General features: G+C 30.6%; 2 protein-coding genes across 4 annotated transcripts; both read left to right on the top strand.

The window, feature by feature from the left end:
• The first annotated feature begins 56,864 nt into the window (after positions 1–56,864).
• LOC132951757 (uncharacterized) lies at positions 56,865–93,097 on the top strand. Of its 3 annotated transcripts, none has more exons than XM_061023692.1 (10): positions 56,865–57,091; positions 71,123–71,625; positions 86,268–87,036; positions 87,102–87,542; positions 87,612–88,053; positions 88,166–88,381; positions 88,933–89,099; positions 90,272–90,364; positions 90,424–90,600; positions 92,323–93,097. In XM_061023692.1, the coding sequence occupies exons 2-10, from the start codon at positions 71,126–71,128 to the stop codon at positions 92,362–92,364; spliced, it is 2,847 nt and encodes a 948-aa protein (XP_060879675.1). In that variant the 5' UTR covers positions 56,865–57,091; positions 71,123–71,125; the 3' UTR covers positions 92,365–93,097. The 3 variants fall into 3 exon arrangements, with proteins under 3 accessions (XP_060879675.1, XP_060879674.1, XP_060879673.1); XM_061023691.1 differs by lacking the exon at positions 56,865–57,091 and adding an exon at positions 67,139–67,455 and having other exon boundaries at positions 88,253–88,381; XM_061023690.1 differs by lacking the exon at positions 56,865–57,091 and adding an exon at positions 67,139–67,455.
• A 153-nt stretch (positions 93,098–93,250) lies between these two features.
• Positions 93,251–134,984, top strand: LOC132951759 (protein PTHB1). Its single transcript, XM_061023693.1, has 15 exons — positions 93,251–93,425; positions 117,143–117,662; positions 119,015–119,103; positions 120,796–121,063; positions 124,254–124,477; positions 124,933–125,069; positions 125,159–125,333; positions 126,925–127,116; positions 128,705–128,956; positions 131,013–131,169; positions 131,268–131,394; positions 132,741–132,905; positions 132,998–133,129; positions 134,061–134,247; positions 134,474–134,984. The coding sequence occupies exons 2-15, from the start codon at positions 117,403–117,405 to the stop codon at positions 134,518–134,520; spliced, it is 2,412 nt and encodes an 803-aa protein (XP_060879676.1). The 5' UTR covers positions 93,251–93,425; positions 117,143–117,402; the 3' UTR covers positions 134,521–134,984.
• The last annotated feature ends 9,195 nt before the right edge of the window (positions 134,985–144,179 follow it).

The following is a 144,179-nucleotide window of genomic DNA, read 5'->3' as shown; positions in this document are numbered from 1 at the left end:
TGTTGGAACAAAAAGTAATTTGTACACGTACATATGTATAAGCATGTATCGAGGAGAGGGGAGAGGATTATCACCCGTAAAACGTTAAAACATATATTGTTTAACATTACCTAGGCCAGTGGTTCCCAACCAGGGGGAATTTAATCCTGTATGAGGGGAAAGAGATAGCGATGACGAAATAACGAGATTTTCATTCTTAAAACGATTATTCCATTTTAAAATTAATTTTAATTATAATATTTAATATAAAAATATTTATAAAATTGTATCCAAAAATATTCAAAAATATTATTAATTATTAAGTTGATTTATATTTTATTTTTAAAATGACGAAAAAAACAAATATGTAAGTCATTAGTTGTGTAATATATGGTTATTTTGTATCACTAAAACAAAAAAAAGGTCATATAAACTTTAATTTAATGGTGGTGGTGTAGTGGTGGGGGGGAGGGTGAGATTTTTAAAAATTCACAAAGGGGGCGTAGAATAAAAAAGGTTGGGAATTACTGACATGGGCATTATATTATTTAAGTAGATACACGGGTAGGTCGAATAGTACTTTAGAGCGAAGCATTTTAAAAACGATTGCATACACATAAAAAACTTTGTAAAAATGTAAAATTATACATCGAAAATGTGTATAAAATGTATATTGATATATTATGATAATGATTGTCTTAAAATCGGCGAGTGACAGGCGATGGACGGGCCTCGGGGAGGAGAGTGTTGGTAATAACCAATGATTACCAATAAACCTATTACCTTTCCCTAAAATGTGTACCGTAAAATATTGGGCTGTGCACTATGAATATGCGTATATCCATTATATTACTACACCTATATACACTAACGGGCATTGGGCATCGGGGTATGATATCGTGTGGACCACATTCGTTCAATCGTAGTACGTTCGGAGGTCTGCCATTATGTGCTTATGCTGTTAAGGCTATACCGTGGGTATACACATAACTACGTAAGTATAGGCACTTACACCGCGGTATAGTTGTGGAGCAATGTGCCAATGTATTTATGTGTGTCAACGCGCGTATATACCTACCGCAGCAGTTTCCAATTCGTAATCCGTTGATTACAACTACTGCTGTTGCATCTTTTCTCGAAAATGTTTATGATTGAGGTCATTCACGAAAAAACCGTTATTCATTATTATACATATTATAGTACTTAAACGGTCTCCACGGTACAGTGTACTTGCAGTAGTAATATCGGTGTAATTGTTGTACACTTCTTAAAATTAACTTATACATTATTTCAGTAATGAACAATAGACAGTAAAAATATGTTCTGTATCAAGACGTAATGAAAAACAATTTTACAGGGTGATTTTCACGGGATGGGGAAACACGTCTGCTGCAAGCTTGGAAAAATAAATACGCTCGTTCAATCTTACGCATGTGAATTTTTTTTTTTTTACAGCATGTTTTTTAATTTCTTTTAAGTCATTCGCGATTTTTTTCAAAATCATTTTTTCGTTGTTTAATTTTGTTTTAGATGCATACAATATATTTTGCATTACTTCGAACTGTTTGATTACTTTTCGCCAATGGTGGGGATCATGTAATTTTTTTGTTGCTCGACGAACAATATTGTCAGACGCCAAACAAGGTCGTTGACGTCATCGTTGGCCTTTACAATATCATGCGGTATACTCTCTCTATTAAAATGTTTTATATATTTATATATAAATGACAACGGCGCAGCACACGTCGGTTAAATCCTAGTCGGGAAAAATGTGCAATTTAATATTATGTAAATATATGCGGTATATTCGTATCAAAACGATTGTTCAGTGTCGCCGTAAAAATGTAACTTTGATTCAAATTTTGATGATTTATTTAATATTATAATATAATTAAATTCATTAATTAATATAGATCATATTATAGACAACTTAGACAACTGATATACGAATAAATTAAAAATATTAAACTATGTATACTCACATAGTGATGTGTAGTACAATGTGATTCGCCAAGGAAGCTCAGTCACCCACACCCCCATTTTTCCTTTAATAATGAATTTATTTTAATTCTGATTTTTGAAATTGTATGTGGGCACCTACCTACTAAGTACTGTGTTTAAATTGTAATAACTCAAAAACTACTTGATTGATTTTTATTTAGATACCTACGTCAACATTTTCAAAGAATCATCTGCTTAATAATTTACAGCAAAAAAGAATGGTTCACATTTGGAAAAATAAGTTTGTATCGTCCCAGGACACTCCTTAAATGGTATAAAAATCTAAAAAATCGATAATATCGTCCTTAAGTATTCTTACAAATTCCAAAATTAGAATTTCATTAAATTATTTATTGAAGAAAAAATGAAGGTGAGCATGCTAGTTGAACCACCTTAATTATCATATACTTAATTATATGTCCGTTCAAATTGAAACGTGTAATTTTGTACTTTTCCTAGTTGTTGGATCGATTTATTTTATAAATGTCATTATGAAATAATAAAGAAGTAGGTACATACCTAATTAAGAAAAAGAATTTATTCCTGTAAATGGCGCAACCATTATATATTTTTATAATAGCAAATAATAATATACTGAAACAGAAACAGTGTAACGATTCGTCACAGTTAATAAATTATTTATGGGATGTTGGTATAGTATAGCATATTGTATAGTAGAAGCAGACGAGCAGTATACTAATAATTAGTAGGTGACTTTTTCAATTTTGAAGTAAATTATTATTATAATAATGTATTACTTGTTTGTTATGTACTATTAACTGTATGGCGTTTATCGTCATAAAAATAAAATAATAATTATACTCTAACTACGAGGAATTGTCCATAAATTTACTTTTATATAAATCATAGTATCATAAATTACTTCATTTATTTATTATTTTTATTAAAAGGAAAATTTACAATCAGTAAAAAAAATATGATGCAATAGGTAAATGTGCAGTGAAAATAGGAGGATAACATTCAAAACGAATAACATTTTTGAAGGTAAAGATCCATCACCCATTGACAACACGTTTGCATAGAATAATTTAAGACTTATAATAATTATAATAAATTTTATTTATAAGTGGTCACACGACTAAGTAGATTTAAAGAGTTCGGGGTTTTCTGGTAGGCTATAAAAAGGTTGTTTTTATAAGTGCCGAATGGTTTCATGTATTGTTATTAGTTAGGAGTGAAAGTGTTTGTAATGCATTCTTTAATAGTTGTGACGCTGGCGTATTTGTAGAGAGATAAATAATTTGTTGAAATACCATAGGGCATCTTGCATCTATGATTAACCGTAGAGTAATATTGAGCAGTATATTGGATGGTTGGGCTGTTGGCCCCAAGTTTATATCCATAGGTCTTCTAAGGATCTAGGCTCGTAATTTATAAGTTTTACTCATCTACCCCTGTCTGATTCCGTCCATTTTTTGAAACGTTACATCTCTAATTTATCTAGAAAACCTTCTCTACAGAAAATGTGTGATAATATAGGGGAATGTCACATTGTCATATCATTTTTTTTTTTTTTTTTTTTTTTATTAAGAAAACAAAACCCTCGGCAGCAAGGCCATTGGGATATATAATGTATAATAGTGTTACAACATGTTATGTGTTAAAGAGAGAGAAAAAAAAATACAGAACGATAAAAAATAATATAAATATGATTTAATATGTACAGATTATTAGATTAGTTTGAGCAAACCAGATTGTTGAAGGAAGGCTATTATATTGGAGACAGGTAGGTTAGGTCCGAGGCTTTCAAATATGTCTTCCGGAAGTTGGTTGTGTTCCCTTGCATCGCGGTATGTGTTACACTCGGTCATGATGTGTTTGATCGTTAACTTGACGCCACAGGATGAGCATATAGGGGGTTCCTCACGAGACATTAGGTAACCATGAGTGAGTTTGGTGTGGCCTATTCGGAGTCTATTGATGCTGGATTCTATTTTCCGATTTGGGTGATTGTTTGGCCAATGTAGGGTTGATTGCTTTATCTCATTAAGTTTAGTTCTCTGTGTGGACCATAGGTTTTGCCAGGATTTTGCTGATATGAGTTTTATTGTGCGTTTAGCATCGTGAGCAGAGATGTTTGTGATAATGCCGTTGGGGGTTGTTAATGCTATTTTTTTAGCGAGCATGTCAGCTTTTTCGTTGCCTTTTATTGATGAGTGTCCTGGAACCCACATTAATTTTACTACATTTCCTTTGACGTGGTGGGCAGAGATAACCTAACCTGTCATATCATTATATCTAAGTAAAAATACCTTAAGGTTGCAACCTAAGAAGAGATATTTGTTACTGCTGATATCTATATTCCCAACAACCAATATCACTATCTTAGTATCTTGGCTACCTTTGCCAATTACACGCAGCCATATACTATATCGACAAATAACTAATAATAATATTAATACAGTAGCCGAATTACTAGAAGAACTTATCAATCCAATTTAAATCTGGTCTAGAGACTGCCAATTAAATATCAATTAAAATTAATCAGATCAATAGTTAATTAGGTTAAGTTACCTTTACTCTCCATCCATGAATATTACATATTACAGTTTACTTCTAATAACTCAATAAGTAAATATTCCAGTACAAATTTAAACCAAGTATCACAAACGTTTTCATTCTAAATTATTTTACAACTTCAATGATTTAATAAAATATATTTTGCATCTTTTTCTATTTTCTAATTAGTAATCACTGATTATTGATCAACCTCCTCACCGACTAAAATGCAACGGAAATCACGATTTATTGAACTTATAAATAAACAATTAAAATTAATGAGGTACTATAATAGTAGGTAATATATATATATATATATATATATATATATCAATGGGTATTATACTTCCTCTTCTCGCCACTCTCGTAACTCAAGCCTATTCCAACATTATATATCATCATATTTAGGTACTTATCATACCACATTATTTAATTTTTACAGAAAACAAAAAATTGTATACCTACCCACCCAGTACCCATATTAAACTTACACAAACAAAGAAAAAATTAATTTTTTCAAATTTAAAAGTATATAATACGTTTTAAAATTTTAGTTTATATCACTTTATATTACGTAAGTATATGTACTGTAAATAAAAGTCACCTGTTTCATATTTCATTTCGATCAAGTCAGAAAAGATAAACTTTTAATGCTTCGAAGAAATTTAATTTTCCTGCTGTTTTGAAAATATTTCATGTTTTTAATATTCAATGAAAATGAATAATTTGTTAACCAGATATCTGATCATAGTTTTTTCACTATGAGTATGAGTTCACTGTTTTGGATGTGTTGTAATTTCAAACCGCATTAGTGTGCATATAAAAAAAAAAGTTTATTGGATCTCCAATTTTTTTCTTTCTGAAAAAAATCTTTATTTTTATCGTTAGGTACCAGTTTTTAAGTTGTTTACTCTTTTAAATAATTTACAAAATGCATTTTTCATTTCATTTTCTGTAACAGGATATTATTGATTCTGAGTATTTCAATTTATAAAAATCCAATTTTGGACAAGTAGTTTATTACCTAGTTCCTAAAATATAATAAATACAATTTTTTTTATTTTTAATGATTTTAAATTATGTAAAAAATACTTGCAAAAACGTTCATACTTTATGAAATAATTATAGTCTTAAGTTAAAATTAATATTTAATATCTAATTGTCATATTATACATCAAGTATACTCGTATAAATATACGTTAAAAATATTAATATTATATTACAACCTAAGATAGATTTTGGTGCCAGTACATATAGCATAATATTATATTTATTAGCTAATTTTATTATAGAATGTACATTAAAAAATTAACAATATAAGCTGAATGAGCGTCACTAAGCAATATTGACGAGGATTCTAAATTACAGAACTATATTCTAAAATAGAACACTCTAGAGAAAAAAAAAAATTATTAAGCGATTTGGAAAAATCCAAATCCTTGGAGAGCTTTACAAACCATAGTTTTTCTCATAAAATCGCAGTCTTTTTGGTTTTTCCGATGTTTTTTGTTGATAAAATGTTTTGTTCATCAGTCAAAAAGTCTAAACATTCAATACAAAGTTACCCGTGAGATTTATACACCGGTTACAAAACCCAAATTCTACCAGTACAATATAGACACGATTTCCACCAGTCCCATAAATTAATTTTACACCAGCTGCGTGTGGACGTTTAATAATAATATCAAATAAAAACCAAATAAATTACAAAGCATAAACGTTAATTAGTGTTAATGTACATATGATTACGGTTATATAACAATATTTATATTTTATGTGTTTAAGTTTTTTACATAGACATTTTTTTTGTAGGTACAGGGTTAGAATTCTTTTCACAGTTACTTCGGCTAATCTTAGGCAATTAAAGGAGGTATCGCAGCGCAGCTGTAACAAATACTACTGATCATTGACTAACTGATATATGACCGAAAACACACGATTAAAACGTGGCACAAAACACGGCGAATAGCCGTCGGCAGGCACGGTGCACGAAATACGTGCGGAAAAACCTGCCCTAACGGCCGCAAACTAGGGGACAAAAACTGTCGGGTGGGCGAACGCAAACAATTGTTAAAAGATTTGAACTAGTGTCAGGTGAACAAAATGCCGGACACAAAAGCGCGGAGCAAACTCGGGATAATCGTGAACAGCGGTGTACTACATAGGAGCGATAAAGGTAATAAGTGAGGGGGATAACTACACTAACATTCAAACCGGTGCCCAATGCCCAAACACCCTTTAAAAAACTATATACTTAATGGTCTATGTTGCGGTTAGCACCGCAGCAAAACATTCACCAAACGAATCTCATCGCCCGGCTCTAAAGTGATCGACGCCTAGGCCTGGCCGCGGTTACTGTATAGTTTCCATTACTGCAGCATCTCCACTGCCACCGCGGGTTACCATTTCCTGTAAACTAATGGTCTCCTGGTCCATAGGTCTTGTCGAACCATTTTTTGACTCGGGATCCCCAATTACTGAGGTGCCATGTTCTGTAATGGACTAAACTGTTGTGCGTCGGATTCGACCGGCTTAACCAGCAGTGGGAAAGTTGGCGGGACGGACAATATCGTGTCAATGTCGATAAGTCCTGTGGTTACAGGTGTCATTACTGCACTGTTAATTGTTTCCGCATATGGTGGTGAATCCTGCAAAACAGTAATTTCCGTGGATGGGACGGACGGCACCGCATCAGGTGCATCGACTGCGGCATTAGTTAGGAATGCCATATCGGGCATCGATTTACATTGACTTTGATCCTTTGAACTCTTGATATCACTAATGTCGACCGCTATCGATCAATTTTCACGTAGATCGCTAAAAACTTGCATCATTAAAGCGGTCGAGGACTGCAAATCGATCTGAACGTCTTCGCTAGCGGAAATTGACTGCATTTATAAGTTAGGTAACAATTTATATTGTCTATGCAGTTTTAAACTGTTGAGATCATTGTCTTGAAACCTTTTAGGGCGATTTTCCCTGAGATTGTCAAACACCTGTATCATTATTTTGGTAGCAAACTGTATCTTGGCATAGGATGAATTATTCACTGCTGTTATATTAGACATAGTATTAATCTGATATAGAATACGGGCAATATATACGAAAATGTTACACTGTATTATAATTTATAATCAATAAATGTTGTAACAAAATATTGGTACTGATTTAAATACGAACTAGACATAATTTAAACAGTTACGCTACCCATACTAACAAGATTTGTATAGTTTTTTTTAAAACCTGTCGGTTGGACCTATTATCTTTTTCAAAAAATAAATTAAAAAAAGGTGGATAAGTGGTTACCGCTCTGCTGTACAGTAGTGTTCGAGTATGTCACTGTAATTTTGGATGTGTTATATTTGAATTCAATGATAAACCATTGGATACGAAAAACGATTCTGAGCGAAGACGGTGCCTGAGCCTAGGCCTAGCTCAGTGGAACCGAACACGTATGGCTACTGTGGTAAATACCTCAAACTGCTAAGTGCCTGACATATTATAGGTATTATATAATATAGTGTAAAGAGCAAAATAGTATACATGAAGTCATAAATAAAATTACGGACAACAGACATACAGTCTGACACCTAGAAATAGAATTTACCCCAGTGATTTAAAAAAGGTTCGGGACCACGACTAGCCTAGCTTACTTTATAATGACAATAATGGTGTAGTAATATTATATAGTCCGAACACATCTTCAAATACATTTCACCAGATTACAATTGTAATAATAAAGGAAATAATTTAAGGTCATGTTGAATTCAATAAATTACTACAAACATATACAATATCGTAAACATTTTATATTCAAACGCTCATAAAAAAATATTGCTACTTAACGCTAAACCTAATTGTTTTGTTATAAGTAGAAAATTTTGTTGCAAACCTTTTATCAAACCTTTTATTATCTTACCTATGAAAAGAAAAACTTTTATGAATTTCTAACTAAATAATAATTTACAACATTTAAAAAAATTCTCATCGCTATTAATAGCTGAAAAGTTTCAAAATTGTTTGAAAATATTACCATGTATAACGGTCGTTTTAACATAATATGGTAAAAATGTCAAGTATCTAGGTTCATTCGTTTTTAAGTTACAACAAAATATCAAAAATTGATTGATGAACATTTGTTAATTTACCAATGAAAATCCAATATCGCAAAAATTTAAATTCAAACACTCATAAAAAATGAATGTTGCTTTTCGGAAAACTTTTTTATTTTTTGATTAAGGTAGGTAAATTTAGGAGGAGTATATATAATGTTAGCTTTGAAAAGTAAACCATTTAGGAATTTCTAACTGAAACATTTTCGATATTTTGTTGAATTTTGTCAAAATTTAAACATCGATTGCATATAAAAAAAACCGTGTATATGTATTTCTAATTTTTTTGAACTCACATTTATTAAAGTTATAAGGAATCTTGTATTAAATTTTCAAGCTTTTTTACTAGATGAAAAAGTTTTTATCGAGAATAGTTTAAGAAAAAATTACAAATTTCTAAAAATTTCTCGAAACTTTCCCAAAAAGAGTCGAAATATTATGAAAATGTTACCATTTATGTAATATGCTAATATGAAAATTTGGTGAAAATTTCAATGGTCTACGGTCTATAATTTTTGAGTTACACCAAAAAAATAAAATCGATTTCCTCAAAAATCGGTTTTGTGTAAAAATTATCACATTTCTTTCACTTTTGTTTTGTTTTTCTCTACGCTTTCTAAAACTACATGGATTTTTCAATTTTGACCTCCGAAAGGTACCAACCAGGTTCAATTTTCTATCAGAAAAGATATTGATCTCAAAAATCGAAGCATGCTTACTATCCAAAATGTTTTCTGGCAGACAGAAAAAAAACACACATCATTGTAAAACTAATACATTCTTTCGCTTCGCTCAGAATCAATAAAACAATTTATTGGTGCTGTAATGGAGTATTTATTTAAACAAAATATACGTGTTTGCAATTTTCACAAAAACAACAATGATCTGCAGGTAAAGGAAATACGGTGTCTCTGACAGTGTAACCTAGACAGGAACATTTATTTATAAATTAAACTAGGATTCTGCTCAATTTTCTGGAGATCTCTCCGTACCAATTCCGTTTTAATCTTCTTTGAGGGTAATCTACTAGAGAAGATACGGATAGCGTGGTAATTGAAATGAAGGTGCCGTTCGGAGTGATATCTGCCGTGAAATAGTTGAGATAGTTGGTTGGCTGTTAATAATTTGTACCCATATACATGATACGGTTTGTTACGTCATGCATAAGAATCTATTGCGATAAAAACAAATTCATTTCGACTAGCTCTAGTAATGCAAAATGTTACAAGCCATTGCAATGGCTAACCAACATGAGATTTTCAGATTTCACTATAATATCATAGGTTAGGTTCACGTTACGTTTTGGTCTTGATAGGTATAGTTTAATCAATTGCATTTCTTGAATTAACATTACGTTATATTTTAGTGATCACTTTTATTTTAAAAGAAAAAAATTCAAGTTAAATTTCTAATCACGTTGTATGATTACAGCTGAACTGTCATGATAGATCTAAACGCTTATTACTAACTACATTTCAACATTTTCTGTTATATTAGTGCTGTTCAAATACTAAATAGTAAATTTACACACAATGAGGCAGTTTGCAAATAAAAGTATGTAAATATGTCATGATTGTGTAATTAAATAACATTTCACCGAACATGTATGTACATTTCAACTACCTAGTAGGATGCCGTAAATTAACATACTAAAATATTGGTGGGTTTAATTAATTCATACATTTTAGTACATTTATTTGGTGTTAACTCTTAAGTCACTTAAGTGTGTTAGGTAAAACGTATTTTTTTTTGTTTACTTTTTTCTTTTTGCAGACGACAATGTATTAAATTATAGTGTTATAATCAATGCAAATTACTTAGACCATATTTTATGGTTTTCCTAATATTCTTTAACATTAACTTATAGGTTAAGTGTATGTTCAAACGACTTAATAGGAACATTTTAATATTTAAAGAGTAGTATAATATATTCACAAAACATATTTGTAAATGTATTCGTTATAATATAAATTATAGCTTATGCGTACAACAGAAAACATGGTAAATACGATTGACAGCGTATTATCATATATTTTTGCTGATATTTTCAATTATTTTTAATTTTTATAGTGAACATTAAACGTTCAGAATAATATTACTGTTTTGAAAATGTTTTTTGAAAAAAGGACTTCGTTGTAAGATAAATAGCTTCTTCAGATGTATTTCTAATATTTAAAGTAGACATTTTTCATAACACGTATATATGTAAACAATATGCTAAGCAAACCATATATTTTTAAAATACTTAGATTATACTATTATAATAATATTTTTAATCTTCTATTTGCTTGATATTGTAAACAATAAAAGTTTCTTAATATCACCAAAACTAATATTTATTTAATTTCGAAGATCATTGTATTGCCTAATACCTATACTTAAGAAATTTTAAGATGTTAGAAATATCATAATACAAATAATAATATGCCTGTGAAATATTGAGTAAGCGGGTAGACTTGATGCACAACGTTTTTTTTATATTATTTATATTTCATATTTAGATTACTAATCATCGTCATTGATTGTAAACATATTTTCATTGTTTAGGCGTTGAATTTCACATTAGACTTGAAATTATGTATATAGCTAATAGCTATTGGCTATCATAGTTTAGTGAACACACCTATCATTATTTAACAATAATTTATATGTATTAGTCGTAATTGATTACAAAAATTAATGATCGTACCCCTAGAACTTTTAATTTGTTGTTGACATAAGTGAAACTATAGGTGGTGGGATCTTAACGGGACTTTAAGTAATAAGTTATACGTATTTTTTTAAACCAAGAAACCTATAAATAAATAGTTTATATGTGAACCATGAACGCATAGTTTTCTTTAGATTAATACAATTTTGTCGATAGTTGTTAGCATTAATAATGTATTATATTATTATGGTATAACAAAAGCCATAATAATAATTTCATACAATTTTAATAGGAAAATTTACAAAATAGGTCATTAGCATAATGTATGAGCATAGTTCCAAGAAAGTGTACTAGGCCAGAAACTGCATATTTTAGTACTAAAAACAGAGCAAGGAAGTTATTGATTTAAGAAATTGAATGCCGGGTTAAAGGAATATTACATAGCTGAGAAGATATTTATTTTCAATCCACAGTAACAAACATTTTTGTAATACCTTTTTTTTACCATTAGAAACAAACAATGTTTTTATAAATTACCATTCATTAAAAATATATGAATGACCTCAATAGTTCAACATTCTTGACTGATTCAGCTGACAATAACAATATTGTTTACATCTCCTCCGTGTGTCATAGAGCTATTTAAAAAACCTAAGTTATTTCCATGGCAGTATGCCTTATTGAAACATTACTCTGAATTTCCCTGGAAATTGAATTAAATATTCTCTCTTTCTTTATTTATAACAAAAACAATTTTCTGGAAGAAATAAGAGATTTTACAGTCTGATGTTATGGAACAACTCCAAGAATCTGTCGTTATTTTCTAAAATATATGTTAAATTAGATTGGTTTATAATTGAACGGTACAAATTATTATTTTTTAAGATATTGATCAATATTACAGTTTTTACCTAGAAAATTGTAATTTGACTTTATATTTCTATAATATTTAACATTACATTAAAATAGTGATTAAGGATAAACAATTGTAAATATTATATAATAAAACATTAAATAATTAACTAGATATACCTTTTTACCGTGAAAACATTTTTTTTTTTCTTTTAATAAACTTGTTATTACTTTTAAACATATCTTATACTTTATTGTAATTTGTAACTTACCAAACACACCTACCTATTGTCAAATTATTAATATTATAAACATATAATATATGTATTACCAAACTTGTAATAACATTAAATACCTACCTATATGGCCATATAGTATATTGAAATATTTAAAAAATATATATTGAATAGTTAAAAAAAAAACATTTATATTTAAACAGTATGGTAGTTTTATTAACTTTCATATAAAAATTAAAAGATTCATTCAAGTCTAAGATTAACCACATAATTTATTGCTTCTCTACAATTTATTTATAGACTAGTAATTAGAATGTAACTCATTTTACTATGCATGTTTAAATGTTTTCACGAATCACGATTATAAAATATCTTATCAATAAAAATATTATCCCTTATCCTGTTATTTGGCTATTCAAGATGAAACATAGATACATTTTTTCATAGAGAACATAATACATTTAGAACTTATGATTCTAATATCTAATACATTTTAAATTAAAATGAATATAAATATATAGCATAGCTGTTATACTACAACCATAAAGAATCAAAATATTCAAAAATGGTTTACCTCAAACATTTTTCTATTGTTTTGAAATTTAATATGATATTTACTTTGTCTATAGGTATTTTAGTTTTTACTGATTGAGAATTATTATGAATTGGGTTGGTGTAATATATTTATTGTATGGCGGGGCGTGCATTGCCATATCCATATTGTATATAATATACTTGAAATCTCTAATAGCTTCAATTAATCATTGTTCGTTGGCATATATATTCATGCAGTTTTTAAAAAAAAATATTGAATAATATGTGATCTTGCAGGTATGAATACACGGAATATTGGAATAATATAAAATCTATAAAAAAAAAAATAGGTTTAGAGAGGTCTGGCCATCTAAATGGGCGTCGCACTTAGCGACTACCAGACGCCAGTTGGTAAAGACCATAAATATGTCCAATAAAGGTACCACGCTACCCTTGTTTTTCAGCATTAACCTTCCACGAATTTATTTTTATTCTTTGCCCAGACTTGGATTTGGTCATAATCACCTTTCCCATCTTTTACGCCTTTATTGTTAATGTTCTAGATACTAATCTACTTATTACTCCCGTCGCGATGGCCACTTCTTTTTTTATAGTCCTGCAATCGCATCCTTCTCACAGATAATTATATACCTATCACGTATTTGGTTCAGTTATACTTAATATAGAATTTAAATTGTTATATTATATGGTGTTTGTTAATAATATATGATTTTTTTTATGATATCACCAAACAATAAGCAATATTTAAAATATACAACAAAGCGAGAACGGGGAAAAAATATAATAAATTGTCTAAACAAAAGATATGAAATAATACATGTGTGTAGTAATATTACCAATTAGAATTTAAATTACGAAATCTGCAGAATAATAAGACTTTATGAAAGAAAGGAGGTCATGATAGGGATGAACATGAATTAATTAACAAAATAAACTCAACGTGATGAGAAATACTATAGAAATCAGTGAGTGAGAAATAATATATAATAGATCAAAAAGTTTGAATTTTGGTGAAGAGCAGTTCCAGATGCTATTTCTGGAATAAATTGCAAACAGCTTCATCGTGATGAAGGGTGCATCCAGATATAATAGGACTTCAAACCAATTATTATAATTTATTAATTAATGGAATGTGAAGAGATCTATCTTAACCACCAGTAGGCATATTATTGTGGTTTATATTATTTCATTTCATTTTTAGACATTTTCAGTTTTAATAAAAACCACAAATTCATAAAAAAGTACCCTGTCTTATAAAGTATGTCCAATACTCCAATGCGAAAGAATATATTATGAAATAATTTTTATATATATTTTTTTTATTAAAAATTTAAATACGATAAATATGGTACCTAAAGTTGAAATACCTATAAGTATATGGTACATATAAGTTGAAATACACTCTATAAATAGACATTTACGACAAATAACAATAATTACGAAGGTACAAAACTTAGTTACGATAAATAATAAATGTGCATAGAATATTATTATTATATTTAGTGTTATTTTATGTTTATTTATATTGATGGTGTAATAATTTAACTTATATTCAATAATCATTTATAAAATATAAATCTATTTATCAACAAACTAACATAATGGGGTATGTTTAATAATATGATTTTATTTTATATAAAACACCTTCCTGCCTTCCATGCTACATTATAATCACATTTATTGTGCTGATGTTCAATTTTCAGTATTTCACACGTACATTAATTCAAATTTCCCCATCGGTACTGAACAATATTATTTAATTTGGATATGGGTTTCCCTTTCACATGGGCGACGTTTTTGATAAAATAATACTTATTTTTACTGCCCCTAAAATGTGAAGACAGACACACATCAGTATATTACTGCAAAATCATCGCTCCACTTGGAATCTAAAAATTAAACTAAAAAATTGTTGTTGTAAATTATTAGAAAATGAGCTAAATAAAGCTAATAACCCAGTCGTCATTTTTAATTTTTTTATATCATCAAGTAAAATAAAATACAATTGATATGATTATTTTGTTTACTGGTTTGAATAAAAACATTACATTGATATCTGAATAATATTATAATATATGGTTACAATATTATGAAGTGGCGTCACGAGTATTTTATCCAAAAAGGCAAATATTAAAGGTACCCAGTACCCATCCACCTGCATATACGATTAAAACTTGCCTGCGATTAATTTTTTCTGTCATACAAAAATATTGATATTGTTTTACAATGTCAATTATTAATTAATATTGATGTAACCTACAAAGGTCCCCACACTACACTGCAGCGGTGGCGGTAAAATTCTATTGTCTTGGCTTTACCGCCGCGGTGAGCGATGAAACGTGTCCTGCAGCAATTCACCGCCACCGCTGCAGTGTGCGGGACCTTAAGTTCCGTCTTTCAACAGAAAATACCCTACGCGTCCAATATAATATTATTTTATCAGTTCCACTATTGCATGCAACAATACAACACACATTTTTTTTTATCTACGTGCAGTCTTCTAGAATAATTCAGTAAAATATACCCCATTGTAGCATAATCATATAATTTATCACACAAAATTAAAATCAACATATTAACTATCCAATAATATTATATATAAAAATAATTTATAATTCATAAATAAATGAATCCCTATTTCCCTTGGTCGCGCCATAATTTGAGAACGCCTTTAACGATTTCACTGATTTTTTTTCTGTTGTGTTCGTCATTGCACAAGGTTTGTGTGAAATACAGTTTTAGGAAAATTCAATATAATAATATATTTTTGTTTATTGTAAGGTTGCTATTGGATATGATGGAGTATAATTTTAGACCTGTATATTAGGTTTGGTCAAAACCATATTATAACTTAGTAAAAATGGTATTCCTAACGCTAATTTTTCAACTGTTGTCCCGCAAACTTACACATGCATATTATAAACAACGTGTTAATAAATCATTCGTATAATTACGTACGCACCTCTTAGGGTCTGCAATCTACCGGAGTTGGATTTCCTACCTGAAAATATACTGCTCACATAATCACTAGCGTGTCTCAAGGGCAATGCTATGTGGGATGACTATATAATATAATATAATCAAACATATTGTCCTGACTGACTCGCTGACTGACCAACGTAGAACCTAAATAATGATAGATCGACACTTGCAATTTTTCGAGGTACCTTCATATATAACCATGTATGTTTGCACTAAGAAAGCATCTTTTAATATTCGATTTTAAAGTTGTGCTTGCACAAGTTTTTTTTAAGATTCAAGATTCAAGATGAAAATGTTTGAGTTTTGCATACCATACACCGAATATTAAATAACGAATTGAACAAAAAATTGAATCATAATATATAGAGTAAGGAGTTGGCACTTTTAACGGGCAGCGTAATAAACGGGATCAGCTAGTCATAGTTAAATATAAAAATTTTTTTACACCCTGACAAAATTACCCACACATCTAAGAAAGTTAGAAAAATAGTCCCAAAAAAATGTCCGTGGGGCACCACTGTTAAAATCTCTATAAAACGTTTTATAAATAATTATATTTAATTAGTTTACACAATATTAATGGATATTGGATATACGAGATATACGTAGTAAATAATTAATAAACCGAAAATGTGATTAATTATTGGGTTCTTAATTTGTAGTATTTCGATGTCTGCAGGAGTATTCTAGTTGAAAAATATTACGAAATTTGATCGTATCTTGAAGAAGTTACGAAGAATGTTTCAGAAAAAAACCGATTTCAACTTGCACGTAAACAGACGCCAGACGAACTTTGGGTGACTGTATTTTAAGGAATGATACTTTAATAGGCAGGGTTAATAAATTGTTTGACGATACAACAGTCGTTTATATGGAAACAAATTGCAGCGATTTTAGGAGCTTTGCGACAAAAGTAGAAATAATTAATAGTCCATATATTGTAACACACGTTGAGCCACAGACGTGGAAAACTTGGAAAACCAAATGATTTCCATAGGAAGTATTATAGTATATTCGGTACTGAGCTGCAATGTACTCACGTTTCAATCAACCTTCATTCGCCGCAGCACCGTCAACGCCGGTCTTTCACACGGTATCCGTGGTCGGTGGTTCAACCGGTAAGCCTGGATTCTGCAGCAGTACTCGCATGGCTTAACCGGTAAGCTTGGATCCAGCTATACCCCTCATACCATCACCACCGCAATTGCCACTGCCCCCCCCCCCCCCTATCACTAGAGCGTTGTCATTGTTACTAAATTAATCAAAATATCGGAAATTTGAAAATTATTTTGTAGTTTATAAAAATGTTTAAAAATAATGTTTAATTTTCATACCTATGGATAGAAAATGTAAAGCAAGGTTTCTCATAAGTAGTCCATACATAAACCAAAAAAAATAAAAAAATAAACAAATACAAATTCAAATTTGGATGAAATTAGATTTTCGTACAAAGAATAACGAAAAAAAAAATTTTTTTTTTTTTTTAATAATTTGAAAAATATTATTCGTGGGTATTTGAATTTTTTAACGGGGAAATGTGTTAAACAGTTAAACTGATGACGGGACAAGTATTGATGAATTAGAATTTTGAAGCCAATAATACCTTTTAACTTTTATTAACAATAGTATTAAGCAATTAAAAAAAATAAACAATTTTGTTTATAATATAGGTCGGTATACCTACACATAGAAAATAGAAATGATTGCGATTTATTACTTTTTTCTTTACAATATAATCCACGTGTTACACGAATCGATCCATGTTCAAATAGACTATATATAAATCAAACTCAACATATTACCTACGGTAATTCTAAAGTAAAAATGGGATAAAAAAAAGTATATTCAAAATATGACCTATATGGTAATTTAGGGTGGAAAAATGGTACGGGCGACGCCCAATAAAATATATTATCTAACCAACCGAATTAATTTTACCTATATTATGCGCAGTATTAGAGCCATGAACTAGATAATAATATGGACTTATTGGTCCATGTCGCGTACCGAATGGTGTTGAGATTTCCGAAAATCGCTTTTATTCAAATTGTCACGGCGGTCGATCGCGGATCCGGACATTTCGGCACGAATGCCATTTTTCGTAAAAAGTCACAATTTTATCTTATTTTAATGATTTTATATTTTTATAATCGCGTTTGCATAAGCAAATGTTGATTATCCGATATATTTACAATCGTGCACGAGGGTTAAATGTACAAAATTCATTGATGTATATTATAAACTATTTACCTATAATCTATATATAAATACGTCTTATAAAATTGGAAATGGGATAAGAATATGAGATTTTCGCACAGTTTAATCGACAGTACCTATACGCTAACCTAACCTAACCTATACGCTATCCCGATCATTGAGTGGTATCAAATTAGTAAAGAATTGTCAACTAGTCAACATGGCGGCATAGCACAGTAAATTGAAACTTTCTCCGCAAGCGTGAAGTATTTGTTCACGCGGTGATACGTAAATTGTTGATGCTAATAAATTAATAGAATTTCGGTTACGTCGTTACAAAGATTCGAGTAAGGCTAGAATTCATATATCATTTGAAAATTTGGGATTATTTAATATTTCATTATTTTTAGTATCACTATTAAAATATCGAGTTGTTTTTACTAATATTAGATTCTGAATGGAGCAATGAATGTATTGATTACCATGATGTGTTTTTTGTATACCTACAACAAAAGAAGTAAAAAAAATTCTTTGATTTTCAACTTTGAGAAATGAGGGTGGTATCTGATAAAAAATGAAATCTAGTTAATGCTTTTGAGAGGTCAAAGTTAAAAATTCCCATTTTTTTTCAAAGCAGCCGACAAAAATAAAAGTAAAGAAAAAATTGGAATTTATATGCAAAATTAGTTTTGACGTACTTAATCGATTTTGTTTTTTTTTTTCAAAACTCAAAAACAAGTAAGTAGTAATACCGTCGCAGTACTTAACATTTTCACCAAACATTGATATTAGTATTTTCTGTACTCGCACAATAACATTTTCGAAATATCTTAGCGTTTGTTTTTTGAGCAATTTCTAAAAATCTGTGTTCTCCGTAAGTTATTCAAATACCAATAAAAAAATATCATATATAAATATAATTTAGTCACAATATTTGTATTGTTTATTTTATCATTTTATAGTGCATAACATTAATTATGCCACATACTTTCGACATTTTACCGAGAACATATTATTATGAGATAGTTAATGTATTAAAATATATTTTACCTCACTATAAAGGTATTAACTACGGAACAATAATTGTCATGCGAACATCAAGATTTGTGATACGTCTTATTGTAATATATTATTACGAGTGACGGCAAAAGGAATACGATATAAAACTTCATAATAATATCGTGGGTACGGTGAAAACCATATTTGTCAATATAGATAATATTATTGTACATGGTTAACGAACGATGGCTGGTTGAATAATTGACACACGAACGTGCATTCGAAGTTATTGTGAAAACTGTCATGTAGATATAGTCGTGTATATACGCAGGATGTGTAGAGTGATGGGCCAACGGAGCGATAACAAATCTTATAGATATACAATCACGAGTTACAATACGAATGCCATGGGAAATTACCGGCATGGTGGTACATTAATTCGGTTTTTATAAGAACACTATTGCGTGTGAATAAAAGACCAAAAAAGAAATGCACAATTTTTTTCGTAACAACAATATTATTGTCTCGTATTATGCATTCCGGAATCGAGAATATCTTTACTTACCTACTAGTAATGGTATATAATACTATCTATAACGCCTACGTATTATATTATTATACTATGGGCATATCTCAATTATATGTAAATAGAATCTGACCTAGCTAGTGTGAAACGATATATTAATAAAGCACCGCAAGTAGGTAAGTAGCAAGTATTACTTATAGTATCCAACGATTATATTATGACGAGTCCCTTATACAAGCGGGACTCATGACTAATATTATTAAAGTCAGAAAGATTTTAGTAATATTCAACATATGTAAGTAAGATACTATGAAGTAACAGTCATATTATTGATAACTCAAATAAAAACTATAGATAGTGTATCCATATAATTACATTATTACAACTTTCAAATACATTATTCAAAACTATACTTATATAAAAAAAAAGTTTAATCATTTTATGAAGACTATTACTAATTTATTATAAAATAAAAAAAATTTTTTCTTCTTTTTAATAGTTTGTATTTTATTGTTTAGTTTCTTTCAGTTGGTAAATTAACTAATAATTGTTTTTATTGATTATAAAAAATATATATTCCTATATAGTATATATACATTATACACATAGCATGTATATTATATATTTACATCATTTTTAAAATCGAGAAAGCAGTACACAAAATTGGAAATTACACTTCCTCAAATATTTTTTTAATTTAAATTTGTTTAATGTTAAAATAAATCAATCGATATTTTATTAAGTTCTATTATTATTTATCTTAATTTAAACTGCGACGAACTTATAAAAATATTCAACTATAGGTATACTAAATTTATTACCAGTTTTTTTTTATAAAAATATAATCATCAGTCAAATTTAACGGGTTAAAAAATTTATATAGATATTCATAATTATACAGGTACTGTTTTGGATGGCAGAGGCACACAATAACAAAATGTAATAAATTATCCACCCACATGCGAAATATATAATATATTATGTAATACTAAGTATACCTATTGCATCCACATAGTGTAATCAAACTTTTCATGAAATGGATATCCATTTCATAAACTTCCATCATAATGAATAACTGTGTGAGACGTTTCTAGGTTTATGTAATGGACACAAATTGTATCCATTTCGTGAATTGAAAACCATTATTTTAAATTGAGTGTATTTTTTTTAAAAAATGTTCACTATGCCTTAGTATTTGGGTAACTTTATTATTTGGATATAAATAGGGTACCTCCATAAATGCTATTAAAACGTGTGTATTTTATGTATGTAAATAGGTACATAATTGTCAATTTAATGTTATTAATGTGTTGTGTGTAAATTGTTTTAATATTATTTATACCTCAATAATAGTATATTAGTATAAGGTTTTGTTATAACTACTCAATTCTATTTAATATTCCCTGATGACCACTTCACGAAAAGTTGGCCATATATATATATATCATATATACCTATATATAGTGTACATAATTAAAAAAAAATACATTCAGGGTAAAAACTAAAAATAATTGTTTCCATTTCGTGAAAAGTTCGATTACACCATGACGTAGACGCGACATGTATTATTATTATCTACTGAAATTTAATGGACAATCGGCCAAGCTACAATCAACATACATATTAAAGAATTAAGCTACAAATGATAAAAAAGAATAAAAATCATTAAAGTGGCGACACTGCAGCGCACCTACCTACCAGATATACAGTGAAATACGCACAGGGCATTATACACATATTTACATGGTGTCTATCATTTGGTCCATTTAGATGTAGGTACATTCACTTTATAGTGGTCCGGGGGATTTATTCTTCAACATACGGTCAGCATTGGTAAACGAATGTTGTAGGTACAACACATTTCAAAGGTACGTTCTCATACGATTACTTTATGTCTATACTGTCTCAAAGCGGGTTCACGTCATATTATCCAGACATCCTGACAACCACAGCCACAGGCATTTCGGCATACACAATTAATGAAAACTCAAAACCCTGGTCGAATAATTTTAGGGATATTGGTCCGGTCCAGCTATTTTGTACCTAATAATGTATAATTATTATTCGCTCCCCTCGGGTTAATTAATAACAACATGGGAGTAAATTTAACAATTTCACTTCGAATTGTATTCAGAACGTTATCAAAGCATCAATAGCCACAATGAGTGTTTGGACGTACGCTATACATAAATTATTATGTCATTGTGGTAAAGATTTTGTTGAACCGATAAACCACAAAATTGCGTATAGAGAATATAATACACCTATGTGGCTAATGGCTAAGTGGATACTATAATAATCAGAATATTACCATTTGTGTGTTCATATTATAACAGTGCAAAGATTCATTATAATATATTATCAGTATAACAGTATTAACTATTAAATATTAATGAACTATTATCAGGAGAACACTCATTCTGCATCTCGAAAAGTATTAACGTAGGTATATTATTTAAATATTTTTTTAATTCTAAGCGAAGCAATGATGTTGATTTTCGACGATATAACAAAATTCTTCAAAATCACCAAAATTTGTTAGTTACTTTGTAATTGAATTTTTTAAAATTGGACACATTGAAAATGTAATAAAAATTTCACCATGAGATTTTTTTACTGGAATAAAAAAAAAATTATACGCCACTTACATTTTTTTTATAAAAATTGAAGTTTAAATTTGGTTGTTATTGGATACGAAAAAAAGCAGATAAATGGATGTTGCTCTGCTGTTCAGTAGGTTAAGAGTGGGTCAATGTATAATTGATTGTATTAAACTTGAATTCAATGATATAACATCATTGTATAAGAAAAACGATTCTGAGCGGAGACGCGGTTTGTCAGTCTGGATATTTTATTTTGTTATTATTTATTATATCCTGTAAGTTGAATTAATAGTATAACATTATAATTTTTGTATTCGTTTCTATGGTGATAAACAAAAAGTTTGAAATTAAAATCCCATTTTTCGTAATTTGTCGGTAGTTTTTCCCGTAGCATTACATATAACTATTGAGAAAATCAAAAAATGACCTCTCTAAAGTAACATCTTGATCCAATTTTCTAAAATATAGGGTACTATATGTTGAAATCGAAGCACTCCTTCTGGTAGAAATTTTTTTATAAGAAAAACGATTCTGGTGTGTCAGTCTGGATTTTTTATATTGTTATTATTAATTATTATAGCCTGTTAGTTGAATTTATATTATAATATTATTATTTATTTTATTCGTTGCTCTGGCGATATACAAAGCGTTAGAAATTAAAATCCCATTTTTAGCGGTTTTTCGTAATTTGTCGGTAGTTTTTCCCGTAGCATTACATATAACTATTGAGAAAATCGAAAAATGACCTCTCTAAAGTATCATCTTGATCCAATTTGCTAAAATATAAGGTACTATAATGTTGACATCTAAGCACTTCTTCTGGTAAAAATTTTGTATACAGGATATAAAAATTAAAAAATAAACACCATTGTAAAACCACTATCTTTCTCGCTCCGCTCGGAATCTAAAACGATGTTTATAGTATTGTTGTAATACAAAATCTATTATTCGTAGATATTTGAAACTTTTCGTATATCGATATTTGGTATGCACATTACACACAATGAAAATTTTCAAATATTCTAATTCATTTTAAGCCATTATCCTATTTAGTATTTACACAGGTACGTAGTTATTGACTTATAAGTTTATAGATAGTAATAATATATGAAATAATATTATAATAATTATTATAAGTATAGGTAATAATGTACATGTGCGATTGGTTTTTCTCAAGATTTATTTCAACCTACTATATTACTAATAGCAATATAAGTAGGTACATATTATAATATATTGTACATTAAAATATCCTTATAATCCTTATAAAATAGAATGACTGACGAATAGAGATGGTCTGCAGCAGTTTCCGTTCAGAAATCGATTTGCAATCAACGCCTATACACTGCTATACGGAAGAGTGACTTTTCTGAGATTTTTTTTTTTATATTGAAATTCGCATCGAAATGTTGGTAAGTTGATACAAAAAAATTATCATTGGAGAAATCTATAAGAGTAAACTGGTATACAAATGTCGAGTTGTAATACCTAAACGTCCTAAAGTTTCGGATACAATGTTATCCAAATAGTCCTTCGATTTAGATACATTTTCATTAATTTGTCATCTGGTAATAATCGAAAACTCAATGTAACATTATCATTCTTTGTAATGTTCATACCTTATTTTAGTCACCTACATCATATGTTTCTAAAATATATTTTGACCATATATGAGTTATGAACATGGTACCCACTGTAAGTTTCAAATGACACGCTCCATAAATATCCGCTGTACACGAAGTAAAAAACCGATATTAGGTACAATCAATTATAACTAAACCGTATCGAAAACGACCTAATTTTTTTAATCAATAATCTCATCAATCTTTAAAAAAGTCTTTGAAATTGAAATAGTGCTAAGTGACGTTCTATAATAGTAAATAAAAAAATATTCAATAAGAGTCAACTGAAGTTTTACACAAGTTTAACCAATGGGGAGGATAGTTTTTATCTGCTATCAATAAAGTAATATTTTTATTTAATTTAAATATTAAATACATTTAATTATTGTGGTGCACTGTGTATAAATTTGTTAATATTTTTTTTTTTTTTTTGGAGGGGAGGAGGGTTTCTTTGGTCATTGAGACCATACCGCCAAACAAATTCCTCTCCATTCATTTCTTTCCTCAGCTGCTACCCTCCACGGTATATTTGTTAATATTGTTCTGATAAATAAAATAACAAAACATTTTGTGCAAATATTATAATACATATTAGTATATTATTATAGATATCAAATTTAGGCAGAACTAAAGCCAAAGATATTTTAATTTTGAGGTTATGAATAATAGTCGAACATTTTATAATTTGTAATCTACTTTAAGCTAAAACGATAGTTTATCAGAAAAATATTAATATTCATTGGAAACTTAATTAGATCTAAGATATTGTTTGCAGGGAAGTCATTGAATATTTCCTGAAATGATTAATAAAATTGGATACAGATAAAAATATTAAAACAGGATATTGTCATAGTGATACCTAACTGATAACACAGTAATTATTACAATTTTATTAAACTTATTTTTTTAGTGATAAACAATTCAGCCAGACGCACTCAAATATAGTTTTACAGAATATTTTGATTATAATATATTAGGTTTTCACTAACCTCGCACTAAATTAATTCAATATATTTTATTTTTATTAAAAATAAAACTAGAAGCCTAGAAAATAATATTAATTTGAAGGTAAAGTATGGTTTATTTTATTCATACGAGTATATTTGGTGACAAATAAGTCCAAATCACATACTTCCAAATACAATTTTAGAATTTATGGACTCGTGTTTTTATTTAATATTTATCTACAAGAATTGAATTGTTTGGATTTTACCTGAAGCCCTAAAGGTCACAAGGGTTTAACTGCGTCGTTAAAATGTGTATTGCGTAGTTAAGAAATAAATTGCGTAGTTGTCTAACGTATTTTAAACGACGAACATCATTGTGACTTGTGAGTATCCACGATGAAAAAAATATATACTGTAATATACGTTAAATATTTTTTATTTGATCGTAATAATTTTGATAAAGTTAGCCATTATTAAATATTAACGGAGAGCAACATATTATATAATATAATCACTCAATTTAGAGAAAATCTAGTAGGAGTAAGAAAGTTTTTTAAAAATTTAAAATTAATATGAAAATTTCTGAACTTTTGACCCAGTTATTATTATTGCTTTATATTATACGTATATTTAGATACATTTTATTATATAAATAGTTTTATTGGAAACTAGTATAAATATGCCAAAATGAATAACATTACCAGTATTCAAAGTGTTATAATATATATTTTAAGTCATTGTTCTTGGAATACAGTGTTGAGAGTTAACATTCAATATGACTTCTCGAATACTATACAATATTATTTATAAAAAATCGAACATCAATGCCAGCATTAAAAATTAAAGAAATAGGGAAAGAAATATATGGAATGAAGAAATTCTGAGAATTATAAACAATTTGTCGAAAGCCCCCATAAATATAATAATTTAATACATGCGCATGACGCATACACACTCACATAATATACATCATATGCATGCATGCAATACAATATTGTATATTATTATATTAAGCTCATAGTATAGCTTATATTTAATTTCAATAATATTAATTACTAGGTACCTATAATCCGCAAATATATGATGAAGTAGAAAAATAATCCAAATGAGAGTGTTCATGATTATAGTATAAAATATTATGAAATAATCAAACCATATTTTAAATATTAAAATCTATATATAGGTACTGGATAAAGTACCAATAAGTTATTATCCGTGTACAGTGGATATTATACCATTGTAAGTATTTGTTTATTATTTTAATAATATTGATTGTATTTAACGTAAGAATAAGACTTTTTACAATAACTTAATAATTCATAATCAAATAATTAATGTGTTGGTTTAGATGTGGTATAATACACGGATTTAATGTGCCATCTCATCAGTAAAACCGATATTTTTCTCAAATTTTCTGAAAAACTACTTTCGTAAAAATGATAATTTAAATTGAATTTCAATCCTATAGATACTGTGTTACATATGATGTCATTCAAATTGTAAAAAACTTAAAAATTAGAAACAAAAGAAATTGCAAAAAATGTTGTTTTGCAGTGACATCAAATTATGTAAAAAAATAATGAATCATCTTGTATACACAGTACAAATTAGCCATTAGGTATTTTCATCTTTTAGTCAACAAAAAAACAAAATGAGTTACCTAATACCTATACAGTATACACATTATAATAAACATTTAATAAAATAATATTTTTGTATAGTATAAGTAGTATATTATATATTTTTTATTTTTCTATACAAAAACTGTGATTAGGTACCTATAGTAAATGGGGGTATTTTTTTATATTTATATATCTGAAAATCAAGTTGAATTATAAAAATGTATGTAGGAGGTGCATTAAATAGTTTTTATTTAAAATTCAAGTCTCGTATATTTTTTTATGATCATATTAAGATTTTACTTCATTACGGCTCATCGAATACTTGTATTTGAAAGAATTTCAATTGTAATGACATATTTCGTTAAACTGATATAAAGCCATTTTACAAGCAAAAGTGTGGCGGTAGAGTAGAGATAAAAACCACGGTACTCATATTATAATATCTACTTATTAGTACTTGGGTAGATTTTTATAGATAATATTATGTTATTATTTTAAAAGTTTGTATAACTGAACCATACGTGTAATTGTGAAATATAATCACCAGCTGCATAAACAAACTCACAACAATTTTATTGTTGTTAATGGGGAAAAAGTATTTTTGAAAACTATTTAGTATTTAGAAGTAAAAATTCTGAAAAAAGGTTTTACAATAAAAAGCTTAAACAATGTCATGAAATAACAATTTTTTTCTTTAATTATGCATCAATCATCAATTCACAATAAGCAAATACAACAATTATCTGCATACATAACAATTGATGTTTATATGTCTATCTGTAATTAATAGACTCAAAAACTACCGGAGACTTTTCAATAAAATTAATATCAATAGATTCTTCGAGACTTGGAGGGTGTTAATATATTATTTTTTCAAGAATATAATAATATACATTTTTTCTCGTAAGTTTTTGTTATAGACATTTAAAAATATTGAAAATACTTAAACACAATTTTTAAAAGCCCGAAGTTCATATTTTAACAAAATTAATAAAAACTTGCAATTATTTTGTCATTAAAAGTTCATAAAAATTGTATTTTTATATCTTGGGATTGAAAATTTAATACAGGGTTTCTAAAAAAATCTGTTGAAGAAATTTAAATGTATTAAAATAATGTACAATTTTTTTTTTGATGTTGGATATTTAAACGAAAAACAACGATTTTTCTTCAAGTGGTATTGGTGGTTTAATTGACATTCAAAAAATATTAACTTGTATCTTTTCGCCATAACTTATACCTAAATATTATTACTAAACTATAATTATTTTCGATAAGCAATGACATTTTTCAAATATTTATCACAATTTTAAGTTGTGGGATGTATCCATGATATTATAACAGTATGTCGGTATTGACTTATAATTTAATAGCCATAAATCATAATATATGATATGATATGTATTATAATAATTAATTAAATAATATTATAATATTATATGCGATATTAATGGCGTGGTTATAGGGGTTATATCCCTCTCATTTTCCGATAAGTCCCCGTTGTATAGTGTCTTTTTTATGACAATCACAATTCATTTATATGTATTATTAGTTATGACACCACACCCCTCCTTCCCACGCCCCTTTGAAAATTCCTGGGCCGCCACTGTGCGATATTCTTGTCAACAATTAGTTCAATCTACACACATTATTACTAAAAGAAAAATAAATTACTTATAGTAATATACATAAATAGTTATAAAATATCCTTGAAAATAGAGTCTGACTTTATGTCAGCCTCTAACATCGTTCAGCACCGATTTTCGTATGCAACGAGTTAATTTAAATTTAACATATTCATTGTAGTTGTAGCCAGTAGGTAATATAGGCTGTTTCATAAACATGGACGGGATTGAAATGATTTGTATAATTTTCTGTTTTCATGACAGCACTGATTTTTTTTTTTTGTTATTCGTTATATTAGCCTTACGATTTGGGATGTTGAATGACTTACGAGATTTGGTGTATTGTGTTAATCATGGTGCATCTTATTGTCGAGCAACAATTTTTAGTGATTAAAACGCATTATAAACAGGTGGAGAGTGCCACTCAGCTTATCACCGCATAGTATGTATTTTTTTTGTGAAAGAAACTTCTTTGATAAATTTATTTCTAAATAATTTCCGTCCATGTTTATGTAATAGGTACCCTATTTATAAAGATATAAAGCGACCGATGCTATATTATAGAGTAGGTATGTAGATAATAACACAACAATAATGAGACCCTCACTTATCTACGGATGATAACAAATATAACTATAGTATAAGAACTACAACTAAAATAATTATTAGGTACCTTAGCTTTGAAAATATAATTTGGCTGGTGATATTATGTGGACCAAAACGGAATAGTATAACACTAGAATGGAGAAACTTTAATGAGGACCTATAATAGGGGTGTACCCAGTCAAACACTTCATAAAAGGTTTAATGGATACAATGGATGGAAAATGTAATGCGCAGAAACGACGATAATACAATTAAACCAGCAATGACCAAGAAACCAATAGAAAAGGCCAACGAAGTGATTCAGAAAAATATGGTTAGATGTTCTTCTAGAAGAACCGGGAAAGTTTAGAATGGAACAACTGGAGAAATATAATTCAAGATCGGGAGAAGTGTCGGAAATTATGATGGTGGCAAAAACTCTTGTAAAGTATAGTAAAATCCAGAAGAAGAATTATTATTGAAATATAAATGTAAGTATATCATTTTAGTTTAATTTAGGTCTCTACAATAAAACATATTTAGTCAGCGCCAAGTAAATAAGATTTACATGTTATGTATTTAAATAAATTTTCAGTGTTGAGACTTTATCTAATTAAAAAATATTTATGTAATAAAATAAAAATAATGACATCTAGATAACTATTGTGCCCAATTCTAGTTAACCTCATAATAGGTCTATTATTAGGTAAATGATTGTGCCAGTTATCTAATGGTTAATTATATGGTCCTTAAGATAAATCCTTATCTCGATAAATATTTAATTAAAATCGTATCACTAAAATATTAATTTCTAATAAATAATATAATTCATTTTTTTACTAAAAATTTTCCATTGGAAGATTTATTCTAATTCTTGCTTATGTGTACCACCTACTAGCAAATTTCATATAGGTAGTTAGAACTTTTCATACATAACTTAACGACTTTTAGAGTTTTTGGATAGACGTAAAATGAAAATCAATCGAAAAATAATGTTAAATAATGATTTCTACCCATTCGAATTTTGTTATTTCTTCGTAATACCAAAAGTAATGATTATTAACAATCTTGAAATTTACAAGTGATTTACTATACTTTAATGACGGTGGGGGATTTTTCAAACGAGGTATTGTAATTTATGACAGTTTATAGAATTTTAGATTCCAAGTTCTAATAAAGTTAATTTTGGATTGTAGACCAGTACAAATTTATTACAAAGATAAAAGTGCAAGCACGACGTTACTCTAGTTCGACAATAAATTATACTATTATACAACATAATAACAATTACATTATACACAATGCCCTGAAAATAATAATATGCTCTCAATTCAAAATAGGAAAATTTCTCAAACTGTAATTTATATTTAGTTAATAATCAAGTACAAATAAGCCTACTCTGTACTCACTACGATTTAAATACTAAAAACATATTTTTCAAATCTTAATTATTACTACTATATTAAAACAACTTTGAACATCTTAATTTATTGATTCTTTTCGAGGATTTATCACCACTTCAAGCTTATATATTCACATTTTAGTATTCCGTGAATAGATAAGAGATGAAAGCCAAGAGTTATACACTAATTATACACCAGGACCATTCGTAATTGAAAAGCTCAACAATTAAAAATATCGTCCAATTTTTTATATTTATTTTCATGAACAATACGATGTACCTACATATAGTTAAAGTGAATCCATAATAATAATGTACTTTTTAATATCTACCTACTCAAAACAAATATATTACACATACATGATTTAAACCTCTAAATCTAAAGGGATCCACAGTAAGTTACATTGTTTTATATTCGTATTTTCGGTAATAACTATATATTATAACAATACTATTTGTATGAAACTTTATCGCTATTGCTTTATTTCACATCATATTATATTTGACTAAGAATTAAACGAGACAAGTAAACAACGTCAAAATCACTATTCGCAGTGTTTTTGTTGTATCAACAGACTTTGACTTAAATTACAATATAGCCTTTATATATTTTAAAAGGATATTTAATATCTACTCGTTTGATGATTTTAGTTGAATAAACACTAAGCTTGAGTAAACTCTAGGATATTGGACAATCGACCATTGTACGACCCAGTTTGGTGATCAAACATTAAAACGAACTTAACGATGTTTGCGACAACAGAGCGTGAAAATATAGACTGTGACGTCAAACTGCAGGCTTCAACGTTTCAGTTTGTGACATACCAATTTTCCTTACAAAATAATTCAAGTAATTGTATCTTCAGAAAAGTCACAGAAATGTAAAATATATTATTTTTCGAAAAGTAGTCTGAATAAAGACATGTACCTACCTATTGCTATTTGATAATTAGTTTAGATAGGGGAATTATAAGTAATAAGATATTTATTTGTTTATTAATTTACATATTTTATATATTTTTTAGATTCAGGACGGTGTAGAATTGATAAATATTAATTATCAAGGCTGGGTATTTACGAGTTAAAAAGTTAAAGCTGAGTTAAAAAGTTAATTTAATTATAACTTTTTAACTTAACTAGTTACTTTTGACTTTTCATTAACTTAACTGTTAACTTACTAAATTTCTTTTTTAATTAACGTGAAATTAACAAATTAATTTTTCATTTTAAGAAGGAAGTTAAGTTAATTTATTTTGTTTTTAATTTTATTGTATTTTACTATTTCAATCTATTTCGTTTTCATGTCAAAAAATATTTACCGTAAATTGTTTAAAGTGAAAAATGTATGTCATTCGAATCTAACTTATATGGAAATACTGTTTAAATACTGCTAATTATAGTATATTATCATGGTATACAAACATACAGTAGGTAAGTTGATCAACTTAAAAAATATTATCTTTTTTTCGAGATTTTTTCAGGGGAAATTTAAGATGCATAATATTCTAACATTTTATTATATTGCCTTTTTTCACTCTTAATAATAATATGTTATTGATAATTAAATCTTGGTAAACTCATTATTTTTTTTATTTTTTTTTTTTTTTAGTTTTTCCGAAGCGAATAGTCTTATAAAGTTGTTGATATAAATATTAAATAAACATTTATTTTTTTATAAAAGCAATTACCGTTTAGATGAACGAAGTGAGTCAACACTAATATCACGGGTACCCCTTGCTTTGAACTTGAGTTTCTTAGTGCTGGTACCTTGACCGTTTAGGAGAAGACGGAGATAAATAAATAATACGAAAAAAATTACCTCGAATCACCGACGATACGATGACTGCAGATGAGTTCAAAGACATTTCATCGTGATGGAGTGCCTATATACTCGGAAATCCGATTCGACAACGCATATTATAATAATAATGTATAACGGGAGCAGTGAGAACCGCGTGATGGGTGTTGGCAATTTTATTTCGCAGACTAGAAAATAATAATATGGATTTGACAGGGGAAAAAAAGAAATCTAGCAGCGATCAATAATATTGTGTAAATGTCGTACAACATTTTTGTACGCGTCGTATAATATACGTCGTATTAATATATAGCGCGTTCGCCGTAACGCGTTTCTATATCATAATGTACAGTATACACCCACAGGCCGTCGTACAATGACAGTTGTTATTGTTATTGCGATACGTGCAAGTTCTGTGCAAACGGAGGACGGACACAATCCCGTCCGACCGATCGTGCAAGTCTCCGGTGCGTGATAAACACGACAAAAGTCGTATCTGACTGACGCAGCGACGCGTGAGACAGCCTCTCCGTCGCCGAACACTGCGCGGCGGCGTGCATTGTTTATTGTTGTTGCTATTATTATTATTGTTGTTGTCGTCGTCGTTGTTGTTGTTAGTTATTGTTATTATTGTTATTATTGTTATTAGTAGGTATTATTGTTCGTACAAAGTCGTCAAAAGTTTTGAACCCGTGGGCCGCGCCAACGATATATTATTATAAATTATATATAATAATATAATAATATACATATATACACATAATATAGTACCTATATACTATTAGGTATACGCGTCCGGATCGTCGTGACGTGCGCGCTATAATGATTTAGAGAGTGAGAAAGAGGAAGTGAGCGAGCGAGTGAACATCAACCGACGAGCGGGTGAGCGAGACAGGACGAATGAGACAGCGTGGTAGTGTGCGAGCGGTGGTAGGGGAGATAGAGCTCGCGACAGAGACGCGGGTGAGGAAGAGTGAGAAAGTGAGAGAGAAGAATAGTGTGTGAGAGAGAGAGCGAGAGAGATAGAGTGAGAGAGAAGGAGAATAGTGAAAGAGTGAGAGAGAATGAGCGATAGGGTGGTGTGTGTGTGAGAGAGAGGGAGAGGAAACGAGCGATAGACGCGACGACGCAGTTGTCTAGCGGGCGGGCCGGAGGAAACTGTTGCGGCGGCGAAGGGGTGTCGGTAAACACGGGTGGGGGCGGGTTGAGGGGGGAGATTGTCGAAAAATACTGCGTGCGACCGTATTGTTGTGTATAATATATTATTTTGTATCAACGGGCGGCGGCGGCCAGGCGACGTTGCCAAGTGGGTCGCGTACCGCATGCTCAAGTGTGGACAGGGCGGGCGGACCGAACGCTGATTTGGCGCGCAGGTCTTTCATCTCCGGGACTCTATACAAACGACGCCGCCGCCGCCTGGACGGGGTTCACGGCCGCCACTGTGTCATTGCCATTATATTACGCGGACGCGGCCGGCGCAGTGAGAGTGATGCGAAGCGACGGCGGCGGCGCGTCTTCTGCAGAAATCGGAGGGAAACGCTAAGTGTAATAAACCAGGGTTTGACACTTATCGTGCACAAAACGTTAAATTGTCTGCTTGTACCTAATATGATAATATCGTGTCCCTCGTCCCGGGAATTAATGTAAAACGTCACACAACGAGATAATAACCACGACGATTTTATTTTAGCGACAAAAACATGATTAAATGAGTTCTGGAACATATCTCAACACGCAAATTATAACAAAGATAAATCAATACAACACACTACGTCATGATTCAATACTGGGTGCCTGACATTATAAAGTAGGAAAAAAGGTGTTATTATTTGTTTGCACTATGAAGCAATAGAAAGAAATGTCTGTTCCTTAAGCATTAGTTGTAAAAAAAATGTATAAATATTATTATTATTATTGATTTTATAAAATTATAAAAATATAATATTACCAATACCTATATTATGAATTAAATCAATTCAATTCAATTAAGTCATGGTAAAACCAAACTTTTGAGACCCGATTATATAGTTATGTAATCATTTCAACCAGCCAATTAAGATATAAATTATTTAATTTTTGAAAATCATGATCAGTTATCATAAATAATGCACAGGTAAATATCAAAAACAATCATTATACCCACGTCCAAACGGTAACAATAAGCTGTTTAAACTATAATACCTTAACGCAGAGAAATCCTAAAAACGAGCAAAGCATAATTTTGTATTTAAATTACTGTCGTACACTTCGAAACGTATTAATTGTAATATCTGTATGATATCGCTGCATAAAAATAGTATTCGACATATAATATTGTAACACATAATATTAATATGATATTATTATACTCGTATAGTATAACATTATTATTGCTCTGAGTCTCGAACCCTGAATCAATAATTATTATTGTAATAGTATGGCATATTATTATAATATCCTTGTCCCACTTAACTCGGTTTGTCTGCATTCCGACCGGGATCCCATGCGACCACGCGCTATACGTTTGAATATTTTTTCTCCTTGTTTTATTGGCGACGATTTTTCGCGTAACTTTCCTTGTTCACGTCTGCTGCAGACACCAGTTGCGCCCTATACAAAATCGCGCGCCTCTTCTGTTTTATATCATCATATTAACTCCCCCGTGGCACACTACGTGCACGTACTTCAGATATGTTACGTTTGTCGACATGCGATATGCTTAATATAGGTACTACCTAGGTACTACCATAATTTTTTCACCACATCAAAATATCGGTATATGGTTTTTCAACAGTTGTAATAAATTATTATCGTTCCCCTAAAAGAAGTTTTTAATTTTTTCTATACATTAAATATCTTAACATTAAATAATGATATTTGTTGGGACATCAAATATAAATGTTATATAACACAATAAAAAAACTACACTAAAAACCAGTTTGCTTATCACAGTTATTTGGTGCGTTTGGGTTCAATTATTATAGGTAATGGTTTTTATTACTATAATATAATATATTACATAGTATGTTATGTTATAATGTAGTATATTATGGTATATCTATATATTATGTTGTGTTTTGTATGTGCGCTACTCAACAGCATGGTCTACAGTAAAGTATTGCTAGAAAGTCTGGACGCTTGGTGTGTCTACAATTATTCTACATACCTACATAGTACCTATATTATACCTAAGTATTTGTATGGTAAATTGCGATTTTAATTTTAACCGTTTTGCTTACACTAACCCTGCAGTCATTTTGAAGTAAATATTACATTATGTTAATAATTGACTACTTGGGTATTCGAAATTATTTTTCATTTTTCTGCTGGGGAGAATCGTATCTTTTATATTATTTTATACTTATTGACGGAAAAAGTTTAATAAATGGGGACAAATTGGAAAGTCGAAATAGTGACCAACTATTTATATAACTAATATATAATAGTATGTTATAGTTAACTTAGTTAATATAATATATTCATATCTGCTATCCTTATGATGATTGATGATAATAATTAAGTACCTACCACAACGAAATAAAATATCCTTTTTAGAATTTTCTAGAGTAATCATACATTCATATTAGGTTCCAAAGTTAGTACCGCTATAATATTCTACAGGTACCTACCTAAATACCGTATAATACAGTATACAATATTATGGTATTTGAATAAAAAAAATACAAGCAAGCTTATTTAATATCCACCAAACGTATTAAAACGCGAAATGGATTTTTTTTTTCTAATTAAAATATAAATAATGTTTTTATATTAATTTGAGGTATTTATTTTATGTTTCAGCGTAGATAATTATAAAATATTAATTATATCTTCTATGCTCTTCTGCGTATTAAGTTTTAAAATGGTTTAAACACATGCTGTAGGTATGCTGTACAAATAATCAATATTATTATTAGATTTTAATTTGAAGGTGAAATTGAATGTCAATGTCCATTAGTTTATTATCGAATGAACACAAAACAAATTATCACCAGTCATTGGAGTCCCTTTATAAAATATAATTAAAATTTAACTGCATGTTCAAGTAGAATATTAAACTAACATATTAATATTAATATAATATGCTATATTATGCATAACTACACAAGGTACTAAATAATAATGCAACACAGGGGAGACTCAAATCTTCAACGTAGATATTGGTTTGGGAGTTGAGAACTCTAAACAAAATCAATCTTTTTTAAAATTTTAGATAAAAAAACATTATACACGTAACACTAATAAATTCGATGGATAAAATATTATAGTGTAAAGTACTAAAAATCACTAACAATTTAAATGTTATCAATTATTTAGGTATAACAAAAACATTATTAAACTCATGTGTTGTAAAACATCTAACTTTTTGTAGGTACATTGTTTCTTTATCTGCCCTTATACCAATTTAGTGTTGCATTGTTTTTTAACATAAATATGTTTTTGGCTGGATACGCGTTTTTTTGTTTCTGACCGATTTTTGTAAGATTTTTATTGTCATGGTAATCAACAAAAACATATTCATGATTCATAGATTTTCCTTGTAAAGTAAAAATATCGAGTAGCGTGCTATGGTTTTTTTTATATAGGTAGATAATATATTACTATGAAAAAATTATCTTAACACTTTATTACAATATTGATCGGAGCCCGGAGGTAAACCATTGTTATAGCCTTATAGGTAATATATTTTAGATATCGAAATGTGAACATTTTTGAAATTCCATACCTCATTAAAAGGGAGCATTTAAATTCCGAAATGAATAGATGGTTAAAAAGACAGTGATAAATTTCATCCAGAAGATGTTCAAATAAATTTAGGTATATGGAATTTCCAAGAATTTCCAGCAATGCAGTTTTAAAAGATCACACAAAATGTCTTGAGGTATTTGAATAAATTTAGAATAATAATAATAATAATGAATATATTAAATGTATCATATTTTTACTAAGAAGTTATTATAAGGACTTCATTCATTGACCCTGACAATAAATTACCAAATGAGTGAACAATACTTTTTTATATAAGTACCTACTAAACAATAGAACAATATGAAGACCTTCAATTCTAATCCATTTGTAGAATTATCATAATTTTAATTCAAAATCAATTGGTAGATATAATTTTAATGCACTTAGAAACACCTGAACACAAATATATAATAATATTTTATTTTGATTCTATTGTAAACTATATAAAATTAACAATTTAATAATTTAAAGCTACATCCTATAGGTACTATCATATTTTGTCATCACATTACACTTTTTTTGACCTATTCGGGCTATAGACCACTAGTGTTCTATTTAAAAAGTTGTAGCCACTATTTGTTTTGAAATTATTTTAGAAATATGGAATTTAAAATTTTTACAGAATAAATATAATTAAAAATGATATGATGTATGATAAAAATTTAAATAATAGCATGTATATGAAATTATAATCCCAAAATTGCAATTTTGTTTAAAAGGTTATTGGGAATGATTATAAATATTTAAACCTTACACACCTTTATTATATTAATTTTGATATATTTCCATGAAACTACCTGTGATAATATTATATTTTATATTTTTATAAGTTTTAATTCTATACAAGGAAATGTGTAGTTTTTCAACTATGTATAAAAATGTATGTAAAACCCTATTTAGTTGAAAAAAAGGAATATGGTTTCGTCAGGAAAATTAACTAAATAGCTACATAAATTCACGTAATTTCAATGAAAGGATTGTATGTATAGTTACATTACATTTATTTTTCTCACTATTTTAAGTTTATTTAATTAGGCTTTACCCGATTTTATTTAATCTGATTATAAGCTTAACTACTTTACGTGTTTTACATTTTATATAATATCATGTAATTATATAAAATATTAATGAAAACATAATTTTTAAAAAAAATATTTTAGCTAATAAGTAGTTACATTGATATTTATTTTTAAAAAAGTAGCCAAATGGTAATATATATCTCAGAAACTTTTTTAACTCAATTTGTATAGATAGTCATACAGATACAGCATCACTAGGTACTATAGTTTGTTGCATTTTCTGTGTTTTATTTTCCAAGTTGTTTAATATGAACTTAAACATAGGAAGGTTATAATTTATTAAGTATCAAGAACATTTTATTAAAACTTTACTAAATAATTTTATTATTTTCATAAAATAAATAGTAGCAACATTCAAAAAAGGGAGAAAGTAGGTAGCCGCTCTGGTGTATAATAATTAATAGTAGTAGTCGATAGTACCTCGTCATTGAGTAAATCACTGCAATGCACGTCTTAAATTTCAATTCAATGATAAATCATTATAATCGTTGTATACGATGAAAAATTATTATGAGCGAAGACGATCTAACTTTTGTCTGGAAACCATGGTTACAAAACAGATATTTTAATAACTATAATACTAACAAATCTATGCGCATGGTAGTGCACTAGCCAAGTTCCAACAATACTAGTGTATCTTAAACTATGTTTCCACGAAAGGCTTAACCCGGTTATTCGAAATTTGAACCCTTATATCCCCGTTTCCCCTTAAGAATGACTTTTGAAATTTGAAACATTGATTAAGCTTAAGGACATTTGTAAGCCCTTATAAGGTACTTCCCGTATAGGTAGAAATGTGAAATTTGACACAAAGGTTAGGTTAGGTTAGGTTAATACAGTGCAAGAGAAGAGAAAAATCTATAAATTTCCTTTTTTCCAAAATTAGTAGCACGTTAGGGGTATGTAGGGGTGTACTGCTTAAATTTTACAAAACCAGCACATTAAAGTGCCTCATGAAAACAAAAATTAGGTATGTGGAAGCCAGCAAAAAAGAATGATTTAAACCAAAAGGTAACCGCTAAAATGGGCTGATCTTTTTTTAATCAATAACCTTAATATACAAATGCAAACCTGTAGAACAAATCTTTTTTAATTGTATTGCTTATCACTTGACCATTTTTAAAGAAAAATAACTATAGTGGGTGATTGAAATCTATTTCAGTTGTTGATAACGCCTAAGAGACTAAAACTAGAAGAATCTAGCCAAGTGATAAGCAAATATAAAATTAAATGAGATTTATTACACATGAATGTATTTGTGTATTAAGGTTATTGATTAAAGAAAGATCAGACTTGGCAGCAATGTATATATCATCACTACTTTGATAGTTAGTCTCGTGTCAGAGAGCAATTTTACTATAGGCAATACAACTACTTTGATAGACAGACAGGAGGGGTTCTGGCCTCTGGGACTTTGCCCTTTTGTCACGGTTAGGTTTTTGTTGGATAACATTTTAACGAATGTTCGTATCCCCCTCAATTATTTTAAAAAGCATGTAGTACCTACCGTATTTTAAAAAGTGAGAATTTTCAATTTCGACGTCCCAAAAGTTTTAACTAGATCTTTTTTTCTATCAGAAACCACCATCAAGTTTGATGATTATAGACATCAAAAAAATAAAAAACACACATATAAATATGGAATAGAATTTTATAAACATTTCATTTCGTAAAAAAAATACTTTTTAAAAATATCTATATGGTTGTATCTATGGTGTCGACAGGAAAAATGTTTCCTTGATTTGAATGATAACCACTAGGATTATGTTTATTTTTTAAATTACAATAAAATTACTAAAATAAATATTCAAAAAAAGTTTAATTACCTAATAGTTATTGATATTTTCTAAAATCTAAAGAACGTGGTTATGGTTTATATTAACCTAGGTTTCGCGAATATCATTAATAATATATTAAACAAATTAATTAGTATGTATATTATATTGTGTGGTGTGGACCATATAAAGTGTAAAGTGCTAACTATATTATTATATTAAATTTATTTTAATTTAATTTAATTTTTAAATTTTTAGAATTAACGCCACGCCAGTCGGCTTTTTACAAAATAATACATAGAGTGTAAGTACAAGATATATGTATATGCTAACAGTTTAGTATTTATAGTGTTAAACTTAAATAACTAAGAATAATCGATATAAGACGTAATGTGTAATATTCTAATATTAATTTTTATATAATTGATATTATTATTTATACGTATGCTACATTATATATTACATCGACAGGGAAAAGGGATAATTTAGCCATTTGTGATGCTTTATAGTGTTTGATAATATTTTATATAGCGAAGATTTATGCAGTCTTATAAACTATAATATTATTAGATTTTATGGTGCAATATAGTAATTCTTGTAATATCCATATTAAATCATTATTTGAATACTAATCATTATTTTTATAGTAGATAACGGTGTTTAATGGTATTTATTACAAAATTCGTATAAGGCTAAAATTATTTACTATGTTTATAGCCTTAATTATTTGTAAGCTTGACATTAATGTTGGCAAACACCAAAGTAATAAAAAAAGGGCTAAATTTGGCCATCGAAAATAATAATTAAAAAGTCTATTAAAGATATAACGGTGGCCGTGACAAGATTGTCTTTAATGATGTAAAGTGATGATGATTAAATGATAAAATTGTGTGCAGGAAGTTGAAAAATAAAAACGTTTATAACAAATTTCTTTTCTTCACGAAATTCCACTTTTACTACTCTTTATTTACTTGCATTTTATAGTTAACTTTGTTGCATGTATGTTATATTTATGTCATTTTAATAAAAATTATGAATTTGTTAGTAAATTGGAAAAGTTCTATAAAGTAAAATTAAAAACCTCATACAATTTAAATTTTAAGTTGATATTATACTTTAGAACACCGCAAAATAGTTGTATATGTATTTATTGACGAATGTGTCTTCTCACTTCTTATAACATATAATACTGCGACATTCCTTCAATTAGTCTTTATATTATTATTATTATTATTATTATTATTATTGATATTATGTTATAATATAGTTATATTATATAATTAGAGTTTATAGATACCTAATAATATTTATCACTTTATCAGTATTCAATGTTGTCTAATTGTCTTATACAGGAAGCTCAACAGATGAAAAAACTTTTGTTCTCATCAATATTTTTTAAATTTTTTGTGTATATAACGAATAGTCACTTACGTCACACATATAGTTTTTTCAAATTTTAGATTCTGAGCGGAGCGATGAATGTATTGATTTTACAATAATGTGCGTTTTTTTTTTAATTTTAATTTTTTTTTTGTGTCTGTCATCACCTTTTAGGACAGTAACATTTCTGATAGAAAAGTGAATCTAGTTGCTACTTTGGGGGCGTCAAAAGTAAAAATTTCTCAGTAGTTTTCAAAAGCGATGTGAAAAATGAAAGAAACATTAAGGAAAAACGGGAATTTTTACGCAAAATCTGTTTTTGAGAAAATCAATTTTGGTTTTTGGTGCAACTCTAAAACAAATGACCGTAAGAATGACTGTAGGTACATGAAATTTTGACTGAATATTTATATTAGGATTTTCTATACACCATAACATTTTCCAAATATTTTGACTTAATTTGAGTTGTTTAGGGGCATTTTCTGTTTTCATTTTTTTGGTTTTTTTTCTTATAAATATCGATAAAATTGATTTTTAAAAAAGCTTGAAAATTTAATACAAGGCTCCTAGGTTATTGTTTCAAAGGTAGATGAAAAATAAATTAAAAATCCTTAGTCACAGTTTTTATTTATAAGCATTTAAAGTTCAAATCTTAACAAAATACGAAAAATTCATGAAAATTAGAAAATATTTTGAGTTGAGAATTCATAAAAATTTTTCTTTTTAAATCTAAGGTCTTAAAATGTAATACAAGATTATCCATAAGTTTGTCTACCTTTATCAAAACAAAAATGTCTGCAAGAAAGTCAAATTAAATTTTTATGAGCGCTTGAAATTCATATGTTTACAACATTTGATATTCACTTGATTTCTCATGTAACGATTTTGCTATTTTGTTGTTATTCCAAAACGAACAACTGTAGATACATGGACATTTTACTGAATGTTTATATTTTCATTTTCTATAGACCATACAATTTTGAAAATATTTTGACTCTTTTTGAGCTGTTTACGGAAATCGTCTGTTTTCAATTTTTTAGTTTTTTTTCTATAAATATCAATAAAATTTTATTTGTTGGGTAAAAAAACGTGAAAATTTAATGCAAGACTCCTGATATATTGTTACAAAAGCAGTTGAAAAATATTAAAAATACACAATTTTTTTTTATAAGCATTTAAAGTTCAAATTTTGACAAAATGGATCAAATTTAAAATTTAATATTTATTTTGTAGTTAAAAATTTATAAAATGTTCAACTTTTATAGCTAAGGATTGAAAATTTAAAACAAGACTCCACGTAAATAGGTTATATATAAATTACTTTATTCACAAAAATATCATCTTAAAATACCATACTTGATAATATCATAGAATGACTGACCGTTTTTGCTCAGAATCGTTTTTCTTATACAATGATATTATATCATTGAATTCAAATGTCACGCCATCCATTACAGTGACCCACTTATAACCTACTGTACAAAAGAGTGACATCCACTTACCCACCTTTTTTAATACTGACAATACAAATTCAAAATATCCAATTTTAAAATCTGATTATAAGAACAATTTTGATGTTAAAAAAATGTATCTAAGTCAAGGAGATTTATTTTTTAGAACTGTTTAGAAGTAAATTAATTTAGATCGTAATAACTTTTTTCAAAATATTTTATTTATAATCGATTGAATGTTATATTAAATTCTTAAAGTCTTAACGTGTAAAAATATCTAGTTTGAGTTTCCAGTTAAAAAATGATTTCAATTTTTCCTGGTTTCTAAACCTTTTAACTTCCTGGTGACTGATTGTAACAATAACATACCTATGGTGTATAGTACGTTTGTAGCAACACATAAACATATTTTTAATTTAATTAAATACTCAAAATCCTGAAAAAAATTAATTAAATTTGTAAAAACTGTAGCAGAAAATATTTTTCATTTATCTATTTATTTTGTTCTCCTTGACTCTGAACCTTGTAAACTATAATAGTCATAATATTCACTACTAGACATTTCCATCTACCTCGTTCTATTATTAATGCCTTCCATTAATCTATATTTACTTTTCTACAGTATTCCAGAATATCATGGACACTATGTTGTACACCTTTAGATTATTGAACATCGTCTAGTTATATTTCCCTCAGGCGCCCACGCATCCTTGTACCACCAATCTTATTTTTTATAGTATGTACCTATATGAGTTATAAGACGTTATTACTAAATAGAGTCTAGTTTTGTTCATAAAAAATTGTTTGTTTGTGCTGTCCATGAGCAATGAGAATAATATTCTTTTATTCATACATAATACATTTGTATGATATTATTATAACGAATTAATTGACTTATAGTTCGTCATTGTGATGCACCCCGGTACCCGTATATTATCCATTCACCGATGATTAAAATATAATTTACACTATATTATACTGGTCCTGATAGCAGTATAGCACCCTTCTTGAACATACCGGAAACCATTTTGATTTGAACACTAAACCTATCAAGCCAACAATATAATTTATTTTCTAACTCAATTTTAACTTTAATTTTATGTTTTTTCTATCCATTAGTTATCTAATGTTGTAGATACTACCAAGACTATACGTCAATCTCGAAACTTATCTATAATATGCAATTATCATACTAATTACTGCTCATAATATTATTTTTAAATGTATGTCCTAGTATCCAGTATCTATTGTCTATAATGTACAGTCACCAAAATGTTAGGAGCGTTCCCAAGCTCTTACAAAACTGTTTTAAAAAGCCATTCGATCTAAACCTCCATTATTATTTTCTTCCATACACTTATTTTTTGATATAAAAGTTTATATTAATAGGATGTAAAAACAAATTTCCTCCTGAGAAAAATTATCATATATACACGTGTTATGCCTCATCAGTAAAAATAAATTACAATTCATACACTGAAATGTTAAAAAAATTTATTAAAGTTTTTTGAGTTTTATATATTTCATTAAAAAGACAAATAATAACTATATTAAATATCAAGTTAATACATTTCGTGTTAAACGTCCCCCCGGAGATCCCTCACGGATCCACAACTTCAATTACTGATTATAATATGTAAACATTTATTTTCGTAATCAGGACACTATTGTTTTTCGCCCCGTTGATACAACACCCAATCGATCATACGGTCTAATATTACAGTTATCATCTAAAAAACAATACAATTGCAGATGTAAATAGTATACCCTAGCATAGTACCTACAGGGCCGGCCCTAGGGGGGAGGGGCGAGGTGTGCCCCGGCACCAGGCCCCGCGCTTTGCACCTTTACCTTATCAAAATTACTTGAGCAACAATAATTTAAAGTTTATAAATGTAATGATATTTACTGTGTGGTACTACTTAAGTATTTTATAATCAATGCTTAATACTTAATGCTTATAGTTAATAATGACTATCGGACTTATATCTACCTATTATTTTATATTATTAAACCTACCGAATGCAGTGGTGCCCCATGGGCTACGGTGATGCGTAATTAATACCTAATCAATAATTTCTCATAAAAACTGTTTTTCTCTATAAGTGGTAATACTGATTTGTTTACATTATTGAGTTACGTGGCTAGAATAGGTTGATCTATAAATATAAGTACAGCTAATTATCAGCTTATTTTCTTCGTAATTTGTAATTTGTATGTCTACACCGTATTTTACATATGATACGGGGACTTGATATGGTACCATTATTATTTTATTTTGAGTTTCCCTCGACGTTATTGCCACTAGCGAACTGCGAACACTTATTAGTAAGTAATTATTTGTATTATTAGACTATTAATTTATATATTATATTATTTATTTTATTTGACAATTTATTATTTAGTAGATTTGAGTGTCTTATTATTCTGAATTGGTAGGTATTCATTTTTATTATTATTATTGCTATCACAAAATTTTTTGTCAAATTTTTTGATCTTGGTGTAAACCAGTGGCATCATTTCAGTTTTCGGTAGAGGGGGGCAAAAGTTTTGACCAGCCTTTAAATGGGTAAAAAAAACCGGTCGCTTCGCTCGCAACAAAATATTTACTTGTATTTTTATCAAATTACCATTTCCACCTCACTGATTTTTAAATTTTTTATTCTTATTGTTACAAACCTTTTTATTACCTAGCTAAACAACACGTTAGCAGGACGGTTTTTTGCCGCACCACCCATTTCTTTTTCTTTAAGACGTATTCTGTCCATATTAAAAAAAATAATGTATACACGCGTCACGAACATTTTGCACTAGGCCCCGCAAATCCTTGAGCCGGCACTGAGTACCTACATGTAAAGGATCTAGTATCTATATGAAAATATAAAAGAACAATAACCTACAATGATACTCCGTATTTATATATTATGTTCACATTTTACAAATGTACATTACTTGGTTTTGATAAACCTGCATAATACCATATTTATACGTATAAACATATCTTAATATTATGGAAATAAAATACATTCTAAAGAACTGTCATACAGAAGCAACAACGTATGATATTATCTGAATAGAAATAAATTCTTGTCGGAATCTACAAGGGACCTGCGAATAATAATATTATAAGTGACTGACGCGCGTCATTTCTTGACGCGTAGCCCTCAGCTCATAATCCTCGGAAAATGGTTGGCGGGTTTCGTCGGACCAAAACTCGAGAATGATGAGCCTTCCAAATACCCTATCGAGTTTCACTGGGGCCCGGCACAGTGTTCCAAAACCCAATTTTGACTTGACAAAATTCAATTTTGACACTTATTTTAGGACTCCGTGGGGAAATATTTAAAAAAAATCATTTTTTTCCACTTAAAATAAATTAGGTTCTGGATCAATGTGCGGAATTATGACACACTGCACAATACTATAACGATACGACGTTTAATACGAACTCGCGGGCGAAATATTTCGGAAATGGCTCTATCAGATTTCGTTGAAAATCAAACGGCACGGAGAACGTGGTGTCACGAAGTAGGTTATAAATAATACTTGTATAATAATATTATAATATTTATAATGTAAATTATTTTGAGTTCTCACACACCCAGAAATTGTTCTAACTAATGCTAGCACAAAATAGAGATAAAAATAATTACATTTGAATTTCTGGAAAAAAACAAGTCTTGTCAGTATCAGATTGTTTTTTTTTTAAATTTTAAACGCGTTAATTAAAAATATAACATAGCGGATCACACACATTCATATGTTAAGACTTAATTAAGATTTGAACATGTTAATAATTTATGGTCCATGAACATAATTATATGAATATATTAATAACAATTAATAAATAGGTAGGTACCTATAATATAATATTTAACAATAATTTATAGTGGTCAAATGAATGCAATTTAAGAAAGTACGTACCTAAACAGTGTAGAAATCAATATGTTTTAGATTTCACTAATACTGATAGACAGATAACAATTAGTGATGATTAATTGATTTTTATCAACTTTGAAATATATCGAATTCGGTTTAAAATCGGCTTGTTATAAATGAGTATTTCAACATTTAATTACTATTATATACCCTAGAAATTTGTGATTTACGATTTAAGTGTGTTTAATTAATTTGACAGTTTAACGTAAAAATTGTCAAATGTTGAGCCCTGATTATAAAAATGTAAACAATATCATCATTCCTACTTAACGTGACAACGCTTGTCCAAAAATACTAAAAATAGTTACTAAAAATAGAGCATACAACCTTGGACGTGACATTGACCTCTACTCGGATAGACGATATGTCTATTCGAGTAGACATGAACAATGAGTTCGTTCATGTATACTAAAAGTTTTAGTTTGTACAATTGTACAAATCCATTTCAATCATTACAATAAATTGTAGAGGTTTTTAAACATTCCTTGCACGCCCAGACTACGAAATATAATGTATAAAATGTAATAATTGAACGTAATACATTAAACATTATGTATATTGTGTTCTATACGACTATAATACAATATACCATTATTATAAAAGAGTACTATAACTACAATATAATGTATGTGGTTGCTGTGTCATTAAAAAACAAAAAATGTTATTTCTCAGTTCACCAAAAACTACTCGCCCACCCACCATCAACATTAGTTTTTATTTCACATACTAATACGTCATAGTGGGTAAACAACATTCATCTTACATTATATATACTTATATTTTATTTAAATAGGTAAAGACTAAATATTACCTATTGGTATGTATTGACAATTAAACAGGTTATAATTTGAGCAAATGTGAGTAGGTAGGTTATCCCCTTTCTCAATAAACATTAAAGAAATTGCAAATGGACACTTTTTAAGGAGTTAAAAATAGGCAATTTCCAAATTGTATTGGTCTTGTAAATGTGTGCGTAGTAACTAGTAAGTGATCATTATAACTTTTTTTTATAGTGTGTGTGTGTATGTGTAAAAGAAAATTCGGAAAGCTCCCGCACGCGCATGAACAAGTCATCGCCTCGGCGTTATGCACGTGAACAGTAAATATTAAATAATGTATGCTCATTAATTGAGATTGACATGATAACGCGATAAGACTTCTGAAAACTGATTTGAATTCGTCAATATGTCTACTTGAGATCTACCAAGCCACATTTTAAGATATTTTATTTTATTTTCAAATACCTATTTGATATTTCAAATTTCGTAAATTTAAATATTCAAACAAAATGTATAGGAGTTTAGAAATGCAATTTTAACAAAGTGGCCTGATAGATCTCAAGTAGACAAAATAACCAATTCAAATCAGTTTTCAGAAGTTTTATCTGGTCATCAGGTTCAATGGTAGGCTTGAAAAAGATTGGTACATGTTAGTTGAAATAATTGTCCGTTTGAAATCCCCTTAATCCCCATGAACTCATAAATCCTCATAAAAAGTAATAGGTATATTATGTATATTGCTCGTGGCCCTTATCAGCGGTACCTTTTTAGGCGTACGATTGCGCGTGAAATATTATTTTTACGTTCAACGTTGCAACGTTTCAACTTTGCTAAATACAATTTTTTCCGGCTGCAAAAATACTAACGCATGCTATTTTCACTTGGGACAATCTTAGTGGTGCAAAGTAAGTTGAATCAAATAAATACGATTTGGAGACTTTTATTGAATATGGTTGTTCATTTCCGCATATTTTATGGGCTGAGAAGCGATCAACAAATCCTAGGTAAATGAAAGTCCTAAAAATTAAAAAAGAGTATATTACAAATAATAAAACTCCAGAAAATTGAATAAATATTTGGTAGGATGAACCGAGGGGTGAACCGACCAGTGATTGAGCAGTTAAGAATTTGTTTGCTATTAAAATGTATTCATAAATTGGTTTTCATCATTATATTTATACTGTTTATACTATTTATACCTACTTATGACTTGAAAATTGGTACAACTGTTTATTTTAAGCTAACAATAAGAAAACCGTATAAAACCAAATTACTATTAATTATTTAACATTTAGTTAAGTAATTAAAAAAAATAAGCGAAATCCTAGTAATAGAACACAGCATGCTAGTTTTTGAACACTTAAGCCCAGTGTATGAACACCTAAAGGTATTTGTTAAGATAATTTTGTATTTAATATAATTTATGAATAATAATTATTATTTTTATCCATAATGATTTTATAAAAAATTCTCACAGATATAACTAGCTCAAAAAGAGTAAAAAATTTCATCACATATGGAAAATTATCATGTTAACATGCGGTGAAATCAATGAGTTTTACGGGGGAAACGTATGCTTTTCTGAGAAATATCAAGCTAAATTATCTGAGAGATAACTTGTTTCTAATGTCAAATGTATTGTATTTAATGGGAAATATCATAGATTTTTATAATATATTGGAAATTATGCTAGGATATATATTCTAAAGGGAAATTTCAAGAGTTTAATTTGATGTAGGTACTAAATAATTTATGAGATTTCCCATGCTTATAATGGGATACGTCAAGTAATTTTTGGAAAATGTATGCTTTTCTGTGAAATATCAAGCGTCTAACGGGAAATGTCATAGAGCTTTTGAGAAGTATAAAGGGTTCTAATTGAAATATAATTTAATTGGTTTTCATGAAAAATGTCAATGTTTTTATGAGAAATGTATGGTTTTCGAAGAAATATCAATCTACAAACTGAAAATTTCATAGATTTAATCAAAATTGTCTTAGTATTATATTGGTGATTATGCTTATCTTGGATATATCTTTAAAAATGTATGGGTTTTGAGGGAATATCAATCTAATAAGGTAAAACTCACTACTAATATCAAATGTTATGGTTTTATTAGGAAACGTCATAGGTAGATATAATTAGATAATACTATCATTACTAGTATTATTTTAATACTAGTAGGTACTATATTGTAAATTATAATTTTCTAGAATAAATCTTACATCTAAAGAGAAATTTTAAGAATTTTTTTTTGAAATATGAATGATTTTATGAGATATTATATGTTTTTTAAGGGATACGTCAAGGATTTTATAGAGAATGTATGCTTTTATAGAATATATCCAGCCTTTAATGAGATATGTCATGATTTTGAAGAGAAATGTCATATATTTTACATTATATTTTTTTACTAGTATACATTTATATTTTTAGATCGTTCCGCAATATTACATTATATTTAGTTATCGCCGCGAAGTCTAAAGAAAATCTATTTTCAAAACTGCGTTTGTTTTTCAAACAATAATAAACAGTGTCACGCATTCTACTGGTAGTGTGTGGCATTATACTGACTCATAACCGGTTCCTCATTCAATACCACCAAATAAATATTATTTCAAATAAAATAATGATCAAAATCAAGTTGGTCCCTATTTTTATTTTTTATTTTCCTAATAAAGGTGTATAAATATATTTTTATTCAGTAGGTCACACAATAATTAATATGAAGTAATACACTATCGTAGACATAGATTTTGGGTAGATTATCACACATTTTACCGGTTCCAGTGTCGTATCTGGGGGCATTTCATGGGGGATTATATGTATTATGTATATTGCATATTTATCACATTATTTTTTATATTAATTAATACTTATCATAAATATTATCATGGTTATCATACTATATTATCAAAGTTCACTGGATAATCTCGAACGGAAGAATCAAGATATTAATATCTTTATCCCAATTCCCAAGACATATTGTGTTTACATATAAAAGGAAACCAGCGATTTAAAGTTTATACTTTACAGGACACGTCCCAATTATTTTTTATACCAAAATGATACCAAAATGAAGTTAATATGGTAAAAAAAAAGGGTTCTGTGGGTAGACACATTCTATAGTTACACCACTGACCGGTACCAATGTAAAAAAAGTCGTGTCGCGATAACTCGAAAAACTTGATAACTCTAATTGTGTTTTGTTCCCTTAGACAATTTTTCCCCTATAAATTAGTTATATATCTCGAATATGGAATAATACATATCTTGAAGTGAAATTGTTTTCCCCTTCAACCAATCGAGTTATCGCAACTCGACTGTATTATAATTTATAACCAATAATTTTTATTATTATTATAATATATTGATCGAAAGTATGTAGTCGCAATGTGACGAGACGAAGAGTGTTGTCGACAGGTTGCCTATATATAGCTCCTTTTATATGTTCTGTATTTTTTCCATTTCACATTATAATATTATTAATATTATTATAATATCGTTGGCGGACATGTGACGAGACATGATGACCATTAACCGGGGTTCGGGACTTGCCACCTTTGAGAGTGTTTTTATGCTGAACTGCAACAACTCTCAGCAGAATGGTGTGTAAATACGTTTGATAGCACTATGAATTTAAATTATGTATCTTATTTATTAATATTGGTCAGGATTCAGAAATGTAAAGTATTGAACGTCGTTTACATGATATATATTTTAATTTTGATTTCAATTTCATCAGTCGTAATCGTATTCCCAGTGTTTGCTTTAACGTCTGTTGCAAGTCTTGAATACAAGTGATGAAATTCGAGTGATCTTCGTGGCATGCGTCTCCTCCGGTTCGTAGAAACGTGTGGCCCATTTCCTCGACTCTGGTGTGGCCCGGTCTAACGCTTTATAAAGGTAAAATGCACAGTCCGCTCACATTATATATTTGTTATTTATACATGCAAATGTATTATTATTTGTTGGCGATACGGTCGCGGGAGATAACTTCTTCACAATACTAAATAATATGTTTGGAAAAGCATTGTTTTTATAACAACAATAACTAGTTAGGTAATATATTTTAATCGTCGTAGTATCACAGAATATAATATATTATGTATATATTATGTGGTTAATTCATTATGCGGTTATAGGACGTATGGTACGATTATTTTACTTCTATAAACAAATGTTAAACATGGAGAATTTCCCGAGTTGTAAAATAATAAATCATATATCATAGGTACATTACCTATGTCGATTTGAATTATTTATAATTTTAGATGTTATTATGTTGGCTATTCTTTCTAATATTTTTAATTTATTAATTAATACCTAGGTGCATTTTTAACACTTTTCTTAAGTTTGGTTTCACGTCTGTCTGTGATCAAATCTTGCGCGCTCGATTTGAGGCACTTTTTGAAGATGAAAAATTCTGAAAATTGGTATAGACCTTGGTCTTGGATGACAATACAATAATCCGTTGTCATTTTGGGACATGGACCAAAAAAAAAAAAAGGATTGTCCCCACGACGTCGCCGTAATATCTCTCGCAGATATTGAACTTTCTCTCTTCCCCGAAAAAAACCGCAACCTCTTACGAAGCAAGTATAGGCGTGTCCTATCCATTATTATAATATCTATGGTAACAACGGTAATTATTACCAAATAACATTATACCGGTATTCTGATATAGGTACCGAAAACACCGGATACCGATATTCTTTAAACACTACAGTCAGCAGTGAAAATAAGAGCAACAGACTGTTCGTAACTTCATGTTCTTAATTATTTACTTTCAACTAAAAAGTAGAAAATAAAAAATAAAAAAAAAAATTTTAAAAACACACTTTTCCATAAAAACATTTAAAAAAAAATTTTAAAAATTGCACTAAAAAGACAAAAATAATTCTCTGTACTTAAAAATAATGAAAAATTTATTGATGAAAAATTTAAAAGTGTGTGGTGCATCATACAAAACATTAAAAGCCGAGCTAAGTCTCACATACACTTCTTTGTTCAATCCTGTTTATAAGATAGTGACTGGCAGTATATGTCAAGTATAAGAGCAAAATAATGAAAAATTTACTGATGAAAAATTTAAAAGCCAAGGAAAGTCTCACATACACTTCTTTGTTCAATCATGTTTATAAGATAGTGACTGGGAATATATGTCAAGTGTATGAGCACCACACACTTTTAAATTTTTCATCAATAAATTTTTCATTATTTTTAAGTACAGAGAATTATTTTTGTCTTTTTAGTGCAATTTTTAAAATTTTTTTTTAAATGTTTTTATGGAAAAGTGTGTTTTTAAAATTTTTTTTTTTATTTTTTATTATATATATTGTTTTGTAAATGGAGTTTTTTCCGTCAATAAAGATAATAATAATAATAAAAAGTGCATTGGGAGAATCATGAATCGCTTGAATATAATATTATACAATTATTATAGTCAACGCCACTCTACGGGTTTATAAATAATTCTTAAATAATAGGTACAAACGCGTATCGAATAGGACTCATATGCGATATGCTATATAAGGACTTATATGCGAATTATATTGCATTAAAGTTTAATATTTTTGTAAGAAAGAGGAGCCAATAATGATAATTGAATTTGGATAGGTGTGGTTGATATTGACGGCGATAAAAACAAACAAGGGCATTGTTTAAATAATATTGGTTACTGGTTAGGCATTCTACTTATGTTCATGGATCGAAAGTGTCGTCTATTTAACTCTGTCCCTAAGTCCTAACTAACTCTGAGTATACAATATATTATAACAGATATTTTGATAGTTGAGAATATATTATTATGTTTGAAATTGTTCATGATGGTACTTATAGATTAGGTAGGTACCTAATTCATGTTCTGATGATTTGTTGTGTAATTTATTTATTTATAACATTTTTCGTATGCAATGATTTTTCATTGAATTCAAATTTAACAAATACATTACTCAATGTCGAGGTACACTCGATACCAGACGTCATACTGTACGATTACCTACCTATCCACTTTTTTATTTTTAATAAAATAGGAACTCAGTTTTGCAATAGCTATACCTACATTATCTTAATTATAATGATTCAAAATTTAAATCATATCCTTCTATATAAAATTAAAAACATAGACCCTGCACTGCAATATTAGTGATTAAAATGATTTAATATGAAAACGTTTTTAAATGATTTATTTAAATTATTATTTAATGAAAAAAAAATCATCATAGTTCCTAAAAACAACTGCTAAGACATTCTAATAATTTGATTTTAAATGGCATTGCTAAAATTGATTTTTACTCGTGCAGTACCTACGTAAATTATCCTATAACATATATTTATGTATTTATCTGTTTTATCATCAAGTAATAATGTTTTATTTGTTATTACCAATGTAATTAAATATTTTTAATCGTATAGGAATATAAAAATTATTCATCTTATAAGTTATAATATTCTGTATATTATAATAGTTTGCTGGTTCAATTTCTGTGTCAGCATAACATTTAACACTTATTTACCTACTTATTATTAGTTTATTATTGTAGAATATTAGGCTGTATACTTTCAAATCGGCCCATGTTTACCATGTTATAAACTATAGAAAAACTATTTTAAACTTTAAAAAAAAATTGAATATTATAGGTATACTTATATTATATGGCCATAATCTATACTGAACAGATCAAAAATTATACTGGTATTATAGTGAACTGCAACTAAGTGCCTGTTCCCCGCTCAGACTTATTGTTTGTGTACAATGATATTTTATCATTTAATTCAAATTTAACACATCCACAATAGTTAGTTCAAACGCAGTAGGTACACTTGAAAGTTGAAACCAACTTAAAAATAATTGATTTCCCTGGTATATAATCTGACATCTGTAGTTTGTATATTATACAATATCTCAAAAGAGTTTGAAAAATAGAAATCACCTCATTTTCTATTACAAATAAGAACAATCGATTACCTATTGTACAAGGTAACTGAATCTATAAATTATCCTATGCAGACCTATAATTATATCACGCTAAAGAAAACTGAATCTTATTATAATAAATACCTAAGTCGAAAATAAAGCCACATATTTTATGTATATACTACAGATGTACTTACCTGTATTTAATAAATGAGTACTTATTAGAAAATCATGGAATGGTTCGATGACAGGGATCTCATTGAACCCTTTAATCACACAAAATAACACCATTGAGTAGGTATCACTTCGATATAGGTACCTACATACATTAAACAAAATATTATGTTATCATATTATTCTTATTGGTATTGTATAAATACAACCAATATCTTTATAAAAACAGTAACTATACGTTTTGTAGAAATAAAGAAACCTTCGATAAAATATGTACTAAAATATATAATTTCTATGTATTCATAATAATGTAAGTATAGCTAATACCTTCTATAAACACACTATATAAGGTATTACACATACTAGGTTTCACGAATCTATTATACTCTGATGATTTTACCTGATAATGTACTTAATATTATATAGTCTTATATAGTTATAACTTATATTATACATATTATATATATATATTATTTTTTTTTTATTGATCTAAAACATCGATGACAACGGCCATTAGTTGTTGCTGTTAAAATAATTACAAATATTTTTCTAATGTATATATTTAACTATAATATTTAAATTAAATCGAACAATTCAGAAATTCTTAAATTTTCTTAAATAATTCTTAAATAATAAAATTTGGTAGGTGGTGTCTGCGTTCGGTCCGAGTGCTGCGTCTAGGGTGTTGGGAATGTTAAGTTTGTCGTGTTCCTCTGTGTACTGGAGGCACATATATTTTGTCATAATGTATAACACTATTATTATACGCATTTCGTGCGATAATAATCGAATACTAAACGTTTACTTATAACTTACAAGTTAAATGCTAATACTCAATGATATTTTTAATAAAATATACATCGACCAGCAGCTGCAGGTGACTTATAAAATGTAGTAGGTATAGTTGCATTAGTAGGATATTTAGATTTCTAATATTTTATGGATAAAGCATTTTTCCAATTTATAATTAATTTTACTCTTCCGAGGTCAAGCGTATCATAATATTTGTATTCAACGTTTAAATGTATGTTCATATAATATTATATCAAAAGTTTCAAACGAACATCATGATTCAGATATTTTATTTATTAATTTTGGTTTTAACGAGGAATGAGTTTTAATGTGTAACAAAGTACTAAGTGTAAAAAAAATTGACTTGTAATTTATATCTATTTACTATGTAATACAGATTGTTTATTTTGAGCTTGTTATAATATAACAGTTACAATATCGTTTCCAATGTTCTTATAAGCTTAAACATCTAGAACATTATGAAACATTCTGTAAGACTAAAACACGTGTTGTTTAATTATTTATATCCCTTGCTTTGAAACTAAATGATTGGGGTGAGACGGTGAGTCATATTTTGCTCATGTATCTATACATTCACTTAGTCTAATTAGTAATTACGTCGATGTATCTTGTTCCTTCATATTTTTACCAAAGAAATATAATATGTATATAATAAATAACAATAAATCGATTATAGGTAAGTTTAATGTTAAAAACTTACACATTTTTAATTATTTTCACGATTAATATTTCGTTTTTTCATTTATGCGAAAATATCTTTCCATTTAATTTTGTGCCGTTACCTATATACTTTATTTTATATAATATTATGAAATAAAATGATGTATAATATAGGCACCATAATGACTAATGAGTAATGATCAACGCTCGAAATATTAGGCATTTGCATATTTATTTAGAATGTGCATATTAAAATTCTGATTCGATCCATATACCCACCGAGTATACGTATATTTCAAATACAAACATTTTTGTTGCGTAATTTTGCATATTTTGTTATATTTTGTACGAATTCACATATTTTAGGTTTATATATTTATATTTCATGTATTTAACAAAAACAATTTATTTCTTTTTTAATTTATAGTTTAACAAAAAAATATTAGATATATGACAACCAATTAATTAATTCATCAACGGCTATTTTTGAAATGTTCCCTTGTAATTCTATCGGATGCGGTCCCGGTATATAGGTATGGTTAAGAATGGAAAATCGGTTATAGTCCTTTATACTCAAAAATTATTATTTTTATTAGGAATACTAAATAGGTGTATGGACAATTTTATTGTTATCGATAAAATTGTATCGAATGTTAAAATTGTTTTTATAAAAGCGCCATCTTGTACATTATATACATAATATATTTTCTTCAGTAAATTGCATAATATTTTTGCATATTTTCCAAATTTTAACTGCATATTATACCGCGGATATTATGATGTTTTTAACGCATATGTATGCGCATATTTGAGTTCTTTTTAGCACATAAAGTTCCGATACTATTAGTTGCATCACTAATAACGTATAGGTGGAATACCATCGCTTCTCGTGGATGAGTTTAACCCGTTTAAAAATGTATGTTTTAACATTGGATAAAAATGTCAAAAAACCTTTTCACAGATAAAACAAAATTTGCTTCATCCGTTGTGTATAGCACGGAAAACGACATTGCACCTTTTCCCACCCCGGCGGCGGTGCCGAGGTCCGAAAATTGCGGCGTAAAAGTCCGAAGTGCTGGTAAACATAATGTTATAGATGGCACTCGCCCGAAAAACCAACTCGCGGCGACATCTGTGGGCCAACCAAAGCGGTCGGACGGCGACGCGGCGTCCGCGAAGACCTAGGGCCGTACGGCGCCTGTCCGCTTCGCATCGATCGCCGCCGCCGCCACTGCCGCCCATCACCGCCACCCATCGCCGGCGCAAGGTTATAAGAGGCGAAGCGGTGGTGGGCACGTACGGCAAAGGACGGGCCGCGATTGGCCGACGGCCGTCCTTGACAGTGTGCACCGCTGCCGAAGCGGTGGTTGTTCGTCCGTATATATTTATAGGGTCGCGCCCGGCCACCGGCGCGCGGCGGCCGCACGCGCCCGTTCGTTGATTCCCCGTGACCCTGCCGGGACGTCCGGTCCGTCGAAGCGCGCGTTTCACCGTCATCACCGGTCGTTCACGGACGTCGCATCACCCGACGTTACAGCGACTGCACCTCTGACGCAGCGACTCGATCTCGAGGACCACGGGGTGAGTACCTGCACACGTTATAATATAATGATAGTATGTTAAGACGACGATGTCATAATAATGTACCTAATAATCTATTGAAATTGTTATGACGTATAACAATATGATGGTCGCGATGAGTGAGTGTCTTCGGTATCGATGTCAGGTAGCTATAATATGAGATTATCGCCACGAACGTATTCGTATTCGAACTTATCAGAGCTTTCGGCCGCATCATTATTATAATATTAATATCGTCGCACCAACGCCCGATCGACCGTTATTATATTATGCTGCCTGCCCGTGTCGTCGACACGATATTATTATAATAATAATATTACGTTTTTTGTATTTTATTCGTCTGGCCGATCGATCCCGCCGTGGCCGTCACTCCGGCGACGGCTTCCTCACTCGCATCGCCGGCCGAGTGTTTGCATACGGGCCACGCGTTCCGGCGATATTCATCTGATCCGTCGACGTCGACGCCTACTCTACGGCTACAGTGCGCGCCTACACACCCGTCCTGGCACTAAAATAATATTGTTGTAATAACAATATATTATTATTATCGTTATTATACCGGCACTGATCACTGCAGATATTATTAAACTTATCGTCGGCACGTCAACGGCAAACGTTTTCCCGAGTAATAATATATCAGATAGATAAATAGGTACCTATATCTACGACTTGTGTTATAAAATATTATTAATTTTGCCTGGTATGCACAATATAATATTATAGATTAACTGTTGCCCGCCATGGCAATATATTATAATATTCAAAGGTGGGCATGTTAACGTAAACAAATTAACTCGAGTTTGTATCAACAAGTTAAGTCGTCGTATATGACGTCGTATATGACGTTATTAGCTATAGTAGTTAATAACTGACAAACAATATATTTAACTCTAAAAGTTTAAAGTTATAATAGGTATACGTATAGATAAATATACCAACTTGACTTGGTTGAGATTGTTTTATATGATTATCATGCATGGGCCATACGTAGGTATAATGATTGTTGGATTTAACGTTTTTTAGATTCTGAGCGGAGCGAGGAATGTAATGGTTTTACAATGATGATTATTTCTTTTTCTTTTGTATTCTGTAAACACTTTTTCTCCCTCTAAACTTGCTCAAAAGCATCAAGTATAGCATCTTTTCTGAAAGGTAATGTTCTTGAGCTGGTACTTAAACGAGGACATTTTCCGATTTTCGAAACGCTACCCGAAATAAAAGCGGTCGAAGGAGAAAAAACGTACGATTTAATAATTTAATAATATTAAATAATTACGGACGACGTTTTCTACCAGAAATATTGCTTCAAAGGAAAAATGACAAAAGATATTTTATGTTGCATTTTGAATTTTGTTCCTTACGGTTTAAAGTTCAGAAAATTTTAGCCATTTTTGAGCTATTTATAGACATTTTAATTTTGGTAGTTTTTTTGTTGTAATTCGGTTAAAAACATTCGTAAAAACTTGAAATTTGGGTTGTTTACTTATTATTAGCCTTACCTAGACATGGTAAAATTTTCAAAACATTTAAGCAAATTATGAGCTTTTTCATTTATATTTTTTTTCATTTTTTTGATATTTCCTAATTATAAATTATAATTATATAAATTACCTATTTATATAAATCGTTCTTTAGCTGTTCTTAAAACGCTTTGTTTATCACCATAGAAACGTATAAAATTAAATAAAAAAGATTCCCTTGTCCGCTCAGAATCGTTTTTTATCGAATGCAATCATTGCATTCAAATCGAATACAGTAAAATTACACTATCCTGTCCGAGACCCGAAGGGACGAAAGACAAACATCCACCACCGAAATGCGCTGACCTACTTTTTTTTAAAATTATAACTTAATAATTTGTTAAAAATGCATCCTATACTATCCCTTTTTATTACTGCACACTAGCTGTAGTAGTTTAGGAAATTGCACGTTTCTGTTGACTAAAATAACAGTATAGCAGTAAATCTATCAAGCAATATTTATTTAGTTATTATTGTACCTATTTTAAATCATCGTGTATAGCGAGATTAAACAAAACAATAATGTAATAATCAATTAGTTTTAACTAAAGGTACAGGTATAAACATGATTTTAACTTAGCGTATTATTCTTCAAATTAACTAGAAAAAGCCAAGTTGTTACAGTAGATGATTTTACTAGTCAATTGGGAAATTAACAAACAAGTTAGGTTCAAAAGTTTTAAAAAAAATTAACTTTTTAACTAGTTGATGCGCACCTTTGAATATTTTACAACTCAAAAATGGCGTGTTCATAATTGTTCAAGGGAGGTGTCATCATGAAATTTAAATATTATGTAATCTCGTACATGCCTATATTTATTATAAAAGCAAACCATATTATGTGTACTTGCAATATAATTTATAATGCATGAGTTCCTAGTAAATAATATTTTAGGGGGGTTTGTATGCAATAGTAACAATGTATAAATTTTAAATTTAAATACCGGCCTACATATTAATGACATTTTTTTGTTAGTGATAAAACCCCCTACAGATTTGTAAAACTTCCCCATTTATGTCTATAAATATTATTATAATATATAATATACTAATAATACAATCATGGGTATCTATATAGGTATATTATCTTCAAGTGATAAGACAAAATAGGTTTATATTTATAGATTTAATTCACATATTTTTCCACTTTGGATGAATTATTAATGAGCCAGATTAGTGATAATATAAGTTTCTAAAATCAAAAACAAATTAAACGATATTATAGTGAAAGGGAGGTATCATAATTCATAATATTATCCCCCAAATACCTCTTAAGTGAACGCGGCACGGATACCATATTAATATATTATTTTAGCTTTACACCTATTGACTATTTATAGAATGATAGTGACTCACGTTTAATATCTCAGAACTCATAAGTCTAAAGTTATAAATTAGGCATGTGCTAACCACGGACCTATCAAAAACTGAACTGTTTTTGACCTCAAGTAAAAGACTCGTTGAAATCTCCGATTTCATTAGTGTCGTTGCGAGGATTATTGCGTAGGTTAGAGATTCTCTAATAATTACCTGTTCATTCCATTTGAAGAATAGTATTTGTCTCTCAAAATATTTCAATAAAATGTAATTATATCAGATAGCGTATGAATTTTAATAACAAATATTTTAAACATTTTTTTTGTCATTTCAAAATAGTTTATGTTGTATCGTACTATAGTTAGAAATATAAACTATATATTTTACACTCGTTTAATATTATAATGTTGTCAACATTGTTCAATTTTTTGTATTATGTCTCACCTCAGGTAGTTGAATGAAAAAGTTAAAACTTTTCAAACTGTTTGTAAATAATATATTTATTACGAACTTTTTCAGTGGTTCCAACTTCCCATTCTTCTTGAATAATAAATAAATATATATTATTGAAAAAAATAAGGTTTATTTTCATATCTTATTATTGGTTTAGAGTTTAGACAAATATTACATTCTTGGTCTACTTAAATCATCTACAATGGAATAAGTTTCTGAAACATTCACATATTTTTTATTGACATAAACTACTCAGAATGGTTTTAAAATAACCAACGGTACATTATTCTTTAGACATTTCATAAGATATGGTAAATTATATTGATTTATTTAATAATATTTTTCTTCGATTGATCGCAGTATAAAATATTTGGTTAAAATATCTGTAAAGAATTAACTATTCACATTTATATTGTATTAAGTTTTAAAATATGCGAGATATAGTCTTTGATTAGTTAACTTTTTAAAATATTAGTTTATTTAGATCTATAAAATTCTGTGTAATGATAATATAATCATACATCATTGTAAAAAGTAATCATAAAAACAATAGATTTATAAATAACGGCCAGATTGTCACATGCAGAAAACAGGCATCCCTAATATAAATACTTTTCGCTGATAGAAAGGACGATCCGTTACATCCTGTTACGAAGACAAGTGAATTTCTTGCATGCCACCAGACTACCAGAGAAAAGAGATGACCGAAAAAGGTCTTGCCACCGAAAAGAAAACTATTTCATAGAAGCGCAAAACCCTTTGATAAGTCACCGCTGCCGCTTTCTGGTCGCCATACCGACACGCCTTTTTTGTCAGTAGATGCGCACCAGTCAACTACCTCTCAATACCGAAGTCCTGAGTACCTTTAACACAACTTTATTATAACTTACAAGATTTGTTTTAATATTCTCTTATTTATACGTTATTACACAGGTCTTTTAATCTTTTATGCAATATTTTAAGCATTATAGTTATTATTGCTTTTTGTGTTATATCTTTGTGTAGGTACCAAAATACGTTTGATGCCTCTTAAATTTACATGACGCATTAAAAAACGACTAGAAACTAAAATATAATATGGTTTATTATGATATGGTCGTATGGAACTAAATTTATATTCTTAAGGAATAAGGATACTGTAGCACTGTATCACTGTATCATATTGAATAATATTATTTTTTAATAATAATATTAATGGTAGGCCATATTTCTATATATTATAATTACAAATATATTTCAGGCATTATAAAATATCTTTTCCCAGAATATCAGCCTATGATTACAGATAAATACATCTGTAATTATGCAAAAACCTATCAGAGTAATGTTACCGATTGTTACCGATCTGACAAAGAATATTTTCATTTTAAATAAAACACAACAGTTAGTATTTGGTTTTAATTTATTTCTACCAAGCCAGATTTTCTTCTATACATACATATATCTTAAATTATTTTATGTATAGTTTGATAACATGCAAACATCCTAGTATAGATTAATTAAAAATATATTTATTATATTAAACGCTTTAAATCCCATTTATATTGAAGGTCAATTGCAGTCAACAGTTATAAAAAAATCGGTTAAATAAATATTATCTTGGTGTAAGCTGAGCTGTTAAAATTTCCCAATTATTTAGGTGCCCGCTCCTACCATGATTGACGAATGAACTATTAAGTGTTTCGAATAGTCAAATATTCTTACTGTAAATCAATAATCAATTTAAGTCTTAATTATAAGTAGTATATTATACATAATAGTTTGTATTTATTACATAAGAATACCAGTAATTCTATATTTTATCTTTAAACGTATATCTACGTACATTGAGGCAATTCATTATCGTACTAAAAACTTTGTCGGTACATATTTTGTAGTAAATCATACTGCAGATATTTGGAAACCAAGAAAATAGACAATGTGTAATAATTATTTATAATTTTCAAATTGGTAGCTTTAAATAAATAAAAAAAAATACTTAGTTACTTAAACTATTGTGTTAGGTAGTGAAGTTTTCTGATGTATATTTAAAAATGTTATGACTGTAAAAAAATTGATATAAAACAAAATATATTTTATTTTTATTATTATTTAGATTTGATTTATCCAGATCAACTTTGAAAATTTACTATATGAAAATTGATGTATTTATATAGGTAGGTATTAATTTACTACCTTGACATTCATTTTTCAACTAATTTTAACATTTTAAATATTTGTTTTTTTTTCATATAAAATTAAATATATAGTCTATAGAATAATAAGTACAATAATATAAACCTATACAATACTTGAGGTTAATATAGCATGGGAAGTTGAAAAAGAAGCCTGCACGGCCCAGAAACGACACGTCTTAAAAGAATTTTTTTTTTGTATAGATGTAAGATATATTCCAAGTATGTTTGAAATTTTTTAATATAATTTTAGAGTTGATGAGAGTGTTGTTATATTTACTGTACCTAAATTACTTTTTAACTTTTAATTCAGATACTTAATAAAACACTTTACTTATTAAAAACAAAACTAGTTTTAATTTTCCGTTTTTTTATAATTATATCTAAATTTTTGAAACATAAAAGTAAGTATGCAATGTAAATGAATAGTACATATAATATTAAAAAAATTAGAGATTTTGATAAAAAATATATTTATTTATATAATTGTTTTGTACATTGTACTTACATAATGTATACTGTATGTGAATATATCTATATAAATTATGATGATTATATTTTACTGGTTTGTAGTAATGATTATGTTTGTCAAACATTGACCTTCACAATATATACCTTTGACATTTAAATATAACAAATTGATTATTTTTATCTCACACAAAAAGATATATAAAAAACTAAATACATTATAATATGATCCGAACAAAATTAACTGATTTATTGTTAAAAGTTATTTAGTTGGTTTTATTTTGGTTTCGATTAAAACTAAAATAAAAGTATTCGGTAAAAACCTACACCTTTTTAACACTTTTCTTAAGTTTGGTTTCACGTCTGTCTGTGATCAAATCTTGCGCGCTCGATTTGAGGCACTTTTTGAAGATGAAAAATTCTGAAAATTGGTATAGACCTTGGTCTTGGATGACAATACAATAATCCGTTGTCATTTTGGGACATGGACCAAAAAAAAAAAAAAGGATTGTCCCCACGACGTCGCCGTAATATCTCTCGCAGATATTGAACTTTCTCTCTTCCCCAAAAAAAACCGCAACCTCTTACGAAGCAAGTATAGGCGTGTCCTATCCATTATTATAATATCTATGGTAACAACGGTAATTATTACCAAATAACATTATACCGGTATTCTGATATAGGTACCGAAAACACCGGATAACATATTTCTTAAACGTTTAATAAAAATATTTACTTTCAACTAAAAAGTAGAAAATAAAAAATAAAAAAAAAAATTTTAAAAACACACTTTTCCATAAAAACATTTAAAAAAAAATTTTAAAAATTGCACTAAAAAGACAAAAATAATTCTCTGTACTTAAAAATAATGAAAAATTTATTGATGAAAAATTTAAAAGTGTGTGGTGCATCATACAAAACATTAAAAGCCGAGCTAAGTCTCACATACACTTCTTTGTTCAATCATGTTTATAAGATAGTGACTGGGAATATATGTCAAGTGTATGAGCACCACACACTTTTAAATTTTTCATCAATAAATTTTTCATTATTTTTAAGTACAGAGAATTATTTTTGTCTTTTTAGTGCAATTTTTAAAATTTTTTTTTAAATGTTTTTATGGAAAAGTGTGTTTTTAAAATTTTTTTTTTTATTTTACAAAATTTAACAAAATCACGAAAATATGTAAATTATTTTGTTTTTAAAAATTGGTCACATTTATAATTTACCTTATGCATAAAATGAAAAAAGGTTCTCAAAATTGTTTTTTAATTAAAAAAAAGAAGTTCAGCATAAAGCCACAAACCAACATATTTTATAAGTGATTGAAGTTTAAATTTTGAAAAAAATGTTAGATTTAAACGAAAAATAAATACTAAATTAGATATTGTTTACTATATTACTATTCATTGAGACGTGACATTTATCACCAATGTAATTTACTGTACTTAAAGAATTAAATTTTCAAAATGTTTAGATTAATTTCTTAGCCACGAACCTATATCCACACCATTTCTTCAATTAACTACAATAAGTTCATCAGTATTGATTTATAAGTTAGTCAATGCCAGTCATATTATATACAATAATATTGTAATCATTATTACCTATATTATACCTAACATAGTATACCTATGCGATTTTTTTTTTTGCAAAAATTAGTTGAACCAACTGTATTACTAAAAGGAAAAAAATACTAATAGCGAGTAATAGCAATATAAATGTATAATAAATTACCTATAGGTACTAAGAAATATAGGCCTACGCTTAAAACCGTTAGTCGTATACAAAAGGTGACCTGGTGAACATTCTATGAAGAAGTACATTTGAGACTTACTAGATATACTGCAGTGTGACTTCCCCAATTTTTTTCTATGGGAAATTCGATAAAATATTTTTAAACAATTACAGAGGAAACGAGCTTTTTGCTAGGTAAACATTTAATAATGTATTTTTACTAACTCGTTAATAATATTATGTAATAATCTCTACTAACAATTCATATTTTTTTGAAATAACACAATGGTCTACACTCAGGTACATATATAATATATTATATCCTGCAGACACGGTATATATATAGATACTAAAAATGTCCTCGTAAAATGTAACCTACCAAACAAAAACATTACTTATTTTTAATAAGGTATACTATTAACTATAGGTACCGTTTTAATTGCTCGAGTGTTTTAATTATCTTTACGTTTCTATTAAATAAAGATAGGCAGGTACTAATAATATTCTCCTGAGTACAATTATACATATTAAATATGTATGCATGAGCATGATATATATATTTATAAAATATTATATTGCAAATATATTCTAATAATATTAATGTAGGTATACACGAATGTAGGTTTACAACCTTTGAACAGTGATAAGTCGACAAAATATTTTGATGATGAATTCCACAGTTCAAAGATGTAAATGTCCTTTAAAATTATATTATAGTAAATAATATACCTTCACCTAACAGGCCTCTATGAAAACATTTCATCAAGTATAATATGCTATAAATACGACCATATTACATATATGTAATTATTTGTGACATAAGTGTAATAAATAATATATTTTATTCAGTAAAATTGCTTGGATAAAATCAAATAGTCTAATTTAGATACCTATTATAATGACCTACAAGTGGGCGTAGGTATAAAACATGAATAAGTAACTCATTTGGTAAACTTTAGAAAAATATTTGTGAATAACTTTTTCAGTGTACCTACCTATATAATATAATAAGTATACCTAGTGAATATATAATATTTTTAGATATTAACAAAAAAATGGGTGGTGTGCAACGTTAGTTGTTATCGTTTCGGTGGTCTAATCTACATAAAAAAAATACACTTGTACCCAGTTGGCAGCTTCTATATGGCGATATGGACCATCCGATCGCCATAAAATTTCAAGGACAGAAACGGCTTAAACAAAGAAAACTATTGATATCGGCCCCGATCAGTATGCTGTATGCATAACCAAAGTGTAAGTTGATGATGCACGATAAACAGAAACTCAAATAATTATATAACATATAAATTATAAACTATAAAAAATTATAGGTAAACTACTGATATCAGTATATTGACGCATATCAAACAATTAAGTTATTTGGATACCGATAATCCAAGAGTATATTGTATTGTTAGACAGACAATACAAATTTTAAAAAAATGAGTTTTTTTTTAGCATCTTTCGTCAATAGAACAATCAAATATGGTATAATTATTGATATGTTGGCGGTTATTTTTTTTTTATCAAGATTCACGCCCCGGCTAGTGATGATTATACACCTATTATTCGTTTAAAATAATCTCAGATTCGCAAATTTAGTCTTTTAGTCATCAATCATCATTATATTTTGTCGAACAATGGTTCAACGGTTAAAACGATTATTTAAATATTGACATTTCAGACGAGCTTTTATCATTAAAACCGTGAAAAAGAACTCTGTACGTTTTAATACAGTATATAGTATATATTTTGTATACTTTCAAAGTAATAATGTCTTTATATAAGTAATAATAATTTGAAATGGGTAAATTATCTACTCTTAACTTTAATAAAACATCTCTGATCAGTGATCTCATACATTCAAATCTCAAGGAAACTGTAATTTTAGTTTTCCATTGTAAAACAACATGTGCTATTTGACTTCTTGTATACGAGTACAACAATGCTCAAGACTCAAGAGATTGAATTAAAAAATGCATTTTTATTTCCAGACTGCATCTAAAATTTAAACTATTTAAATTCCAGTGTATTTTAAAATTCTTGAATTGGAAATCATTGCACTCTGAAAAGATTCCAAGCGTTGTTTTGTTAAACAAATACTATTTTTTAAATACCATTCGTGTTAAAAATCTTTTATCTGCATCTGTTACATCAATTCCAGCAAAGTTAGATCACGAAAAAAAAGAACTCTAAATTTTAGTTAAAATTTAAATGTACCTATTGGATAATTAATATTAAGATTTTGACGTCGAACTTCGTCTTGTTTTGATGTTTTATGGATATAAATTTGAAAAATTGCAACAATTTTCTGTAACGTTGGTTGCTAGGTAAAATTACAATAATGACCGGCTTCGAGGAACTTGGATGTCATGGGAACAGTTGAAGCGTTAACTTGAAGACAAGTTAAATATAACATAGAAAAAAATCTAATTTTCAAACTCAACTGTCCATTAAAATATTGAAAAATATGCCAAAGCTAACTAACGCGGAACGGGCAAAAAACTTTCGAAAGCGTCAAAAGGAGAAAGCTAAGGCAGCCGGACAGCAGAAAAACCCAGCTCGGACGAGTACAGAACGATCTCGGGAACACAGGGCCCGAGAGAGGGAGAAACGACCGAGTATAATTTCGACGACGAGACCTAAAAAACCGCAGAATACACCCGTGTCGTTGGCAGTCAACTGCAGTGTGGAGGTAATATTATGTAAACATTTGCTTTGTGAAATTTCTTTCTTTCGAAATTCACAAAAGATAAGACGTAGTTCAACGTTCAAATTGGTGGACATATCTCAAACTGCAGTCAAACACATTACATATATTTTTATCGATATTTATTTTATTCAAAGCAGTTTTTATTTTAGACAACTAGTAAACCGATTTAAAAAACACGTGGAACCCAAAAATATAATTGAGTCTCTAAAATAAACTTCAAACTAAACTAAATTGATATAATCAATACCTATACTACAACTACTTACTAAAGTAGGTAGTACGCTTATATTATAATGGCCGAAAGTATACGAAAAAGCCGTTTTACTGTATCTATTTTCACATCCGTCGTAGGTTAAATATTTATTAACCCACTAATACCTCACAAAATAGCTACATTATAATTGGTGTACCTATTACGGTATAATTATAATTCTGACAAATACATATTATATCTTATTACAATTATTTCAAATTAATTTAATGTATTATTAAAATCACACGAACCATTTATAGCTTATTTGTTATTGCAATAATAATACTAAGTCCCAAGGAAAAAAAAAAACCGTGTAAGTGGGTGTCGCTCTGCTGTACACTAGGTTACTAGTGTTTCACTGTAATGGATGGTGTTAAATTTGAATTCAATGATATAATATCATATTTATCTATACGAAAAACAATTCTGAGCGGAGACAGTTTGTCAGTGGGTAATTAAATTATTATTGTTATTACCTACTTATTAATAAGTTATTTTTAACACAGTAGCTGGTAAGTTGAATTAATATTATAAAATTACAACAAAATAACTAAAATCGTTATTCTTGGTTATTTAATATGTAATTTTGTCCAAATTTAAACATAAAATAATTTTTAAAAAAATCTGTTTTTATATTTTTGAAATTGTTTGGTTACAGAATAACTTACTTACGAGAAACCTTGTTTTAAATCTTCAATCCTTAGCTATAAAAGTTAACATTTTATAAATTTTTAACTACAAAATCATTTTTAAATTTTAAATTTGATAAATTTTGACAAATATCAAACTTTAAATATTTATAAAAAAAATTGTGCTTATGTATTTTTGATATTTTTGAACTGCTATTGTGAAAGTATATCAAGAGCCTTGTATTAAATTTTTACGGTTTTTGACCCATCAAATAAATTGTTATTTCTTAACATTTATAGAAAAAAAACTAATGTGTGCAATAAAAAATACATTATGTTTCACTTAATTTTAATAATTTTATCATATTTTTTTTCTTACAATAATATTATTAGTTTTTATTCATTTATATCGATCTTATAACTATGACGTTGGTATATACTTTTTTTTTTAATGGATTTCAGTGCTAATACATGCTAATACTACCATAGCCCAAATTACAGGATTTCAAGTTTGCCTTATTTAAGTTATGCTAAATAATTTATCAAATAATTTTAAAACCATTCGATCTACTTTCAACTGACTAGTTATTGTCATATTAATGTATATTATGTTATTTATGAGTTATATTATAGAGATTTGAAAACCGTTGAATGACCTAAATCTAATTAATATGAAAACTGCAATGTATAATAATATGTATTTTATATTTTTGTTTTCTTATACTTGGTATCTGCAAAAATCATTATTAATTTATTCAAACTACCGATACAGAATACTTTTTATTTACCAATATAACAAAATAAACAATACGATACGACTTTGTTGTAATAATTACAATTTAACGCTGATTTACTACTTGACCTTTATGATTTAATGAATTCTGCAATGTGTACTTGTTTTAGTCTGAAGTAAGTACCTAGGGATAGATTATTGAATGTTTACTTTATTATTATTTTTTTTTTGATTAAATACAAAGTAAACATATGCATTTATTATTAATATTAACTAACATTTATTATGATAGAAATAATTAAGTTAGTAATATTTTGAAGTATTAATTTGTGTAAAATATTATAATACATTTATTGTATATTTGTGACATATTTAAATTGTTATACATTTTTTTCGTTATCGTTTACAATAATAACAAGCAATTATATATACATAAATATATGTGGAGAATTTGTTTACTGTAACCTCAATATATTTCGTACGATTTAATTTTTTTTGTTCTTATAGGACAATTGGACAAATATAACAAAAAGTAAACAGTTGATTAGCTTAAATTATTATATAATAGTAGTTATTGTATTTATACCGTAATTCTTAATAATATATATATATATTCCTATATTTTATGAGACACTACAGATTTGGTATTTGATTGAATCTGATCTAATTGTTTTCATTAAACTACTTATTTCATAATATTTTACTTTATACAAAACACAATACTATTGACAAAATATTGAATGTCTGTATTTGATTTAGCCGATTTAGGCATTCAATGTATATCTTAAACCCATTTATAAATGAACATGTCACAAACACAAATATCCTATTACGAAATTCCATATTATAATTTATATTGCATATACATATATGATATAACCAATTATAAATTATAACTTAACAATACAATATAATATCTGTTGTATCCATTATTTAATTGAGCTTTGACCTTATTAGGGGAGTGTAAAATTGTCAGCTCAGAATCGCAGCTTTATATTATAGTTTATAACAAACATTTTAAACCTTACCTAATTTAAAATTTGAATTACACAAATGTATTACTAATAAACCGATACCACGTCAATAACTTCCTCAGATACCTACGTATAGTAAACAATATAATAGACTTTAACTGTTTAAAATAATTGAATTTGGATTTTATGATAGGTACCTAACTGGAATTAATTTAAATTTTAAAATTTATTTTTCATTAGTTATAATTTAGAAGTAAGTTAGTAAGTAGTTTACCTAATTAATCAATATAATATTAACGCTTAATTATGGTACAAATGTTTTTGTTATATTTATATGTAATAATTATTATATTTTAATATTTTATTATTGTAATTGTTATATTATAAATCAATATTTATTTTGATAAATATTTAATACATATTTTAACAAATATAATATGTGATGGGCGTCTTCACATTATAATATAGTCTACAGTATAGACTCTATACAAATATTAAATTGTCTGGCTTATATAAAATCAATTTGTATATCAATGTATAAAACGAATTATCATCTGTATACAATAATTGTAAAAATCATAATTGTTAGTTTTTAGTTTTTCTAATAATATACGACAATGATTACGATGTGTGTTCAGTAGATATGATTGCATATTGATATTTGAATTTCTTTTAATGATTAAATTATAAAAAGCCCCTCTCACTAATCAGTGATTTATTATTTTGGAAAAAATATTTTCTATTTGCGTCATTACCTACTATTTGTCACGTCATGAGTCTTCCTGGCACCCGCGCATATGCCGTAATGTTATCATTTCTACATCCGACCAAATTCGTACTTTTGTACCAAATTTGTATCCATTTGTTATTTTTTATTTTAAAAAAGTGTACATACATAAAAAATCGTGTAAAAAAATGAAATCGGGTAGATATCGATTTCACACAACCTTTGAATGTAGCGGGTTCCAGGACGACGTCGTTAGAGCATCCCAATTTAAAATTCGTGTTCGTGTCTAAAATGGTACCTATAAATGTGTGGGTCTTCGTTTCGTTTTCGCAGAAAATGTCCTCTTCCGAATCGGCAGAACCGGCCGGATGGCTGAGACTCGGTGACCTGGCGATCGGCGACGGCGGCGTGTGCGTCACGTCGCTGATCAAGGACAAGATACGCGAGTACATGCTGAACGAGGAACAGCAACAGACGACCGCGACGTCCACCACGGCGGCGGCGGTGGTGGCCACTGTGGCCAACACGGCGCAGGCGACAAATAGCGGTGACGTCACGTGCGTCCGGCGGATCGGCAACTCTCTGGACCTGTTGTTGCGCGAGAGCCGAAATGCCGGCCACGCCGTGGCCGCGGCCACTGCCAAGAACAAGACGTCGTCGTCTTCGCCGCCTTCATTCGCCACCGCCGCCGTGGACGTGGCTTCTGCCGGCTGCGCAGTCATCACCGCCCCCGTCGACCATGTCGCGTCCACCGCGGTTATCACCGCGCCCGCCGACAGCTCGCGCCCGACCGTCAATCGACCACTGCCACCACTGCCACCACTGTTCACCAAACGGTAAGTCGATCGACTGTACTTATTACTATATAATATAGGTAGGTACCTAACTATATCATTGTGAATTCGGATCTATATGACTACCTATATATATATACAGGTTTATAGGTACAAGGTATTTCACTAAACATATTTTATTGTTATCGTGTCATAATAATATAATTTATAAGTTATGACGCATGTTTCTCACAGGCCGAGAAGCTATTCTAGCTGATAAAAACGAAAATCTATTACAAATATAATTGGTTATAGACAACACGTGTGAATATTAGTAATCACTACGACTGGTGTAGTATATACCTATACCTATAGTTATTTATTTAGCTTATCATAGTTATCTTACAGTCATTAGGTATTATAATTTACATAAAAATTTAGTTAGGTTAGAATGTTAGATCTTATATATATATGTAGGTGTTTATGATTCAGAAAGGCTTATGCCCAATCTCTAAAGTAGGATGATTAAAAAATAAACTGCGTTTTATTTATATAGATGAACTTTAGCAATCTTACAATATTACTGATAATTTATGTAAATATTAAAATTACCGAACTACATTTTTATAGTGGGAACCAGTAGGCAGGAAGGTAGGAAGGTTCGCTGAGGGCCATAATTTATTGATTTCAACGATATTTCCTATGAGAACAGTGACGTACTGACGTATTTGGGTTTTTGTTCTGGGGGGGGGGGGGGGGGGGAATTTTATTTTATCCAGTAGCCCCGCCTTTAAAGTTAGAGGCCTTAAGTTAGGACTCTGAAAACATTTGCATATTATATACACCCCCCCCCCCCCCCCCCCTGTAAATACGCCACTGCATGAGAACATACATAGAATTCTTGGTCTTAAGACACATACCAAAATATATACCTGTTATTAATTTGTATTATAAATACCTATACTATAATATTAATATCATACGATGATTATCAATATTATTCGCAGTGCACAACACTGATGAGACGAATTTCACATTTAGAATAATAATATTATTATTATCCACATTATGAACCTATGTTATTATAATTATCATACCGTATAAATGCGCTGATTGTTTATACCAGTTGTGTTTTGTTATGTAGTTTGACTTAACAATGTGAGCAAAACATTAGTTTACATTACTTTTCTTACGCCCTATTTATTTTAAAAATATTATTATTTATTAAGTAACATTGTTTTAGTATTTAGTAGTAATAGTAGTAATACGCATACACGTTGATGATTGTTAGAAATTGAAATAATAATTTAAAAACTAAAATTAGATCTAAACGAAAAAAAAAACGAAAATATAATATGTACAAAATACAAATTATTATTTGTAAAAAGATTTAACGTCAGCAATATTATTTTTCATTTGTGTGTTATAACTGGCGTTTTTTTCATACAAGTTGAATTATTAGCCTTTTTTTTTAGTGTGTTTTATGCACTTGTAAATAATTGTAGTAGGTACATTCGTCATTCATTTACATTCACAGAATAGGATAAACAACGACAACAATAATATGTAAACACAGTACTTTGTGTCCTTCAAAACAAAATCTATATAAAGGTTTGTTTTGAGGTTTGTTACAGTATAGACTTGTGTTTTCGAATATTGTACTCTATACAGTGTGTTCTTAATTTGTATATACACTCAAGGGTAAATTAAATTTTATGACTAATTCATTGGCTATGATTCAATTATTTAGACTCCTAGTATCATAATTACAACTCATTGCTTAGGTACCAATGTGAGAATATATACGTTTTTACATTTACACATTGAGATTTGACATAAAATGTCAAATGAAAAATTATATCAAATAAAAAAAAATCATATTGGAAAACAAAATGCCTAATCAAAATAATTAGGTACCTTTCAAGGAACACCAGAAAAAATATACTTTATTACATTGTTAAATAATATACTTTTTCAAAAATAATTAACTCGTATCAAAATAATTATAATAGGTTACTATATTTAATCGTTTATGAATTTATGATATTATAACATTATTTTAATGGTTGACATTAATTATCTACACTATAGTATCTACATCCGTCTAACTTATCAATTAAAATATTAAAAAATATATATTAAATCCCTCAATATCAATAATTCAACAAATATTTACTACTACAAATTACAATAATATTATTAAATGGCTTACGCTTTGATTAGGAATAATATAATGACTAATCTTTTTTTTATTTATTCTACAACATGTAATTTTTTTGATATTGATTAATTAAGTGTGATTAGGTATACTTGAAAATAATAGTGATTCGTGAAACAAAAATGTTTTAATTATTAAATTAATTTTGATACCAGAATAATATCTAGATACTTAATATGTATTGATGTGATTACCTACAATATATTAAAAGTTATTACTCTGAACAGACTTAAAAAGCTATGGGGGTTTTTTTTTAATTAAAAAGAGTATATTTTTTTTATCATTAAATGCACATCCTTTAAAAGTTATTTAATTTAGTAATTTACTCATATATAGGTATACACTATATCATAATATATACTGCTGCTGCGGAAATCATAAAAAATTCTAATACAGAGAACTCTAAGCATTTGGGGACAATAGCAAATGTTAAGTCTAGTAATATTACATACTGACATGCGTACTGCCGTATAAAGGTTTTACTGTTAGTTTTTTATCTTATTTACTTTTTCTGATAATAGATTTAGAGGAGAAAGGAATTCTCTCTAAAAAAAAAAGTACGTTTTTAAAGATCAAAATCCTAGTCAAAATGGTTGCTTTAAAAATGAATTTTTCTGAATTTCTTATTTTAGTTTCTATAGCCAAAAAGAAATCCTTCCATTCTGTAATAAAAATGTTGAATAAAAGCAAGCCTGTCAGCTGCTAACATGGTTCTCTTCAGAATCGTCTTTCAAATACACTATTTATATTATTATTGCTTAAAAATTATAAACTTACAGGTATGTACCTAAATATTCGTATAAATAGCTATTTAATAGCTAGTTACAACAATATAAATTATTATTATTAAAATGAAAATCTTTATAATATTATTTTCTATTCCGTTAATCTATCGCATATTATTCTAAATGTTGACAAATACGTATAGATTACATACTTTGTATGATTAAACTATTATGAATTATTAAAGAAAATTAAACATTTTTGCGACATCTGTGTTATTACCTATTGAATGCATTAAATTGACATTGTTATAGTATTTTATATAAAACCTGTTCGATTAGATTGCCATTCCCCATTTGTTTCCCCATTTGTATACAAGTAATACAATGTACATATATGTAAAATACTACCATAATATGTCACTATATATATATTATGTCCCTAAATTTACAATTTAGAGTTATAGCAGACTGCAGCTGTTATATTGTTAATTACAAATATATTGTTAAATTATTAAATTACAAAGGCAGGTATACCGAACACCAAAGTAACATTTTAATACATTTTTTTATTCAATTGTGTTTCAAGTGTAAGAAAATACTTGCCTAAAAACTGTAGAAGCTAAGACATTGCAAGAAATATTTTTTTCGGTAAAAAACGAGTATTAATTTTGTCCTTTAAAATTAAATATATAAATAATTGCAATAAAACTATATCAAAATTGAATATTTAGATACATCGACTTAGTGTAACACAAATTAATGATTATTTTATAACATTAAGAGCTAGGTACAATATATGTTATATATACAATATTCAATTAATCCATCAAAGTGTAATTGTGGTTTGTGATAATCATAGGTACTGAAAAATTAATAACAATATTATAAAAAATGCATGCACTTCAATAATACTTATGTAAAAATACTAAACGAGTAAAACGACATGCATTTATAGGTAGCCTGCAGGTATAGATACACATGAAAACGAAAAATGCTTTTTAGTCATAATCAATTTTATAATTCTAATTTCAGATATATTCAGGGTCGTAGACATGGGGGAGGGGGGTAAAGTATTCAAAGCCCCCTTACAACATGAAAAGTATATAAATGTACCTATTTATTATATAATATGTAACAATTATGATAACCCCCCCCCCCCACATTAAATTCCTGTGTACAAAACTGCAATGGATATAATATAATATGAATAAATTTCAACTGGTTAATTTCTCAAACTATTTAATACTATTAACATAACTTATTTTCGATAATTAAAATTTTTAAATGTAAATAATATTTTTCTGTGTTATTATAATTGTTAAAATCAAATATAATAAGTAATAACATTAAGAGTTCAAACCTTGTAATCAGTTCCTATATAATCTAAAGTAGGTACTTATAATTTACTTCACAATCGTATACAGTCATAATAATTTACTAACATAGTGATAATTTTAACAGACAATGTTACAATATAATGTCATAAGATTATTAAAACGTGTATAATCGTCATATTTATTATGATAAATATATATTTATAATGTGACTTTTTCTATGTAATTGGAGCAAGGACACTACGATTTAGAAGTGAAAAACAAAAAATAATTAAAGGGATTACAACTGAGGGAAAACGAAATTATCTTTAAATATACAGTACGGCCTGCAAGGAGTTGATTATAATATTATATTATGTATTATAATACATCATTATAACTATAGTATTTAAACGTAATACTTAAATTATTGTATTTAATATATTATTTATGTATAATATATTAATAGTTATGTAATAATATAATCATATCCAAACAATAGAACTGTATTTTAAAGCAAAATTAAATTTTTACTAAACGATGATTTACGGAACTTTATGGAAGGGGGAATGAAGGACCTTGTGTAATGTTTTTTTCCTTGAAAATAACTGTCTTAATCTTTAATTTTGCTATAAAAATATACAATGATGTCAGATTTTGACCAACTTATTTAAATGTCCAAATTTAAGAGCACCATTTATATTTTTTGTAGCTTTACGTGTATTATGTATTTAAGGTTTATTTAATATTTGGTTTGTATTTTAAATTATTCTACTTGAACGGTTCAGAACATGTTTCAGCATTTTACCAATAAAGTGCATCATTAATAAATCATAATATGTTAAAGGCAGATAAGTTAGTTATGGCCTGTCTTACTAGTTACTATCCAGTTAGCAATAGCTACACATGTATTTATCTTATTATAATATAAAGCTACAACTATAATATTATGTTCTCCATTTTATATTCACAACATACCTATGTAGGTAAGCAGGTACATATATCAAATTTATTATGTTAATCTTGTACCTGTATTATATAATTTCAAATTAATAAATTATGTAAAATCAAATTTTAGTACTCACAATTATTTGTTTTTGATTTGTATCGGTTCACTAAGTATTTCAAATTTGAATATTTAATTCATATTTTACTAGGTACTTACATAATGTTTTAGATATACCTACCTACTATATTTCTTTTTTGTTTTTCTGTCTAAGCTATAGTTAAATGTATACTTCTTATTGCACTGCATATGTTACCTTTGGACGCAAGCGTGAAAATATTTAAAATAAAATGGTTTTAATAATACTATTCACATAATATAGTACCATTAATTGTGTTCCTGTAAATCTATTATTTGCATATTTAAATAGTAAATATTCTCTGAATATGCGTGTGTGACTATACGATTCACTATTTTACTGTGGTATAGTCCACAGGGTTATTGTTTGCAGTTTGCTTATATGTTCTCCACCTGTAAAATAGTATACAATATAATAGCTAATAGGACACGCCATCTATAAACGATAATATTCAATAAGTTATATAATACATAATATATATTTTTATCAGTATATATATATAGGTATTATAGTAAACTTCTACTGTAAACCAGTACACAATTGCTTATTATACTATTATAACTTATTACAGTGTTCATATATTATTATATGCGACAATTGTTTTCTATTAACTGTTATTTTTTTTTGTTATTAATGTGCATTTTTTTAAAAATTAAAATCAATAATATATTTTTACTAATATAGATTAGGTGTACTCTTCATTTTTAATGTTGTTATTCTGAATTTATAACTTAATAATTCTGTAAATTCGTTTAATCTATATAAAATAAAATGAAATAAATTTTATATAATATTTTAAACAATTAACTATAGGAACATGTTTGGGCTAATTTTTTTTCTCAAAATATTATTCAAATTTTACAAATTATTTTAGTGATAATAAAATATTACCTTTGAGTGCTATAATACGTCTATACACCTAGTCGATCTATGATATATGATCTTAATATAAAACTAATAATAATCAATAAATAATAAATGAAATGCACCGCAAACCCGATGGTTGAAACTGCATCATACAAGTATAGAGCTCTGAGCTGCATTATAAGAGCAATGCAAAAATAATCATTTACGAGGTCAAACGATGAAGGCCAAGCCCAGAGCGACGAACGCGTCGTCTTTTGGCATTTCGCAACCTTACGGTGTTTCCGCACTAGTAAATTTTCCGTAGTATATTGGTGTTAAAATACCATGTGGCACCTTTTGACTTTAGAGCCTTGAATAAACTGAGACGAAAGTCCAATTTTGTTGAACAAAAAAATAAAACGTGAGACCATCACAGACTACAGGGCACAAATTTATACATCTTGAACTGTAGATCTATACACGCAAGGCCATCAAGTTAAAATCACAAAACCCTATAGTGATAAGTGGTCCGTATATTTTGTAAATTTGTATACAATTTTCCACTGTGATGGAGGTACAACATAAACGTGGGTAAATCTTTGAAATAATGTACAATTTTAATAATGATGATGACTGTTGAAAATGCTAAAGTCGCACGGACAAAATAGTCAAAACAGATAATACTTAATAATAACAATCTCGTTTTAAAATGTTTTCGTAATAAATACCTTGTATTATTTACCTACACAATACATGTATCACAACACCGATGATATAAATTAATTTAGTTTGAGTTACCATAATCCCATATAGGTACGTAATATTATACTATATAATATGCATCTAAAAAAGCGAAGTTAATAATTTATATACTATACGTACTATACGTCTATGCCTATAAATGCGTATTATCTCAGCTTACATAATCATCCCATGGTTACAAATATAGGTACAATTCCTGTCTCATTGACAGCGTCTTAAAGTATAAAACGGAAATTTTTTTAAAATTAAAAATATGTTTTAAGCACCAATCTTGGGGAATGGGCGGGGGTCTAAGGGGGTTATAGCCTCACTGGAATTTTGTTTACCCCCCCCCCCCCCATTCCGTAATTTTTTTTAGTTACATTTTTAGAATATATTAAGGTGTGTACCAGAAATATAATAGGCTATATTATAAATTCATCACGCTACGCCTATGATCGTGGGTGATGCTGAATGATGCCTACCTGTTATAGTTTTTACATAATAATGTATATTATGTAAGTACTATCATATTCACGTACAGAATATTATTTAAAATAATATGATCATATTCGTTTATCATATAGACTGTTATAAAAAGCCATAACCCTTATTGTATAAATTATATAAATTTATAATTTAATTTAATTTAAGTGTAGGTACCTCTAATAACTAAAATATTTAACGCTGAAGTAAATGCGTAAATAATTAATCAGTAGGTAGGTACAACATATTAAATTAATTTTAAAATGTAGAGTATGTATCGGTGGCGCATCAACCTGCTGTGTGGGTGGCGTAACCCAACGTCAGCGCCAGAGGTTTCAAAGTGAGCCAGAGGGCTGATTTTCCATGCTTCCTACTGTGGAATATGAATGAGAATAATGAAATGTATATAGATATAAAATGATATAGTAATATTAATCATTATAGAAACTAAAATCAAACGTACCTACCAAATATTAGGTATTTGATTGTGGCCTTGGTTTTATACTATCTGACTTAATAATATAAAGTCCGATTTATAACTATACTTTATGATTTTATCCATATACATATATATACATATAAATGTACTATGACCATTGCATCGGATACATATGGTTAATCAATTTAAAGTTTAAATTAAAACTACCTATTTATTTGTATAATGTAAAATACAAATTAAATTAAATTATACCTATTTGATATAATTATACTGCAGCAGTTGTAATACAATATAACTCATTAACTATATGTTGACAAGAATAATATAAGTCCACGGGTGTGTTGTGGACTGGGGAGTACCTATATGGCGTATACACGTAGGTATACTAAGTCAAAAAAATATTTATAAACAAATGCTACACGAAAAAAAATTACTTCTATAATATATCATTCGGTTGACAGTGGCCGATAGGTAGGTATATTATTTTGTTATTTGTTTTATTCTGTGTTCAATTGTATTTATTTAAAAAAAATTATTTATTTTGTAAATGCAATGGTATAAATTAATAAATTATGATTCTTTACGTATTATACAGTATTTGAATAGTAGCATATATAATTATAATCGATGAAAAAATAATAAGTTACTAATATATACTATTCACAAATACATCATTGAATATAACAATGCTTAGGTAGGTAACAATTGATCCCATAAATTATTTTTCATCGTAGTTCTAAAATGCCAGTTTCGCCACTGGTATCTATGGTACCTATATATATATATATATATATATATATATATATAAATATATACTGCCACCGATTACCTGTACGAACATAATGATATTTTTTTTTTTTTTTTTTTTTTTTTTATTGGGTAACCCGCGGCAACATAGGCCATTGGGTGTGGGGAGGGCACTGTAGGTTTTTATATTTGGAAGGTTTGGTAGGTTTTATATTGGGTAGGTTGGTACACGTGTGTGTTGTGTTTGGCAGAATTTCTAATGGGGCACCCGTAGGTTTCTGCCGTGCCCCGGGGTGGGGGGATGGCGGCACTTGTTCTCCGGACACCGTGACTTGCACGGAGAAAAATGCCGCCCAGTGGTCGAGGATCGAACTCGGACCGGCTGTGCCGAATCCGTCGCGTTAGACCACTCGGCCACCTCGTCCCCCCCATAATGATATTATAATTAATATAATAACATACATTAGATATATATACATCATTCAAACGATTCTGGATGTTCAGAATTGTTAACATTTTTTAAAGTCGTTAAACTCTAGTTTTGATACAATTAAATACATACCTGAAGACTATTATATATCTAAGAAGTAAGAACTAAGACTAAAAGAAAACTTATCCGTCAGTAAACTATGATGGTGCTGGGAAGAGGGAGTATAATCGACTATAACTATAATAATAATTATGAAAGATACAAGATCTGTATATTATTTACACTGAACTTTTTGATATTTATTTAAAATTTAATATTTAGTATCACAACATTCACTCTGAATTTACTGTTTGGTTATACGACTTGACAGACTTCAATAAAATAAAATAAATTGTATTTATAAAGGGCTATTAAATAAATTCCATTCAAATCATATAATGTAACAGTTTGGTGGGAGTGGAGGAAGTAGGTACTTTGCACACAAATAATATTGGGAGAAAGCTTCAAAGTGTTGTCACCGCCGCTGCCTTTAGGGTAGTTTAAGTTCATAAATATAAATTTACGTTTATACTTTCAATATACTAATATATAAATATATAATGTTATTTGATGAATCTTTACACAAATTACTACTATTATATTGCATAAAAAACAACACAATAAAATGATTTAAAAAGTTCAAATCAAGCTTACTTGTTTAGAATAAAAGTAGTATTTAATGCATTTGTAGAAGTTGGTATAGTATAGTTGGTTGTAAACAAGTAGCCAGTATTGGTATAACAACGCATTTTATGTCAGATTATTTTATAAAGAAAAAAACCATAGGCGCACGCTACTTGATATATTTTGTCCTCTACAAGGAATGTCTATGAATCATAAATATGTTTTTGATAATAGGTAACCAGGACAACGAAAACATTACGAAAAATCGGTCAGAAACAAAAAAATTTGTATCCAGCCCTAACATTTTTAATTTACACAACGTATACGTATTTGATTATATGAATGAAACCTATTAAGTAGACATGTACAATAATATTATAATATATTAATTATTATTTATGACAATATAAATAAACGATTAGTATATATTATTATTATGTATATTAAGTACTTTATATGACGTATTAATATGCCACTATTAAATAATAAATATAGATGCTGTTCTATAATCTACCGACTACCAACTACATCTGTATAACTATAGGTATTATATAGTAAAAGAAATAATGTGGAATATATTATTTTGATAAAAATATGTAAATTGAATAGAAAATATTCTTTAAACGTATGACTTATGCGTTAGATTATAATATAATAGTATAGCAGAGTCACCAGTTAATATTTTTGGAGGGTTACATTAAAAATTCAATAATTTTTGGGGGGGCCATCAAAATGTAATATACACCTATATCTCTATACTTGTTTAACCAAAGAAAGGGAAGGCAAAATCAAAAAATAAAACGAAAACCTCAATATTTCTCCATACAAATATCTAATAGTTTAAAAAATAAATTTCTTGTCTACTGGCCAGATAAAATTCCTGTAGTATAATATGAGATACTAAGAATGAGTATACTATAATAGAGGTGACACGTGCAAGAATATACGCTGTCAACAATTTTAAACTACGCGTTCGCAGTTTGCACATGCACAAGTTGACCCGAGACTCGAGAGAGGTGGCTCGTCAATAAAATTTTATCAAAGTGAAAATGTGTGATACTATAGGTAACGATTAATATAATATGGTATTATGTAATTATCAACAATTATAATATTATGGACTATAGTGGCGGCGGTCCCTTTATACCTATATAGGCACAACAACAACGCCGCGCGTGCGCCGTCGAAGGCCGTACACAGATGGTAGCTATATTATAATAAATGATTCAAACCCAAATTAATGCGTTTCTAATCTTTAACTTGAACAAGTCAATATAAAACTCAACATTTTGACTAAAATATACTGTTCACTATCACACACAAAATGTGAACAATAATATTATTCAAAACGCAGAATGGACTATTTTCTGGTGGCAGTGACAATATTGTGACACACGATTATCGGTAGGGGGCGATTGAACTTTGTGTCTTTGTTCATAGTTTGTAATCGGAACAATTCTATTTATTTATTTTTGTAGAAAAATTAATGTGTTACGGTCCATTCATAGATAAGTCCATACCATTGTCTCATCCCTCTCATTTCGTACTTTGAGACGCATATTATATGATAGGAATAGGGAAGCGCACGCTAATATTAGATACACTATATTATATATTATATAAATTGTTATAGGTAGGTACCTGCCTACTTTACATGTTCAGATATTATATGCATATAAGATCAAAAAAAAAATTGGTGTTAAGTGACGACTGACGAGTGGTTTTTATAATTATTGTTATTTCATACGGGCAAACAATACGTATGAACAGCCATAACGAGGGATGCTGACGACGGTATAAAAATAAGACGTAATAACCAAATATTATGCAACACTTTTCATTTAGTTTTCGTCTTCGAAACAAAAAAAAAAAACAATAATAGTTTATTTCTCTACAATATGATATTGTATAAGTCCAGAGTCCACGCGTTAGAACTTAGAAACAAATGTACACGGGATGATCGAATACCCACTACACCGGTAGGCAATAACCTATAATTTTCTGAAAGGCGATAGGAGGCGGTAAAATCGCCGGGAAAGCCTGCCCCGGGTATGCCACTGCGGTACAGTGTGGTGTGCTGCACGCATAGGCATAGACCTATCAATTATTAGTTTATAATCGCTGCAGGTGTGCCTCCGAGCTGTACTATATTATAATAACCGTGCCACGTGCGTATTTGTTACAACGCGGTTTCGTCGCCAATCGTCGACGTCGTTTCATTTTTTTTCTCTCAAAAAGTGTCGTTCGAAAAGAACGAATTCAATAAAATAACTTCAAGGCGTGTAATCGGCATATTAACATGTAATTCACCGACACACGCGACCAAAAAAATATACCTAACCAAATTTTTCCGGTAGACCTCCACCAGCCATCACCACCGTCGTCGACACCGCCGCCGCCGCCGCCGTCCACCAATACCCACTAAATATTATAATATACCACCAACGTGGCCGACGACTACGTATCCGTGGCATGTGGTATGCGCCTATGCGGTATTTACGCGTGTGCAATATACATATATTTTAATAATATGCGCAGTGCAGCAGGTCTCGCTCAAGGTCAAGCGGACCGCTCCGCCGGTGCGGTGGTTGCGGCGGCGTCGGCGTTGTCGTCGTCGTCGTCGTCGGGTAAAAATGTTTTTGCGCGTCTGCCTCGGACGACGACGGTCCCGGCAACGTCCTTGCTTTGCCCTTCGTCGCAACCGCACGCGCGAACACACGCGCGCGTCGTCCTACCGAACTGCATTTCGTTGAAAATCGCGCCCGTGGCTGCCGAACGATGCGCACAAAATATTATAATAATATAATAAGAAGTATTATTGTGTTTGCATTGTGCGAAATCAGAGTCAGCTCTGCTGCTTCTGTACACATCACGGCAGTGGTGACTCAAACCTCGATGTAGGCGCCTAGTGTCTATATTGTAATATTATACTATATAAGAATATTAGAAATTCTCTGGTTAAAAAAAGCATCGGAGAAAAGCATATTATTTTCATTCTACTTAAAATGAACTCGACTCGACTAGAGACCGCGCACATCCCTTAGCGTTCCCTTAGTGGAATTGGCGGACCGCAGCTGAGTCGGCGTGTCCTAACGCCGCAAATGAGGAGGCGCGAAGGGCGAGCCCCTTCCAAAAACGGCTTTTTCCGCCGCATGATGCGTAATAATAAGTTATGACACGGAGCAAGAACATGGTCTAGCGGCCGACTTTTCGCGGCGGAATAAGAACCGGCAAAGGCCTCGACCCATATAGGTGTAATATTGTTATTTATTATTATAACGACAAAGTCCGCCGCGAAAACTGTCGTGACTCCGCCGGCACGGTAATGTGCGGCCGCGACGTTTGCAAGCCTGTTGCCGCGCGCGCGGTATCCGTTTCGCTCGGTCGTCCGTCCGTCCGTCCGCCGAGTGCCGACGAACGCTTTGCTCTCTCAGTCGCACCGGCACGGCCGCCGTCTCGCTCGCTCCGACAACCGTCTATAGCGCGCGCGCGCGTGTCCCGTCTCTCTCTCGGTGGTCGCGGCCGTCCGTCACCTCCGCTCTGCACTCACTCGACGATAGCCTTGAACCGCCGCCGCCGCTACGCGCCGTCCCTACGTTTCGTTCGCTGTGTGCGCGATTCCTTCGGACCAATCGGATCGTTCGTGTCGTCGTGTCCGCTCCCGCGTAGGGTGCCGTTTCCGTCGTTATTGTTTACGCGATTTTTTTTTTTTTTCGTCGTATTTCTCAAACGGCATTTTGCCGCATCAGTTGTTTGTTGTCGCCGTGCCGCTGATCGTGTTGATCCTCGCTGCAGTTCTCGTATCGACCGTTTTTGTGCTAGACTCTCGAGTGTATCTCCGTCTGCTGCGTAACAGTTATCTACCCACGTCGTCCCATGTGCCGTGAATTTTGATAACCGCGCTCGTGTGGTACGTATGTTACCATAATATTTTTGGTATTATTTTGTTTTTGTTGTTGTTGTTGTTGTTATTTATTATTATTATTATTATTACTACTACTACTACTACTGTTGCTACCCGTACACAGTTCGTCGCTTTTAATTTCGCGCGTGCGGCCGTGACGACTGCAGCCGCGGCTGTCGTTGCACCGTCGGCACTCGGCGACGGCGTCTAAGTAGGACAAACCGCGCGCGCACGCCGCCGCCGCCGCCGCCGCCGCCTCCTCCTCAGCCACTGCCTTCTCCGCTACCTCCGCCGCCGAGGTAAACGAACTGTGCGAGTCGAATGGGAAACTGGACCGCAGTGATGAATTCATTACGCTCTCGCCGTGTGCGTGGAGTAGGTACTCTTTCTCGAAAGTGTGACCATAGGGCTTTCGGTTTGAATTTTTTTCCGCATTTCCCCTTACGACGTCATCCGCGGCATTGCGAAATAATATTGACATAATATTTTCCACCGTCGAGACCGGCTCGGATGTGCATCGGATCGTCTCGTCCGGTTCAGAGGACGGGCCTCTCGGCGAAACCGACCGTAGACGGATTTCCAGAAGGATTTCAACCCGTCGGTGGCCACTGGTTCCACCGACCTGCGCGCGTGTCGGTCTGTGCTTCGTCGTCTTACTCTAGTCTACTTGCAGCGTGTAGTGCCATAGGTATTATGATATTATTATGTACAGCTCCTCAGTCGTCTGCCCTATCACCGGTTACACTCACCCTTGCCACCGACTGAATACAACAACTAACCACTCTTATTCAGTTTGTGTATACTTACTATAAGTTATGGGTTGTGTTAAGCTGTGAATTTGTTATAATTAGTTAGATAAGTAAATATTTAATAACGACTAGGTAGATACGTAACTTGTATAGCTAGACATGTAATTGCGGGTCACTGATTAATGTACTACATACCATTCGTTGTCATTGTCCGATTGAGATGTATGCCATTAGAGATCTTTTTATCTTGATACTGTTCATTTGGAGATAAGGTTGTTGTAGTGATGGCCAATGGCATTTTCTAGTTATGTATTGTTGTGCCAAGGCGTTTTGATGAATAATTAAATTTGTTTTTACAGGTATTTCACGATAGAAGACGAGATGCAAATTAGTCGCATGCCGATCCCGGCAGATGATTGTGCAAACAGCGAAATGTCTGTTGACACTAGTCCCTCAGATACAAAGACCGATGATTTGGAAACTACAACAAAAGTAAATGGTGATAGTCACAAAAAGTTAAATGGAACTACTGTAGACAATTCTATTGAAACTGATGAAGCCTCCTCACAACTTGTAATTAAAAAAGAAGAAAATGACGAAGATGATAATGAAGAAGAAAAAGCAGAAAAAGAAAAAGATCCAGAAAACAAGACTGAACCTTTGTCCAAAACTACTGATAAAATTGTGAAAAATGGGGTATCTGAGGAACAAAACTCCGTAGAAACCATTAATGGTGAAACTTCTACAACTAATAATGATGATCCTATAGTAAATGAAGACAAAGATGAAGAAGAAAAGCCTATGGAGATTGACGAAACTGAAGATCAAACTAATGAAGATCTAGCTATTAAGAAAGAAACTTTAGAAGTTGACGAACCAGAAATCACTGAAGACGTAGAAACTCAAGAAACCGAAAAACATATTAACGGAAATGCAAATCAAAAGGATGAAGTTATCACAACTAGTAACGAAGTATTGAAGAACAGGGAAGAAGAAACAAATCCAGTGAATGGGGAGGTAAAACTTGAAGATGATAAAAACTTTAAATCTGAAAAAGTCAATCGTAAAGTTCTCGAAGAAGAGGATATGTCTAGTGAAATTAGTACAGATACACTTTCACCCAAGCAGGTATTTATTAAATGTAAATTTCATTAGGTATATGCAATTTTTCTTCATTATTATATAATTTTCAGATGGATGAGCCAATCGCACGCAAGAGGTCTGCTGCTAGTCACGATGAACTTAGTGTTGTAAGTGGAGCAAGTAGTGATAACGATTTACCTAAAACTAAAAAGTTACGATCTGATGAAGACCAACCTTTATTAAAAGATGATACTCGAGAACGATTGATCAAGAATATTGTACAGTCAAGTGGTAAAAACGAAGTTGAATTAAACAGAAATGTAGAAAAAATACAAAATGAAATAAAAGTAATCACGGAAATAGCACAGACTAAACGTGATGAGTTAGTGACTCTGATCAGGTTACAAAAACTTAAAGAGGAAATTATTGAACGATTAATGATTAAACTAAAAGAATTTGATGCTATTAAGACAGACAATAGCAAAGACTGGAATTTACCAGAAATGTTTCAAATTAATTTAAGTCAGCCCGAACACATACTAAGTGAAAAGGTATTGTAACACAATTAAAAATATTTTATTAATAAATTAATCATTTCTAATTAATTTTTATTTCAACAGAATATCTTGGATATTATTGACAACCGCGGTGATAGTCAACTCGAAAAGTCTGCAATTAATAATTATGATCAGAATATGTATGCCTCTTCATCATCTAATACTAGTATCACACCAGTTGCTTCATCATCTAATGCTCAGTCCAATGAATGGATAGTATCAGATAGGGTAAACCGCACCAACCGTGTTCAAAGACCAATACTGCCTAAGCCTTCTGCAGCCAACAATCATAAAGAAGGCCGTCAAGGTCCTATATTAGATGTCAAGCTAATTATTGCTGATCATCGATCAAAAAATCCTGAAACAGCTGTGACCAAAAGGGGCCGTCGGAAGGTGAATGTCAATGATTTTTCAGTACCTACATCTTCAGCTCCATTACGTTATCCGAATCCTATGGGTTTCGGTAATCCAGTTCATCATACCAGTGATGGAAATTTTAAAACTAGTAAGTTGAATAATGGGTTAATTTTAACATAATTTTATTAGAATTTGAATACTTATTAATTGCATAATTTTATCAGAATTTGAATATTTAAAAAATATTGTGTTTTGTTCAGCTATCACAAACACCCATGGAGTTCCAAATAATGTTATGGAACATGGGTCTGAACATAATCGTTTTAAAGATGTTCCTGCTTTTCCAGAAGTTACATTACATCCAGTCTCGCAGCCAATGCAGCAGCAACAACAACTACAGCAACAACAACAACAACAACAACAACTACTGCAACAACAACAAATACAACAACCACAGCCAACATCTCTATTACATGGTAATTTTTGTCATTAAGATTTATTAAGTAAGAAATCCTCCAAATTTGTATTTACAAATGAAATTTTTGGCCTATCATAATATTGATAGCACGTAACGAATAATAAATCTAAGTATAGATATATTTCAATAATTGCCAATCATAAGCAATACCTACTATTGAATATATTTTTAAAGCGTTTAAGTCTTTATTTTTCCATTTGAACTGTAAAACCTGGTGGGACTGAATATTGCAAAAGTACTTTAGGTACTATCCATTAGTCATAAGCTGAACAAAAAAATTACTTTTCATTTTATATTTTAATATAATATTATGCCTAATGCTCATATAGTTGGATTAAGAATATGAACCTTGTACAATCAATAAAGGTGACTTTCTTAAACAAATTAAAAGGCTCAAGAGATTGTTAATATAATATATGAATGAATGTTAGCTTAGTAAATTAAAAATTTACAAAGTAAAAAAAACACCCATTCATTGTTGATTTTTGGGTTTTATGTACCTATTAATTTGATGTATTTTTGGTGGTAATTTTTAATTTATTTTTATAGGAATTTTAACTAAAGGCGCTGGTACACACCATTTACCACTTAGTATGTCACACCCTCCGACCAATTATTCGCCTACATTAGCAAGACTTTTAACTGCGCCAGAACGATGCAAGCAAAGCAGAGGAAAACGGCAAGCACCTGCAGCTACTGTTGTCTCTTCCAATGCGGTAAATACTAATTAACTTATTAAAGTGAATTTGCTACTTACAGATACCTTACAATAGCATAAACCTTTTTTTTCTGTGTCAGCTATTTATAAGTTCAATTACATACTTGCAATAACATTCAGATGAGGTACCTATATATTAAATATTGATTTAGTATAATTAAAAAAGTGTTTTTATAAAAATAAAAATTACTACCTTTTAAAAAAATATAATTTTAAAATCCTAGAATAAGTTACAGGGATTGGATTTTAGGAGATGCACATCGGTTACATGATAGTAGTTTATACTTTATTGTGATATTCAATTAAAAAAAATAATGATGTATCATAAAGTCATAACATTCTAAAAACAATACTGAGCAAGTTACAACTAAGATGCTGACATTTCTTCGATATTTTTCTATGCTTTGTCAATAGTTTTTTCTTTTTTTAACAGAAAGTATGAAACATAACCTTAATTATGGCCTAGATAAGACTTTTTACAATGATACTACAATTCAAATTTTGGAGCTCACCTTCCCATGAAAATTAACATCGTAATAAACCATAATAATATATAATATTATCTATGTAAAAATCTGCTAAAAGTCAGATAAAGAAATATTAAATTTAAGAGACTTTAAGACTTAGGTTAGTAATAATAATAATTACAATAACACAAATCAAATTAGTTAAATAGCTTATAGGTGTTTCACAAATTACAAAATTACATGATTGGGTAGGTAAGCATTCATTTTTCAAATATTTTTTTAAAAATCCCTTTAGTATGACACCTTAGTAATTGTTTATTACATTGGGATTATCTAATTTGAAATGTTTCGACTATTAAATTAAAAACAAAAGTAATTTTACTTAACTTAATGAGTTTATCATGATAACTATTATAATATCTATATTATAATACGGTTTCTACAGGTAGGAAACTGTCTAGGAAAAGAAGCTCCCCATCATATACTGCATATTGCAGAACCATGCAGGTGCCCAACATAATTTCTGCCAAACAGGCAAACTAAGCTATTGGGCTAAATGGTCTACTCTCTGCCAATACACACTTTAACAAACAAAATCAAATATGAGTTACACTGAACATGAGTGAACACTCACATTTTTTTTTTGTACACATTTATGGGTATGATCAAAAGTAAATATGCTCATTACATTTTTATATTTTAGCAATCTCGTAATGAAATTACTATTACACCAGTTCAGAGTACGTCTATGTCTTCAACTTTTCAACAAAAACCAAGTTGTTCGTCAAATATACCAGTAAGATTAACCTGCTCTAAAATATTTACAACAGTGTTATTTATTTTTTTTGTTTTTAGCCTGCTCAGGTAGATGATGAAGACGCATCTGATAGACTGGTTATTGATGAAGGACAAGATGTTATGAATGCAAACTCTCCATCTAGTGCCCCACAGTGTCAAGGTTGTATGCAAAAGCCGGCACAATTTGTTTGTGCTGGATGTGGCAATCAATGGTACTGCAGCAAAGACTGTCAAGTACGTAATATTAAACTTTACTTACAGTTTTTTAGAAAAAAATATTTCTTGTCATTTAAATAATATTAATTTACATGCAACTTCAGTAAAATATTTCCCTTCTTGATTATTTATTTTTGTTCACAAATTTACAAGTTTGGTACATGTAGTGTTTCATTAGTTAAAAAAAATATGTTCTATATAATTACAATTTACAAAATAAAAAAGGAACCAGATTACTTTTTTGTTACTTAACCTTTGAGTAAGTCTATTGGTCAATTAATTACATAATTACTCCTGGCCAGTTTATTATTGCAGTACTGGCTTTATCGTAAGACATTTTGTTGAATGATATCGTTTACCTTCCTTAATAGAGTTAATCGATTGTAATCATGTATTTCCAATATAAATTTCCATTAGTGTCTCCACTGTGGTCACTAAATTCAGATGAAATTAGGTATTTACCCCATGTGAGTGATTTTGTTCTTGGTATACACACGTTGTTTTGTGATTATTGATCATGTAATATTATTATAAAAATACTCTATTACAATCAACGAACTATATTTAGGAAGAACCACTAAACCATAAAAGTTAAATTTCTTACAATGACGGCCGGTATTGTTATAATAAAATGGTGTGAGGAAATTATAGGAGAACAAGATAATAATTAAATTGTATCTTTAAATACAAATTATGCCACAAGAATATTGAAATACATATAAAATTTAATATTTTATAAGTTTCTTTATAAATTAAATGATTTTTGTTAAAATATCCATTGATTTTCATAAGAGGTTTAAATTAAACCCTCATTAGTCGAGGCCCTAGTTATGTATGAGTAATATAAGTGTTAGGTTATTTCCAACATTAATAATTATTCATTTGTTTTTGTGCTGGATATAACTTTTTTCCTAACCAATTTTTCGTAGGCTATTTTGCATTACAGTTGCCATGGCAACCAAATTTTGCGTTACAGTACCTAGGCTGCCCCTAGCAAAAATCTAGATACAAATTTTTTTTAAGGTTGCCCCTTGCAACCGATAAATAGTATACCTATAGCAACCTTGTTGATACATATTTTTTTTTATCTTAATTTTAAAAACATCATATAATTCAATGTTTTCTGTGCAGCAGAGAAAATATCCAAGTAGCACGCTATATTTATGTATATACGTCCATTTATATTTAACGTTGGGATTTGTATTATCTCTTGTATAACTATTTATAATAGATATTAAAGCATTAAAAAATTATATATTCTTATCTACAAAGTGAATAGAATAAAATAAAATGATTTTATATTAAAGAAACTGATTAGTTATATATAAAAAAGATTATTTGACATGTTCAACGTCACGGTAAATGGGTAGTCGACATCATAAACATTGCCCAGGTCACCAGTGTCAACAAATATGTGTTCCCTTTGATGATTCATAATTATGACTGGCGATGAGATGACATTTTGAAATATTTTGTAGGCGATCAGGTACTGTTTCAAGAAGCTACGTTATAATTGGTTTTTATTTTTGTTTATTTTTGTGTTTGTTATATTTTTTCCCTGAAATAGTCGACTGGACATATTTTTAGTATGGCGACACGGTGTATGCTTTGATAATTCTAGCGGAGCTCAATGTGTTAATATATATTTTTTATTGTATCTTGAACTAATTGTAATATAGTAATAAGCAAAAATTAATCTTTGCCTACTAAAATGTAAAATTATATTTATTTTGTTTACAGATCGATGCTTGGGATGATCATTCAGAAGTCTGTAGTGGTTAAATTAATTATTTAAATGTGACATTTGTGCCAAAAAAGATCTCTTAAAGATTAAACTAAATAATTTGAAACCGGTAGCTGGCTACCAAAATCGTTTTAGTAGTTGACTTTGGTCTTGAGTACAGACCCTTGGTGTGAATCTAAGTCAATTCACTATTTATGTGTATGAATTCATTATATTTGTGTAAATGTTAAACGATTATACACATAAGATTAATCTTTATTAGGAACTGACAAATTGTTATAATGTACCTATTTTTAAGTATAATATGCTATATATGAATGTGTATATATTATTATTAATTTTTTTTATAAATTATATTATATATGTCGTAATAATTTCCTAATTCCACACTAGCTTAACTGTGTGTGCGTGTATTAGAATCGTAGAGTCTTATTTTGAATACATAAAATACTGTGGGTTAATGACTGTTAATTAAACCACCCATGGTATGCTTGTTGTTAAATTGATACAAGTACAATTATTGTTTTTTTTTTTCGATGTGAAATAGAGACAAATTTATAGTGGCTCATAATTTTTTTTTTAATTTAAATTTACTTGTGGACATGATGCACCTCCTTAAAATATAAAATAATATTTAAATTATTTAAACTATTGTACTAACCATTAAGGTTTTCATTACTTGTTATAATATTGTATTGTATATAAGCATATTGATTAGTTATTAGGATTTGTTTGTTTGTTTATTATTTATATATGTTTTTTTCTTTTTTATTTATTCATTTTTCTGAGTTTGTAATATTATTTAAATCTAAAACCCTAATATCACATTCAAACTATGGATAAAACCATATCTTGATATATGGTTGTATGCATACACTATGGTGTTATATATTATAACTAATTAATACAAACAATGGAATATAAAATAATGTTTTATTGGAACATATTAAGAACCAAGTGTTTTTCTCTTTTGTTGTTGTTATTTGTTGCCTAGTAACGTTTTGTACACAATTTGATATGTACTATGTCTGTTATTTAGTGTGTGCTACTGTGCAAGTGTTTTAGCAGTCAAATTATTTTATCTCTCAATTTGTATGAGGTAAGTGTTACCAAATAATAATTGTATCTTATACTTGAAATATTATACATTCTCAATGAGGTGCCAATAATGAATTATGTAGTGTTTTCCAACAGTATTTAAATTATTTAAGTATATCATGTACAGACTTATTATATTAAGTTTTCACTTTGACTGTTTGGGCTTGGTGGTAGTGGTGAAGATGATGATTTTATTTGTACAAGAAATACAATGTATTTAATTATAATTACAATAAAACCTTGTGGCTTATAAGTTAGTAACCCGATTAGTTATTACTATTTATGGTATTTCAATGGCAGAAATTGATTAGATATCTTTTATAATAAGAACTTCAGTTGACATTAGGGGGTTGGAATCAGTATTTTGGCACAAAAACTCTGTGCAGGTTCACTTGACCTCAAAGTTCAAATAACACTATTCCACATCAATTTACAGCTGCCTTATTATCTACTAAAGAGTAACAGACTACGAGTAAAGTGTAAACTCTATTTTTTGAAAGTACGAAAAATTATTGATCGACAATAAAATAAGACCTTACCTAGAATACTAACAAAAAATTAAAAAATTCTTATATATACCTATTAAATGGATCAAAACGAGTCAAACTATTTTGAAAATGTTATCATGACATAGATATGGAAAGTGATCTTACAAACATTTGGTGAAAATTTTAAGTATCAACGTTGACAGTTATTTGATTGAGTCTTACTTACTGTACCTACAAATTTTTTATTTTTTTTCCGGACACTTAAAAATTACTGATAATTTTTTCCTTTAAACCCTCATAATATAGTACCAACTATTTGATGTAAATACTAGATTAAATGACGTTAAATTAGATTCACTTTTCTACCTGAAAATATGCTGAAATAGAAAATTGAAGCATTTTTACATCCCCAAACGCCAAAAGGGCTTCAGAATGAAAAAAAAAACACATAATTGTAAAATCAATTTGTATTAGGTAGGTACCTACCTACTTATAGCTTGATTTGCCCTGCTCAGAATTTAAATAAAGTATATATGGAGGGATAAATATATTATTAATTACCTACTTCATGATGACATTGGTTAGGGGGGAATTTTCCCTGGAGCTGTGTAGCATAAATGTATTTACATAAAATAAAACAAGACATAGGAACAACAAATTATGAAACAAAACAATATCATCATAATATAATTATATTAATATTATTAGAGTTATTACCTACATTAAAATATGAAATTATGAAACAACTGCAGTGGCAATGAACAATTACCTACGTCTTATACCTACCCACCTACCACCATTGGATATTAGAACCAAGTCGTGGGGGCAACCCCCACCCCACCAATTTTTAATCTAAAAAATATTTATCAAGTAATAATATTAGCCGCATTATGTTTACATTTTAGCATTGTTTAATATTTTATCATATTACAGCAGTTAGGTTCATCTCCTCAAAATGAAAATCAAGTTATTTTCATCTAAAATCGATATTCGCAGTCACTGATTTAGTTGTTTAAGCTTTTTGCTGACTAGCAGATAAAAAGGTACAAACACTATTTTAGTCGCAGCCAATAAATTCCCAAATTCCTTGGGTAAATAACTATGAGGATAAAGCATCATTTTTTTTAAGACTTCAAACTGCATGGTTATTGGCTATAGTTTCCACACCAATATTTTTAACTTGCAATTCACTATGTCATGCGAGAGGTTCAAAAATAAATCAAAAATGAACTTCGTTTTTTTTGACACTCGGCAACCCCATTATCGGTTTGTGTGTGTGTGGGGGGGGGGGGCTACGGTTGGTACGCGTTTTTTTTATGTCAGGCAGATAGATCGTCACAAAGAACCCGGGTGGTCACCCATCTGAGAACCTGCTCGACCGCTGCACATATTACTGTATTAGTGACTGCGACCACTCACCGCGCTTCACCAGATCACCGTACAATGAACTCTAATGCCAACCACGTTAAATTGCATACTATATGTTTATATATTTAACAGTTTAAATTCTTGCCAAATGTATTATATTATGTAACATTTGACGAAAAATTGTATACAATATCACAGTCCTTAATACAGCAAGAGTATTGAGTAGTAAAATATATAATGGTGCATACAGATTAGTGAAAATTGAATCATTTGTTGATCGTTGCCACATCGATAAAATCAAATATTTAAGTAACTTGATTGTCATATTTAAAAGGTGATTTTGAAAGGATTTAATATAGATACTTGTATATTTTAGAAAATTAAGGTTTCAGAAATATAGTAAAAATATATTGGACTACGTTATGTCATTTGGCATTAGCGAGACTTAAACGGTTAACCTAACTATTTATTTATAATAGAAATAATAAATAAATCATAGTCAAATACAATTTTAATGTTTAGAAAACCATGTAAACATATTAAGTCATTTCATATTAGAAGTTCAAAAGTAACGAACATATTATAAAGATTAAATAAAGCACATTTTTTTTTAAACATTTTAAATTCAAATTTTTGACAAAATGTCAAAATCCATCATAATCGCAAACATTATCAAATTATTTTGTATTTAAAAATGTATATAATGTTCAATTTTTATAGCCAATAACTAAAAGTTCAAAACAAGATTAAAATATTGATAAATATAAGTTATACCTATTAAACTATTGCAAATAATAGGTAACAACTTGGCAACAAAAAACAGCGATAAAACGGAAATATTTACACCAGACCAGTTTTGAATTAAATTTATTTGTTGTAATTAAAAAATGATTAGGTGACCCCAATGAGTTAAAATCTTAATCAAATATTTAAAGTACCTACCTACATTTCATATATAGACCTAATATTATAATGTTTAAAATATTTTACATTTTGTAGAGTCTGCATAGCACCTACCTATCTAATAACTTATTACTATCGCAAAATTACATTAAAAACACAACATCTAGGACGTTACCAAATAGGTATGTGATTTTTATTTATTAGATTTACCAAATTCTAATAACTTATTACTATCGCAAAATTACATTAAAAACACAACATCTAGGACGTTACCAAATAGGTATGTGATTTTTATTTATTAGATTTACCAAATTCGTTATCAAATGTATAAAATGTAACATTTATTTTTTCCATTATTAAGTTGTGTACCGTATTATGAATTTCTTTTCCTTTTTTTATTTTATTATTGATGTGTTTTTTAAAAAAAAAATGTACATAATATGATGTTGGCACTATTATTATTGGCGTATTATTAAACCGGACTCGACTAGAAGAAGGATATGAGTTCTAATATTTACTACGATAACCATAGGACTGGTGGTCTTAGGATTTGAATTTTGAAAGGAATTAATTATTAGTTTCGTATACATTTTAAACATAATATACCTAATAACGAGCCCATATGAACCCATTCGCTGATCAATTATTTAACAAAAAGCTGTTTTTGAAGAAATCTGGATTATCAAATCTATCCTAAGTGCACCTATGTATTGAATAGTTAATTTTAATTAATGCAATCTAAACACGACCTGCAGCCACATTTTAATTGGTTGACGGAATATCACTTCACGCGTAAACTTCGCACGCCAAGTACTGTGATGGCAGCTATTTTAAGTCGATGAAAAATAATTCAATTAATTGGAAACATTACTTTGCTCTTTAAACGGTACATTATATTATATAATATCAAACTTAAAAAAAGTTAAACGTTTGTTGGATATATTCATTAAAACAATTTACTGTGAAATTATTACAATACATTAATAAACTAATTATATTCGATTAAACAGTGTATAGGCACAATCGTCGTCAACAATAAACAATAATTATAGGTACTAGCCAACACAGTATAATATGAATTTTATTTTATAAACGACACGTTAACTGTTTATATTACGTCATAATAATATTATAATATTAACGATAAAAATTAATAATAGGTATATAACGTCATTGAAGTTATTTCAGGTATTACTTATGTAGTTATTATGTAGGTATACCTATACAACAGTATTTTGTGTGGCAAGAGCTGGGAGTGAGCAATTTCATTCGCGGGCGACGTGTGTATAGCGAGCCGCATTTCACTAAAGACTGAAATTGCCTTCCCTCACGAGCCACACATACTATTTTTATGTCACGCCTCTACGTTCATCGATCACGGAAAGTCGGCAAAGGTAATGCACTATGCACTATGCCGGGATCTATGCAACAACCAGACTATTGTACGAAAACAATTTTATGAAAGAAAATTGTTTGCTCGTCGTACAGGGAGGTTATAATATGAATATAAGATGTAACCCGCGATGTACGATCTACATCGCGATGTAACCTAAAGTTGACACAAAATAAAAATAAAATATAAAAGCACAAATCGTTGTAAAACAAATCCATTCGTGTTTGCCGGGGGGCCATCGCCCAGCCGCTATTCCAGTTAACAGGTACTACAACTGTTTCATCACTTGTAAAATAAAAATAGTAATTAATGTACTGCATTATCAGAGATTTTTGACTTTTTACACAATACCATTGATTATAAATACTAGAATTTATTTATTTATTAACTAAATATAATATAAATTAAATTATTAATTGGTTATTGGCTATTTTTTATCACATCTATTTCTTATCACACAGTACACACTGCACGCTACGACTCAGTATGAAGTCGTCTTTCTTATATTTGTATATATTTTATACAATATATTTTTATACTAAGGATTACGATTACCCACCAATTTTGGGGGTACACCCGCCCCTTAAAATAGGTGTGGCCGCCGCAATACATGGGTTCGGCGCCACTGAACAACCGTAACGAAATACAACTGGGTGTAACAGTGTTTTAAGTTTGACATAAAGTTAGTTTATCACGCACGAATCACATTTAATTATCGAGAATACAATATTATGGTATTTAATCTAGTACCCTCCCCCGCCTTGGCTGAGCCACTGTACAGGCAGTCAGTGCATACTAGCATACTGCATAATATAGTTTATGCACAGAATAATAATTCTGTGGTTTATGTCAAATACAGAAAAATGCTTGTCGATTTTTCATCTAGACGAATTACGTTTATCTGTTATTTTTATTCATATCTTCTAGCCACGAACACTAAGAATTATTTTACTCTACGTGCAAGGTATTTGGTAATTAGGTAATCGTCAAAAAAAAAAAAAGCAGCCATACAAGCAAAGCCAACATAATCGTCCCCTCTCTCGTGCAATAATACAGTGGCCAGTGTTGGGACCGAGTTTTCCGTACTTTAACCAGTGTTCGGATTAGATAAGTATTTTTTTTATCTAGATAAAGATAAAGATAATGCTACTCTAATGTATCTAGATAGAGATAAAAGATAACTTAACTCATATTTATCTAGATAAAGATAAAGATACAATTTTTTTTTAAATTGGTTTTTAAATTTAGGTATATTTTAGTTGGGCACTAGGAACATAATAATAATAATAATAATAATGATATAAATAAAAATAATTACATTATTTATAAACCATAAACTTGGTTTGAGAATCTGTATAAATATTTAAATGCGTTTGTACAATTTCGCGATTTCTATCATAAAAAATGTATCTAGATGAATTCATTTAGACGAGTAAAAAAATTATCTAAGATGAACGTTTAGATACCTTGTAACTATTTATCTAGATAAGATAAAAGATTGAACAAATAATTATCTAGATATTCATCTAGATAAATTTATCTAGATAAGTCCGAACACTGACTTTAACCGGCGGCCCTCGGGTCTCATTCCGTGCATAGTTTTTTTTTTATTTTAAAGTCTTAATTTCTTCAAACTATTAACATATTTTCAGTCATGACTTTGTAATGAAAACAGACGGTTGTCGTTTAGGTTATACTTGAATAATTCGTTTATTTTCATCAACTAATATTTTAACAATATTTTTGATCCAATTTTTACAATATTTTCTTTTACTGATCAATATTAATACTCAAAGAGTTTACAAAAATACAAATGATTTATCTGGGAATACATTTAGTGGTGGGAATCATACATTGAACTCACGATGTGGGTCTGTTGATTGGTATGAGGTATATGTCTGTGGGGCAGCCTCGTGAATGTCGTACTGCTCCGGTCGTGATGGTACAACGGGGTACAGTCGGGTGACGGCGGCGGCGACGGCTCGGCGTTCTCGGATAGACTTACGTAACGGGTTGGACGACGGCGGCGATGGCTCGACGTTCTCAATAACGGTAGCGGCACAACTGGGTCCGGACGGCGGCGGCAACGGCTCGGCGTTCTCGGATCGACTTACGTAACGGGTTGGACGACGGCGGCGATGGCTCGACGTTCTCAATAACGGTATCGGCACAACTGGGTCCGGACGGCGGCGGCAACGGCTCGGCGTTCTCGGATAGGCTTACGTAACGGGTTGGACGACGGCGGCGATGGCTCGACGTTCTCAATAACGGTATCGGCACAACTGGGTCCGGACGGCGGCGGCAACGGCTCGGCGTTCTCGGATAAACTTAGCGGCACAACTGGATCAGACGGCGGCGGCGATGGCTCGACGTCCTCAATAACGGTAGCGGTACAACTGGGTCCGGACGGCGGCGGCAACGGCTCGGCGTTCTCGGATAAACTTAGCGGCACAACTGGATCAGACGGCGGCGGCGATGGCTCGACGTCCTCAATAACGGTAGCGGTACAACTGGGTCCGGACGGCGGCGGCAACGGCTCGGCGTTCTCGGATAAATGGGCGTAACGGGTTGGACGGCGGCGGCGATGGCTCGGCGTTCTCAACAACGATAGCGGACAGGGTAGCCAACTGGACGGATGAACGTCACTAGTTGGTGGGAACAGTCTGTGGCATCACCGTATCTGCCGGTCATTAAATACCGGCCGGCTTCTGCAGACTGGAGGCAAGGCGCTGTTCTATTGTTTGGCGGAAGTTCCCGTGTCTACCGGTCACAAAGTACCGGCCGGTTTACTAGCTCGCCGCACTCAGCGAAGGGGACGAAGGGTGCTGTTGCTGTGCTCGTTGGCCTATACTTATGTTAAGTCTGGCCGTAGCGATAGGGGTGGTGTTATGGTAGCGGTTTTGGTCTCTTTGGGTGGTCCGGTCGTACCTAAAACCACTTAAAATATCCTGGGAGATAGCTCTACTGGTCTGGATTCTGGATTACTTTCAACTTTGGTTTTAAGTTGAGGGGTTTTTATTTAATCAGTGATTTCCCGGAGGGCGGCAGGCGTCCGGAAATCGGGTACTGCACGGGCGCTAGCTGTGGCTGTGTGGTGCGGTTAGGTTTGGGCGTTCGCCGGTGTTTCGCCGGTTCTACAATCGCAAGAGCGCGCGGTAGTCTTTACATGTGACGGTGTGGTAACGGGCCACGAGAGTGCGCCACCTAAATGAGCACTCCGTTTTATCCCGTTACATAGTCCCCTTTTTTAGTTTTACATGAATAGTGAGATCCGAGTTATTCTGTAAAACTAAAAACTTTAGATGTGGCTTGTTTCTTCATTGCCGATGCTGTTGTTTTAACGCTTTTATCTGTCTTGTCTTTTCTTTGTACATCTGTATTTTGAGCTGGGTCTTGGACATTCCTTCGAACTCTTTCATGAATTTCTTTGCTGTGAATACTGTCTCCTTGAGTTTATTATAGGCTCCTTGATAAGTTTTTTTTTTTTTTTTTTTGTGTTTTTTTTTTTTTTTTTTTTTTTTTTATATTTTTTTTTTTTTTATTGTATAATTGTTAATGTTCAACTGGTACCCCAGCAGGCAGTCCCACTTCGTGGTACAGTTTGATATTTTTTAAGTTGTATGTGCGTTGGGTTCCACTCTGAGTACGTATGGTTACCGTATTGTTTTGGTGTACTTCGTGGATCTGATAGGGCCCATGGTACAATAAGAATAACTTATGCGTCTCGTGGTCCTCAGCTGACGATAGCCGGTGTTCCTTGACTAGTACTTTCATTCCGACTTCGTATTTCGGAAAAGTTTTGCCTTTGTCCTTTAATCTGTTTCGCAATTGCGCCTGTTTCTGAGTCTTCTTGATCACGATCTGAATGACATCCGGGACAGGTTGATCATCTTTGTATGGTGGGAAAGTGACGAGTTTGGTGATGGGCAGTTGGGTGTTTTGTCCAAACATCACATATTGAGGTGTGTAGCCGGTGGATGAGTGAGTGGTGTGGTTAATCCAAAATTCAATATTGCTCAGCCATCGGAGCCAATTAGTATGCTGCTTGTGGCAATATGTTCGTAGTAACCTACCAATTTCTCGGTTCGTTCGCTCCACCGGGTTACTTTCAGGGTGGTATCCCGTGGTATGTACAATTTTGACTTTTAATCCTTCCATGATCCTACTCCACTTATGGCTTGTAAACTGCGTTCCATTGTCCGTGAGAATCTTCTGGAACAGTCCAACCGTTGGTATGTAATCCGTCACTATCCTCTTGACTATAGTGTCCGTTGTTGCGCGTTTTAGTGGATATAGCTTAACGTACTTAGAGAATAGGTCCAAAATGGCTAGGATGTATCGGCACCCTCCTTGTCCCCTGGGTAGTGGTCCCATCAGGTCTGCCGATACCATTTCGAGTGGCTTCTCTGGCAACAGACTCAGTGTCGGTCCCCTGGCTATCCGGTTGCTGATTTTGGTCCGCTGACAAAGATCACAGGTTTTGATGATCCTTTTGATCGTTTGATACATGTTTTTGAATTGGTGATTTTGTTGTAGCAGTTTGTATGTTTTATAAGTACCGCAATGTCCGTAGATCTGGTGCGTCTCGACGACAAGTGGTTGTACGAGTTCTTTCGGCACAATGACCTGATATTCCCCTTGGTGGGATTTGCGGAACAGCAATTGATTATGCTCGATTAAGTTGTGATCTGCTCGGCGATCTAGTCGCTGTTTCAGCTTGGTAATATATTCGTCGGCTTGTTGTACTGTGTGCCGTTCCTTGAATTTCTCCCTTAGTTCTGGACTGTAGTTTAATATGGCTAATTTGTTGATGACGATGGTCCGATCTTTTATCGACATTTCGTCCGTGGGTGATTGCGGGTAACGAGTCAATGTGTCAGCTCCGACATTTTCTCGACCTGGCACATGTGTTATCTCCCTACACTCCTCTTTTAATGGACATTGCCAGTATCCGGCGGTGAGATCAATAGAACTAAGGTACTTCATGCCGCGGAACTTCATCAGTGTCTCCTCCATGTTGGTGGGGCACTCCCGGTCTGGTATAATCATGGTGTTGATTTTCCGTGCATCAAGACAGAGCCGGATGTCGCCATTTTTCTTCTCTGTGCAAACAATCGGTGATGACCATGGTGATGTAGATTTTTCAATAATTTCTAATTTGAGCATTCTCTGTATTTCTGCGTCCACTTTGGGTATCCTGGACACTGGTATGGGATACTGTTTTTGATGGATAGGGTCCCCTGCCTTCACTCGTATCTGGCACTGGAATGTTTTAATTTTCCCTGGTTTGTCTGAAAATATTTCATCATATTTGTCGAGTAATGATATAAATTGTTGTTTCTCATCACTGGTAAGATCTACTTGGTCTTCTTCTGGATTTTCGCTTATCTCTACATTGAGTAAGTGCTCCTGGGCGCTGATCACTCTTGGGTTTTGGTTGGCGAACGGTATTTTGTGTATGGTCTGGTCAATCTTGAATTGAATAACTTGTTCCTTGAATTTGATTTGAGCGTCATATTTTTTCAATATATCAGCTCCAATTATCCCTTTTTCATTGAGATTCTCCACCTGAATGAAATTGGTTTGGATATACTCGTTCCCTATTTTGCACTCACAGAAAATCTGCTTTGATACTTTGCATATCTTTTTTCCGACCGCGTTACTGATTTGGATCCCGGTCACTGGAAGCTGTGGGATTTTTGGATTTTTGTTAGTGATAATATCTACCACCTCCTTCGTCAGTACACTGATTGTCGCTCCAGTGTCGATGAGTAGGGTGACTTCCTCCCCTTCTATTGTACATTGAATATACGGACTAACTGATTGATTAGTGGTATTCAATGAGTTGATTGCATGTTGTTCATTGCCACTAGATCCTGCTTGCTCTTCACTATTCGTTGCCACCTGTTGGATTTTTTCCGTTTGTGGTGTGCTGTTTTGTTGGGTCTCTCCTCGCTTGTCATTGCTGCGGTATGGTTGGTTGTTCCAACGGTTATTGCGTGGTGGCATATTGCTCCAACCATTACTCCGCTGGTTGTTCCAACTGTTGTTGTTTTGAGTATGGCTGTGGTTGTTGGATTCATTTTGGTTAGTTTTTTGATTATTTGCTTTGTTTTCCGTGGGTTGATCACTTTGCTCTTCCTCACCTAGTATCTTCATGGCTGTGAGTATCGTACATTCGGGTAGTGACACCAATATTGCTCTGAGGTATCCTGGGTAGTGTCTTGCTATGTGCTTTACAATTTCGTTCTCAGACAATCGTGGTACTTCTAAGTGTCGAAGTTTGGTTGCCCACGTGGCAAAATGTTCACGGTAGTTGGTGTTGTTTGGTATGTGCTTTGTACTCAGACATTGACTCCATACCTGGATTTGTATTTCCCTGGACCAAAATTCGTCAATAAACGCCTTCTTGAAATCGTCATAATTGGTGAGTTGGAATCGGATGGTAGAAAACCAATTTGATGCGGTTCCTTTTAAACAATCACCCACAATAATTATTTTCTCACCGACGTATGATTGTTTTACTGCAAAATATTCTTCCAGTCGGTACAGAAAATCTATTGGGTGTCCATCGCGGTTGTTTCCATAGAATATCGGACGCGATATCTCAGTGTTGTGTATTTGTTCCTTTTTATTATTACAGTCATTATGTACTGGTTGTCTACTGCTATTCTCATATTTCAGTTTTATATCATGGAGTTGAGCTTCAATCAAATCGATTTTCCTTTCGTAGTTTTCCACAACTTCTCCGATTTTCCGGTTACTCTCGTCTTCTAGGTTGTTGCACTTTTCTTCTAACTTATAAATTTTCTGCAACAGCTGGTCAGCTAAATATTGACCGTTCCTCTCCACTTCCGCTCGGAACGCGTTGAAAGCCTCTTCGGATATGTTTTTCTTCGGTGCCATTGTTAGAGATGTAGTTTTCTTCTTAATCGACACGAAGTAGTTTTTCTTCTAAATAACGATGTAGTTTTCTTCTCGTAGGTCGAAGTGGAATTTCTTCCTAATCGAGCACTGCAGTTGGGCGCCAATGTAATGAAAACAGACGGTTGTCGTTTAGGTTATACTTGAATAATTCGTTTATTTTCATCAACTAATATTTTAACAATATTTTTGATCCAATTTTTACAATATTTTCTTTTACTGATCAATATTAATACTCAAAGAGTTTACAAAAATACAAATGATTTATCTGGGAATACATTTAGTGGTGGGAATCATACATTGAACTCACGATGTGGGTCTGTTGATTGGTATGAGGTATATGTCTGTGGGGCAGCCTCGTGAATGTCGTACTGCTCCGGTCGTGATGGTACAACGGGGTACAGTCGGGTGACGGCGGCGGCGACGGCTCGGCGTTCTCGGATAGACTTACGTAACGGGTTGGACGACGGCGGCGATGGCTCGACGTTCTCAATAACGGTAGCGGCACAACTGGGTCCGGACGGCGGCGGCAACGGCTCGGCGTTCTCGGATCGACTTACGTAACGGGTTGGACGACGGCGGCGATGGCTCGACGTTCTCAATAACGGTATCGGCACAACTGGGTCCGGACGGCGGCGGCAACGGCTCGGCGTTCTCGGATAGGCTTACGTAACGGGTTGGACGACGGCGGCGATGGCTCGACGTTCTCAATAACGGTATCGGCACAACTGGGTCCGGACGGCGGCGGCAACGGCTCGGCGTTCTCGGATAAACTTAGCGGCACAACTGGATCAGACGGCGGCGGCGATGGCTCGACGTCCTCAATAACGGTAGCGGTACAACTGGGTCCGGACGGCGGCGGCAACGGCTCGGCGTTCTCGGATAAACTTAGCGGCACAACTGGATCAGACGGCGGCGGCGATGGCTCGACGTCCTCAATAACGGTAGCGGTACAACTGGGTCCGGACGGCGGCGGCAACGGCTCGGCGTTCTCGGATAAACTTAGCGGCACAACTGGATCAGACGGCGGCGGCGATGGCTCGACGTCCTCAATAACGGTAGCGGTACAACTGGGTCCGGACGGCGGCGGCAACGGCTCGGCGTTCTCGGATAAATGGGCGTAACGGGTTGGACGGCGGCGGCGATGGCTCGGCGTTCTCAACAACGATAGCGGACAGGGTAGCCAACTGGACGGATGAACGTCACTAGTTGGTGGGAACAGTCTGTGGCATCACCGTATCTGCCGGTCATTAAATACCGGCCGGCTTCTGCAGACTGGAGGCAAGGCGCTGTTCTATTGTTTGGCGGAAGTTCCCGTGTCTACCGGTCACAAAGTACCGGCCGGTTTACTAGCTCGCCGCACTCAGCGAAGGGGACGAAGGGTGCTGTTGCTGTGCTCGTTGGCCTATACTTATGTTAAGTCTGGCCGTAGCGATAGGGGTGGTGTTATGGTAGCGGTTTTGGTCTCTTTGGGTGGTCCGGTCGTACCTAAAACCACTTAAAATATCCTGGGAGATAGCTCTACTGGTCTGGATTCTGGATTACTTTCAACTTTGGTTTTAAGTTGAGGGGTTTTTATTTAATCAGTGATTTCCCGGAGGGCGGCAGGCGTCCGGAAATCGGGTACTGCACGGGCGCTAGCTGTGGCTGTGTGGTGCGGTTAGGTTTGGGCGTTCGCCGGTGTTTCGCCGGTTCTACAATCGCAAGAGCGCGCGGTAGTCTTTACATGTGACGGTGTGGTAACGGGCCACGAGAGTGCGCCACCTAAATGAGCACTCCGTTTTATCCCGTTACAACTTGAACGGCCCAAAATTATCGTAGCCCACCGGATTGTCTCGGTAACTCGCCGGGCCAATCTGGCCACAGAGAATTAATACCTAACTAAAATACCATCCATGATAATAGATCAAATATGGGAGTTAGATGATATGTCTAGTCAAACGATCGGTGTATTATACGGATCTTTCCATTCCTCTGTCTGCGGTTCCGAATGTCTGGTGTTTTGACTTTTGACGTTCAAGACGTGCAGTTAGATTATGTTTATGTTTATTGAATGGTGCTCGATCATTAATTTCACAATATTATTATAATATTATAAATTGGGATCTAAATTATTAGAATTTTTAAAAATTTAAATTATCGTGATTCCATGGTGACGGTAGTACATCGTACTACTCTAGCGCGATCTATCATCATTTTGATGTTGGTAAGAACATCTTAGTGTTCGGACCACGATGTAGATAATACCATGGCTAAATATATAATGGCTAATATATATATGTATATATGATGGCTAAATATTTAGCCATGGATAATACTACCTACTTTGATGGGTTGAATTTATTTTGTTAAGTGTCCTTTATATTGGTATTTTATTTAACTATCATGTTTTCAACAGCGACATCTACTATTAGATATAAACTAGTAAAACAAATATTTAATAGTGTTATAATAGGTAACTGTGTGACTGTGTGAAGGTGACTCCATACCTTATATGCAATAAAAAATATATGTGCTATAAAAAAAAATGTCAAAATATAAGCCTCCCCCCGCTGACTTTAAAGTTTAAGGCATACCTACCTTCCTAAATCCTAGTTACGCCTACGCTGGCCTTGCAAGTGGCCAAGTGGCCGTACCCGTGGCTTGAGTCTTACTTAGGTACCTAAATGTTTTTATCCAGCGTGCTGAAAACAGAAAATAATATCCATAACTATAGATTATTATAGCCTATAGTTTATTACCTACATTGGTGGTCCTATATTGGATATACCTAGGTGTTTTAGAATTTAACTCGTATTATTTTAGGGTAATGTTGGCTACATTATCTCCTCCCACCTTCTGTTGGTACAACTGTGTGTGTGTTACGAAACGCACACTTTTTATGTTATGTACGTTATACCTTTTTTTCTTTTAAAAGCTAACTTTTTATGTATTGTGTTCATTTGGATTATTATGTATTAAATCCTATTCTTTTAATATTATTACTTTATGTGTTCAATTATTTATTAACAAAGGGTCGGCGTAAGGGTAGCGACTCCTACATTATTATATTGTAATATTGATGTAACTTTAATTTACTGATCCAATAATATCGCACTAATAAATCAAAAAAGCGACAGCAAATCAATTAAAGTAACTATATAATACATATTTTTACACAATGTTTGACTTACTATCTTTAAAATTTCTCTAAATATTCATATAAAACCTCAATTGTTTTATCTTGTTACACCACGGCCGTAACCAAAACCGAAAGCTTTTTAAATTAATTGACTTATGTTCTTCTCTGTCTATAATTCCATGTTTATTTAACTGTATAATTGTATAAATGGTTAGTAGGTACTGTGGTATTAGACAATACGCGGTAAACCAACTATACGCCTTACCCTCGTATTCTCTAGTTAATGACACTCTCTAAAGTTAATTAGAATGGCACTGTTAACTCGTTTAGGTACGATGGGTATGCGCTTGTCAATTCTTAGTTCGTTCCTATCTAGTTGAAATGACTCAAAGATTACATATACCTTGGCACTATTCAGTTTAATAAAACTTCATTGACACATAGTACGTATATACGGACGCTGTTCCTATGAAAGGTAAGAACGTAAAAATGACTAAAATAATGTTTAACTCGGGTTTTCGGGTCGGAAACACTTTTATTGTATTAAAACAAACATAAATAAAACACTTAGCAAATTCAGATCGCCTAGCCCGTACTACGATCCCGTGCCGTTTCACACGCAAGTCGTAGCTACGTTCTCGCCGAATCACTCAGCGACAACGGGGGCCCGCGCCTGCGCGTACGGCGGTGTTATACAGAAAATACTATCGTCGCCTCAGCACATATTATGCTTCGCTGGCTGGACCTATGTCAATAATTTACAATTTGAAATATTCCCACCTATATTACATATATATTAAATGATATTATTTTGACGACTGTCTACAATATACGACAGTACCTGCAAATTATTATAGTATATAGTTACCTATAATTGTCTACATTAAAATTTTTATATTAGTCAAATTAGAATTTATATTAAAATTAAAAACTATAAGTTAAAATATTAACTTTATTCGTCTACAAATCCATCGCAATTCATATTATAATGTACCTACCTTTAGTTATTAGATATAATAAATTTACGCCATATAAAAATAGCGAGTTTTTTTCGAGCAAAGAGATCGACAGTTCATTGACGTTATTCTTTTGACACCAAAAACTTGCAGATATTAGTTATACTTTGACTAAATAAATACTTAATATAGGTAGGTACCTACATTATTTATATATATATATACCTTGTACTAAAAATATAATCAGGTACCTAACCTAGTCAAAAATATATGTGGGTACCTATTACCTATACCTACATGAATAAATTACAATAAAAAACTGGAAGTTAGGAATAAAAAACTGCTCTTGCTGTAAATACGTCAACATTAATCTCCTTACAATATAAAATAGGGAGAGAGAGGTTAATGGTTTTCTGTAGGTACATACTAGTAGAACTAGATATACCTATATATTCGAATGTATTATTAAGTAGAAAATAATTCTGTAATAGGTACCAATACCTACATACTATTGTTTATGTTTTAACCAGCTTAAACGAGTATAGGTATGTAAGTTTAAAATGAATTAATCATGATTATGTGTCGATTATAGTGGGGAATTATTGTGTAGATTTTTCAAATGTAAGTATTTTACGATCACGGACAGACTTGATGCTGAACGTAATAAATAAGTACCTTTATTTAAATATTTAAAAGTCAAATTAGTTTCCGGGACGGCGAATGATGCACTTAATAGTTTGAAGATAGGGCTTTTAAGGGTGACCGAAAAAGTAAAAAATAAAATGAAGGTCTTGGATATAAGATGAGACTAGGAAATTAAATTAAATTTTGAATTTTTTTTTCATCCGACTATGTTATATAGTTACGGAAATTTTTTTACGGTCTATTGTATTTTCTCATTTATATTTACATTTTTCACATGCGAATATAAAGAATTCGCAATTTTTAAATATAGTTATTAAAACTATGAATAGAAAGGAAAACAATAACCATTTTCATATTTATATAATAATCGGCTGTAAATTGTAATGATGTACCTATAACAATGCGGTATTAGGTACGCGTAAAAATGGTATTAAAAATAAATATTGAAAATTAAATGAACACTTCGCAGTTTTCTTTAAATAATAAGGCATACATCGATTAATACAGTGATATATTTAACTTAACACTATATCGAACTTAAAATAAAGTAACCCTGTAAATTATATTATCATTGGATCATTATTCAATTTCATGGAGTAATTATTATTACCACAGAATTATTCTGTTATTATTCTGTGTTCAATTTATAAGAATGATAAGTTTTTCGCTCCATTAATATTATCACCATAGTTTTTATCAAATTGTTATTAGTTTGTTACTTTTTTTTTTATTTTGTTATTAACGTTTTGAATTTTATCCATAAATGTTCAGCAAGGTAATTTTCGATAGAGTTAATCTTTTAATAAATATATATTAATTGGTTTTAAGCATTTTTCTTATTTTTATAATTATTATTATTAACATCATTTAGCTGTTCAAGCACTGGTGTTTTCAATCGACAAAAATCCACTAAATGAACAGTATTCATTAACTGGTTTTATTTGTTGTATTCAGTAAATGAACAGTTGGATATACTCATATTTTAAACCTTTAGTCCTGTGTATGAACATTTTTCCTAAAAAGCTACTCAGTAACTAGTTTTTTTACTAAACTATCTTATCTTATAAAAAATAGTAAAATAGTAAAGTAGGTAAAAAAAGAATATAATATAATAGTAGAAATCACTAATCAGTGTTAATTTACAGGAGTGTTGGTATTCATTTAATGGACAATTTGTTCATTTATTAGAAAAACTTGTTATTTTTATAATTGACTTTTTAAAAACATAATTTGTTTTAATATAATAAATATGTGACTTTTATGTTGCATAACATTTTGATACATAATATAAATACATTTTGTGTCCAAAAATTCTCTGTTACATATATAGTTAAAAGGGTTAAAAATCTTTAGGTGTTCATTCACTGGCCCTCTTAACTAGTATAATGCAATTAAAATGTAATATATGAAGATGAATATTATGTTGTAATAATGAGAATGGTAAACAAAATGATATAAATATAATAAAATATGGTAAATTGGTGTGCATTGTGCAGCGATTTTTGTATCAACTGTTGAGAGGATGCTACACAACCGCATTTTAAGGGGTTTTATATAGACAATTTTAAGGGTTTTTGATAAAAGTTATTGTTAAAATATAATATTATGTTTAAAATTTGAAATATTAACTCAAAACATCTTAACAGTGGTCCCGTGTCAATACCATTGTTGGTTGTTATGCCTAATGAGTAATGACTATAATAATATTATATTTTACATTTATAGAAAACGGTTACGGGTGAAGACGAACCTTTTAAGCTGCAGTTAACCACAGTTAAGAAATCAAATTTATACACTGTAATTAAATAATATATTTTGCTGTGGTATAACGTTTATATTTTAATATAAAAAAAAATTATCACTTTTTTGAAATGTATTATTCTTATGTTTATCAAACTTCAGTTGTGTTTTTTTATAACACTATATACAATTGTAAGGGGTTTTCTACGACTGCGCTAACCAAGAAAACTACTGAACCGATTTGGCTGAAATTTTACACTATTATACCTGACAGTCTGCTGAAGGTTTTAGTACCACTTTTGTTAATAAAAAATAAGTATAAAGTTCTTGAAAATTAAATAACAAAGCTAATCTAATCTTTATATATATAAAAGAACAGGCCTTTTTTATATTCCAATTTTGTGACTATACTATTTAATTTTTTCACAGAGTTGTTCCAAATACCTTTCTGAGTGTTAGCACGTCGCCCAATTTTTCATTTTTTTTTTTGTCAGAGGGGTGGGAGAGGGGGGATTGTGATATTAATATGTGGTTCTTCTAATACTTTCACCGTGCAATAAGAAAGGATTTGCCAAAATTCGTATTTTAAAGAGGTGCTCAAACAGGGACATTAACGTTCACATTGGAAATTTTATTTTTATTTATTAATAGTTGCCATTGGTTACAGTTAATAGTAGAAATTAGTGTTGATTTATTATCGGTTGCCATTGGTTATTTGGTCAGATCAGGTACAAGCTTGCATCAAATCGAATTATTGAACATTGCCTACCAAGGTGATTGGTGAAAGAGTTGCCCTTTGTCCGCGATCCGACGTAGTTGGAATGCCTACCAGGGTGGCTGAGTTGCACTTACTGCAGTAAGTTACACCCAAAAGTAGTTGAAAAATCATAATTTTTTTAAGATTTGCGATTTTTTACGGGCTTGTTGCAACCAACGAAGTGCATGGGTTCTGCTATAAAAATATATTTACCATTAATACCGCTAGAAATATTTAAATACGTTTTCATTAACCGTTTTTTATATTAACTTGCCGATCACATTAAACGATAAAATTTGAATAAAAAATTATACATATCATCGTCCGAAGACAAATTGAACAACCAATCACGGGCGAAGCTGTGACGGGTCGGCAATTACGGTATAAAAATAAAATAAAAACGCTAAAACATACGGAAATTAATAATGTCTCTCGTATCGTGTATACATATTTTGATTTCTCAACTGTGAACAACAGCTGTGCGCCTGTGCAGTGACTGTAGCCTGAGCGGTTGTCTTTCACGCGAAGCAGTTTTCCACGAGCAATATTATATATTTTATGACTGGATATGTATGGCGTCCTCTTAAGCATAAAATGTTTTTGGCTGGTGTCTATCCCATTCTACCTAGGGTCCTAGGATCATATTATTATTATTTTAGTATGATTGATTTACGCACGTGCGTTATCGCGGCGGGGCACAATACATAATAATACAATGACGTGTTTCTGCCAATATATATAGGTTATGTTAGGCGTATATACTTACTATTAATATATTATATTATTATATATAGCTTCGGCTTTGGCCGATGCAGTTATTATTCGGATTTGTGGGCTTCTGCGGTACCTACAATATATAGGTACCAATAAATACGTACCTATTAATTAATCGATCCTGCCGTCAACGATTGTTTGTCATAACACTATTAATATAATAATTAATATTATAACAATGCTGCGATCGGTGGCGTTGGCGGCAGCGTATGTGTATCCATAATATGCTGTGTAGCCATTATAAGTCTAAATTAGAGTACAGCCGATGATGGTGGCACCATAGTTATTATACCTTATAATAGCATAAAGGTAATACGTTTATATACAGCTCACAGTTCAGTGAATCATCCGAACAGTGGTTGTGAGTTTGTGAATAATATGACTTATGACTTATGAGTCAGAGTTAGCTGGATACGATTGTATGCAACATCAGCTATATAAATAATACAGCTTGTGATATTATTGTAACATTTGTAACGTATCGTAACGTTATTTTACACGTGCACGATTATTATTATTATTATAATATAATACCGTAATAATATTTTAATCGCGTGATGATGATATTAATATTAGCTTACTGCAGTGCACTATAATTATAGACCTATGTAAAATCGATATATTATTATCACAATTTATAATAGGTTTGCAAGTTTGCGTTTGCTATAATCAATCGTGCAAGTACCTTACCAATTATTACCATAACAATACATCATACTCATTGGGATTATTTATAAACACATTTTATACCTGTATTCTAATAATATTGTTAGGTGATCGAGGAATTTATAATAATACCAGGACCGATGCCAGAACATTCGATGTATTTATATAACTATGTATTTATACTTGTATAATGTATTTTATTTTTTATTTTTATATAATAATTGTACAATCTGTAAATTAATATTTTTTACAATTAGCCCAAGTGATGTTGTGGATTTATAAAAAGTAAATATTAGCAATAATAAAATATACGTACAACATTTCAGACCGGGGGCTTGTGTGAAGTGAGAATCCCCAAAAAAAAACCAAAGTGATAATATAATCAGAGAATTAGCATTATCATAAAATATAATATACAATCTATATGCTGTGTTATCAATATTATATAAATTATATATAAATTAATTATTCATTCAAATATTATACTATCAATTATATATTTATTTTATCCTATTTCAAAGCTAGGCAAGTTAGTCACTTTTTTAAACTAGTTAAAGTTAAGTTACTTTAATATAAAAAGTAACTAAGTTAGAATCTAAGTAAGTTTCTGAAATTTACCAAACTTCTAACTTATTTCGATAGAAGTAGTTTGGTGAAAATAGTAACATAAGTTAGAAGTTAGAAATTAGTTTTTTTTTAGTTTAAAATATAAATTTAAAAAACCATTTTTTCAAATGTAATGCATTATATAAATAAATTTTTCTTTTTTTTATACTATTTAATAATAACAATAAAAATATTATTATTATTAAGTAACAGTAATAGAATAAAGGAAAAAGATATATCTCTACAATTTTGATTATATTATAATTTTGTTTTTTTTTTCTTTTGGTTTTTTTTCCGTATACCGTTAGGAACCATCCGTTTATGGAACTTCATATTATGTACATATTATTTATATAAGTAGACAGTTGTAGTACACGTCGTTCGTGATGTTAATGGTTGTACATTCAGTATTATTATATGCACCTACCTATATGTACTAAACTCGTATACATTAATAATTATTGTGATTACGACGTTTTGACGGGTTCGTGTATTGCCCGTTTCATATAATATATTATAAATTATAAGAATATTTAAATTTAAATTTAAATATTATATTAAAAACATATTATTTCCACGTTGTTTTTCTATCGTAATTACGTATGGTTTGCGTGTGATTAAATAATTGTTAGGCTTAAGTGTGTATGTGTGTTTTTTAAGAAAAAAAAGGTCGTCATTAAGTAGAAAAACGAGACATTAAGCAGCAGTGCTTTTACAGCTGTTGCTATATTATAACATTCGACTACGCGAGCGTATGACAATAGAACAAATATTAATTTCTTCCATTACCTATAGTGCAACTTTTATTTAAACCTAAATGGCTTGATGTATGGCACTACTGGCACAGTACATATAAATAGACATATTATATACAATAATATGCACATCTATTCATATATCTTCATTAACTATCATAATAATAATATACTCATGTGAACTAATATGACTGGTAGACATCTACTTTATACTTCCTAAATCGTATAAGATCTTGAAAATTGTCATTTTAGTTTATTGTGAACTGGAATAATTAATATTAGGGTTTATGATGATTTGATTAGTATTTATTATGGAATATTTAATATAATCATAGAGATTTATTTTAAACTGCTTATTGTTTGCCAAAGGAAGTTTCAAGGTATTATTATTATATTGCATATAATATTATAATATATAAAGGTGCCCCAACTTTTAAACTGCGCTTATAAATAAGTTACCATATATTGTATAAACTTTTAACAGTTACGCTCCAGTAGTGCACCTGCTTTTAACTGATCCGATTTGAGAAATTATCAATACTTTAATACATTAATGAGATACAAAATATATATTATAATTCCACGTCCAACAAGTACATCACTGGATTAATAGTAGATATTTTAATTATTATTGGGTAATTTTTCTAAAGTGAGAAATACATTTTAATTTTAACCAACATTAAGACGAACGGTTTGTTTGTTTGTTTTCACAATATTTAATTTGTATCGGTTTTGTGGGAACCGTGATAGAATACGTATACATTCGAAATCTTACAATTTGATTATTAACATAAGGAAACCCGTAAGAAGTATTGTATTTTTGTGTTAGGTCTATTTCATTCACTGTTATTGTTATGAATTTTTTAAAAAATGTATCATTAAATGATTACCTTATTAAAGCAAACTAATTATTATTGTTTTTAAAAAGTGAAACAAATTATAATGAAAGTTATGTTTTATGCCTATATGGTTATTCGCTATTAGGAGGGAATGAGACGATTATTCAAGTAATATTGAAAATTCCTCCGTGCATATAACATATAGCATTAATTATTTATATAAATTGTAAAACAAATTTATTTAACAAAAAAAAACTATGACTTAGGTACCATTTTATTTTTTTTTAGATAACTAAGTTTCAAGTTTCAATCGTATTATCTTTATCTATTTTGATTGTATTGTATGACTGTAAAATATTTGAATTGTCCCATTCCGGTACAGATGATGCGTAGGTGTCTATATGTAAGGAATAAAGTGGGCGCTGGGCAGTCATTGAGATTGGTACACTTTTGTCGTATATTATCTATTAAACTTAATGGTTTAGAGAGAAGTGTTTGTTCACCTCTCCAGTGAACTGTATACAAACTGTAGTTCTATTTTCGTTCGTGACGGTTATTTAATCCTCTAAGAGAGTACCAGCTATGCCCTACATCAAATAATGCGTTTATCTATTACTATTTCAACTATTTCAACTCCACTGATTTACAGTAATATTCATCACGTCTCAATGCACCTTATTGGCCCTTACAATACATAAATGAATTTGTACCTATGAACGTCAAACGAAAAATTTAAATATAAAATACAAAGTAATATTGTTATTTGTTTTAAGTTGTATAAATTAATAACATACAGTGTATAAACACCTACCTAGCAATTAACGTTAGTAATGGTACCTATAATAAAATAAATTAATTTAAATAGTGTACGTATAACGTATAGAATAACGTTTTTAAAAGTTTCAAAAGTAAGAAATTCTTATTTTTTTTTTTTATTGATCAAAAACGATTTAACAGCAATGATTATCAACGTGAAGTTATGTGTGTACATTTTTTTTAAATACAGTATTTTTTTTTTTTAAATATATTTAAAATATTTGTTTGTTTTCATATGGTTATTTGTAAGGTACAGAAAATAAAATAGTTGTTATGAATAGATATAATAACGGCCCCCACAAGAGCCCCCAACCTGTTGGGGTTGAATCTAGAGTACAGGGGTCCGGCTATTTAAGGGGCCCATAGAAATTAATTTGTAATTTTTGAAATTTTGATAGGTATACGTATTTTATGATATAAATGTATATTAATATAAAATATTAGGTTATTTTGTTATTTTAAGCTGTGGGTTAACCATTGATTACCTAGAAATCGTGTAAGTGACACTCGTATCGTATGGCCGTATCACTTGTAGTGGGTTGTATTTTATTGGAAGTTTTGTATAGGGCCCACAAAAAAATGTATTACAGGTGCCAAAAATTTGATGTGAGGAGCCCGGATAAAATTTTAGACTTGTATTTTATATTTGGTCGAAACCATCCAAACAACTGTTAAAAAATCGGAGTAGGTTACATTTAACGGAATGAATTCACAGGCGTTTAATTTGTTATGAGCAACGCCGTCCACGATCAGCTATTATACTACGTATAATAATATAGTATTATTCCTTAATAATAACTGTTACAATAAATTAGGTACAACTAAATGACCGAAATTATTCGAAAGATCCGTCGTATCAGCTAGCTGAATATATCGAATTGTGCACTTTTTACATTTGTACGTAGGTTCAAATATTAACAATTTTTGTTTGTATTATATGAATCGGTTCTTATTTATTTTTATCTAGTGATAGTAAAATTGAGTATGACTGTCGTCGGGAGTCGGAGGAGATCATATTCCGAGAAAATAAGCAAACTTACAAACAAGGGCATCTGCTATACTATAATATTACTATGGCTGTGTTGAAATAACGTGAAAGCGTCAAGACGAAGGAGAGGAGGAAACAAAATAATAAAAAAAAAACATGCACGAGTGGCCTTATAACTTGTAAAATATATAATCATATAATTATATATTATTATTATTGCAATCGTCGTCGGACGGATTATGTCGTTGTTCAAAGTCCGAGACTGTTGGTCTACCGTATGCGGCCGGGGCGAGACTTTCGGGTGCGACGCCCTGGCGGTAGACGACCTGTTCGGCGCCGGCGAGGACAACATTATCCTGGGAAGCTTGGACGGTGTCCTCAGGGTGTACGGTGTGCACGCCGCCCCGCCGCCCGATTTCCAATACTCGCCGTCCGACCTGTTGATCGAAGTGCAGACGGACAGTCCCGTGTTGCAGGTGTGCACCGGTAAATTAATCAGGTCAGTGTGTATACCTATGTGTGTAATAATAATGTGTCTGGAAGTACCTATCCCATCTATAGTTTCACAAAAAAAAAATACGATAGAATACGTTTTCAGAGCACTTTTTAAGACGTATACTTTCTGCTATAGCCACTATAGGGTACCTGCTATATATTGAGCACAGACGATTTTTTTCAAATGTTCGAATAGTGTTGCCAAACTCCAATTTCAATTTTCATCACTTTGATTGAAAATAAATATATACTTATACATACAAAATAACTTTCCATATTGTAGTGCATTTTTTTTCGCACGAGTGAGGATCAATATTGTATTATTTATATTATTTTATTTAAAATACCATGTATAATAATAAACGAATAACTATTGTTAAATAAGTTAAATATTTGTTACCTATATCACTGACTTTTGAAAAGGTCGTTTAAAGCGTATTATTCAACGGGGTTTAGTGGGATTAAATAGTAAAAAAAACATGCACAATACAATATAATATCATATTGTATTTTTCATCTCATTTTAATTTTGTGTGTAGCTGTGTAATTGTATTTTTAACTTATAAGACTTTATAGTTAGAATACTTATATAACCTATAATATTTCTAAAGAGTAAAGTACTATTTTGCACCAGTCTAAGGTATGGTGGTTGGCGTCACGATAAAACCCTTAGATGAAGTGATCGAGATGGTGGTAAATATAATATGAGGAACCAGAGCCAAGTTAATAATTGAGGTTGTACTTGATGGTTGTAGTTTTGAGTGTGATGATATCGTAAAAGTTGGGTTCCTATATGTGTCAAGAACCGCTCATTTTAATTTTAAACATAATTAAAACAATTTGGTTTATTATTTTTTAAATGCTTATGTGTGTAATTAAAATTGTTTTATGAAAATTAATTATATTTAAATTGTTATGCTATACATTTTTAATGTTATCACAACTTACGACAAAAAAGTAATAGTAATAAAAATATTATTATTATACACACATTGTTTTGTGCGTAAAAATTACATTTTTAATGCTAGAGACGGAATTTGAAACAACCTATCAACTCATTAAGAATATTTGTCAAAATGTATACATTTTTCTATTGGACTCATGATCGTTATTGTTAATAAATAAACACATCTCCATTTTATCGTTATTGATATGCGTTGTAATATTAAAATGAAATAATTTTTTTTGAACATATTGGTCAAGTATTTAATCGATTTATTGCACATCATACAGATATACCTAGACCGGGCTAGACTACAATTTTAGTTGTAAAGAGAAACATTTTGACATATTTGCTTGATAATAAATTATTATTAATGTTATAAGTAATAATTATGGTATATATTTTAATGTTAGCTGTTCGCCCAACAAGAACATTGCAGTTCTTCATCCGTTTTCATTAGTCGTACATGGAGTGAATTGCATAGCTGGGTCTACAGATCATGGTAAGTCGTATATATACTATAGTCTGTCACCCGTATGTTATATAATTATTAATTACATAATAATATGCTAAAAATATATTAGTACAAACTTAAACATTACAATATTCAAAGGGGTGGGACGTGTTTTCACCCAAATTTTACCTTTTGGTTTTCGCCCAAATTATCTTTATTGCAATAACTCAAAAAAAGAGTGATTTGGTTTTCGCCCAAAGTAATATGATGCATCGTAAACGAAAAAAACGTTTTGTTTACCACTGTTTTTATGAAAGCATGTACGTATTCAAAGATTTAAATATTGAATTTTCCGTCTTATACCTACCGTTTTTTTATCAGTAACAATAAATTATTATAATTTTTCAATAACTATTGCAATATTAGATTTTTGCTATATTGCTATTTATATTATATTTAAAATGTAAATACCTCCATTAATATGTTCTTATATAATATGTATATTGTATATTTGCATCAGAAAATAGAATGGACGTCAAGCAAAAATATAAATATTGTGTTTCTTTTTAATTTTCAATTTAATTTAAAAAAATAGAACCTACCTATTTCACGTTTAACTTGTGCATAGTTTATGTCTTTTTATAGAAACTTAACAATATTTATGTGATGTAAATTGTGTAATTTTATGTTACATAATAGAAGATAAATATTGCTTTTTACCACGTAAATTATTGTGAAATTGTAAAGCCAATAAACTATAATTTTAAATTATAATAGCTACCAATGTATATACAATTTACATAATTAATTTCCTACGTAGCTACTTGAAAAAATACATAGGTAACCTTTATGTGCCTGTGCACTGTGGCACTATGCTGAAAGTATTTTAATTGAAAGTAAAATCTAAAAGCTATAAAAGTGCATCTATTCGAAAAATGTTAACCTAACGAATGATTTTTTTATATAAATACATAATATTTTAGTTTTTAAAAATAGTAATTTTCTTATGCGCATCAAAATTAAAAAAATATATATTTTATGAATCATACTTCATTTAATTAAAATGTGTACATTTAGTTTTTTATTAAAAGTTATCCATTAAAATGTGCGTTTATTTAATTTAGCGAAAACATATTTCTTGCGTTTGTTTTTAGTTTGTTTCTCATAATGAAAAAAAAATTAAGATTTTCTTTGGGATATTTTTTTTTTAATTTCTGGTAGCAGATTAATAGGAAAAGCGCACTTATTAATACATGTCCCAATATCTATTGTTATTTGAGGTACAAGTGAATTAATTTTTATTTTTTAATGTACACACAATGTATGTCTCCTGTAATATTTTCTATATAACGTTTTATATAGTAACGCTTTTTATAATTTAATGTAAAAAAATGGATATTATATTGTGTTTAATCATTATAACACAAGTATTTTCAGAAGATATTTATTTTATGCTTAGCTAACCTAGTGTTTAGTAAAATATTCTGCATTTAGAGGGTTTGTTAAAAATTCAAGTTTATTAGATCATAATTTATTATTATAATATCAGTTCTTTCCTATAGCTGTTATTTTACCGTGTCATTATAATAATTGACATTATGCAATAATTATGGTCGCGCCGAATTGTTCCGATTCGTGTTGCGTTGTTCACCATTTTTAAAAACAATATCATGCTAACAATCGCGCGGGTGATCATGATAATAATATCGTCACTCGATTTTTTTTTTCGTCCATCGACAGGCGATCAGTACGTACTGGAAACGATGTACGAACACAAATTCGACCGGAGTGCATATCAAATGGTCGTGGGACCTTTCGGCGGCGGGTCGGGCAGCAGGGATTTTGCGTGCGTCATGTCGCTGGACGGCGCCGTCACGGTGTACGAGCAACAGGCGTTCGGTTTTCGCACGGCGTTGCCCAATTACCTGCACCCGTTTCCCATCAAGTACGTCCGATCCGTCGACGGGTTTATCACGCTCAACGCCGACCTGTGTTTGGTCTGTTACAAGTGAGTAAAGGTGTAATATAACAATATTAAACTTTGCGGCTTACCGCGCACGGTATCCGACGTGAAAAACGCACGCCAGGTCGTCGGATGTACGACAATAATAATAATATTATAATACTGTACGCGAATGGCGGTGACCGTCGAGCTCATCGACTTTTGCTCGCGCACAACGAAGTGGCGTAGCCAGGATTTTTTTTTTTGTGGGGGGGGCAGCAGGGATTTTGCGTGCGTCTTGTCGCTGGACGGCGCCGTCACGGTGTACGAGCAACAGGCGTTCGGTTTTCGCACGGCGTTGCCCAATTACCTGCACCCGTTTCCCATCAAGTACGTCCGATCCGTCGACGGGTTTATTACGCTCGACGCCGACCTGTGTTTGGTCTGTTACAAGTGAGTAAAGGTGTAATATAATAATAGGTATTAAACTTTGCGGCTTACCGCGCACGGTATCCGACGTGAAAAACGCACGCCAGGACGTCGGATGTACGACTATAATAATAATATTATAATAATACGCGAATGGCGGCGACCGTCTAACTCGTCGACTTTTGTGTCGGACTTTGGTTCGTACATAACACAGTGGCGTAGCCAGGATTTTTTTTTTGTTTTTTTTTTTTTGGTGGGGGGGGGGCAGTATATTGTGTTAACACATAGTTCGTTTAGCTAGGGTCTAACACCAGTCTAGCATACTGACGTCGAGGTTTAATTTTAGGTTTCGGTTTCTGAACGTCTATACAAATTCGTATTTGTAGTAACTTTTATAGACCGTAAATATAATTTTTTAATTTTCCTAAACTTTCGACCTCCTCCCCCAGAACCCCCTGGCCATGCCACCGAGTCACAAAATTATCGTATATGGATCGTAGCCTATAGTTCGGCCACAGGTAATATCCGCCGAACATAATAATAATATATACGCAGTCCCATCACACGTTTATATTGTTATTGCGTCGTTGTTTACTCTGTTGAATAGACTGCTGCGATATTAGATTCCGAACGGAGCTGTAAAAAAAATATCAGTTTTCGAATTTCCTTTCAAACGGCTTTCGAGGCGATGACAAAAATTCGTGTAGAAATGTATAAGCAAACATGGCCAGTTGCGTAGTGATAAAATCTTAACCATTTTTTTTTGTTTAGCGTAAAACTGCGATCTACTCCACATTGTTTCTCGAATACAATGTTTTTTTTTTTTATTATTATTTCTTTCAAATAATATAAAAGAACCCAACGTCCCTACAACCCTGCTGCACCCACCTAACTCTTGCGAGCATATCCACATTTTTAAAATTCTTTTTAAGATTTACAATTATTTTAATGGACTTTATAGTAGTTATAATGAAAATTTCAAATTATTATTATAATTATTTTTTTAATATTCTGTGTAAATAAATAACCGATTTAAAAGAGTATATTTTAAAACAAAGTCAATGATAAATAATAAATGCGAGTATTTGCTAGTGTTACTGTCAAGAATTTATTGTCTTAAAAATATATTTTTTTCTCAAGTGCTTCTTTCTGCATTATATTTGCATTTTGCATACTATTGTTTTAAAAAAAATATATATAGCTATAGTTGGCGAACCTAAAGCCCACAACAATAAGTAAATCTAGAGTTTACAATTTTATAGATAATATGGAACTATGGAAATATAGAACACATTCGAACAAATATATTTTTAATGTTTTTAATCACGTAGATTTTTTGTACAGTTAATTGAAAAACTACTAGGTACCTACTTATATTTTTGATTAAAATGATAATCTGACCTACAACAGTGCTTAGGTACCGTTGAATGCTTTGATATATTTATAGTTTAGTTATAGTAATGATATTAAATCAACTTTTTTAATTAAACATATTATATTTTATTAAAAATGTGCGTTGACGTATAGTGTATACCATTTCGTATATTTGTCATATACATTCAGTCCTTCTGAGAAATATGTTTAGCTTATTTGCTGTATTTGTATAAATAAACTGCATGTTATAGGTACCTACATCTGTTCTCAATTCATGAAAAGTTTTTTATTCTATTTATTTAGGAAAGTTAATCCTGCTACATAAAATTCTCGTCCAAACTTTATGTAGGTATTCATGAAATTATTAGTGTAATAGCCAATATGTATATTATGGCTAAATATAGTACCTCATTTTAGAAATTAAAATGCAGTGGAAAATATTTGACTTAGGTAATATTAAATAACTATTTTCAAACCGCGCTGTTTCGCATAAAATCCAATAATAGTATAAGATATTTTAAAAATTTCAATGTTAAATTTCTAAACGTAAATATTAAATATAATACACATATAACTATATTATTGTAAATTTTAATAAAAAGAACATTGCATTTTACAAGAAAGTAAATAACTAGTTTTTAATAATGTATTCAGATGAATACGTATGTATATTATATTACTCACCAACTTATTATAATAAACTAATGTAGGTGATCACTAAGGCTGTTGTACACAGTTTTTTTTCTAGGTCGTGAAAACTAAGTTTTGGCTTTGAAAACTAGATCATTTATGCATTTGTAACACCAACAGTATGCAATAAAAATATAAACAAAAGTATATTCTTTTGATTGAGTTTTTTTTTTAAATGTTTATTATTTATTGTTATAAAATAATATACTAAAAACATTTTAATTTGCCTTTTTTTAGTTGTAATTTCATCAAATCTTAAATTTAATTTTGCAAAATCTAAAAATGTATACAATTTCGTACTAATTGTGAAGCACGGTTTTAGGGGATATTATTCAACGATGACCAAAAACGAGACGAGTGCCCTAAGGCTAACAGTCAGCCGCTGCATTCCGTCTGCACTTATATTAATTTATATATATATTTTAATGTCGCGAATTGTACATATTTTTATAAGACTTGCATATGTCCATATTTGTATTTATTTTAATTATTTCCCACTTAATACATATTATAACACTGAATTGTATTTTGTACATTATAATTCTTGGACGTTCTCTTCACCACGTCTTGTACTATACTCGATTTGCCTTCAGCACAATATAATATTATATTAATATATCGGGTATACTAACAATAATATTATTATTATACCCGAAGCACAATCGACGCAACGTTTGTTGCGAATAATCAAGACTTATTGTGTACGGTTCGTAAAATATTAAAAAGGACAAGCATAACGCTATATACGATGCAAATTCTTTAGGTACCAAGAGCTGGCGGACCCGAGTCTGAAACAAAAGTGGCCGGTTTGGTCGTGCACCTTGGGCGAAACCGTATACGACATTCAGACTGTAGAAATAACACCATCTGCGACTACAATACACGTACTGGGCGAACGGAACTACTATTGTTTTCAAGGCAACGGCGTGCTGTGGTTTATGAAACGGCTTCAGTACACTCCTTGCTGTTTTCACCCTTATATTTTGGGTATATACCTCTGACCGTAAAGGCCATACAGCTTTTACAAACTATAATAATATTACTCGCGCTTGCATAATCATAATATATCAATATCATTATGTGATACGCCATTCGTAGATTAAAATCATCTCGCTCGACATATTATTATTATTGTTATTATTTCACACCGAACGAGATTCATTTATTTCCGATTCATATAAGTCCCGGCGCATCTATGTAGTGGTTCATTGGTATTTAAAAATTCAAAATACACAAATAATATACGCGTCTTCAAAAACGTTTAACCACGTTCACTTATACTTATATGTTAATTGGTACAATAATAATTACTATAAAACTATTACGCGGAATTCAGATGATTCTTACACGACCTATCTCACTAGCACAACACTAATATACCTACCTAAAATTTTTTCCGTTTTTATTTATTTCGGGATTTCGATCTTTTTTTTTTATTTCAGGCGAACACCCCGAAACGAAGACTATGTGTATGATCGTATCCGATACCGATAGTGTGTTGGTGTACGATCAGACAAAACTTCGATGGTCAGCCAAGTTATCCTTTCATCCGTGTATTATTGCAAGAGCTTCTTTTAAAGTATGACGGTTTGTTACCCTATCTATACGCGATATTTTATAAGATATGTACTGTGTTTTCTACGAGTTAATATGAATTATTTATAATAGGCGTTACAGGGATGTTTGGTCATGTTGTCGGAAACCGGCGATTTGAGGTTTTGTTACCTGGGCACCGAACCCATGATATTTATGGCTCCCGAAAGACCGATCAAAGACTATAAAGACACCAAGAACCAACTAGTTCAGTTGAAAAAGGACCTTCAAAATATGTCCTTGCAAGATGGTATGTTTATATTTTAATTATGTTGCATTGATGGTTATTTTTTTTGGTTATAAACTAATATAAAGTGCTTTTTATCAAAATAATAAGTATGTTGCATGTTAGTAAAATGTTAAAAATCACATAACAACTCATAAACAATTTTAAATTATGTAATATTTAGACGACTCATTTATTATTTATGGCGCTTTCAAAATATTTAAAGTTCTATTACGTACTAATTCATTTAAAATACCCTAAAGTTACCTGCTATAATAAATTAAAACCTAGTGGCTTAGTGTGGCAATCAATCGCGAAACGCGATTTGAGAGTAAGCACCGGCCGGTGCCACTAGTTCTCGGATGGGTGACCACCACCCGGGTTCTTAGGGTCAAATCCTTGCCACACATACACACAGGTGTCCAAAAACTAACCGTACCTTCCCCCCACAGTAACAAACTTACAAAAAATAGCTAATGGCCATAGTTGCCGAAATTAAATTCAATAAAAGAAAAAAGCTTAAAGCATAAAATATTTTTAATACATTTTTTTAAAAAATGCATAAATATTCATTTTACTCACTATAATAAAAAAAAATATTATACAGATATAAATAAATATATATATATTATATTGCACTGGTTTATAAATTTATAGTAATGTAATTTAGTTTCGTAAATTTTAAATCGAAAAGTAGATTAATGTGAGCAAACTTAAGAGATATTTTGGTTTTAGCTTTTTATTTTCAAAAAGTTTATTCACCAAAATCATTAAACAAAGTCAACGAAACTATGACTCTGAAGTATACTTCGTACGCAATTTAAATACATTTCAATTATATGCGTATACGTTTCGAAATTTTAATTAAATTGTTAATTAAAACATGCATACGTATATTATGTACGAAGGTAGTACTTTAATAAATACCATGATAAATACAATAATAAAAGATCATGCCCACACACTGTGCTTTGTATTTAACGTAATTTTTGGTTTTCATAAACTAAATGAAAAAATATTATTTTATGTAAAAATAAATGTACGAAATTGACGGAAATATCTGTTTTTTACTCATTAGTCATTAATATACACTACCTACTTATAATATTTAGGCATACGTATGTATCACAATTGCATACACTTCACGCCGTGAAATAAATAGTCTATTTTATACCAGTTTTAGATATTTGGATGGTTTTGTGATAAATATTCTATAATACTTTTACTATTTTTATGTTTGTCTGGTGACTTAAATTTTGGATTTAATTTTTTCTTAAATTTAATACATTAATAAATTATTATACAAACCTTATATTGTATGTATAGGTAATGGGTATTAGCGTATTATTACATTTTTTTCACATATAAATTATTATATATTTTAAATTGAAATATTTCAACTATGGAATAATTTATTAATTAATATACATAATACCTACAACATTAACATTAGTAGATTCATAATGTTTTCGTTGTATTATTATATGTTTCTTGAAAACATCTATCGGAAATGTTTGTATTATATTATTTTGAATAGTTCATTCAAATATTTTAATATTAAAAAAAAACTTTGTAATTTGTTTTTTTTAATGATGATTTTACTTTTCAATTTAAGAGACCGACACTCTACCACTATTGAAATTAAATACTCGCATTTTGAACTTACGTTCAGAGGGTTTGGGAAAACCATTGTGTGACATCGAAATAGACGTGTCACCATCTCTAGCCACATCATCAGTGCAAATCACTTTCCAATTGGTCGCTCCACTTGTCGTTTCACCTACAGTTATACATTTAAAGGATTTGAGTATGTATACTATGTATTTTTAAGAACGAAAAAAGTTATACGATTTAATCGTTGAAAAATTATTTAAAAATGTGTTTTTCTGTGTTTATCAGACTTGTCAGTTTGAGTTGTTCTAAAATAACCATCAGATTAAATGCACGATTTATAACGACTCATTATTATACCGCTAGGTATTATTAACAAACCATTTTGTATTTGATAGTAATCAATACGATTTTTTTTTATTTTACAAAGCTTATAAATGGTTAAACTTAATGACAAATATATTTTTTAAAGTCTTTATCGTAATGTCAACCTTTTTAGGCCAGTCTCGACAAGTTAAGCCACATAAAACTTTCTTTAACTCTCTTGGGGGTTAGCCGTGTATCAACAGATGGTAAAAGACTGGTAAAATGTTTAAACGCGTAAAAAAAAAACTTACCTACCAATGTAATTCCTATGTATTTTATTCTTTATCGTTATTTATGCTGTACGACTTGGTTTGAGCTTACTTGGTTTTAAGAAGTTTCAATAATTCTAGTTTTAAATGTGGATATCTTTCTTTTGAATATAAAAAGTCAGATATCAGATAAAATTGCTGTATTTCGATATGTAATGAATAATACATTGTACACTGTATATTGTCTTAATCTTAACCACAAAACCATAATAATAGTGGACTGATGTGACACGGTGGTTGGCTTCAGTCACAAACGTGTTCTGAAGTCAAGCACCGGCCAGTGTCACTAGGTGACACCATGCCGAAACCCGGGTTTTTGTGACAAATCCTCGTCACATATACACGTGTTCTAAACCAATCGTGTACACTCTTTTTCAAAGTTAAAAACCTACTGAATACTGAAATATTGAATACTGAATACCTTCGGACTAATAATCATTAAATAAAAAAAAAATCAATAATATAATATTGTGCTATTACTTATTATACATTTTAATGTTGAGCGTATCAGCTGGAAATTGTAAAATAACCACCACGGCTACAATTTGAATATTTTTTTTTTTCCCAATCGCATCAAGCACGTCACGAGCCGTCTTATTTTCAGTGTAGACGTGATGAAGGTGTATATGTACGTATACTAGGGTGGTCCTTATTTTTGAACATTCTAATTGTTGATGTAGGACCCCCTAACTTTTTTGTATTGTTATAAGATAATAATTTTGGTTAAATTTGGTCATGACTACTCACCCCCTTCCCGTGCCCCCAGGGGTTGAAAAATAGCCAAAAAAGGTAGTTTTGTTATTTTTTGACTTAACTAAAAAGTATGGTACTTAGAGAAAAAAATGTTTAGAACTTAAACTGTAGAGTGCAATAGTTTCAATAATAAGTACAAGTTTTATTTATTGTAAGTCTGTGTTTATTGTATACTGTGTAGTGCGAAAGTTCTGGTCCCACGTTTTTTTTCTTTTAAGGAAAACCGTCGGTGGATGCGCGATCCGATCGATCAGGGACCAGGGTGGACAACCCTTTCCGTATTGGCGGCGCACCTGCCTATGTTTAATTTTTTTTTCTGATTCCAAACCATAGTACCGTATAATAGGTATATGGTTTATATGCGTATAATATTTTACTTGCGTGTGTGTTCTATAGCCGAAAGCATCACGGTCCGAGTGATGGCGCACAGAGAAAACGACGACACCGAGTCGGCTGTGTCGTCGACGGAATGCACTGTTTGCGCATACTATTCTGCGACATCGGACGTACCGGGCTCGGTGCAGCAGACCGTCCGGTTGCCGTTGACGTTGGCTTACGAAGTCCATTCGACGCCGTACTTAGATTTTAGTTGGTCCGCGAAAATATCGGTCGACGAGAGTCCGGTGCCACTGAAAACCCTGTTCAAAGGTGAGGAGTGTTGTACACTGCATGGTTTTAACATACGACGACAATGCCAATAATTATATTCGTTATTATTACTCTCATCATATCATAAGCCATATTCGGTGTATGGCTCCTACTTGTGACATACAAAGTAAACCGATTATACGTATATACAGAGTGTCCGCGAGGATTTACCCAATGTCATATCTCTTGAGATAATAAATATATCATAAATCTGTTTTTTTTATTAGACTCGCAGAGACAGGGACTACACATGATTTATTTTTTAATTTAATTACATTTTTTGGTAAAAAAGTTAAAAAAGGATGTTTTTGTTTTCGAAACAATTTTATAGACTTTATTTTTGTGAAAATGTTGACTTTTCAGCATTTTACTTTTATAAATCTCATGATTTTTAAGAATTTTTTTAGTTTATATAGGTAAAACGGCAAAAACCAGTTTTTGTCCGGGAGGCGAGTCCCCCTCTAAGGCTAACGGGGATATCCTCATGGGACACTTTGTATACTGTCGGTTCTTATTATCGTTGATTGACTCGAGAAGACATTCGTAGCGTGCTATCGTAAAATATTTTGAAGTCACTCGTCTCTATACGTGAAATCACAGACAAGCTGATAAAAATCGCTGCTGATTGGGAAGGGGATGGAATATAAAGTTGGAGACACCGACGCGAAAAGAAAAAGACGAATAAAATGTTCAAATAATAATATACTCACCCAATCGAACGTAAAATATCAACAAAAAAATTACTTAACCTTTTGTCAAACGTCAACTTTTTTAAAAATAGTATTTAAGAAACTATTAATAGGTATTAATTTATAGTCATAGATTAAATTGGTAAGAACTATTCGAAAAATTTAAAGAGCGAGAAAAAAACCATTTAAAGACACATGATAGCTGATTAACCCCTATTTTAAATTTATAATCGTTCGTAGGACGTTTTTATATTATGAGTTTTTAATAAGCTTTGTATTACATCACATTATGTTTAGTGAATGCGTTTCTTATTAACTTTAACGTTTAAATATCTCTCGGAATTAGAACGTACCAAATTTCTTAGTATCATAATTTATTATTTAACATAATTTTATGAATTACATAAATAGAAAGTTGATGTACTTTATCTTTAACATTTTTGGAACATCAAATTAAAATTGAAAAAGATAATGGAGTATTATATTTATTTATATTATCAAACCAAATATTTTGCTCTTTCTTTTTAATTAATAATAATAATGTTTTTTATATATTTTGCTCCTGTATGCAAATTATAAAATACTGAACACACGATATTTGGAAAATACCAAGTCTAGAAGCAGAGTATACAGAGTTAACCTAACTTAGATATCTGTCGGAATCACTCAATCGCTATTATACTCCCAATTAGACTGCATACATTGTAAATATTAGTGTAATATTTAAAAAACTCACATTGTAGGATATATATTTCAGGTCTAGATATAAATGCTATATTTTACATATTATAGGTACTTACATTTTGTTTTAAATGAATAATTATGTTTACAGTTTACAAGGAGACCAGTTGGCTACACCGTACTTACGCTCGTGTACTATGCATATTTTATTTTGTACGAACCATACAATATAATTTAATAATATTTTAATTGATATAAAATGTTTCCAACTCAATATATATATTTTTTCATCAATATTAATGTTAATTATTGTGTAAAACATGTCAGTCATTAGCAACAGGCAACAATGTGTTTTTATTAACAATCATTAAAATGTAAATTACTATTCGTGAAATTTCCTAAAGACGCCAAAAAACGCGAGTTCTTGATATTTTTCCACGTGATAACATTATTATATAATAATACTATATTTTCTAGGTATAACATTTAAGATTTAACGTCAACCCGTTTATAATTTTGTTGTATAAGGTAGTTCAAACTATTAATTATCCCAGGAAATTCAAGTTTCTACTTGTGTTATAACTAAAAATGCGCCAAAAAATAATTACACTTAGGTATAAAAATGTAAAATAACATGGAATAAACTGTAGGCAATTGATTGTAATGTTAAATTGTGTCTCGCATAGAGTTTGCCGATTCATCGTTAACGGAATTGTGTTTCCGAACAATCACTGGTAATTCAAAGTATGTCTGTGTTACTGCATTACCCACCAATCGTTCTTACGAAATACGATCATCTGGTCCCGAATACACTAATGTAATTCTCGAAGAGATTTTGTTAAGGTACGTAAAAGTTTATCATAGTAATACTATTATTGATGATTGAGGTTTAATTTGAATATATATTTCACTGAAACATTAAACAAAATTATTTTTTTCAGGCATAGAGAATATTACAAAACTAAAAAATGCATCGTGCGATGTGATAATAATGAAATTCCCGTTGCGGATTTTTATCGGACGATTGAGGAACATGTAGCACTCAAAGGAAGACTCGATATTATACAGGTTTTTGGAAAAAAATTCTATAATAATATTATAATATCCGAAATCCATGAAAATTAAATCAGAACGACATTTTTCATGGTTTTTTTTTAAAAAATAATTTGATATTATGAAAACATTTTAAGTAGGATCATTGAGTATTAATTGTACAATCTAATATACTCAATGGTAGTATCTTCGAGTAACAATAAACATATTTTTGTAGAAAAGTAATTCCGGTTGATAGATATAAGTCTTGTAAGTTGATACATTTCTATGTGCATATTTTTAAATCAAAACTAGGCTTGGTACTATAATTGTTTAAGTAATCTTTTATTTATTTTTTATTATTCTTAAGCATCGGCAACTAAGGTCGTTAGCATTTTGTGGGTGGTGGGACGTAACGGATGGTTGAGGAACTTCGAACATGTATTATGGGGTGAGGACTTCTCGCTAAAAACCCGGGTGGTGGACACCCATCCGATAGTTAGCGACGCCGAACGATGCTTGACTGCAGCACACTTCAGTGACTGCGGTCAACCACCGAGCCACTAAGTGAATATATCAAACAAAACCAATTTTTTTATAGTTGATTAATTTATTTTGGGTTATTTACACTTCTTAATATTATATTATCAAAACATGCACATTGTTTATATTTACCGCTCTTGTTTTTTCTTAATTTGTGTGTAATATTATAATACAAACGAAGTGGAACAAAAACTCTTATGAAACTATCAATAATATAAATAGCCATCCCATGATAGTCTGAAATTAGTAATTTATTACAATTAGAAAAATATTATGATAATTGAAGAGACAATAAATTCCTATTGGCGATCAAAAGCTTATTATCAAATTGATAAGCTGAAACGGGTACGCTGTGTATCATTTATATGTTAAATTTTCCATGTGGCCATTGTGGCCCGTTTCAGACCACCCTACGGTGGCCTGTAAAATGATAAGCTTTTGATCGCCAAAATTCTTGAATAATATAAGTTTGAAGTACTCTACAGTACATATATATTATGCCTATATAATACAAATGTGTATTTATTATAATTACCTATGCATAATAACCATAGACCTTATACTAATAGACCAGAGGTGATTGCACACCGAGCGTGGAAACACAGAGGGCACTTTTCGGTTACAAAATTACTCATATGTAGGTAGTGCGGGGGAGTACGGTAAGATATATAGATATGTAGATTATTGTATTTTGCCTCCAAGACAGCCTACATGACTACGATATGTTTGCACGTTACTCGTAATGCTGTTGTTATACACAGTTCTTGTCTATTAGTATAAGGTCTATGATCATAACGCAATATTAACGAGAGTAAACTTATGGTTTTTTTTCTCAATAGGAAGAAATTTCTTCATTATGTTCGCAGTACCGAATCATACAAAAGTGTTTATTCAATAAACTCAAAGAAAATACAGTGCTTTCTGTGTCCGGTTTGAACGTATTGATAGACGACACACACGAAACGTTAACAGAAAAAATTTCGGAAATTGCACTTGTCAAACAGGTGGGTTATATTAGATAGATCGTCGTTGCGTTAAATGATCGTGTGCTTTAAAAAACGCAATTTTCATTAGGTTTGGTTATATTATTTTCTAGGAATTAAAAGTGAAATTTTCCCAGTTGATGTCACTATCGAGGCTTTTGGTCACGATGTTGGGTCTATGTTCTAAAAACGATAAAATTCTAGAAGAGTTCAAAGAAACTGTCGTTCATTTTACTGATAACCAGGTAATTCTGTTGAAATATATTTATAAAATAATGCAGTGTAAAATGAAAATATAAGTATAAAACATAATATGTATTTCTTAGGAAATTTCCCAATCTATATACTTACTCGTAACTCGTAATACCCTTTTAATACCATCCAGTTCGTAAAACGTTATTTTTTTTCCAATTTGGTATATTAATATTTAATAATATTGTCGATTTAAAATTTTTCTTTGAGCTTAAAAATTACATTACGTTATATAAAAACTCTAAGTTAATAACATACTTGCGAATTGCGATTAATTATTTTTACCAAAATGTCTGTGTGGTTTTCAATCTTATTGGTATGCCAGTTATTAAAGTTTTCATGTCAAGCTTACATTTTATCTACTCAATTATTTACTGTTCATTAACTTAGTATTTATGAGTGTTGTGGACTAGTATAATATTTAGATATCCGTTGGCCTTTGGCTATTATGAATATTAGAATATTATCAATAAATGAGCTGTTAAAATAGTTGAGTGAATGCATCAGTGCATTCTATGCAGTCAAATTTATTCTGAGAAGAGCTTCAGTGACTGTGCTGGATTAAATATATTATAATTTTAATTTTCTCCTACACTTCTCGTGTCTTTTTTATTTACTTTTAGGATATCAGTTATTTAAAAAATACCTATTCAAAGTACTGCGACTAAACTGATTTTCCAAATTATTTAATATATATAATACAGTATAAAAATTTAATATTTTCAACCATTTTTGTTGCCCGAAAAACATAGAACATAGGAAAAAATAATTTTTATACCACCAATATAAATAGATACACATACGCTATTATACTTTCATCGCCTTGCTTAGAAACTGCATTTTCTGGTTAGACGATTATTTTGCTATAAATTATTTCAATTTTACAAAATTATATTTATTCTCTATATATGTTTGTGCAAGTAGAACTGGGAAGACATCGTCTTACAATCGCTGAGCTATTTGGTCGGTAACAAAATCACGTTAAATGTTCAAAGCGACGATCCAGCTCACGTGGTAATGGGCCTAAGAACACTAATCGATTATGTTATACAACATGTAACATCAGTAAAGGATGAACTACAGGTCAAACCGAAGAAAGACAACACGAGAGGTACGTTGTACATAATTGTTTCATTCTGTGGTTCGAAAAGTATTTACAATAGCAATCTAATCGATTAGTCTGCGTATATTAGTTTGTACGTGTAGATCGTATATCACACATTTTCACGACTAAATAATATGTCCAAACCACGCACAACTGCATAAAATAGCGTAACACAATGTCATAAAGTATAATAATAATATGTCTTGTCGTTTTTCTATTGTTTTTTTTCCAGGTGTCTCGCCTATTCTAGAATCCGAAGAAGATTTTTACTCCAGTTAGTTGGTTGAACATTTAAAAACAGAAAACATACATTGGGGATATTATTTTGTATTACGATGTGTTATATTGATACAACATAATATAATATGTGGGCATAAGCTTTCAATGTATATAACTTGGATTTAATTTGTAAAAAAAATGTGCGCGAAATATGTATAGTTTACGATGTAAAGTGTTGCGATATGATACACATCACGAGTTTTTTTTTGCGTACAATTGTTATATACACTACGCGTCACTAATTTTAAATATTGGTACATATTATCGGAACGCATATATAGTTTATATAATATAATATTATTGTAAATCACGTGTTGTAAACTAAATATTTTGTCGTCGGCATGCACGCGGGCGGCATTTAAATCAGATTTTTCCGATAAAATAAATTGGACTGAAGTCTTTACATTTATATGTAAAGGTACCCTATTGAAAACGGTCGACCGTGATTTTAATTCCGTACGCAACACACAGGCCTCCGACCGCATTATTTTCGCAACACATTTTTTTTTTTTTTTAATATAAAAGTGTAAAAAGCTCGTGTAGTTACACTCGAGTGTGTAGTGTGCACATATTATTATTATGTATACACATCTACCGGCTGTGCGTGCATAATATTATATATTATATTATATTATTATTATGTTCGCGTGAATGCAGGACGTTCGGGCGGCGCGTTGGAGCGTGGACGTTATTCATACCTTCCAGTTTTCACCCTTCTTCGTCGTGTTCTTATTAAAAAGAAAACCAAAACCTCTAGTATGATTAGTTTTCGAATTCGGTTTTCTTACACTTAGCCTATAACTTGTGCCATAATAATTCCATTCTTCTACTTCTTATATTAATTGTTTCTCTTGGAGTCACCACATCGTGTATGTGCTTATCCATATCTCCGGTCGTGAAAAGTATTTCCGTCCACCCTTGCACTCCTAGGGCTTAATGATGATATCCTCCTACGTTCCGTCCAACCGCCTTGTGCCATTAATTATATGTATTATAATATACGACGTTTGGCACTATGACACGAGTAGGTGAATAATATAATAATATATGTGAGGTATTATACATATATTAGGATATCAGTATATTATTATACAATTTATTACATGGGTGAAAATTACGTGGAGAAGCGGTGTAGGTGCAAAAAAAAACGTGAGAGACTAAACCGCTAACATATTTTAATATAATATATAACCGATAGCCCATTACCGAACTTTCCAAACACAACGTTTATCAAATTGTCCGATATTACAGAAATGCGAACATCGACAATCGGTCCTATCTGCTATTTAAACAATTATTGTGATCGACTTATTCACAATTTAAAATTCCATTATATATAATAGTCTTACACGAAAGTCTGTTTTATAAAAGGTAAATGGTTCGATTATTTACGAATAATATATAAGAGCTTAATATAAAGTAATACGCATTAATTAATTAATTTTCATGAATACATTTCCCAAGTTATATTCAAAGAGTTAACATTCAAGGTTAATAAATTATGTATAAAATCATAAATAAATAAAAACATAATTATGTAGAACTGTAAATAATAAATAAACAATTTTGTCATAAATTAAAAATAATGATCAAACATTTTTTTTAATCATTATAAAATCTGGGGGGGGGGAGGGAAGCTAAGATCAATTTATTCATATAAGAAATCTCAAAATAATAATATATTAAATCAGCAAAAACAAATATTATGAAACGAAAAAAAATATACAACATCAATAGTTGATTATTATTAAAAATAAATATTGATAGATTCGCATTGCATTAGACACTGTCATCAAATCATGATAATTTCAAAAATGACAACTATATTATTTAATTTTGTAAAAGAATAACCCCCGTCAGTATATGAGCTATCTATTATCGTATGTACCTATTATTTAATATTTTATTGGTTTTTTTTCCACCATACTATAGTACCGATAGCTAGCAGAATTGATAAAACTCCTGGGGCACAGCCATGTCTACAACAACTAAGTATTGGTAACATTCAACACAATTTTTAAAACCAATTTAAAAATACATAATACCTGCTTATAATGGTATAACACGCCAGCGCATCTATATAATTTAATAATATTATATTATTAGCCTAGTGAAATAAGAATTTTTTTAAATTTCTTTTAACGACGGCACCGGTAAATAACTGCTGTATTACGTACGATTTTAATATATTCTTAACCTACCTACTCGTATTAAATAGGTTTCCGTCTCTGGTATGATATTATTAGCTGGTTACACCTTTATTGTATTCAATATAACGTTTTGAGACACATAGCCGCGGGGGCGCATTTTCGATGAGAAAATTGAGGGCGCTAAATCCCTCCAATATACCACCCCTCTGGCAATTTTAAACGTACCCGGGTTTCTTTTGAATATCGTCAAGATGGGTGGGACGTAATTGAATTGAATTCAACTACTATACATAACGATTTCACTTAAACATCTTTCGATATAATAATAATAAATATCAATAATAAAATTGTTTTTATTGAAATACAAAACTCTTTTATTATAATATAATATTATGTATAATAAAATAATTTAGTACATATAATATTACAATGGACACAATAATTGTTTCATTTCTGGTTTTATTAAAATATTAAAAAATAATTTTTCACCGCATAACATATTGGTATTATAAGAATATAATGTTTTGTTTTTATAATAATGTGTTTACTGTCAAACAAAGCATATTATATAAGGTTTTATCGTATTACAATACTTAAGTCCGTGGACTCTGTTGTAAATATCCTATTTTCGATTGCCGAGAGTAATGAGCACAAATAAGTATTTACCCTTTAATCTGTAGTCGGAAATTATAGATACTTGTTGACTCGGTTAGGTAGGTACGCCTCTCGAGACTGGTTATTACCGTGCAACACCGATATATTTAAATGCTACGGGGCCTTTTTTTTACGGGGCGTCGTGTGTTAAGACCTACACAATCGACGGGGAACGCTCAAACGTTTTGCGTAGGCAGTCCACAACGCTTACAACATTTTTCGAAAGCACCACTACCATTTGCCTATTATAATTATTATTTAATTTAGTTAATTTTACTATTCGAATTAGGCGCGCATACATTTTATTCTATTATAATATTATGTACAAAACGCGGTGGTCGAGACACACACACGCACACATACATTGTAACTGTATAACTTATTAACATAGTGTGGCGAACTGTGCAGGTATACGCAATGCGGTGATATAATATCCCGCGTAGACCTTATTCGTGTATCGATGATCCCCCGGGAACAGGATTGCGCTGTACGGACGCGGGAAAAGTTTAAATCGCGGGTTGCCTTCTATAAAATATATGCGTACAATATATATATTTATATATATATATGTGTGTGTGTGTATGTGTGTATAGATTGTATATAGGTATCACTGTATCGGAAGCCCCACCTGTCGGCGTTGTTGTTTGTTTTTATATTTTTCACTCGGCGGACGAGGACGTAACGTTTACCTCCTATACATTATGTACCTACCCGTAAGTACACGCCGCCGTAGAGTGAAGTATTATACCTTCCTAAATTTTACAAACTTTTTTTTTGCCGAAATACCAAACGATACATTTTAAATTAAAATATTCATTTTGACTGATATTACCGGTAGGTGTATGCGTATATTTTTATTCATAGAACTTTCAGCTAAAAGCAATATTACAGCTGCATGACTACTTCAATTATATTATTATAATATATAAATGTAGAAAACTATAGAACAATTTCATTACGGTGAGTAGATAGATAACCGAATATTAACAGTGACGATGATGCGGTCTGTTTAATATAACGAGAAATGGCGTAGATCCAAGGGTAATAAAAATAAATAAAAATGTCAAGATATATATTATATCGATAATTTAAATCGAATGAATTATTTGATGTTTATTATTGAGTTAGGTAGGTGTGTGTTTTAGTTTCATAAACTTGTTAGGTTTTTCATTTCAAAGACCTCTGATGATTGCTATATGCATGGTGAATGTTGATGTAGCATGTTACCTCAGATAGTTAGATTATGTACCATAAATACCTAAAATATACATGCTATGGTATAAAATACGTAAATGTGGATGATCACGTCGTTGGCCGGAAAATTACGTCCCTTAAAAATTGGGAAATGTTGTAACTGTATACCTTAATTTAGTTATTGACGTCGATAGAGAGAGATATTGTTCATTGTAATTTAATACATTCTTACTATTTAAGATCAAACGATGCATTGGTACCAAACATTTAAATTATACATCCAACTCGTTATTTTATAAACATTTTTAAGAACGAACGATTCTCAGAATTCAAAAGTCAAAGTAAGAGTGTAGGTAGGTACTGTTAGTGTCCCAAACGCACAATGCCTTATTTTGTTACGGCTAGAGGCTCTCCATGTATTTTGATCGCAGTTATTATTTCGTAAGAAGATAACAATATGTATTAACTATGTCAGACGATCCGGATTTGATATTTATATAATTTTCAATAATAATAAGTAGGTTGGGTTAGGTATATAGTATTATACGTTTGAATCAGGTGCATAGTATGACGTGCTGAAACATAAGTGAAGGAGATTGCCCTTTGTAAAAATAAATCCATTGAATTAGATTTAGCGATGGAAAAAATCCAGCACAGAGAAATAACTGTTCGCGAAGTCACGCATGACAAAGAGTATAGCTATGGTCACCAGGGCCAGGGGATTTCTGTAACAGACACGCGACTGCAGAATTGTTTCCGACGGTAAAAAATGTGTATGCCGTGCAGTAACCTATATATTATGCTCTAATGCAAGATTGCATACGCAATTGATTAATTTAACGGTTCACTAAAATTTAATGGACCAATCATGGGCAACTAAATTATCTTTTAAGGTCCATTAGATCACTATAATATTGGTTCATTAAATGTTTAGTGTTTGTTTATGCGACCCGGCGTAGGCGTCATAAAGCCGGAACAACTGTACAAATGGTATCGCGTAGATACCTACCGTGATCATCTTGGACCACCAATCATGGGAATTAACGTCACTGGACAGTCGACGGACTGTGAAAATGTTAGTAAAAAAACGCTTTTTATAAACAAACGTATAATTAGTCGGTATGCATAATACTCGATAATTATTTATGTCATTGATGGTGATATTATTTCCCGGCCAATAACGTCTGTTCCCAATATTAACGGCTTTGACCGTAACATTTAATATTATATTATTATTGTTAAACGCAACGACTTACGGAAATATTTATATCATATAATATAGGTTTATAATATAATATTATGTTATATTAATGTGTCTTGTATATGAAACAGTTTTCATTTTTGAATTACGTATGATTTACATGTATTTTATGATTTTATACAAGTAAAATGTTGTTTCCTAGAATGGAAGATTAAAATTTGTATAAATTTCAAAAAAGTATGGTGCTTGGCGATGTCGAGTAAAACGCGTTGGCTTATTACGTTTTTATTGGCGCGCACGGTAAATAGTGCCGAGAAATGAATAGGCAGTTATATAATATAATATATAATGTATTATTATATATTATTGCAATATTCGTCACAGTTCGGCGAACGAATCACACACTCGGTCGCGTATCCTTCCGAATATTATTATATTCGCGGGGTTATGTCGTATTATTATTATTATCACCGCGTCGATATTGCGATACAGGCACTATATTATGTACATACTATATGCGATACCTACCCACTACTACAATACATCAATGCACATGGACCATATAACACATCTTTACAATTATTTACCATCTGTGCGAACACCGCCGTCGTCGTCGTCGTCGTCGGGGGCTAATAACGTCAGCGCCTAGATCTACAATACACCTGCGTAAAGCTTTGGCTGTACGAATATAATAATACGATCCGAGGTCGGCCTACGTGCACCAAAGCGGCCCTTTTTCGCATTGTCGAGCCTGTATGGGAACTAGGTGGTGGTCCCCAGACCTACTTCGGAATTCCAAAAATCAAAATTCGAATAAATCCGTTGGTGACGGAAAACACGGGGTGGATCACACCGAGTAAACCGGCCTGTGACATGAAATAAATAATACACGACCGGGATCAAAATCACGATGCAACGGGCATTATATCATAATATTATAGTGTCGCGGTCGTTTGTACCGCGTACGATATATTATGATTTCGCTAAACGTCGGCGCTGCTGCAAGGTGTCGGAGATTTCTCACGCAAAAGGTACGGTACAACAGTAATGTTTCCGAAACAAGAAATTCAACGGCCATTTGCGCCGGCGTGAAAAGGTATATATATCATTTTGTAATATTCGTTTAAAAACATTTATTTTTTCGTCGGTTTCGTTGTTATTATTAATTACGTTACAATCGTGTCGAATCATTTAACGTCATTATTACCCATATTATTATTATGACATTACGTTTGACGAATTTTTTTCCTCGATTCAAATAGAACAATTCGCGTTGCACCGCGTTATTCAGGATGTTCTAAAATTGACAAAATGTCCGGATTTAAATTTATGATGTTCCATTTCTATTTGATTAGCAAATTACTATCACACTCTCTACAAAATATATGTTTAAAAATCAGCTAATTCTTTTCGTCGGTTAGATAATAATGTAATTATCATAATAATCATAATATTATTATATTATAAGCAAATCGCAATGAAATTCTCTCCTTTTAACACGGTCAAATGTGTAAATATCACTGGTTACCGACACATTTAAAATGCATATTGGCATGAATCCAATAATAAATTGTCATAATATTTTAATTAAATTGTTGAAACCATCGAATTAAACGAAAAATTAAATTGTCCGCTTGGAGAACACTGTAACTAGTTACAGCCTAAGTGGTAAATAAAATTAAACTTTTGTCACAAATTAAAATTATTATAAATCATATCCTGTGTATAATAGGGTTTCGCCATTATTATGGTCTCAGTGTATGTTTGTTATAGGTAGTTTTGTAAACTAGGTAAAATAAGTTTCCATAGTATGACATACGTTATTAACGACTTTAACGTTATTTAATTGCAAAGAAAATGCTAAAAAAAATATATATAATTAGTTTTAAGGGTAGTTTTATTACGAACAAGTTTTAATGTCTTGCACAATGTTTTATAACGCCACTAAATAATATTTATTATCGTACAAATAAATATCTTCTGATTTAACACTATGCTGCACCTAAAAAATATCATAAAGTTTTTTTGTACAACCCACTACTATGATAACCATGGTTATTATACTTATGCCCTATTATATTATATAAGGCGAAACTCTCGAGAATTGACGTTAATAATAATAATGTATTTCATATTATTGCAGTGCTATTATTATACATATTACTGCGACCGTAAAAATCAAATATTAAAATTAAAAAAAAAAAATGTTTATGAATTTAATTACAGTGCAACTGTAATATATATAGTGCAACTGTTTATTATTATAATTATAAGGTACACTTATTACGCGAGAAGGTATTGGATACTGACATATTTTTTTTTTTTACTATTGTACAATATCAAAAAATTAATTTGGATATTTAATCTAATAGATTTGTTTGATCATGTTCAATAGTAAAGTTGTTAACATTGTGTATTTTATATTTGTATAACTATTAGGCGGTCTTAAAGAATACTTTTCTTTTGCATTCAGAATAGTATAATATATTTTTTCCCCTCTTAATATTTGTCAGTTTTGGAATGGTTGGAAATTAACGTGGATCAATCATATTTCTTTAAAATCTATAACTTATATAACTTAAAGTTGTACATTTTTTTTAGCAAATACTTGTTACTTTTATAATATTATGTCGTATGTTTCACCCGAATCACATTAGCTGAGATGTTTATTTATAATATCCTAACGTTAAGATAATTCAAATGCAATTATGTAACTACGACTTCGTTTGTTTTCAAATTTAATATAATTATAAATACGAATCTAGCGTATAATTTATAACTTTTACGTGACTCAAATTACTGTTTCTATTTAACAGTGGACTAAACGACATTATTTTGGATAGACAAATGCGCATACAAAGTAAATGTTGTGATGTAAAATTTCTTTGTAATAACATTAAGCCAAACTATAAAATCGCTTAACCCCGCGAAACTTAATGAATAAATCTAAAACTTCACACAAAGTTTGTCTACAATTTGTGTACAAAATAATATCATAATCAAGTAGGTACAATAATAATTCGAGAATACGACTTTAACAGTTTAAATAATATATTATATGTAATTATATTACGATGCAAACGTTTATCTTGTAAAATATAGGTACCAGCTTAGGCACAAAATGTGATACGTAATTAATGTTATAATACTGCGTCTTTGCAGAGTATTAAGATATCGATTGCCGGTACAGGTCCAAGGGTATCATGAAACATTATTTGATGTGAATTGATATAATATAATATAATTGTATTATAATATAGTGAATGAGATGTTGTACGTGTAATGTACACATAACGATACAATGTAATATACGCGTATGACTAAATATAAAATTGAAATAATGACTACATTTTTTATCGTCGAAAAAAATGCGCGAGGAAATTCGTATAAAAGTCTATAACAATACTGTCCACTATACACAAGAAGAAATTTTCTATTTTACCCAATCGAATAAGCTGACATTAAGATATTACCAAAATATATATACGTAGTCTAAGATTGTAAAGTTTTATTATAGATTTGAAATGTTTACTGGTTATAATATGTTTGAGTCTTTATACTGCTTTTTAGCGTTTAATAATATAATATAGACTTAATAAAAATATCATGTTTGGGACGTTTTTTTTTTTTTTTTACTATTTTTGAGCACTCGTTAAAACGTCGATAATTAAAACTATTCATTATTTTTACCAGTTTTTAGTGCAATAAATTATCAACTTTTAATAGTTTATCCTTTATTACATTAAAGTTTAATAAACTATAATCAGATTCTCTATCTATATTATATATAAGACCCAAATACCACTCACACACTCAAAAACTACAAAACGTAGGAACTTGAAATTGGTTCATCTAGTGATCTAGACAATGATCCACTTTGGTAAACAATTATCTTCGAGCGGACCACCAAATATAAAAGTACGAATAATCTCAATCTCATAATATAATTTTGTTACACATAATAGTTTGTATAAAATATTTTATTTTATTTTGCATTTTGGTAACGGGTCACATGGAAAATACTTCGAGGGCCACAGCGGTTGGGAATCGCTGTCCCACGTCGATCGGTCAGCGAGTGAGTCAGGACACTTTCGATTATATTATATTTTAGCCGTCCCGCCCGGCGTTGACCGTGCCAAATAGGAGGCCCGTGAGACTCACTTGGTATCAGGTAGGCAACCCATCTGCGGTGGATTGCGAACCCAGCGAGGTACGTACGCATAATAAGTGTATAATTTCTAACTCTAGAGTTTCAAAGTAATACCGAGCTTATCGTTTTTACTCAATCCAACCAACGTCGGATTGGACACAATATGCGATGGCATGTCCAATGGTTTTTGATATGGCTGTTTAACCATAGGCGTGCGCACGGGGGGTGGCCACCCTGCGAGCTGTACCATAGTTATGGATTGTGACTCAGATCATATACATAGCAGTATTCTCTTATTCTGTGGTAAGAG

Source organism: Metopolophium dirhodum, chromosome 9, assembly GCF_019925205.1.
Source record: "Metopolophium dirhodum isolate CAU chromosome 9, ASM1992520v1, whole genome shotgun sequence".
Classification (NCBI taxonomy): domain Eukaryota; kingdom Metazoa; phylum Arthropoda; class Insecta; order Hemiptera; family Aphididae; genus Metopolophium; species Metopolophium dirhodum.
This window is presented reverse-complemented; position numbering and strand designations above follow the sequence as displayed.

What these genes read in the sequence shown, in the direction of transcription:
- LOC132951757 (XM_061023690.1), top strand. Translation starts at nt 67,231, where the DNA reads ATGCCAAAGCTAACTAACGCGGAACGGGCAAAAAACTTTCGAAAGCGT. An exon ending in CCACCACTGTTCACCAAACG is followed by an intron (nt 71,626 to 86,267) that starts GTAAGTCGATCG and finishes TTGTTTTTACAG; the next exon opens with GTATTTCACGATAGAAGACG. An exon ending in CTGTTGTCTCTTCCAATGCG is followed by an intron (nt 89,100 to 90,271) that starts GTAAATACTAAT and finishes TTTATATTTTAG; the next exon opens with CAATCTCGTAATGAAATTAC.
- LOC132951759 (XM_061023693.1), top strand. Translation starts at nt 117,403, where the DNA reads ATGTCGTTGTTCAAAGTCCGAGACTGTTGGTCTACCGTATGCGGCCGG. An exon ending in CTGTGTTTGGTCTGTTACAA is followed by an intron (nt 121,064 to 124,253) that starts GTGAGTAAAGGT and finishes CAAATTCTTTAG; the next exon opens with GTACCAAGAGCTGGCGGACC. An exon ending in AAATTGCACTTGTCAAACAG is followed by an intron (nt 132,906 to 132,997) that starts GTGGGTTATATT and finishes ATTATTTTCTAG; the next exon opens with GAATTAAAAGTGAAATTTTC.